This window comes from Myxine glutinosa, chromosome 4 (genome assembly GCF_964187855.1).
Source record: "Myxine glutinosa chromosome 4, kmMyxGlut1.1, whole genome shotgun sequence".
In the NCBI taxonomy this organism is placed as follows: domain Eukaryota; kingdom Metazoa; phylum Chordata; class Myxini; order Myxiniformes; family Myxinidae; genus Myxine; species Myxine glutinosa.
The window spans coordinates 136188620-136327125 of NC_136264.1; the positions used below are offsets into that span (position 1 = coordinate 136188620).

The window sequence follows — 138506 nt, forward strand, 5'->3', positions numbered from 1 at the left end:
AATTCAAACAGTGTGTCCACGAGGACATTAAAGTACATCTGGAGGAAAAGAAGGTACCAGAGTTGTTTGAGGCAGCAACCGTGGCAGATGACTATGCCTTGACACACAGGATGGGGTTCCACAAACCTAACTTCCCGCCTAGAGTTCGCCAGGGGAGTTATGGTACATCCGGTGTGGAGAAAGTAGATTCATGGGGGTGGCCTGGAGATGACTATGAGGACAGATCTGATACCGCGACTCTTTGGGATCAGAAGTCTACAGTTCCAAGACAGACTTATCTTCCGGGGGGCTCGAGGCAGACCACGAGTTTCTCCTCAGGGCCTACTTGCGCTTTTTGCAAGAAACCTGGACACTTGATGTCCCAATGTTATGCCCTGGAAAGGAAAAAATCAGGAGCGGAGTCAGACTAGTACAACTCCGAATGCATTGGCAAATGTGAGAAATCGTCCTTTGAGCACAGTGCCTTGTGAAGGTTCCCATGCCAAAGTTATGGCATCACAGAACAACCTTGTTCAAGAGGGTTACAAACCTTTTATTTCAGAGGGGGTTGTTTCACTGGATGGAGACGTGACTAACCAGAGACCTGTTAGGGTATTGAGGGACACAGGAGCACATCAATCTTTGATGCTTGAAGGCATTTTGCCATTGTCAGAGAAGACGGCAACTGGTGTTAGTGTTCGTTTACAGGGGGTTGGTGGCTATGTTAGAGCCCCACTTCATGTCATCCATTTGCAGTCTGATTTGGTGTCAGGACCGGTCACCGTAGGTTTACAAGCCACTCTTCCTGTAGAAGGAATATCTTTTGTTATCGGGAATGATTTGGCCGGTGGTCAAGTCTCTGGTAACCCGATGTTTGTTGAAAAGCCTAGCATGGAAAATAACACTGCACAGTTAGAGCAGAAGATTCCGGGTATCTTTCCCTCCTGTGCCGTGACTCGTGCTATGGGTAGAAGCGCTCTGAAGAGAAGAGGAAGGTACTGACGTCACGCTTTGCACAGGCACGTCTTGTCAGGTACCCAAAAACTAAGTGTCAGCACACACAAGTCATGGATGGAGGCAATGTTGGCAAGCTCTTTGTAGGTGGACTGAATTTCAAAACAAGGTAAGTTGTTCTGGACTCTGTCTTCGGCCAATATGGACCACTCTTGGAAGTGCGGCTGATAAAGGACAGGGAGACGCAAAAGTCAAGAGGGTTTGGCTTTGTCACGTTTGAAAACACAAAGGATGCCAAAGATGCAGAAAAGAATTTGAATGGCAAGGATTTGGATGGTCGGACCATAACAGTAGAGAAGGCAGGGCATGGGCATCGAAGGGGCTATGGAGGAAGAAAACGTGGAGGTAGTTTCAGGGGTGGCTATGGCTCCCGGGGTGGAAGTAATAGTTTTGGTGGTGGCCGCAGTCGAGATTACTATAGAAGCTCCCAGAGTTACGGCAGCTTCCGAAGGGATGATTATCAGGGTAGTGGCCGAGAAGGAGACCGCTATTCACGTGACTACAGCGACAAGCGCTCCAACCATGATTATTATGAAAGTTAGGAAGAGTTTGAAGCACTGAATGCTGCGGAGCAGCCGAGCCAAGATTCCTATATGGATTAACCGTGAACTCCACGTTCCTAAAGGTGTCCATGTAGTGAATACTTCTAGGCCTCACCACCCAACCACCATGAAACCTAGCTCTCAGCTCGGCCTCCCTAAAAAAGTGCTATAGATTTGCTTGACTTTGGATTTTTGATCACAACCCCTTAACCTTCATTCAAAAAAATGAAAAATAAAAATCAGAGGTTGATGAGATGGAGTTTGGCTTTGCAGGAGTTAAACTTGGAGATTGAGCATGTAAAGGGCAGGGACAATGTCGTGGCGGATGCTTTGTCCAGAGTGAACTAACTTTGGAGATCTCTGTAGGTTGTTTGAAGTTTTGAGGCAACTATAGTGACTATAGTGACATTGGGGAATGTTGCTTTATTTTTGGGAAATATTGATTATCGTTGCTCACGGGAATTGATGATTTGGGTGTGAGCTTACTTTTGTTTGTTGGGAGATTTTTGCCTACAAAAAGTTTTCACTATATTCAAACTTTCTTTCTTGAGGGGGGGAAGTGTTACTGATTCGTCACTTCCGTTGTGGTGGTTTGCATCCACTGTAAATATTTCCGATTCCATGTATTATTATTGTTGTCATTTAAAGGGAATAGATATTTCTAGTTTCAAAAGGTAAAAGTTAATGTTAAAAGAAACAGGAAACCGGATCGGGAACGGGACGACAAACCGGAAGAAGACGAGGAGAAAGGAGGCGGAGCGAAGTAAAGTCGGACAAGAAGCTGGTTGCTTTGCGGTCTGGATCGAACGTTGTCGAGCAAAAGTTACGAGTGAACTTTTGGTTTCCTGGGAAAAGGGATTCCTGCGATTGAGTTATTATCGCTGTGACTGATCAACCTGCATGTCAGGTTTGGCGTTGGATTCCGAGGAATCATCGTCGGGTCGTTGCGTCTCGAGAACGAGCCGTCGGCCATTTTGACTCGCGCGCTTTGCCCACCGCGAAAGGTCTTTGCTTCACGTCAGCCGTTTTCACCATTCAGACGTCTATCTGGGATGTGTGTGTGCAACGCAGATTTTGAAGGCAAACCTGAGGTTCGCCGATTTGGAGCTGTAAAACATCCATATGAGAGGGTGTGATTTCCCAGTCGCCTTGAGTGCGCTTTTTTGCAGCTTTGGGCCGTGTGACTCTTTGCGCTGCTTTGGCCGCGTACGCCTTTGTGCAGTTTTGGCGGCGTGACTGGGCCTGTCATCTGAACGGGATTCGGGTTTGGATTCGACATCTTTCTGACGATCGCTGGAGGGGATCAACTTGAGCTCGAAGACGGGAATATAGTGACATTGGGGAATGTTCTTTTTTCACTCACTTAGAGCACAGTGAGTTACCTGATATTAGCTGATGGTACTATCATAAGATATATGTTGATTGTACTTTTGATTGCTATCATTGTTGTACTGTTATTATTGTGTGATTTTTAATACAATATTTGTTTGTTAGTAACAATTGGTATGGTTTCACCATTGATCTTTGCCACAGAATAACACATTTTCTGCCGTGACTCCTCTCGGGGCTCGGAGGGACACCGCGGCCAGGGGGCCGGGGAGGAGCACGTAACAATATATAAATATATATTGCTACGGTTTTGAGATTGGCACATATTGGTCATTAAAGGTTAAAGGGTTGCCCCCGATAGTTAGTCCACGAGCAACACGTAGGCCACCTTAGAGTATTAGTTATGTCATAGTATGTGTAAGTAGAGGCCATTTCCACCAGTAATATCTGCGTTGTGTAAAGACATGAGTTTAGGTCCCTTCATTTTTACGTCCACCCACCAAGTTCTACCTCCATGGGCATAATTGATGCCGCGCCCCATTTGGCTGATCCCTCAGTTTGTTACGCTTTGGCTACCCACAGCATTTATTACGCTTTGGCTGCCAGCAGCGTTTGCTGCCCTTTGCTCGCTCACTAGTCGAGTAACACGCGGTAGGCCTAAGAGGGAGAAGCGTGGGGTCGGGGTGGGGCGGCATCAAGGCAGCGCGTCAGAGGCGATGACGGTAAGGGCCACCAGCCAACCAGGGCTCTAACGGCATGGCGTGACAGGGCGTGGTAAGGCGCGTCTGGTAAGTGCTAGAAGGTTCGCGGGGCATGCCTATAAAAGTCTTGGCACAAAGTCCTTGAACAGAACTTTGAGGACTTATGAAGAGGACTCGTTGGGAAAGGGCGTGATAAGAGGACTCGCACGAGAGGACTCGCATGAAAGGACTCGCACGAAAGGACTCGTTGGGAAAGGGAGTGGTGAAGAGCACTTGTTACAAGGAGCACGAGAGAGCACGAGCGAGTGGTGAACAGGACTCGACTGAAGCAGCGCTCGCTTTGGGGGATTGCGCTATATATTTCAGTATTACGTACGCGCCGAAGGAAAGGCAGCCAGATGCGCCGGTGGCGAATATCGCTTATTCAGCCACGCGAGTGAACACGGCAATAACCGCCAGTGTTAACCGCGAACCGCCAGAGCCCAGACCCTACCGTTTGCCCCTGTATTATCCCGTGTGCACCAACGACACGCGGAGAGCTCCTGCCCCTCGACTTACCATCTGCCTGGGACGAACCAGAGGCTGGAGGGAGCTGCACGAGAGCCATCCCTGGACGTGGTGAACATCATCCGGCAGCTGCAAACCCCGTGTGAGTGTGTCTATGTGTGAGACGGGCCCGTTTGTCCTGGGAGTAAGTTAAGAATGTTTTTAAGGCTGCACTGTGTCCCTCTTATCTTGGAATCATTGTAAATAGTGTGAATAAATTCTGTTCTTCCTTTCTTCCCAATTCGATCGCCTCTGTGATTTCTCCATTGGCTAAGCGTGGTACGAACGAGATCGTTAGAACCGGGGTCACCATATAAACGGCACGGATCGCGTGTACGCACCGCTCGGCGTCTCAGCACATGCGATTCGTGCGGGGCTTATTTCCTCGTTTCTGGGCAGCGCGAGTCATTAGGTAATAGTGATTCTAGTCCTACGACCCTATTTGGCGCTGTCCGGGAAGGACGTCATAGGTCCCGAGTCCCGTCGGCCAGTCAAAGACAAGGGGACTAATCCCCCCTTGGTAAGGGGAGAAGGCCGGCGGCGAGATCCACAACAATTGGTGTCAGGAGTGGGATTGGGACCCGAAGTGCGCTTAACACACTCGAAAATTACGAGCGACCGAAATTTGGTGTTAACACCTAAATTTAATTCGTGCCATGGCTAGCCAAGACGGTCGGATGTCCGTGGGGGTAGAAGATGAGGAGATGGAAGAACTAATAACCCAGGACCCCCGTGAAGAATTGGGAGGAATGGAGGAGGACATTAATGAGGGTACAGCAGTAGAGGTAGCAGGGGAAGAAAATGGCGGCGCCTCGCACATGGCGGCAGAGGCCGAGCCCGCTGATTGGACCAGGCATGACATTGGGTTATACCTGGCCCAGATAATGAGGAAATTGGACGCCCAGGGTAACAAATCCACCAAAGAAACCCGGGAAAAAAAAATAAATGATGGGCGCCCAACAGAATGAAATAAATAAAGTAAATGGTAAGATGGACGCCTGAAGTGACAAATCTACCCGGGAAATAAAAGGGTTGGAAAACAAAATGGGGGGCCAATTGAAGGAAATGGGGGACAAATATACCTGGGAAATAAAAGGGTTGGAAAACAAGATGGGGGATCAATTAGAAGAGGTAAAAAACGGGCTGGAAAGCAAAATGGACACCCGAGGGGAGCTAATAAAAGAGATGGGGAAAGACATAAGGCGCAGGTCGAGCAGGAAGGTCGCATTGGTACGCGACGAGGTAACGCGGTGCGAGGACCACGTGGAAAGTGAGCCTGAGCGAGGCGCAGTTAAAATGACTGGGGTAGAAATCGCCACTCAGGGTATGGGAAAGCCGACGGCCGCCGAGCTGGAATATAACATTTTGTGTGCACCGGCGGTCGTCGAGCTTAATAAAGAAAAATAAATTATAGTGGAAATTGGGGACGAAGAGACGGCAAAAGCAGAAATTAAATCGGAGATGGTGATGGAATATGTGCAAAGTCTGTATTCGCATTGTGATGTCGTGCTGCCTAACCCAAATGAAAGTTTGCAGGTGCGGTTGGCGAAGAAGAGAATCCCGAAGATGAGTAGGAGTGTGTATGGCGCGAAAGTGTTTGGCGCGAAAGTGTTTGGCGCGAAAGTGTTTGGCGCGAAAGTGTTTGGCGCGAAAGTGTTTGGCGCGCTTGGGATCCAGACGTAACCCGGGCGCTCGTGGAAGGTCCGTGGTGCGATGTGTGAAAGCGAATGGCGCGCATGTGAGGAAAAAGTGTGCGCCGGAGCATGAGTGTAAGACGGAGTGTATGTGGGAAGAGTGTGGAATGGAGTGTGACAGAGTGTGTGATGGCCGAGAGTGTGCGAGAATGCACACCAGCATGTGTTGTAGAGAGTGTGCGGGAGTGCACACCAGAGCGCGTGATTGGGTGTGTACCAAGAGAGTGCACACCCGTGGTTGTTACAGAGTGTGTAACGGAGCACGTGAGTGGTATGAGTGTGCCAGGGCATGCGCGAGGATGTGTAATAAGGGAGTGTGCGAACGGCGTGAGTGTGCCTGAGTGGTGTGCACCTGATTGTGCAAGAAAAGAGAATGCACGAGAGCGTGCGGTAACCGAGTGCAGGGGGTGTATGAGAGGTGCTGGGACGCCTTGGTGTGGAATGAGTATGGAAAGGGTCGCGTGGTGTGAGAAGGCGGCGTGGACGATTCGTGCCGGGCCCCGCCCTGTATGGTTGGTGCCGCGCTTTGACGGGAAAGGCGATCGGCACGGTTCGAGGGGGGGGGGGGGTAGGAGAGGTCGAAACTGCGGCCCCTGGCGGGCGTGGTGCTCCGACTGGGGGAGGTTGGGCCATCGTGCCGGTGACCGAAAGGCTCCGCGCAGAGATGGCGCCTGGAACCTTGGCCCAAGCATGCCTCCTCCCCTGAATCGAAAATGCCAGACGGACCCAACCAACAGGAGACCAACCACCTGCATGCATTGCTCGGTTTTTCGAAGCCGAGCTGTGATGACGAAAATGTATTGCCGCACGGAGAGGCTCGAGTGGAGTGGACGAATAGCCATAGTGTTGGTGAATGGTAGCTTTACCATTCACATGGGGCACATGAGCAGTCGATGATGGGGGTGGCAGTGAAAACTAGCCGAGGGTGGGCTAGGATAATTGTTAGGGATTTAGAGATGACAATAGGGACAAGATTTAAGTAGGGACATTGGTACAGGTAGAGGGAACGCAGAGAGATTAGATGGATGTTAATGACGAGGGAGTGCTTAGTGAAAGGGAAGACGGGAGAGCACGAGTATTAGAGGGAAGTAGTTAGTTAGATGATGCTGTGTGTGTGTAAAAGTGTATAAGTGGTGTATTGAGGACAAGTGGAATTGTGTTGAGTGAATGGACTTGCATGGTGTGAAAGTGGGGAATATTTGGTGTGGAATGCTTGGTGGGAGTAAGTGGTGTGGAATGAGTGGCGTGGAGTGCATGGTGCAAAGGAGTGGATGGGGGACGATGGACCCCTTCACAAATACCCGGGGAGGGTAGTTTAAAGTTAGATAGAGGGTTTAGGTAAATTGTTGGATATTGACACCTGTGGTGCAGGTAGTGGCAATGAAGTGCTTGGATGGGTGCATGAGTCTGTGGAATGGCTGGGCGTGTGGTCTTTGTTGGTGCGTATGGTTATTGGGGCACTCCGCCACTGGTAGTTTGTCGGCCAGGTGAGGCCGCAGGTAGTCTCTGGGAGCCAGTTCGAGTCAGAGTAGTGTTCAGTGGGGCCCGAGGATCCAGGAGAAGGACCCGGGTAGCCCAATGCCAGAGAGGGCATCAGAGGGGTGAGAAAGCCAGGAGGGGCCTTCCCCGGTTTAGGGTAGTTGTAAGGAGCATGGTAAGGTCGGGTTGCGACTTTGGTGGCGGAGGTGCGCAGGTAGGTAGACCTGCTGGTAGAGCCACATGACCCAGCCCCGAAATTGTGCAAAGGCACAGATTGAAAAATTGGGGAGTGAGACCCAAATTCAGAAGGCACCACAGGGTGGGTCAATGGGAATTGGATTTTAGAACCGCATAATTTAAAGATGCCTGATCCCTGGTGTTGGGCTAGCGGCTAGGGTGCCGGCTTAGGATCCTAGGATCCTGGGTTCGAATCTCTGTCGATCGCCGAATTAATGCCAGGGGGGTTGACTCAGCCTGTCATCCTTCCGAGGTCGGCTAATTGAGTACCAGTTCACTGGTAATTCCCTGTTTGTCGTTGAAGGCGGCAAAAAGGGTTGGCGTCAGGAAGGGCATCCGGCCGTAAAACATTGCTTCAAAAAGGGGACCAAAAAACAACAACTACCACGGTCCCCGAAAAGGCCAACCCCTGCTTTGCGGGGAAAAAATGGCCTCTAAACGGTGGTTTTTATAGTTTAAAGATGCCAATTGGCAGGGCATGACCCCGGGTAGTGTAACTGAGTTAATGTTATTAGAGTATAGTTAGGATGAGAAATCTCTTCGCACCATCCACATCCACTCACCAAGGAGACAGAACTCCACACCAGGTTTTGTAAATGATTTGGAAGGTAAAGACGCATCATGACGTGAGTGTGCCATTGTGTGTGATTCCATCTCTTCCTTCTTGGGAGGGATTGGAAGACGAATTGGGCATAGAGGGGGATATGGGAGACAAGACGTAGTGACGAATTTGTAAAGTGTAAATACAGGGAAGGGCAAGGGTAGTGTAGGCTGACATGTGGGGTTACGAACGGCTAGGGACGAGCTTTCTCTGCTCGCTCTCCCGCGCCCCTCATGTTGCATTGCTTCGTATTGATGTGTACCCTTGCGTCCTTTTCCTCCGCTAACTGTGCTTTGTCTTCCTCCCCACCCATGGACCCATTTTGGAGGGGAGTGTGCAGGAACCCTGAACTGTGCTGTGGCATGTTGCTACACTTATGCGGCACGCCTGCTACCTTTTGCTGCACCAATACACCTTATGGACCACACGTTCTGTGGCCTGGCATCTTTGCTGAGCAGACATTTGTTGCAAACGTTACCTTGCACCTGCGGACCACTGGTTTTAAGTGGCATCAATGTCACGCAGATGGACCATAAGATTGGCCCTGCTGATAAATAAAAACGGACACGGTTTGTGCATTTTATACTTTGGTGTGTCAGGAAAGAAGACCTTCAAGTTTTTATTATGGCACACCGAAGACGAAGCAGGAAGCAAGAAGATGCAGCCAAGAAGCAGCCAAGCAGCAAATGTGACATTTATTTTGACGTGATTGTGCATTTTTGTGCATTTTTTGTGTATTGGTGTATTGGTGCATTGCATTGTTGTTTCTCTCTTCCAAATTTTCTTTCCCACAAAAGAACAGGTCCTGGGTTATAGAGATGTAAATAATTAGTTAATCTTGTAAATAACATGCTCCCCACCGGCTTTATGTTTAGTTTGAGAATTCTTTCCGCAATTCGGTTAGCTGTGGGTGTGAGTCTGTTAGTACACAACGCAGTAGGTGGGACATATTTAGAGTTGTAAAACTGTCACACACAGGGTGTTAGATTAAATGTAGAGGGAAACCACATCTAAGTGTCACACATAATTTAAAGAGTAGTCCTGAACCTTTCTCAAAACCGGTCATTCTCACTTGTGTGGATTCGACTCGGGGACAAGTCTGGCGAAGGAGGGGGGCAGTGCTACGGTTTTGAGATTGGCACATATTGGTCATTAAAGGTTAAAGGGTTGCCCCCCATAATTAGTCCACGAGCAACACGTAGGCCACCTTAGAGTATTAGTTATGTCATAGTATGTGTAAGTAGAGGCCATTTCCACTAGTAATATCTGCGTTGTGTAAAGACATGAGTTTAGGTCCCTTCATTTTTACGTCCACCCTCCAAGTTCCACCTCCATGGGCATAATTGATCCCGCGCCCCATTTGGCTGATCCCTCAGTTTGTTACGCTTTGGCTACCCGCAGCATTTATTACGCTTTGGCTGCCAGCAGCGTTTGCTGCCCTTTGCTCGCTCACTCGTCGAGTAACACGAGGTAGGCCTAAGAGGGAGGAGCACGGGGTCGGGGTGGGGCGGCGTCAAGGCAGCGCATCAGAGGCGATGACGGTAAGGGCCACCAGCCAACCAGGGCTCTAAGGGCGTGGTAAGATGCGTCTGGTAAGTGCTAGAAGGTTCGCGGGGCGTGCCTATAAAAGTCTTGGCACAAAGCCCTTGATCAGACCTTTGAGGACTTATGAGGAGGACTCATTGGGAAAGGGCGTGATAAAAGGACTCGCTCAGGACTTGTTGGGAAAGGGCGTGATAAGAGGACTGGCACGAGAGGACTCGCACGAGAGGACTCGCACGAAAGGACTCGCACGAAAGGACTTGTTGGGAAAGGGAGTGGTGAAGAGCACTTGTTGCAAGGAGCACGAGAGAGAGCACGAGTGAGTGGTGAACAGGTGAACAGGACTGAAGCAGCGCTCGCTTTGGGGGATTGCGCTATATTTCAGTGTTACGTACGCGCCGAAGGAAAGGCAGCCAGACGCGCCGGTGGCGAATATCGCTTATTCAGCCACGCGAGTGAACGCAGCAGCAATAACCGCCAGTGTTAACCGCGAACCGCCAGAGCCCAGACCCTACCGTTCGCCCCGTATTATCCCGTGTGCGCCAACGACACGTGGAGAGCTCCTGCCGCTCGACTTACCATCTGCCCGGGACGCACCAGAGGCCGGAGGGAGCTGCACGAGAGCCATCCCTGGACGTGGTGAACATCATCCGGCAGCTGCAAACCCCGTGTGAGTGTGTCTGTGTGTGAGACGGGCCCGTTTGTCCTGGGAGTAAGTTAAGACTGTTTTTAAGGCTGCACTGTGTCCGTCTTCTCTCGGAATCATTGTAAATAGTGTGAATAAATTATGTTCTTCCTTTCTTCCCAATTCGATCGCCTCTGTGATTTCTGCATTGGCTAAGCGTGGTACGAACGAGATCGTTAGAACCGGGGTCACCATTTAAACGGCACGGATCGCGTGTACGCATCGCTCGGCGTCTCAGCACGCGTGATTCATGCAGGGTTTATTTCCTCGTTTCTGGGCAGCGCGAGTAATTAGGTAATAGTGATTCTAGTCCTACGATCCTATTTCGCGCTGTCCGGGAAGGATGTCGTAGGTCCCGGGTCCCGTCGGCCAGTCAAAGACAAGGAGACTAATCCCCCCTTGGTAAGGGGAGAAGGCCGGCGGCAAGATCCACAACAATATATATACACAAAGAATTAAGTTAAGCACCCCCCTCGTTTTTTTACAACCTCGCACATTACAAGTTTGTTGTCGTCAAAACAGTGTAATATACCCATGATATTGCTATATTTTCTGGAGAAGTGATATTATGGTCACATAAAAACATAACAATCATGCCGTTTTCAATATTTTATTCTGAATAATTTAAGGTGAAATTTTTTGGGAATTTTAGGCATATTTTCACCTCAATTTAAGTATGGAGCTATAGGTCCATCACGGACAGTGTGGATGACGTTTATGTTTTCTAACGTACAGTCATTGTTCTGAGAAGACCTCTAGCGATCTTTGCGTCAATAACGTGTGTAGGACCCACGTGATCGGATCACTGACTCAACCAATCACTTTTTTTCACTTTGATCACTCAATTTCATCAATGGATAATTGCTAATGTCATACCAATCATTATTTGATCTCACATACCTTAGAATATATGCCAATGTATACATATACACAAAGAATATATATTAGGGGGTGCTTACCTTAATTCGTTGTGTAGGGGTGCTTAACTTAATTCTTTGTGTATATATGTATATATATTTCTATGTATGTACACGTAGCAGATATGTGATCCATGTACCTGATCACCTGATCCATAAAACTTTGAAAGGTTTGTGTGGCATTGCGTAGCCCAATCGGCATCTGTTGGAATTCAAACAGGCTGAAAGACGTGGTGACTGCTGTCTTTGGGATGTCCTCTGGATCCACGGGAATCTGATGGTACGTACGAATGAGCGAGGTCGACCTTGGAGAGGATTGTAGCACCATGGAGTGTAGCGGTAAAATTCTGAATGTGTGGAATGGGGTATTGGTCTTATTAGTCCCCTACCGGTGTACACCGGAGGGGACTATAGGTTTCCACTCCGTCCCTCCGTCAGTCCGTCAGTCTGTCACACAAAGAACAGTTTTCCGGACTTTTTTTTCTAAACTCTTCATGCTAATGATTTCAAACTTGGTACATGGTTTCCTCATGATAAGTTACAGATCAAGTTCGAAATTCATGACGTTTCGATCATTTTTGACAAAGTTATGGCACTTTGAACTTTGGTAGTTCTGATAATTCTGATGATCCTTAACTCAGTGCCATTTTAAGTTTTAATTTCTGTTAAAAAAGATTTTCTCTGCAATAATAGGACCGATTGAGATCAAATTTTCACCGAAGGGGGGACTCGGTCTGTAGAATATTTTAATGGTAATTATGACGTCACAGGTCACGTGGTTCGGCTGCCATATTGTTTTTCGTGAAAACACGAAAACCCCTTTTTCTCTGCAACGGCTGAACAGATCGAGGCCAAACTTTGCAGGTAGAATTGCATACCCATGACGAACAAAAAAGTTAGCGAGCATGATGTCATGCGTCACATGGTTTCAGAGTTATGACGTTTTTAAGCATGAACCTTTAAAACTGAGCCCCTCCCTCATTTTTGATCCAATCGAGGGGAAACTTCACAGATCTGTTCAGCATGTCGGTCTACTAAAATGTCCTTTTGGAATTTGCGATAGGGCACGTGGTTTGGTAGATATCGTTAATTAAAAGAAAATATTTTAAAAAATGGATATCTCTTGAATCGCTGGTACCTCAGACCGTGAGTTGGTAATTATATAATTCACACAGTGCAATACGTGCAGGCTGCTCCACGGAGCGACCTTGCGGGCTTATCAACGAGGCGAGGCGTGACACACATGTCTCAGCATACCTCAGATCAAGTTTGAAAACCAGCATCAACCTGCATAAATTTGCATATTCGATCATTTTTGACAAAGTTATGGCACTTTGAACTTTGGTAGGGGACATGTATTGCAGCGCAATACTCAGAATGCTTGTTTATATATCTATCTATAATTCCAGTAATCTCTGTGTGTTTGTTTGTACGTTTGTACGTTTGTTTGTTTGTCTGTGACCGCTGTTTCTCGACAACCACGGGTCCGATATACTTTAAACTTGCCAGGTATATTGCTGGGGACCCGAGGATGTGCCTTTTCAAGGTTTCATATTAATCGGACAATTACTTACCGAGCTATGTCCAAAAAACGATTCAACCAATCAGAGAGCAGCGAGCTATCGCGTGTGCCGAACGTGGCGGACACACTCTGCCTCGGATGGCACATTTGAGAGCGTATTCATTTATTTCACGTTTGCAAACTATGTTGGCGCTATGTTGGCGTTAAACGATGTTTTAAAACTAATAAAAACCATTTCATGTAAATAGAGGGGGGGGGGGGGGGGATTGTCACTGTACTCGCACGAGCAGATGGCGGAAGTGCCTGACCGCCAAGTGAAGTCCGAGCAACTCGCGGTCGAAGGTACTGTAACGGCGTTCGGGCGGGCGAAGCTGCCGGCTAAAGAACGCCAGCGGTTGCCAAGCTCCGTTTTAAAACTAATTAAAACCCCGGGGGGATTGTCACTGTACTCGCAAGCCGTTCGCCGTTCGCTTTGGCGTTGCGAATGGACCAAAACATTTCATGGACCAAACCATTTCATGTAAAGCGTTCGCCGTTCGCTTTGGCGTTGCGAATGGACCAAAACATTTCATGGACCAAACCATTTCATGTAAATAGAGGGGGGGATATAATTTTAGATATAGATATAGTACGGGCATGCCCTAGTATCTTATAAATAAGATAAGTAGAACAAAGATACTACTTTGTTCCTTTTCTGCTTCATCCCCACTTTCCTCTTCCTCTTCTTGCTGTGTTTCATTCCATGTGTGCAGCCTGTTCATTCACCTTCCCTCCCCGTGTTCTTATCTTATTTATGTGGGGTGTTGTAATCATATTGTAGTTCTTAGTTGGTAATTGGGTTTAACTCGTAAACAGACATAAATTTATCATTGATACATCTATGGATAATTTATTGAGATACTTGCAGTGGTACCTGCTATTGCCCGGTGCTGTTTCTCATCCTGTTAGCATTTTGAAGAAATCAAATTTTTTGAAGAAATCAATTTTCAATGAATGAATGAATCATTTTCAATTAATCATTGAATAAAGCAAATTATTTTTTTTCCATTTTTTGTGGGGTCTAAAAGACTTCTCCACGTCCACTAAAGAAGAGGTCGGGGATCATTTTGATATTTCCTTTCGCATTGCTACAAAGGCTTAAGCAGTCAGTAGAGAGCAATTAAAAAAACAACTTTTTTTTCAAAAAAGTTTTCCTCTGAAACACTCCCCGACACTCGCTGATGAACCTCTGAAAGTTTGACGAAGATCCGTTCAGCCAACTCTGAGAAAATGGTGATAGACAGACAGACAGACAGACATCTCGTTGTATACATCAAGAACATGCTGGAAAAGTTGCTTTTAAGTAAACACGTCAAGTCGTAACTTGTGTGTCTCTAACGTAACTTTGTTAATTCATTTATTCCAATTCGTCTAAGTTTTGCAGTTAACATTGGTTAACATGTCATAGTCCTCCAATTGTTTAATTCCAAGGTAATTCGGGATCCATTTGCCTTCGACTTCACCTTGAGGCAAAACCGTATATTGTATTGAAGGTTTGTTGCCTCCAAATAATGAAAATAGGAAAGAATGAAGGACTGACTACATGTACATACATGTTTCCAGTGGCACAGAACTTATGTCAAAAGAAATGAAGAGTTGGAAAAAAAAATCCCTTCACTTATGACTTATCTCTCCTTTCATGTTATAATCTCCTTTTATTGTTCTTCCTTTTCCTCCTTTTTGAACCTCCGCAATCTTCGTCTTCCCAGCCTCCCTGCTGGTGAATGCCCTCATTTCGGTGTATACCCAAATGGTCTTCACGATGTTTGTCTTAAAAATTTAAACTTCCTCCTCCCATGTTGTATTCTCACTTCTATTACAATTCACTCTTCTTTGTCCTTTTGAAAAGGCTGTTTTCAATCCGCTCTTTCAATCATTCACATTCTAAAAATTCAATCACTTACAGCTTTTCCTTTCTGCATTCTCTAAACTCACCTTTACTCCACCACTCCTCTAACGTTTTCAAACGTATCTCTGACTTGAAAATCTCAAGAACCCCAATTTGCAATGGATGTTTGTATTTCATTAAACTTTCCTTTTGTACATCTTCAGTTGCAAACCCTTCCCTCATCTATTCCCTCCTCTACTTGTACTCGCCCGTATCCTACCAACCCTATCTCTTACCAGCGCCCCACTCCATGCCCCCGCCCTCTACTCCCTCCAACCCCCATTCCATCACTACCTCACCCCAAACCCACCCCTTCAAATCTCCCCCCTTACCCCTCCCTTTCAAATCCCCCCCGTCACCCGTCCCTTTCAAATCTTCACCGTCACCCTCCCCTTCACCCCTCCCCCTTCACCCTTCCCCTTCAAATCTCCCCCGTCACCCGTCCCTTTCAAATCTTCACCGTCACCCCTCCCCCTTCACCCTTCCCCTTCAAATCCCCCCCGTCACCCCTCCCTTTCAAATCTCCCCCTTCACCCTTCCCCCTTCACCCTTCCCCTTCAAATCTCCCCCGTCACCCGTCCCTTTCAAATCTTCACCGTCACCCTCCCCTTCAAATCTCCCCCCATTACCCCTCCCCTTCAAATCTCCCCCGTCACCCGTCCCTTTCAAATCTTCACCGTCACCCCTCCCCCTTCCCCTTCAAATCCCCCCCGTCACCCCTCCCTTTCAAATCTCCCCCTTCACCCCTCCCCCTTCACCCTTCCCCTTCAAATCTCCCCCGTCACCCGTCCCTTTCAAATCTTCACCGTCACCCTCCCCTTCAAATCTCCCCCCATTACCCCTCCCCTTCAAATCTCCCCATTACCCCTCCCCTTCAAATCTCCCCATCACCCCTCTCCTTCAAATATCCCCATCACCCCTCTCCTTCAAATCTCCCCCGTCACCCCTCCTCTTCAAATCTCCCCCGTTACCTCTCCCCTTCAAATGTCCCCCCTTACCCCTCCCCTTCAAATGTCCCACCTCACCCCTCCCCTTCAAATCAATGCTCAACTAACCAATCCCCATTTTACCTCAATCAATATTCACGTGATCACCCCCTTTTCGTTCGTCAATACTCACATATTCACTCCATCCATACTCACCCAATCACCATCCCATTCATTAATACTCACCTCATTTCCCCCAGTAATACTCACCCAATCACCATCCCATTCCTTTCATTAATACTCCCTCATTTCCCCATTAATACTCCCTCATTTCCCCCATTAATACTCACCCAATCACCCATCCATTAGTCAATACATATCTATAAATCACCCCAACATTCATTTAATCAATATTCACCTAATCTATATCAATCAATCCATATCAATATTCACCTATCCCTTTTCTCATCACCAATACTTACCTATTTTAATTTATTTCGATGATTGCTTTATGTATCAGTTTAAAATAGATTTGTATTTATAATTATTCATCATTATTGATCCACAAGAGATAACGTGTTTTTATTTATTTATTTTAATAAATCAGAATATCTGATTCTCGGGATTCCTTTTTCACACATTCATAATGATCCCCCAAATGTCCCGTTCGATTTCCCTCCAAATCTTGATGGATCCCAGGATCGGTTTCCCTTCGCTTTAATCTCCGGGTCATGCGATCAGTTTTAGTTTCCGAGGGAAACATTTTCTCTCGATGACCTTTCATTTTGTCAAAGTTCCTGCTTTGTTTGCAATAAAATCCTCCAGTTTTTGTTCCACAATTTCATAGCCACTCACGCTTCCTCTTTTCTATTTTCAAATGAATTTACTTCTCCAAGAGTTTCCACCTCATCTGTCCACATTGCCCCTGCAATGGAACGTCCCAACCCGTCACGCACTCACCTTGGCATCGACGTTAAATGGCGATGCCGATGACGTCATGACGATGACGCACGATTATCAATAAGTCCGTAGACTTATGTATCGGGATCTTGCTCGGACGCTTGATTGGCTCAATACAACATAAATCCGCAAAAATCGACCGAGATAAAACTCAACAATCTATAAGTTATCTTCCAGTCCTCTGCGGAGAATTTCCCATCCAATAACAGATATTAAACTTTGGGACATCGTCGATGAACTAGAAAAATGAAAAAACCCCAAAGAGCTCGTTTGTCCCTGCGCTCGCGAAGCGAAAAGCGGGGTTAAGCATTATGTGCGTACGTGTGCCGTTCGTGTCTGCATTTTAAAAATTCATTTTCTCGGCAACCGTTGGTCCGATTGACACGAAATTTCATCATAGAAGCGTCTCCGCCTGTAGAATTGTTTTTATTCATAATTATGACGTCATAGGTCACGTGGTACAGACGCCATCTTGGAAAAACGTTACACTTCTATCTCCCAAACCGCTCAATGGGAAAAAAAAATTAAAACATGGCTCATTGTCAAGTACTCACCATGGGATACAAGATATGTTGATGTTGATGTCGTCGTCGCCTTAATTATGACGTCATAATTGGACAAGTACAACACTTATCCGATCATTGTGAATTTTCTTTCTCAGCAACTGTTGGTCTGATGGGCACGAAATTTTCACCAAAGGAGCACCTCCTCCAGAAGAATATTTTAATGATAATCATGACGTCATAGGCCATGTGGTACAGGCGCCATCTTGGAAAAACCGAAAAATGTTGCACCTCTATATCTCCAAAACCGCTGCATGGAAAAAATTGAAACGTGGCTCATTGTAAAGAACTCCATATGTGGAATAGGTGTTGTTAACGGTGACGTCATTGGTGCCATAATTATGACGTCATAATTCTACAGGGACAACGCTTAGTCTGATCAGTTTGAAATGTATTGAGCGTGATCTATGCAACAATTATATTAGAGAATATAAATTTATGATGTCATCGCTCACGTGGTCTGGCAGCCATATTGGATCAGAGAAAAAAATATTCAAAAACAGAAGAGTTGGCTCGCAACAAGTCGATGCGCAGGGTAAGTATTCTATGAATACCATCTAGTTCTTCTTCTTGTCATTATTTTATGACAGTCGAACTCAAAATTTTGTTGAAGCTCCGAACTTGGTTAAAACAGGAATCGAATGCATTTTATAATGGGAAGGTGCAAACTGATCGAAATGTTCATAGCTTGACAATCCAAAGGTTTCCACACGCAAACCTGCATTCCTTCGCAAACGACGAGGGAGGGAATAGAGGGGTGGGCGGGACTACTACTGTCAATCAGCCTGATGGGGCGGGGCCACTATACACATTTGGCCAAGGGCCAATCAGACCTATATGGGTGTGGTTAACGGTGGAATGTTATAACTTATAACGGTTGTTTGTCTATAAAGTACGTACTATGAAAACGTGTGCCGCTAAGAATGAGCATGTCTGTCTATAAAAGTACGTACTAATAATACACATGCACGAAATGTTGAGGATGCCTATTCGTGATGGTTGTAACCCCATAACGGAAGTCGGGGGCTAAATCGTCCACCTCTTCCCTGCTGTCCGGACGGGATTCATCAGGTTCAAGTCCGCTTGAACCGGCCCCATTACTTCCACCCACTCCTCTTCCTCTTCCTTTAACCCACTCCACCCACCACAACATCTTCAATGTGAGGAATCTCTGGGTCGCTCCCAGGACGTCGATCGGATGCACGGGGCCAATTGACAGCAACAGCATATACAACACAACATCTACCATAGGCTATATATACAACATCTATACCATATACATCTACCATATACAACACAAGGTGTGTTTGTGTATATGCATGTGTGTGTCTGTCCCCCTTCATAAGGGTAGTTGTTAAAGGTTTTTAGTAGAACTTTAGGAGGGATTGGAGTGGGGGGGGGGGGGGGGAGGAGGAGGGGGTTGGAGTCATGGGTGGCGCCAGCGGGGGGGTCCAGGGGGTCCATGGAACCATCCGTCCGGGACAAGCCAAATAATTCGTCAGGGAAGAAGTCATAATAAATAGTTAATTTTGTCATAAATCATATTCTCCGACAAGATAAAAACACCCGATCGCGACAAATTCGGATTCGGATGTTACATGTACTCGGGTCACATCGATCGATCTTCAAGTTTGATGATAGTTATCACGTCACATCCGCCCAATTTAATTAAACGCACATGGGATCACTGATCGCTATACTAACTGGATAGGAAGGGAAGCTCATTTTTTGAAGCCATTTGTCCGCCATCTTTGCTCCCCCACGATTCCCCAAAACAATGTCATTTACCGATGTAATGTGATTCCTCTTCTTCATTCAAATCGACCGCTGCGGTTTTTATAACCGGAAGCAGCGTACGATGGCATTTCATCAATCCTGTAATAATGCTTTTTCAACCCTGGAACGGATTTAAAATCAATTCGGAATGGATTAAAATAAAGTGGGAAGGTAGAATTTTCGTAGGAAATATGCTGATAATTAAATATTAAATTCTTTAAATTCCCTCTAATTAAATATTAAATATTAAATAAATCAAATATTCGAAGAATAAATAATAATATTAAATAATTAAATATAACTAAATAAATTAAATTAAATAATATTGTTGAGGTTTTGAGAATTGTATATACTAGGGCGTGCCCGTACGTGGGTGCAAAAAAACATGCGTGCAAACAACAACAACAAAAAAAAACTTTGAAACCACGTGGCAGTAACGACCACAGAACCCCCCCCTCTATTTACATGAAATGGTTTGGTCCATTCGCAAAGCCAAAGCGAACGGCTTGCGAGTACGGTAGAACCCCCCCCCCCCCCCTCTATTTACATGAAATGGTTTGGTCCATTCGCAAAGCCAAAGCGAACGGCTTGCGAGTACGGTGACCATACCTTGGGAACCACTTGTCCGATTAATTTCAAACCTTGAAAAGGCCCATCCTCGGGTCCCCAGCAATATACCTGGCAAGTTTCAAGTATATCGGACCCATGGTTGTCGAGAAACAGCGGTCACAGACAAACACACAGACACACACACACACACAGAGATTACTGGAATTATAGATAGACTAGGGCGTGCCCGTACGTGGGTGCAAAAAAACATGCGTGCAAACAACAACAACAAAAAAAAACTTTGAAACCACGTGGCAGTAACGACCACAGAACCCCCCCCCTCTATTTACATGAAATGGTTTGGTCCATTCGCAAAGCCAAAGCGAACGGCTTGCGAGTACGGTAGAACCCCCCCCCCCCCCCTCTATTTACATGAAATGGTTTGGTCCATTCGCAAAGCCAAAGCGAACGGCTTGCGAGTACGGGTAAATAAATCGCCATAGCTCGGTAACTACTTCTCCGATTAATCTGAAACCTTGAAAAGGCACATCCTCAGGTCCCCAGCAATATACCTGGCAAGTTTCAAGTATATCGGACCCGTGGTTGTCGAGAAACAGCGGTCACAGACAAACACACACACACACACACACACACACACACAGACACACAGAGATTACTGGAATTATAGATAGATAACATCATTAAAGGTTTGCCCCCCATAGTTAGTCCACAAGCAACACGTAGGCCCATTAGAATTAGTTATGTCATAGTATGTGTAAGAGTAGGCCATTTCACTAGTAACATCTGCGTTGTGTAAAGAAATAAGTTTAGGCCCCTTTCATTTTGCGGCCGCCCTCCAATTTCCATCATGGGCAAACTCGATCCCACGCCCCATTTGGCATCCCTCAAGTTTGTTACGCTTTGGCCACCAGCAGCGTTAGCTGCCCGTTGCTCGCTCAAACTAGTCGGGTAACCACGAGGTAGGCCTGAAAAGAGGGAGGAGCACGAGGTTGGGGTGTGGCCGCGACAAGCAGCACGTCAGAAGGCGGTGACGGTAAGAGCAACAGCCAACCAGAGCTCGGTGGGCATGGCATGCTAGGGCGTGGCAAGAAACGTCTGGTGAGTTCCAGAGGGTTCCAAGGGCGTGGCAATAAAACCCTTGGCGCGGGCCCCCCACCTCAGATGAGATGGTACGAGGAGATGAGATGAGTTGAGATGAGAAGGGAGAGGCACTCGGCGAGTTCACCTTTGATGAGAAGGGGGTCACGCATCGTGAGCGAATGGTATTGAGGGAGCGCATTGAGATACGCATTGAGAGACTGAAGAGCACCTTGTTCGCGGTTATTGGAACTGTTCGCTTATTACGTACGCGGCTAAGCCGCGAGTGTAACCGCCAAAGCCAGCCTACCATTGCACTGTGATAATCCCGCACGTGCCAAACGACACGCGGAGAGCTCCTGGCCGCTGCCGTCTGGTTCATCTGCTTCGCGGTGCGAGTTGGGGACCGGAGAACGAGCTGCCTGGATGCCATCCCTGGACCATCGACCTGTTCGTCTGCAACCCCATGTGAGTGTGTCTGAGTGTGACGGGCCCGTTTGTCCAGGGATAAGTTAAGACTGTTTAAGGCTGCACTGTATATTATTATTCTTCTTCTTATTGTACAAAGTGTAAATAAATTCTGTTATTCCTTTCTTCCCAAATTCGACCGTTTCAGTCATTTCCATCATTGGGTAAGCGTGGCACGATTACGAACCGCTTGGATCGGGTTAGTTATTGCTAACGGCTCGGGTCACGGGTCGCTACCGCTCGGCGTTTCCATTAACACCCGTGATTCGGGCGGGGCTTATTTCCTCGTTTCTGGGCGGCGTTAGTACTTAGGTAATAGCGAATCCCTAGTCCTAAAACCCTACCTAACGCTGTCAGGGAAGGACGTCATCGGTCCCGGGTCCCGTCGGCTAGTAAAAGACAAGGGGACTAATCCCCCCCTTGGTAAGGGGAAAGGCCGGCGCAGAGATCCGCAACAATATTAATATTAATATTAAATATTAATAGTAATTAAAAAGTCTTTAAAAATTTAAAGAATAGGAAATAGGACTGCGTTTACTTTTTCATGGCTGATAATATAACATGGATCTGCAAAATAAATTGGTATGTGAACACTTGTATACCATATTTGTGGTCAAGTGTTGGTTTTGTTTTGTTTTGTTTTTTCATTCCACATGGCGCAATATTCCTACTGAAGTGAGTGCCATTGAAAATAAATTGCATCCATTTATCAAAGAATTAGAATCAGAAGAGTATAGTGAAAACAAACTTCTGAGTTATACTTCTAGGCAGAGAAACATGATGGTCATAGTAAATATTTTTGTTATTCTCCTCCAAGACATGTCAGGATATTGCCAAATTATGATAAATTATAATTACAGAGTATATAATAGCAAAATGTGTACACTGTATCATGTGTGTTCTATAATCTCACTGGTGCTTGAACAAAATCAGTTTGGACATCTGCTTCCTGACTTTCTCACCGGTGATGGCTTCCGTCTCCTTTTTCCCAAGATGAAAGAGTTTGATTCGACAATAACAAGAAGCTGCTATCTTCACGAGGTTGTGAATATGATTAATCTTCCACTGCAGTTTCAAACTGTTGTGAGTGCAGTTCAGGAAATAAGTCCATATGAACAGTATTGCTCATAACAGCCATGGATAACTGCAGCTGAAATTCCGGATCCTTGAGGAAGATTCCCATTTGTCGTCTTCAGTCGTCGTTGAAAACATTTCTCTGTGTCCAAGCATGTGGCAATGGCGCTTGATGATGCTTTCTGGAGGCCCCCGTGGTCTTTCATCCTCAAGAAATTATGGCAACTACCATCTGAAGTAGTAAGTGCTATCGCACAAGACACGCAGTCGATTCTCTTCTTCATCATGCGAACTACGTAGCCAGTGATGTAGCTAACAGCCGCCTCTTTCTATTGTGAAACTGTTTCGAAGTTTGGCGTGTCAGCGTAGTCATGGTCATCTTGTGATGGTTGTCTGTCGATGATGTCATATTTCCGTGCAATGTTGATTGTCGATTGTGTAATGTTCTGAACTGAAAGAATGTCAGTATGATGATCAAAGGGAACAGTTTCCAGTACCATTTTTTACATGATGTCGCATTAGGAGGCGCTTGTAGGTCGACTGAAATTGACGAGCCGTAGGATTGTTGTTAAATCCTCCACATGAAGGTACCGCTGCGAAGAAAAGTTCCAGATGGTCTTGACTGAATTTGTACGTCGTACATCCATCCATACGCTGTACAGGACGGCATCTTTCCTCACAGCAACTTGCTGTTGAAAGTCAATTTGAATCGAATGTTTTGTTGAAATTTCGATGAAATTATTTTATAAAATATAGCAGGCATTGTCTTTTGATAAAGACAATGAACGGACGCAGATTTTCTGGGGGAACCAATATGGCGACGAATCTACTTCCGGTGACTTCACAGCGAATGGACCGATTAGCGTTGATTTGGCGTCGAGCCTCCAATCCAGTTAGTATAGAGATCAGTGCATGGATGCGCCGCGCGCGCGTTTCTTGTCTTTTTCGTCGGGCAAATGGCGAAATCATCACGACATAAAGTTCGTTGCTTAGAACCGGGGTGTGAAGAGGTTTTCGATAATGATTACGTGAGAAAACACACCAAAGTTAAGCACAAAACGATTTTTGAAAAAGCTAAAACAGCCAAAACGACGTTTGTGTTGGATGGAGCCAAAAAACAGCCAGATCTTCGTCAGATGTTTCAAAGAAAGCAAGTCCCCCGCACCGCCACTGTTACCACTGCTGCTCCACCGCCTGAATCTGAACCGTTGGAGGATGATGATGATCAATCGCTGTTGAATGAGCCTTCGTGTAGTGGCATCAAACGGCCTCGGCCCGTCACGCCCATGTCTGATTTTGAAGAGTTTTTTTTTGTTAAACATTATTCACCTGTTTTCATATTTCCCAGGGGCCGTATACATGTAGTCGGATTAGCTGCTAATCCGGGTTTATACTGTACTAGTACCCTACTGCAAAGCCGCAATGAGCCGGCGAAGCCAAAGCCTCTTGCCACTATTTTACCCATCACTATGGCAGCAGTAGGTTAGGTAGTTGGTAGTAGGTAGGTGTAGTAGGTACCGTACCTAGTTCAAAATGACACCATTTGCATTCTGGATGAGATTAAAATTTATAAAATTTCCTTCTTGATTAATTCGGTGAATTCCGTCTCAACTTCGGATATTTCCGGCTGTGAAAAACTATCCCCTACGGCCACGAGATTTCTAAAAAAGAATTCTTCGTCAATTTTAGAATATTTGACGCCGTTTTCACCGTCTGAAATGTGGTAAAAAGCTTTTTTGAAATATTTTTTCAAATGCTCAAATCTCATTGGTTCCGGTAATTGGTGACGATTTTCGTTGAAGATAACCAGGGCCCGTGTGGGCCTGGGGAACGAGGTTGGTCTTAAAGTATTTTAATTACAAATTAGAGGTGCATAAGATTGTGAATCAAACAAAGACGGGTGAAACAAACTCCGATTGAACTTTTTCAATTTGTTATGCATAGTTCCGCATCCGCAAGATGGCGGCCTCCATTGAGCGATTTGGTGCGTCAAAGGGTTGGGTTTCCGGTCCCTGGAGCAAGGAAGCATCTTCGACCTCTGCACGGCAGCAAAGTTATAGTATTTTTTCCATTCGTGTCTTCGTCAATTTCTACTCGTTTTTTTATTGTGCATGTGTTGCAGTGTGTTTTCTAGTTGGTGTTGATTTGCAATTCTTGCAAACTTTTGTATAAGTTAATCGTTTTCCGTCCCACCGCGTGTGCGGCCTGGTTTCTCTCGGCTTCCCTACCCCCATAGGTGTTCTGTGAATTTAAGTTCTTTCCTTCGCTGTATTTTTTTTTTTTTTTTTTTTTGTATACAAGATCGAGGCTCGTGAAAGAGCTAACATTAATCACACAAAAAGACAAACCGACACACAAAACACAAAAAACAAGGGGAGCGGCAGACAAGATGGGGAGAGAGGGGGAAGGACACAAAAGAGAGGGGGAAGAGGGGGAAGGACACAACACAACATTTGAGAGCAGGGACATCGGGAGGACTTGGGGGGAGGTGGGAGAGGATTAAAACATATGAACACTGCAAGGACTCTGGGGTGAATTACCGGGGGTAGAAAAGATCAAGGTTTTCGATGGGGGACGATAAGAGATGGTGGTGAACAGCTGTTTTAAAGACCTGGAGGGAGGAGTGGGATTGAAGGGAGTGGGGGAGTTTGTTCCAGAGGCGGGAGAAAAGGGGAATGAAAGAGTGAAGGTGAGCAGAGAGCCTAGACTTTGGCAGTTTAACCATAAGAGGGTTGCAGGCAGATCTTGTGCGACCTGAAGGAATATTGGGGGGACAGAGCACAGAGAGAGCTGGGGGAGCAAGGCCGGAGAGGAGTCGGTAGAAGACAGAAAGACCACCAACCTGCCTGCGGTGAGTGAGTGAAACTAACTGAGTGAGTGAGTGAGCTAACTTAAGTATTGCTTATTTCTTAGATTTTCTCTTCTCCCCCTAACTTCCCCGAACATCGACCACTTGTCTAACGTTTTAAATACCGTCTGGCAAATACCGTAATTAATCGAGTTCTGCTCCTCGTGTGCGGCCTTGTACCCCCGTCGTTGTTTGCTAACTTAAGTCCCCTACTTCGTGTTTTGCTTGGCTCTTAGATTTTTCCCTTCTACCCTGAACATAATACTCTTTGTCTGACGTTTTAAATCCCCACCCCCCCCAAAAAAAACCAAAAAATAATAATAAATAACCAAAAACATTTATTTTTCCTTTCCCCACGTGTGCTGTTGTCTCATGCTGTACTTCTGTCCAGGTGTGCTGTTCGCCACGCCCCCATTATCTACAGACTTGGCATTTAATATGGAATTTCTTTTTTTTCTTGACTTGGGATTAGTTTCTGAACTCAGTCTATCAATCTGGTGAGTTTCTTTTACGCTTCGGTGATTTCTTTGTTAAAAGAACCATGTCACTGATTGTCTGTCGCAGCAAGAAGTCAATAACAGGATTATATCACAGGTGGCGTGACAAAATGTACGGACAGGTGCATTTGACGATTGGCTTCACAATCGGGTATATAAGGGTTGTTGCGTTCTGTATTAGTGGAAAACAACTGCTGCACGTCTACAAAAGTTATTGCCGCTTCCTCTGGAGATGGTCCATCAACTCAACAATGCTGTTTGTCATGGAGTGGTGGCTTTACGAAATTCCAGCATGAAACAGCGTGCTATTGGTCGGCAGTATGGCATCACTCAAGGTCAGGTGTCAAAGATCCTGAAAAGAAATGCTCAGAGGGGTGTCCCTACTCCAATACCGAGGCCAGGACGTCCCCGCAGAACCACAAGGAGGGATGATCGCCAGCTGCACCGGTTAGTCCACAATGGCCATACCAAGTCAGCTAATCGGCTTAGGGCTGAGTGGCAGCAACTGACAAATGTGCCTGTATCCAGAAGGCTAGTCAACCAACGACTGGTTCAAGCAGGCTATCGTGCCAGGCGTCCCCTGAGAAAGCCACGCCTGACCAGACAACACAGCCAGCGCCGATTGCAGTGGGCCAGAGAGCACCGTCAATGGCAGCCAGGACACTGGAATCATGTGATCTTCAGTGACGAGTCTAGATTTCTGGTCTATCGTCAAGATGGCGGTGTCCGAGTGCGCAGACAAGTGCATGAAGCCTACAACGAAGATTGTATAGTGCCAAGAGTCCAAGCTGGAGGTGGTGGGGTGACCGTTTGGGCTGCTTTTCATGCAGGGGGCAAAACTGACCTGGTTGTACTGAATGGAAACCTGAACCAGTTCAAGTACAGGGCCATTCTGGAAGAAACATTGCTTCCATTTGCTCATGCAGCCTTTCGAGGAAACTTTGTCTTCCAAGATGACAATGCACGGCCTCATCGTGCTCGCATGATCCAACACTTTATTGCTGACCGTGGTGTGGAGCATATGGAGTGGCCTGCCATGTCCCCGGATATGAATCCGATAGAGAACTTGTGGGCAGAATTAACGCATCAAATTGACAACTTGTACCAGCAGGCTACCTCTGTGCGTGAATTGCAGCAGGCTATTGTCACTGCATGGCAAGCGATTCCTGTTCAAACCTTGGCAAATCTCGTGTACAGCATGCCTCGACGTGTACGTGCTCTCCTGAATGCTCGTGGGGGTTACACAAAGTACTGAACTGTAATTTTACTGTCCGTAATCCCAGTCGTAATTTAGCTTTTGTTTTTGTTAAAAATAAATTTGGCTAATGTGCAAAATAAAGAGATACTTCTGAAAAAGGTACAGAAGTTTAACACAGTACTGTCCGTGAATTGAGTTTGATATCAGTTTACATCACCTTCAAGGATCAATTTATTTGCTTCGAAATGTCAAAGGTGGTTTTTGTTTCTTTTAAAGGTCACATTAACAAAATCTAGAATAATTTCAACATAATTCCAATGAACTTTTGGTTCTAAGTCATCTTGAAAAGTAAGTTCACCCCCACAAAAAAAATATTCCATATTAAATGCCAAGTCGGTACTTGCCATCCACCTTTTGCTCTGTTCACGTGACTCGTGGTGGTCCCTCTCGGCCCTCCCACCGTCGGAATTTTGTGCATTTAAGATTGGTCACGGTTCTGTTTAAATATTGTTACGGAACCCAACGTCGGCCTCTTTCCCCCTTATCGAGGGGGGATTAATCCCCTCGTCTATGACTGACCGACATGGTCCCGAGGGTATGACGTCACGCCCGGTCAGCGCTGGGTAGGGTATTAGGCCCAACCGTCCTATGACCTAAATACCAGTGCCTCCAGGTACGCAAGGAAACACCCCCCCCCCCCCCCCCCCCGCTCACGGCCGCAGCGTAATAGATTGGTTGCGCCGAGCGAAGCGAACTGCGGCGTGAGCCGTTTATCAAAGGGGCTAAACCCGATTCATATTCGTTGGCCGAATCGCGCCACGTACACTCAATTTGGAAACCTCTAAAGCGACCGAATGTGAAGAAGAAGACAAAGTAGGAAGAACAGGGATTTATTATTATTTACACACAACTAAAGGAAGAAAAGCAATCAAAGTAATATACAAGGAAATGGAGGAATCAGAAGGACACAGTGCAAATACTAGCTTATACTATACAGTCTTACTTAACCCCAGGGACAAGACACACAGAACAAACTCACGTACATGAATGGGGAATTGCAGAGTGGATTGGCTGGAGGGAGAGGAAGGTAGAACCACAAGCCTGGAAGGTTGAGCAGGGCGCACAGCAAGCAGGTCCTTTCCGGGCTGGGAGCAAGCAGGGCGGCGGCAGCACACGTATCTTGGTCGTTCCACGCGGCAGGGCTCGTTCTTGCCTTGACACGCCTCGGGCTCTTTCTGTCCTCTGCTGCGGTCCTCTCGTTTTCTCTTGCGCGATCGTCGCACGCATATATCATCCCTCCAACGCGGGTGTGACACGCCCTCCTCTCTTTGGGTACCGCCCCCCCCGTGCTCTGTTTCGTTGCCTTATATGGCAATGCCACGGTCTTGCTACCTTATTTGGGCAGGGAGTCGAACAGCATGCCCCTCGTGGCGAGCCACGGGCTTGTCTCCTCATTTGGGCATGGGGCCGACCAGCGTGCCACTCGTGGCGAGCCACGGGCTCGTCTCCTTATTTGGTCATGGGGCCGAACAGCCCCGCCCCTCCTGTCCAAACAGAGCATGGAGCACATATCCATCCTAGCAGCGAACGCCGCTTCCAAAGCCAGGCCAGTTGAGAGGGGCGCGCACCCCACGCTTGTTAAGCTTCGTTACCCAGAGAGGGAGAGTTTGGTTGGGAAATGTAATTATTGAAGGGGAGCTATCCTTATTTGATTCGGTGCAATGGAGTGTCAATTAATGGGAAACACAGCCTTAAACTACATAGAATAAGGAGATAACTATTTAGAAGGGTATGATTTGCTACGTGTATGTATATGGATTAACTAGGACGACCTATTACCTTTACACACGGAGGGTGATATTTACAACACGATTCATGACACTTATAACAATAAAAAAAACACAGGATTCTCAAATCCACAACAATATTATTTAAATATGTTTAAACTTTCCCCTTCAGTGTTTTATTCAGTGGTATATTACAACATGCTGTTTTTCTTAATATTTAAAAGGCTTCTTTCAATTTCCTCTCCAACTCATTCCACTTCAACAACAAAAAATTCAATCCCTTATAACTCTAAATCACTGCATGCTCTAAATTCACATTCTTTCCATCCTTCCTCCATCGTTCTTAATTGGATTGCTAACTTGAAAATCACAATGAACCCAATTTGTTATCAATGTTCGTCTTTCATTAATCATCCACTTTCTAAACTCCCCTCTTGCCCCTCCACTCCTAAACTCCCCCTTGCCCCTCCCCTCCTAAACTCCCCCCTTGCCCCTCCCCTCCTAAACTCCCCCCTTGCCCCTCCCCTCCTAAACTCCCCCCTCACTCCTCCCCTTCAAAACTCCCCCCCAACCCCTCCCATTCAAATCTCCTCCCATACCATTCCTCTCCAATTCTCCCTCCCCCCTCCTCCTCCTCCTCCTCAAAGCTGCCTCCTCCCCAATGTCTCCCTTCTATCTCATACCTCAACCTCCCCCAACCTTCTACTTTCCTCTGCCACCCCCTCAAACAACCCCCCACTGTGCCTCATCCCTTCACCATCAAACCTTTCGTTCTCCTCATCCTTCCTTTTCTCGTAACTCTTCTGTAATCTCTGACACACTATCAACTGCTCTCCCTACCTCCCCCTCTCATCCTTCACCTTACCCGACATCTCCCCTCCCCTGTCCTGCACCCGATGCTCCCCTCTCTCTTCATTAAAGGTATGGACCTCAAACATCCGGGGCCTTCGCTTAAACCTGACTGATCTCTCCATACAGGTTGCTTCTGACAATCCAGACTTGATCTGCTTAGCAGAAACTTTCTTCCTCCTTCAAGATGTCTCTGATTCCTTAATATCTCTTCCTGGTTACTCCCTCCTCCGGTATGATAGACCTGAGCCTCGTCCTGGTGGTGGGGTGGCTATCTTTATCAAAAACTCTCTTCCTCACTCTCCTTGCACTGCCCTCTCTCCACCTCACCCCCAGGAGTACCTCAGGCTATGGCTTCCTCTCCGCTCCCACCTTTTGTTCATATGTGTTCTGTACCGTCCTCCAAACAGTGATGACTCCATTTGCATTTCACTGTCTGACAACATGGACCAACTTCTATCCACTCATCCCAACTCTCTCTTCCTCATATGTGGCGACTTTAACTGTCATCATGCCAGCTGGCTGGGTGTGGGTTCATCTCTCACCAGCCATGGCACCTCACAAAGGACTTCTGCGACTCACTGGGATTGACACAATCTGTCAATTTCCCGATCCGGATCTCAGCCAATGGTGTATCTTCTCTTCTAGACTTGGTTATGACAAACTTCCCTGCTAATGTCTGCTGCTCTTCTTCTGTCCCAATCGGTTCTTCTGATCATGTGCTTGTTAAAGTGGACATCTCTCTGGCCATTCTCAGAGAGCCTCCTCAGCATCGCAGAGTCTGGCATTTTACTCAGGCCGACTGGCATGGACTTCAAGCAGCCATCAATCATCTGGACTGGTCTCCCATCTCCACTGCCTCTGACATCAATTCTTCCTGGGAATTCTTCCAAAGCAAACTGCTCTCTCTCATGCACAGATTTATCCCATCTCGTCTTCAGTTGTCTTACCCTTCCTCCCGTCCATGGTACACTGAATCTTGTGGTGAGGCAGTTGCCCTGAAACAACTTGCCTTTGCCTCTTGGAAGGCTAATCCAACTGAAGACAATCTCAGTTCCTTCCACCAAGCTCAGAACAAGTGTGTGTCTACCCTCAGGAGTGCCAGGAAGCACTATCTCTCCACACTCAAGAATGAACTCTCAAACCTGTCTCCTTCCTCCAAATCCTGGTGGCGTCTGGTCAAATCCGTTTCTGGTGTTTGTTCCCCCTCCATCCCCTCCCTTACCTCAAATGGCTACACAGTTGACACTGCACGTGAAATAAGCCGAATGCCTCAACTCTGTGTGTGCCTCAAAATCTTGTGTCCCAAACCCAGATCTCTCGGTTCCCACCTTACCCAGTCGAACCCAACTGCTCCTGGACTCTGTGTCCTTCTCTCCTGACAAGGTGGAGGAGTTTTTGTCAAACCTCGACTTTGATTCTGCAGCTGGACCAGACGGCATCAGCCCACGGGTCCTAAAATCCTGCTCTGCTGTTCTATCTCACCCTCTCTCTGTTCTTTTCACCCTCTCTTTTGCTCAAGGTCATCTGCCAGCATCCTGGAAATTAGCAAACATTACCGCTTTACACAAAAAAGGTGCAAAAACAGATCCTTGCAACTACAGACCAATCAGCCTGCTCCCAATTATCAGCAAAGTCATGGAATCCATCATTGCTTCGGATATCAAATCCTTCCTCTTCTGCAATGGCTTGATCTCCAATCATCAATTTGGATTCAGACCAGGTCATTCTTCTCTGGACATGCTGCTTCTGCTGCCTCAACAATGGATGGAGGTCCTCAATGCCAAACAGGAAATCAGAGCCGTCTCCCTTGACATATCACGTGCCTTCGATACGGTCTGGCACCCAGCTCTGCTCACCAAACTCTCCTCCTATGGTATCCATGGAAATCTCCATGCATGGCTTGCGGACTTCCTCTCTGGTCGTAGACAACGTGTGGCCCTGAATGGATTTCTCTCATCTCCCCTTCCTGTTCAGGCTGGAGTTCCCCAAGGCAGTGTTCTGGGCCCTGTGCTTTTTCTGGTCTTTATCAATGATCTCTCCGACTCTCTGGAAAATCCTCTCTATCTCTTTACTGATGACTCCACTCTCTGCCGCTCCATTCCTCTTCCCTCAGATCGGCAGTCTGCAGCCTCCTCACTCTCTGAAGACCTGGACAAAATCACAGACTGGTCAAACAAGTGGAACATGTCTTTCAATCCTGACAAATCTCACACTCTTACACTGTCTCTCTGAAAAGATCGACTGGACAACCCTCCCATCTACTTTCTCAACAATCCCCTCCAAGAAGTTCTGTCGCTCAAGCTTTTGGGTCTCACTATCTGCCATGATCTTTCTTGGGAAACCCACATTTCCAAGCTGGCCTCCAAAGTCAGTCGCCGACTGGGCGTCCTCCGTCGTGCGAAGTCCTTCCTCGGCACACCTGAGCTCCTCACCACATACAAGGCTTTCATCCGCAGCTCAATGGAATACTGTTCTCCCCTATGGGCTGGTGCTCCTGCCTCACAACTCGCTCGGCTTCACGCTGTTGAAACCAAAGCTTTCAGAATCATTGGAATCTCCCGTGATGAAGCTATCTCCGAGGGCCTTTCACTCACTCAAAGCAGACAGGTAGGTGGTCTTTCTGTCTTCTACCGACTCCTCCCCAGCCTTGCTCCCCCAGCTCTCTCTGTGCTTTGTCCCCCAAATATTGCTACAGGTCGCACAATATCTGCCAGCAACCCTCTGATGGTTAAACTGCCGAAATCTCGGCTCTCTGCTCACCTTCACTCTTTCATTCCTCTTTTCTCCTGCCTCTGGAACAAACTCCCACACTCCTTCAATCCCACTCCTCCCTCCAGGTCTTTAAAACAGCTGTTCAGCACCATCTCTTGTCTTTCCCCATCCAAAACCTTGATCTTTTCTACCCCCACTAATTCACCCCAGATCCACCTTGTTTGAATTTCCAACTTCTTTCCTGGAAGTTCCGGCAGTGTCCATATGTTTTATGCTTCTCCCACCCCCCCCCCCCCCTTCCCATGCCTCCCCTCCCAAAGCCCTCTCCCTCCCACAGATCTCTCGATGTCCCTGCTCTCAGATGTTGTGTTTGTGTTCCTCCCCCTCTCGCCCCATCTTGTCTGCCGCTCCCCATGTTGTGTGTTTTATGTGTCGGTTTGTCTTTCTGTGTGATTAATGTTAGCTCTTTCACGAGCCTCGATCTTGTATACAAAAAACAACAACAAAAAAAAAGCTTCGAAATTCTCAAGGGATCCAGCAAAATCTGGCTTTTCAACATAATACGTACGCGTTCATTCACAACACCGGCTTCGCTGGCTACTAGTACCCGACTGCAAAGCCGCAATGAGCCGGCGAAGCCAAAGCCTCTTGCCACTATTTTACCCATCACTATGGCATCAGTAGGCTAGGTAGTTGGTAGTAGGTATGTGTAGTAGGTACCGTACCTAGTTCAAAATGACTCCATTTGCATTCTGGATGAGATTAAAATTTATAAAATTTCCTTCTTCATTAATTCGGTGAATTCCGTCTCAACTTCGGATATTTCCTGCTGTGAAAAACTAACCCCTACGGCCGCGAGATTTCTAAAAAAATAATTCTTCGTCAATTAAAGAATATTTGACGCCGTTTTCAGCGTCCGAAATGTGGTAAAAAGCTTTTTTGAAATATTTTTTCAAATGCTCGAATCTCATTAGTTCCGGTAATTGGTGACGATTTTCGTTGAAGATAACCAGGGCCCTTGTGGGCCCCAGGAACGAGGTTGGTCTTAAAGTATTTTAATTACAAATTAGAGGTGCATAAGATTGTGAATCAAACAAAGATGGGTGAAACAAACTCCTATTGGACTTTTTCGCAATTTTTTTAATGCATACTTCCGCATCCGGAAGATGGCGGCCTCCATGGAGCGATTTGGTTTTTGAAATATTTTTTCAAATGCTCGAATCTCATTGGTTCCGGTGTTTGGTGACGATTTTCGTTGAAGATAACGTGGGCCCGGGGAACGAGGTTGGTCTTAAAGTATTTTAATTACAAATTAGAGGTGCATAAGATGGTGAATCCAAAAAAGACGGGTGAAACAAACTCCTATTGAACTTTTTTCAATTTGTTATGCATACTTCCGCATCCGCAAGATGGCGGCCTCCGTTGAGCGATTTGGTGCGTCAAAGCTTCGAAATTCTCAAGTGATCCAGCAAAATCTGGCTTTTTAACATAATACGTACGCGTTCATTCACAACACCGGCTTCGCCGGCTATAAACACATAAATATCCTGTCACTGATAATGATTTCAATGCAATATTTGATGTCACACAGCAACTCCAGTAATTGTATTTGCCAATAAAATTGATATTTATCTTGTTACCATGTCTCATCAGTCATCACCTTGTAAATTAAGTACAGCCTTTACATTTGTGTACGGTATTATTTCTTTATCAGGAACATAAATTTATTAAAATATAATTGACCTTGTTCTCACTGAAGTTTTATGCTCATGTTTCCTATTTTCAACAATAAATATTCCTTGGTATTGTTTCATTCGTTTTATTTGTGTTTTGACATCAAACTATTGAAAACCATTAAAACCAAATTAATTTGCTCATATTACTGCAAAACAAAAACATTACGAATTGTTCTCAAAGCGGTATATATCTTGAAAGTGAATTTGGTTTACATTGCACATAATTGTCTGTTACTTATTGACTTAACTATCCACTGAAGTTCTATCTGCAACCTATGAGCAGAAAGAATTACTGTATATGTAGACGTAATTATGTAGACGTAATTTATGTAGAATAAAATATGTAGACGTAATTTATTTGAAGAAAGCTTATTTACTTCAGTCATAATGCCACGCCCATTAACTCATAATCGGCGTACCACCCGTCGGGGAGACTTGCACCACCTGTCGGGCAAAACCTGGAGCCACCACTGGTTGGAGTGGGTGACAATCTTCGAACACGACTGAGTGTCCACCGGTTAATATAAGACTCTGAAAAAGCAAAAGACCCCAAGGACACCAAAGACCCAAAGGACCCCAAACACCCAAAATACCCTGAAGACTGTTAAAGATGCAAAAGACCATGAAGACCCCAAGGACTCAGAAGACCCAGAAGATCCCAAGGACTCAGAAGACCCAGAAGATCCCAAGGACTCAGAAGACCCCAAGCACTCTGAAGACCCAAAATGCCCCAAAAACCCAAAATACCCTGAAGACCCAAAAGACTGAAAAGACCCTGAAAATGTCCATTGACCCAATGGACACCGAAGACCTAAAATACCCTGAAGACCCAAAATACCCTGAGGATCCAAAAGAGCCAAACAACACCAAGGACCCAGAAGACCCCTCAAAGACCCAAAATTCCATGAAGACCCAAAAGACCCTGAAGATCCAAAGACCCTGATGATCCAAAAATCCCCAAAGACCCTTAAATAGCCAGAAGACCCTGAAGACTTAAAAAACCCAGAAGACCCTTAAAGACCTCAAAGACCCAAAATATCCCAAGGACCCAGAAGACTGACAAGATTGAAAAAAACCCAGAAGACTGAAAAGACTCCAAATATCAAAATGACCCAGAAGATCCTGAAGCCCAAAAAGACCCCAAAGACCAAAAAGTCCCCGAAGACCCAAAATACCCCAAAGACCCTTACCGACCCCACAGACCCAAACAATCCAAAACACCAAAAAGACCCCAAAGCCCCTTAAAGACCCTGAGGACCTAGTGGACCCCAAATACCCAAATTACCCCTGAGACCCAAAATACCCCAAATACTCTTAAATACCCCTGAGACACAAAATACCCCCAAATACTCTTAAATACCCCAAAGACCCAGAGGACCCAAAAGACTCAAATGACCCAAGACCGAGAAGACCCAAAACTCTCAAATGACCCAAACAACCCTGAGGACCCAAAATATTGAAAACTCACATGGCTTGAGAAGATAATATCGTAGTTTCTTCTTCTTCAAACAATAACAACTTATGGCTGCCAGACCGTAAGAGACCAATCAGATTGCAATTTTAAAAACGTGTTCCGCTTTACGACTACGACATTACTTTGAAGTTTCACGTCGATCAATGAAGCAGTTCAAGAGATATAATTTTTATAGATTTTCGTTCAAACCAACATGACCGCCAAACCATGTGACGTATGAATTATTCAAGGGCAGCATGGTATACGCAAGGCATCGGGAACATATGTGTGAATTTTCCGTTCAGTCTGTTGAGCCGTTCTGGAGGAGTGGCTTTTTAAAGTTTTATTCTTCAAAAAAATCATAGCCGCCAAACCATGTGACCTTTGACGTCATGGTCACGGAACTTTTTGTTCTTCATGGGTATGCGATTGTGCATGTAATGTTTTGCCTCGATCTGTTTAGCCATTTCAGAGAAAAAGGGATTTTAGTGGTTTTAAGGCTTTTGTGTTAAAACAATAATGGCGGCCGAACCACATGACTGATGACGTCATTATTATTATTTTCTCCACCAATTTATCCCTAGATGACGCTCAATAAATTTCATCTTGTTCGGATGAAGTTTTGTTCTTGTTCGGATGAAGTTTTGTTCTTGTCGAATTATGTCGTCATCATCAACCTATTTTATTCCCCATTGAGAGTTCTTTACAATGAGCCATGTCTCAATTTTTTTAGGCAGTGCTTTTGGAGATATAGAGGTGCAAAAATTTTCGGTTTTTACAAAATGGCGTCCGTGCCACGTGACCTATAACGTCATAATTATCATTGAAAAATTATACAGGAGGAGCTGCACTTATGGTGAAAATTCCCTGTAAATCAAACCAATGGTTGCAGAGAAAAGCATATTTATTCTGTGCAGACAAACAGACAAACAAACAGATTAAAAATCACTCATAGAGCGACACTTGGCAAAATAGAACAATACAAAGTAGAATGGCACTCGGTAGAGCATCCTTTTGACTTCACAAATAATTGGTGGTTGAATTATGTGACCTGATATGCAAATCTTCTTCATATTAAGTTAATCTGATGAAAATTGACTTTTAGAAATTTGGCCTACATTGACTTTTTGGCCTATGTTGACCTCAAAAATAGTTGGTGGTTGGTTTCAGTAAGCTGATATGCAAATCCTATTCAGATTTCAAGTCAATCGGATGAAAATTGAGGATTTGAAAAAAGTGGTTGACCTTTGGCCTATGTTGACCTTATGACCAATGTTGGTCTTAAAAATAGTTGGTGGTTGAATTCAGTTAGCTGATATGAAAATCCTATTCAAATTTCAAGTCAATCAGATGAAAATTGAGGATTTTAGAAATCTGAGAAAAAGTGGTTGACCTTTGGCCTATGTTGACCTTGTGACCTATGTTGATCAAAAAAAATAGTTGGTGGTTGAATTCAGTTGGCTGATATGAAAATCATATTCAAATTTCAAGTCAATCGGATGAAAATTGAGGATTTTAGAAATGTGAATAAAGTGGTTGACCTTTGGCTTATGTTGACCTTGTGACATATGTCGACATAAAAAATAGTTGTTGGTTGAATTCAGTTAACTGATATATAAATGCCATTCAAATTTCAAGTCAATCGGATGAAATTGAGGATTTTAGAAACTTGAAATTGTTGTTGACCTTTGGCCTATGTTGACCTCTTGGCCTATGCTGATCTCAAAAATAGTTGGTGGTTGAATTCAGTTAGTTGATATGTAAATCCTATTCAAATTTCAAGTCAATCGGATGAAAATTGAGGATTTTAGATATTTAAAAAAAAAGAGGTTGACCTTTGGCCTATGTTGACCTTTTGACCTCAAAAAAATATAAGATTTTGTCGGACACGAACTCTACAATTTGGTAAGGTTTCGTGAAGATCGGTTTAAAATTGTGCCCTTTGGTCAAGTATAAATGAGCGGACAGATAAACAAACAAAACACACAAACCGGAGTGATCAACATACTTGTCAAAATGTATGTTTTTTTTCCTTGACAAGTAACAAACAAACGGACTCAAATGTAATACCCTCTCCTCTGGCGAGGGTAAAAACGATAAAGACAAAAATACTCCTGATGATTCGTATCAAGCCCTAAACATGATCATTATGGTGTCTGCAAAAACAACAAAAAAATCTGCATAATTCATCCCTGCCGATTTAGAAGAAAAACTTCAATTGGTGAATGTCGAGGCTCTAGAGAATGCACACACTCTTACAAAAACATGAATATATATTTTATTTTACATCTGAGTTTACACAATAGGCAATTATACAGTACAGCAATGTGCAAAATGATGATTAAACTGTTCCTTAATACAAGTGGGGCATGGGAGTTTGATAATGTGGGGTATGAGGTTCAGTGATGGAGTTGATCGAGAGTGGTTTTACATCATCCAGTAAAGCGAGGAGGTTTATCATGTTCGCACTGAAGAACTCCAAAAAACTGAGATTAGAATGGGCTAAAGACCAGGTTGGGCTGTGTGGAACATCATTACCCCACCAGAGACACTTTAGGTCAGGCAAGTCATAAAACACTTCCCAGCTAGCAGTCCTGCCCATCGTCTTCATCGCAGCAAACCCCGATGACCCTCAGCACTACCATATGTTTATTTTCTCATTGGTGATGCAATCGTAAGAATTGATACCCAATTACACTAAAGCAAACTCTGTTTATGTGCTTCCTGCTGATCATGCACGACTTTTTCATCAACAATGCATACCGTGAACATCTGTTATAACAATATAGAGTGAAAATCCAAAACGATACCATGGCATATCCACGAGTTAAACCCCAATCAAGAGTTTGATTTAAGTACACTACATACGACATGTCCACATGTGGACACTTGATAATGTTGCGGTTTTGAGAGTGTAAATATAACATCATTAAAGGTTAAAGGTTTGCCCCCATAGTTAGTCCACAAGCAACACGTAGGCCCATTAGAATTAGTTATGTCATAGTATGTGTAAGAGTAGGCCATTTCCCTAGTGACATCTGCGTTGTGTAAAGAAATAATAAGCTAAGGTCCTTTTCATTTTGCGGCCACCCTCCAATTTCCATCACGGGCATAATCGATCCCGCGCCCCATTTGGCATCCCTCAATTTGTTACGCTTTGGGCTACCCGCGGCAGTTTGTTACGCTTTGGCCGCCAGCAGCGTTCGCTGCCCTTGGTTTCGCTCGAAACTAGTCCAATGACACGAGGTAGGCCTGAAAAGAGGGAGGAGCGCGAGGACGAGGTGTGGCCGCATCAAGCAGCGCGTCAGAAGGCGGTGACGGTAAGGGCAACAGCCAACCAGAGCTCGGTGGGCATGGCATGCTAGGGCGTGGCAAGAAATGTCTGGTGAGTTCGAGAGGGTTCCAAGGGCGTGGCAATAAAACCCTTGGCGCGAGGCCCCCACCTCAGATGAGATGAGATGAGTTGAGATGAGATGAGAAGGGAGAGGCACTCGGCGAGTTCACCTGAGATGAGAAGGGGGTCACGCATCTCGAGCGAATGGTATTGAGAGAGCGCATTGAGATACGCATTGAGAGACTGAAGAGCGCATTGTTCGCGGTTATTGGAACTGTTCGCGTATTACGTACGCGGCTGAGCCGCGAGTGCAACCGCCAAAGCCAGCCTACCGTTGCCCTGTGATAATCCCGCACGCACCAAACGACACGCGGAGAGCTCCTGGCCGCTGCCCTCTGGTTCATCTGCTTCGTGGTGCGAGTTGGGGACCGGAGAACGAGGTTCCTGGACGCCATCCCTGGACCATCGACCTGTTCGTCTGCAACCCCGTGTGAGTGTGTCTGAGTGTGACGGGCCCGTTTGTCCAGGGATAAGTTAAGACTGTTTAAGGCTGCACTGTGTATTATTCTTCTTCTTATTGTACAAAGTGTAAATAAATTCTGTTATTCCTTTCTTCCCAAATTCTACCGTTTCAGTCATTTCCATCATTGGGTAAGCGTGGCACGATTACGAACCGCATGGATCGGGTTAGTCATTGCTAACGGCTCGGGTCACGGGTCGCTAGCGCTCGGCGTTTCCATTAACACCCGTGATTCGGGCGGGGCTTATTTCCTCGTTTCTGGGCGGCGTTAGTACTTAGGTAATAGCGAATCCCTAGTCCTAAAACCCGACCTAACGCTGTCTGGGAAGGACGTCATCGGTCCCGGGTCCCGTCGGCTAGTAAAAGACAAGGGGACTAATCCCCCCTTGGTAAGGGGAAAGGCCAGCGCAGAGATCCGCAACAATATAAACTCGACAATAAAGATGCCATGCAGCTGTTGAGAAAAATTGAAGTAAGCCTTATCTTAGAAGAGCACAAAATCAAAACAGATGTGCATCACAAATGAGTATGCTCCTTTGGGATTGAGCTGGCATTGGTTTGCTCCTTGATCACTACAAGTTGTAGTTCAAATCAGGTATCCTTATTTTTGCATATACAGCAAGAAATGAAATTGCAAAAATAGCTTGAAATGACCTTTAGAGGTCATTCTTGCTGGTGTGTTTGGGACGTAGCGGAGCGAAGAGGTATTCAGGAGCGACTGGGGCATCGGCTGAGGGCTTGCGATGGAAGCCGAGCTCCAAGAGAAGCTCCCCAATTTGGTCTCTGGTCATCTCCTCAAGAGCCACACGCTGGAAAAAAAACAACCACACACACACACACACACACACACACACACACACACACACACACACACACACACACACACACACACACACACACACACACACACGGTTCAACATCCCACAAGACACCATAACCACCAATGGAGTAGTAAACTCCCAAATTTATTCGAACAAGTAATCAGCTTATAAATGGCTAAGTAAAAAACTACAATAATTAAGATGAACAAAATTATAATGACTAAGATTTAAAAAAATTATGAACATGTAAATTACCACAACTAAGATAAAGAATTAACATGACAAAGATAAAGAATTACCATGATGAAGATAAAGAATTACCATGATGAAGATAAATTATTATCATGAAGAAGATAAAGATTTACCATGATGAAGATAATGGATTACCATGATGAAAATAAAGGATTAACATTAGGAAGATAAAGAATTACCATGACGAAGATAGAGAATTACAATAATGAAGATAAAGAACAACCATGACTATTGATAAAGATAAAGAATTACCATGACGATTGACAAAGATAAAGAATTAACATAACGAAGATAAAGAATTACCATGACGATTGACAAAGATAAAGAATTAACATAACGAAGATAAAGAATTACCATGACGATTGATGAAGATAAAGAATTACTGTGATGAAGTTAAAGAATTACCGTGATGAAGTTAAAGAATTACCATGATGAACATAAAGAATTACCGTGATGAACATAAAGAATTACCGTGATGAAGATAAAGAATTATCGTGATGAAGATAAAGAATTACCGTGATGAAGATAAAGAATTACCGTGATGAAGATAAAGAATTACCGTGATGAAGATAAAGAATTACCGTGATGAAGATAAAGAATTACCGTGATGAAGATAAAGAATTACCGTGATGAAGATAAAGAATTACCGTGATGAAGATAAAGAATTACCGTGATGAAGATAAAGAATTACCGTGATGAAGATAAATAATTACCAAGATGAAGATAAAGAATTACCATGGTAAAGATAAAGAATTACCGTGATGAAGATAAAGAATTACCGTGATGAAGATAAAGAATTACCGTGATGAAGATAAAGAATTACCGTGATGAAGATAAAGAATTGCCGTGATTAAGATAAAGAATTACCGTGATGAAGATAAAGAATTACCGTGATGAAGATAAAGAATTACCGTGATGAAGATAAAGAATTACCGTGATGAAGATAAAGAATTACCGTGATGAAGATAAAGAATTGCCGTGATTAAGATAAAAAATTACCGTGATGAAGATAAAGAATTACCGTGATGAAGATAAAGAATTACCATGATGAAGATGAAGAATTCCCGTGATGAAGATAAATAATTACCATGATGAAGAAAAAGAATTACCATGATGAAGATAAAGAATTACCATGACAAAGATAAAGAATTACCATGACGATGATAGAATTACAATGACAAAGATATAATTAAGACAAAGAATTACCATGATGAAGATAAAGAATTCCCATAATGAAGATAAATAATTACCATGATGAAGAAAAAGAATTACCATGATGAAGATAAAGAATTACCATGATAAAGATAAAGAATTACCATGACGATGATAGAATTACAATGACAAAGATAGAATTAAGACAAAGAATTGCCAGGTGAAGATAAAGAATTACGGAAATGAAGCTAAAGAATTACCGTGATGAAGATAAAGAATTATCGTGATGAAGATAAAGAATTACCACGATGAAGATAAAGAATTACCATGACGCGAAATAATTACCGTGATGAAGATAAATAATTACCATGATGAAGATAAAGAAATACCACGATGAAGACAGAATTACAATGACAAAGATAGAATTAAGATAAAGAATTGCCAGGTGTAGATAAAGAATTACCATGATGAAGAAAAAGAATTAACGTAATGAAGATAAAGAATTACCGTGATGAAGATAAATAATTACCATGATGAAGATAAAGAATTCCCATGATAAAGATAAAGAATTACCATTACGATGATAGAATTACAATGACAGATAGAATTGAGATAAAGAATTGCCAGGTGAAGAAAAAGAATTACCATGATGAAGATAAAGAATTACCATGATGAAGATAAAGAATTACCATGATGAAGATAAAGAATAACCATGACAATGATAGAATTACAATGACAAAGATAGAATTAAGATAAAGAATTACCATGACGAAACAGTCACAAAGCAATAAAAAAAGTTATTTTGCTATTTATCTGTTTGGAATGAATCCAACAGGTTTAATTTTTTTTGTTTTTTTTTGTATACAAGATCGAGGCTCGTGTAGGAGCTAACATTAATCACACAAAAACATAAACGGACATATAAAACACATAATAAAGGCAGCGGGAGACAAGATGGGGAGAGAGAGGGAAGCACACAAGTACAACAGTCGAGAACATGGACATCGGGAGATCTGTGGGAGGGAGAGGGCTTGGGGGGAGGAGGCCTGGGAAGGGTGGGGGGAGGGGAGGAAGGGAGGAGGAGAGGTAAAAACAAATGGACACTGCGAGGACTTCAAGGAAAGAAGTTGATATTTCAAAAAGGTGGTTCTGGGGTGAATTAACAGGGGTATAAAATATCAAAGTTTTGGATGGGGGAAGACAAGAGATTGTGGTGAACAGCTGTTTTAAAGACCTGGAGGGAGGAGTGGGATTGATGAGAGCGAGCGAGTTTGTTCCAGAGGCGGGAGAAAAGAGAAATGAAAGAGTGAAGGTGAGCAGAGAGTCTTGATTTTGGCAGTTTCACCAGAAGAGCGTTGCTGGCAGATCTTGTGCGACCTGAAGGAATATTAGGGGGACAGAGCACAGACAGAGCTGGGGGAGCTAGGCCAGAAAGGAGTCATAGAGGACAGAAAGACCACCAACCTGCCTGCGGTGAGTGAGTGAAAGGCCCTCAGAGTTAGCTTCATGCGGGAGATTCCAATGATTCTGAAAGCTTTGGTTTCAACAGCGTGAAGCTGAGCTAGGTGTGAGGCAGGATCACCAGCCCAGAGCGGATAGCAGTATTCCATTGAGCTGCGGATTAAAGCCTTGTATGTGGTGAGGAGCTCAAGTGTGCCCAGGAAGGATTTCACACGATGGAGGATGCCCAGTCGGCGACTGGCTTTTGAGGCGAGCTTGGAAATGTGGTTTTCGCAGGAAAGATCATGGCAGATAGTGAGACCCAAAATCTTGAGTGACAGAACTTCATGGAGAGGATTGTTGAGAAAGTAGATGGGAGGGTTGTCCAGATGGTCTTTTCGGAGAGACATAGTGAGAGTGTGAGATTCGTCAGGATTGAAAGACATGTTCCACTTGTTTGACCAGTCTGTGATTTTGTCCAGGTCTGCAGAGAGTGAGGAGGCTGCAGACTGCCGATCTGAGGGATGAGGAATGGAGCGGTAGAGAGTGGAGTCATCAGCAAAGAGATAGAGAGGATTTTTCAGAGAGTCGGAGAGATAATTGATGAAGACCAGAAAAAGAACAGGGCCCAGAACACTGCCTTGGGGAACTCCAGCCTGAACAGGAAGGGGAAATGAGAGAAATCCATTCAGGGCCACATCTGGAAATGACCAGAGAGGAAGTCTGCAATCCATGCATGGAGATTTCCATGGATACCATAGGAAGAGAGTCTGGTGAGCAGAGCGGGGAGCCAGACCATATCGAAGGCACGTGATATGTTAAGGGAGATAGCTCTGATTTCCTGTTTGGCATTGAGGACCTCCACCCATTGTTGAGACAGCAGAAGCAAAAGAGAGGGTGAAGAGAACAGAGAGAGGGTGTGAAAGCGGCATAGCAGGATTTTAGTACCCGTGGGCTGATGCCGTCTGGTCCAGTTGCAGAATCAGAGTTGAGGTTTGACAGAAACTTCTCCACCTTGTCAGGAGAGAAGGACACATAGTCCAGGAGAAGCTGGGTACGACTGGTTAAGGTGGGTACAGAGAGAGACGGGCTTGGGACACAAGATTTTGAGGCAAACACAGAGTTGAGGCAATCCGCTTTTTCACGTGGGGAGTCAGCTGTGTAGCCATTTGAGGTAAGGGAGGGGATGGAGGTGGAACCAGAAACAGATTTGACCAGACACCACCAGGATTTGGAGGAGGGAGACAGGTTTGAGAGTTCAGTCTTGAGAGTAGAGAGATATTGTTCCCTTGCTCTCCTGGGGGTAGACACACACTGGTTCCGAGCTTTGTGAAAGGAACGGAGATTGCCTTCTGTTGGATTTGCCTTCCATGAGAAGAAGGCAAGTTGTTTCAGGGCAACTGCCTCGCCACAAGATTCAGTGTACCATGGACAGGAGGAAGGGTACGACAACTGAAGACGAGATGGGATACATCTGTGCATGAGAGAGAGCAATTTACTTTGGAAGAATTCCCAGGATGAGTTGATGTCAGAGGCAGTAGGGAGACCAGTCCAGATGATTGATGGCTGCTTGAATACCATGCCAGTTGGCCTGAGTGAAATGCCAGACTCATCGACGCTGAGGAGGCTCTCTGAGAATGGCCAGAGAAATGTCCACTTTAAAAAGCAAATGGTCAGATGAACCGATTGGAGCAGAAGAGCAGCAGACATTTGCAGGGAAGTTTGTCACAACCAAGTCGAGAAGAGAAGATGCTCCATTGACTGAGATTCGGGTCGGGAAATTGACAGATTGTGTCAGTCCCAGTTGGTCGCAGAAATCTTTTACTGAGGTGCCATGGCTGGTGTGAGAGGTACCCACACCCAGCCAGCTGGCATGATGACAGTTGAAATCACCACATATGAGGAAGAGAGAGTTGGGATGAGTGTATAGAAATTGGTCCATGTTATCAGACAGCGAGATGTAGATGGAGTCATCACTGTTTGGTGGACGGTACAACACACATATGAATAAAAGGTGGCAGCGAAGGGGAAGCCATAGCCAGAGGTACTTCTCAGTGCAGGGAGAATGAGGAAGACAGTTTTTGATAAAGATAGCAACCCCACATCCAGGACGAGGCTCAGGTCTATCACACTGGAGGAGGGAGTAACCAGGGAGAGATATTAAGGAATCAGAGACATCTTGAAGGAGGAAAGTTCCTGTTAAGCTGATTAAGTCTGGTTTGTCAGAACCAACCTGTATGGAGAGATCAGTCAGGTTTGAGCGAAGGCCCTGGATGTTTGAGGTCCTTACTGTTAAGGAAGAGGAAGGGGGGAGCATCGGATACAGGACAGGGGAGGGGAGGGGTAGGGTAAGAGGAGGAGGAGGTAGGGAGAACTGTTGATAGTGTGGCGGAGATTTCAGAAGAGCTAGGAGAAAGGGAAGGATGAGGAGGACAAAAGGTTTGATGGATATTGGATGAAGCACAGTGAGGTGTTGTTTGAGGGAGGGTGGAGCAGAGTAAATTTGAAGGTTGGAGGAGATAGAGTTAAGAGTTGGATGGGAGAGGAAGCGGGGAGGAGGACGCTTTAAGGAGGAGTGGGAGGGGAGAATTGGAGAAAAATAGAGTGTGGGGAGATTTGAAGGGGAGAGGGAGGGAGGAGTTTTGAAGAGGAGGGGCGAGGAGGGAATTTATGAGGGGAGGAGCGAGGGGAGTTTGGGAGAGGAGGGGTGAGGGGGAAGATTTGATGCAGAGGGGTTAGGGGGGAATTTAGGAGGGGAGGGGCGAGGGGAGAGTTTAGGAGGGGAGGGGTGAGGGGGGTGTAGGAGGGGAGGGGCAAGGGGGGAGATTTGATGCAGAGGGGTTAGGGGGGAATTTAGGAGGGGAGGGGCGAGGGGAGAGGAAGGGTGAGGGGGAAGATTTGATGCAGAGGGGTTAGGGGGGAATTTAGGAGGGGAGGGGCGAGGGGAGAGTTTAGGAGGGGAGGGGTGAGGGGGGTGTAGGAGGGGAGGGGCAAGGGAGGAGATTCGAAAGAGAGGGGTGAGGGGGAGTATAGGAGGGGAGGGGCGAGGGGAGAGTTTATGAGGGGAAGGGTGAGGGGAGGTGTAGGAGGGGAGGGGCAAGGGGGGAGATTTGAAAGAGAGGGGTGAGGGGGGAGTATAGGAGGGGAGGGGTGAGTTGCGATTTTATAAAGTGTTGGACGATTAATGGTAAACAAACATTTATTGCAAAATGAGTTTCTTATGATTTTCAAGTCAGATCCATTTGAAAACACGTTGGAGGAGGGGTGTAATGCAGGTGAGTTTAGGGAATGTAGAAAGAAAGAACTGTAAGAGATACCATGGCATATCCATGGCAGATACCAAAATTCAAAGATTGAATTTTTATTTGAAATGAAGAGATTTGGTGAGCAAATCAAAGACAACCTTTTAAAGAAGAAGAAGAAAAGTGTGTTATAATAGACAACAGATTACAACACTGCATGGGAAAGTTTAAACATTTTAAATGAAACCATGAAAACGATCTGGGGAAATTCTCTAAATGAGGGCATGAAGGATTCCTCAGGGGGATTAAGGATTCCAGAACAGGTTCAGAAGCAGGAACAAAAGCATAGGAGATTGACAGCCAGGTGAGCAGAGAACAAAGGAACAGGGAGGTGTATAAACAATTGTGTTAGTACGGGAGGAGGGGCCTACTTTTTAAATTCTTCGTTATATATATATATACAGTGAAACCTTGACTTACGAGTGCACCAACTTACGAGTTTTCCGAGATACGAGCCGTCGCTCGGGCGGTTTATTGCTTTGAGATGCGAGCCGAGATCTGAGTTACGAGCTTACGCCACCCGCCACCAAGTGGGTTCCGGTCACGTGGTTATCTTGCCGTGCAAGCATCTCTGCCGTATATCGCTGCTGCTTTGTTTTCGCATTTTGGTTATTTTGGAGCTTACGCCACCCGCCACCAGGTGGGTTCCGGTCACGTGGTTATCTTGCCGTGCAAGCATCTCTGCCGTATATCGCTGCTGCTTTGTTTTCGCATTTTGGTTATTTTGGAGCTTACGCCACCCGCCACTAGGTGGGTTCAGGTCACGTGGTTATCTTGCCGTGCAAGCATCTCTGCCGTATATAGCTGCTGCTTTGTTTTCGCATTTTGGTTATTTTGGAAAATTTCTTCGTTTTAACCATGGGTCCTAAGAAATTGAGTGCCAAGGGCAGTACTGAGAAGAAGAAGAGGATGATGTGCTTGGATATAAAACACGCAATCGTCGAAAAACATGAGCGAGGTGTGCGTGTTGTCGACTTGGTGAGGCAGTACGATCGTAGTACTTCTACGATATGTACGATTTTGAAGCAGGAGTCGATAAAGGCTATAACGCCAGCCAAGGGCGTTACGATTATTTCAAAGCTCCGGACCTCTATCCATGAAGAGATGGAGAAGTTGTTGTTTGTGTGGTTGACGGAGAAGCAGCTCGCAGGATGCCGAGGAGGACGTATATAACGGCAGAGGAGAAGAGCATGCCAGGCCACAACTTGTTCAGAGTGCCGGCGATAGCTCGCCTTCTCTTTGTGGAAAACACGGTGAGATCCTTAACATCCAACAACTAATGGGACGCAAACGGGGCGCCCAGTTTAGCGGTACACACATTGATGAATCACCCTGCCTGTGATTCACCCATGACAGGTTATAGCTGGGTCGGGATTCAAACCCAGGCTGGACAGTTTAGAGTCAAGTGTGCATACCTCCAGTCCAGGCCATCCTGCCAACTTGTATGCTGCATACAGGTGAAATATAAAGCGCGAGATATTTTTATATATACTGTATATTTAAAAAAAAATTGGTGTGGTTTTTGGCGGGCTGGAACGGATTAATAGCATTTCAATGCATTTTAATGGGGAAATTTAATTTGAGAAACGAGCAAATTGAGTTACGAGCTCGGTCACAGAACGAATTAAACTCGTAAGTCAAGGTTTCACTGTATATATATATATATTAGGGTGGGCTTCAAAAAATCAAAATGCAGATTTTCTCCGGGACATGGTCTATTTTTGTTCCTTTTGGTGTTAAAGGAAACCACACCAAATTTGAATGGAATCCAATACAATTTAGGGGTGCCACATCAGTGATGAATTTTCCCCCATGCAAAAATAGGAATTCCCATTTTTTGGGCTGTATATACACAAAATAAATACATAATTATATATATACATTAAATATAATATTAAAAATAAATATATAGTAAATATACATTAAATAATAAATATACATAAATACACATTATACATTATATATATACAATATATTATACATACAGTTTTGAGACTTCCTATGATCACTATCTGGGCAATTTTCATGCATGTTTTGTACAGGTTCCCAGTGTCAGGGGTACGCTTTTTTAGTGTGTAATATGTAGGCCTAACTTATTGACTGTGGCTCTTTTGTAGAGAGTGACCCTGTGGAGTAAGAATTAACAGGATTTTACCCACATTCTTGCTTATTTTGCAGATATGGCATGTACTAGTACCAGTGTTTCATTGAAAACTCGGGCTCAGGATAATGTGTTTCTCATTGGGTCCACTTCTGGAGATGCCATCAAAGGTGCCAAGCTCCCGACTGTGCATCAATCTCTTGTCCTGTTTTTCCATCACCTGAAGAAGGAGAATCGCACTGCCCGGGAGAGTGCAACCCTCACCATTGAAGAGGTTGTGAAGTTCTGGGAAAAAGCTCACCTACCTACAACGACGAAGCAGCACTGCATCCATCGTTTGGAGAGGCTATATGAAGAATGGAGGAGCCTCCAAAAAGGTGCAAAGCGGGGTGGTGCGACCCAAGAGAAAAAGGAAGCATCCTTCAAGGCCTCCTTGGAGAAGACGTTTGATCTTAGGCATGCAGATTCGGAGGCCATAATCACCAACCCCGAGGACAGGAAGTTTCTTCACGATCAATTCTCAGAGAGGAAGGCTTCAATGGGATCTGTAGACACTGTGTTGGAAGCAAAAACGTTCTTGTGTGTTTGAAAGATCAGCAGCCACGAGATGATTATCGTGAACTCCTAGAACTGACTGTCATCTACATGGGAGGAATCCCACCTCGTGGAATCCGGATCATGGCTCCAGGAGCAATGCACAGAGCCAGATGGATGGCAAAAGCACTATATTCACTACAGGTGTTCATGTTTCGGTCAGAGTTCCACTTGACACTTCGAGAGGCGAGAGAACTCCGAGCCTTCAACATTTTTGTCTGCCTTGTGTATGTACAGGCTTGGTTTCGGGCTCCACAAGCTATTGAGGCTCCCCTGAATGACATTAACCTCTTCAAAAAGTTGGAAAAATTGAACAAATCAATCAGAAGATGGCTCAGGCAGCCTTGAAGGCACTTGGCCGCCACACGTGGTACATGAGCCCAGTACTAGTGGCATTTGCATTCTTTGACACCAGAATTGACAAAGAAAGCAAGATCAATATGATTGAAGCATTGAAAAATGACGGTGAAAACCCCTCTCCAAAGAGACCAGCTATCAAACGAGGAACCGCCCTGTCAATCGCTGGCCTCATAACAAAACACACCAAGCATTTCTTCAGCATCCTAGGGACCCCAACTGATTGGATGGATAAGGGTCCTGGTTCATGGGAGCAAGAAACCAGCTTTCAGGAAGCAAAGAAAGCCGCCAGTGGCTTAGTCGTGGTGAACGACAGGGCAGAAAGGGGTGTCGCATTGATACAATACTACAATAAGCTCCTTACAAAGGATGAAGAGCAAAAGCAAGCTCTGCTCCAAGTTGTTGCTGCTCACAGGAAGATGTACCCCGATGCCAAGAAGGCAACAGTGGTGAAACAGGCCCAGAAATAGGAGTTACATTTCTCATTATATTTGGGTTTTTTAATATTATGTGATATGGTGTCTCTTCATTTTATGAACTGAACATTTGGATTGTTATCATTGAATTTGAGTTTTCATAGTGTTACATATTTATGTGAATGTATGGGAATTACCATTCAGGTCTTTGCTTATCCGTGTGGAGTATATTAAGTTGTTGTGGTTGGAGGGTCAGGAGCCCTTCGGAGGGAGTGGCCGGAAACGGAAGTGGCCGGAAACGGAAGTGACCGAAAAGGGAAGAAGAAAAGACACGAGGGAACAGGAGGATTCTTCTTCTTGATCTTCCTCGCCCCGCGACGACAGAAGGTGGAATCGACCTTGCGCTGCGCGGAAAACAGAGGCGTTCCGAAACCCGTTTGGCGAGAGGAGTTACCTGGACGCGTAACTACCTTTTGACACGTGAAGTCCCCGTGAGTTCGTGCACGGAACCAAGCGGTCGCACGTTGGGCCGCGCGCGCGTTGCAAACCGCGCTGGGTTTTGCCCCGTCTACAAGGACGCGTACGGGTCGCACGTTGAACCTCGCACGCGGTGCAAACCGCGCTTGGTTTTGCCCCGTCTACAAGGACGCGTACGGGTCGCACTTCGGGGCCTCGCGCGCGTTGGAAGCCGCGCTGGGTTTTGCCCCGTTGCTTGGCAAGGAGGTGCGCTGCAGCAGCTGTCCCCGGTACGAGACGGCACGTTTGGAGCACGTCCGCCCGGGGTTCGTTCAACCGCCCGTGTGCGGAGACGAGAGACATTGTGAGAGACATTGACCACGGAGGGAGTCAGGAGTGGGGCTCACGTGAGGAATATATAAGATGGCCATCTTAGAGTTAGTGTAGATGAGTTTACATCTTTGTAATATTGATTGTGCATTGTTGATGGTTGTGGATTGCTCAGGAAATATTATTGATTCTTCCGGATCCTTGGTGTGGGGTTTCTTCTTGACCGGAATTCATATTGATTGCGTTACGAAAGCGTATAAACCATATATCTTTCTGGCGGGGTCCCTCCCACGGTCCGGGGGTCACCAAGACCAGGTAGTTACCGGGAGGACCACGTAACAGAATTGGGGGCTCGTCCAAATTACGATTTGCGGTTTCGCAATTGGGTCTACGTCCGGGATTTAAAATTGTATAAAATAATAAAATAATAATATTTTTTATTAATTAAAATTTATTAATTAATTATTAATTGGTAAATTTTTTTTTGAGAAATTGGGGTAAAGTCTTGGGTGAAGGTTAACAGGTGTTAACGATAGGCACCATGGCGTTTGTGGCACAGAACTTTGGGGTAACCCCGAGTGAGGCACAGTTCCGAGCATTGCTAAAGTCGGACCTCTTGAAATTGGCCAAACATTTTAACTTGGAGGTCCGAACTAATTTGAGGAAGGCAGAGTTGCAGGCCACGGTGATACAATCTATGGTGGGATTAGGAACATGGGACGAGTTAGCCTGGGAGTGGCTACCCGAAGAACCAGAAGACGTTGAGCTCCGGAAACTGGAGTTGCAATTACGGAGCCAGGAACGGATTAAAGAAGAAGAAAGGAAAGCAGAAGAGAGGAGAGAAGAGAAACAAGCAGAGGAAAGGAGAGTGGAACGAGAACTCCAGGAAAGGTTAAAAGAAGAAGAAAGGAAAGCAGAAAAGGAAAGAGCAGAAGAAGAAAGGAAAGCAGAAAAGGAAAGAGCAGAAGAAGAAAGGAAAGCAGAAGAGAGGAGAGAAGAGAAACAAGCAGAGGAAAGGAGAGTGGAACGAGAACTCCAGGAAAGGTTAAAAGAAGAAGAAAGGAAAGCAGAAAAGGAAAGAGCAGAAGAAGAAAGGAAAGCAGAAAAGGAAAGAGCAGAAGAAGAAAGGAAAGCAGAAGCGAGGAGAGAAGAGAAACAAGCAGAGGAAAGGAGAGTGGAACGAGAACTCCAGGAAAGGTTAGCAGAAGAAGAAAGGAAAGCAGAAGCGAGGAGGGAAGAGAAACAAGCAGAGGAAAGGAGAGTGGAACGAGAACTCCAGGAAAGGTTAGAAGGGAGAAAAGCAGAGGAGAGGAGAGCTGCAAGGGACCTCGAAGCAGAGGAGAGAAAAGCGGAAAGGGAATTAAAGGAACGTGACATGGAGCTTCAGCAAGAAATCAAATTCAAGGAGCTGGAGTTAATGAGAGAACGGGGAGAGGCACCACCCTTGCTGACGGGGTCGACACCTAACCAGAAAACCTGGGATGTGGGCAGACATGTGAGGCTGGTTCCACCGTTCAGTGAAAAAGAAGTCGCGAAATTTTTCCCACACTTTGAGAAAGTGGCTCGACAATTAAACTGGCCGGAGGAGGCCTGGACCATACTCGTGCAAAGTGTGCTGGTGGGGAAAGCTCAGGAAATTTATTCGGCGCTACCAATGGACCAATGTGCAGATTATGAGGTACTGAAGAAGCACATCCTCAAGGCCTATGAGTTGGTTCCGGAAGCTTACAGGCAAAAATTCAGGAATGCCAGGAAGAGGGAGAGTGAGACCCATGTGGAGTTTGCCAGAGTGAAAGAAAACATGTTTGATCGGTGGTGTGAGTCAAAAGGAGTCGGGAAAGACTTCGAGGCATTGCGGGACTTGATCCTGGTGGAGGAATTCCAGCAGTGTGTCCACGAGGACATCAAAGTGTACCTGCAGGAAAAGAAGGTACCAAAGTTGTGGGACGCAGCCACCATGGCAGATGATTATGCCTTAACCCACCGAATAGGGGTCCACGAACCTAACTCCTCGCCTAGATCTCCGCAGGGGAGGTGGGGAACAGCGTGTGCGGAGAACGACCATACATGGCGGCGGCCTCGAGATGATTATGGGGACAACTATGATACCCCACCGGTTCGAAATCAGAGGGATGCGGGCCCAAGACAAACTTATAGTTCGGGGGGCCCGAGGCAGACCCCGAGTTTTTCCTCCGGACCTACTTGCGCGTTTTGCAAGAAACCTGGACACTTGATGTCCAGTTGTTACCTCATGAAAAGGGACAACCCAGAGCGGAGTCCGACTATTACAACTCCGAATGCGATGGCTAGCGTAAGAAATCGCCATCAAAAGGGTTACCAACCATTTATTTCAGAGGGGTTTGTGTCACTGGATGGAGCCTCGACTAACCGGAGACCGGTTAGGATATTGAGGGACACAGGGGCCCATCAATCTTTAATGCTTGAAGGCATTTTGCCATGGTCCGAGGAGACGGCAACGGGGGATAGTGTTCGTTTACAGGGGATCGGGGGTGGTGTTAGTGCTCCCCTTCAGGTCATCCAGTTGGAGTCCGATTTGGTGTCAGGACCGGTCACCGTCGGTTTACAAGCCACGCTTCCGGTAGAGGGTGTATCTGTGGTTATCGGGAATGATTTGGCCGGGGGTCAAGTTTATGGTAACCTGAGGGTTGGTAAAGAGCCCAGCAGGGAGAATAACACCACACCAGCTCGGGATGGCGACAAAAGTGCCAAGTTGTTTGTAGGGGGACTGAACTTCAAAACAGAGGAAGAAATTCTGACCTCTGTCTTCAACAGATATGGGCCGCTGGTGGAAGTGCGGGTGGTAAGAGACTGGGAAACGCAACAGTCAAGAGGGTTCGGCTTTGTCACGTTTGCCAGCACAAAAGACGCCAGAGAGGCAGAGAAGAATTGGAATGGCAAGGATTTGGAGGGTCGGACCATAACAGTAGGGAAGGCATTTCGTAGGCGTCGAGAGGTCTACAGGAGAGGACAACTGGGCGGTAGTTTTGGTGGGGGCCGCAATCAAAATTATTATGGAGGCTCCCTGAGTTACGGCCGCTCCCGAAGGAAGGATTGGCAAAGTAGGGGCCGAGAAGGAGACCGCTATTCATGGGACTACAGGGACCAGTGGTCCCACCCTAATTATTAGGGAAGTTCTGAGAAGTTGAAGCACTGAAGGCGGCGGAGCCGCCGAGCCAAGATTCCTACACAAATTAACCGTGAACGCCGTTCCTAAAGGCGTCCATGTAGTGAACTTTCATGCACGGACTAACCGTGAACTCCACGTTCCTCAAGGCGCCCCTGTAGAGAACTTTCCTGCATGGACTAACCATGAACTCCGCGTTCCTAAAGGCATCCATGTAGTGAATACTCGGCTTGGCCTCCCGGAAAAAGTGTTATCGAGTTGCTTAACTTTGGATCTTTGATCAACCCCTTAACCTTCATTCCCAAGAAACTCACGGTCAAAGTCAGAGGGTCATGAGATGGAGTTTGATTTGGCAGGGACAATGTCGTTGTTGGTACTTAGTCCAGAGGGAGTAATCTGGAGGGGTTGTGGGGAAATTTTGGTTGCTTTATTTTTAAGTGATAACTGTGCCCGGGGGGAACGGATAATGTGGGCAAGGGGTTGAGTTATCTGGTTTGTTTCTCCAAATTGGCCGGCGAAGAAAGTTTTCGCTGGGGTTCAAACTTTCTTTCTTGAAGGGGGGGAGTGTTACATATTTATGTGAATGTATGGGAATTACCATTCAGGTCTTTGCTTATCCGTGTGGAGTATATTAAGTTGTTGTGGTTGGAGGGTCAGGAGCCCTTCGGAGGGAGTGGCCGGAAACGGAAGTGGCCGGAAACGGAAGTGACCGAAAAGGGAAGAAGAAAAGACACGAGGGAACAGGAGGATTCTTCTTCTTGATCTTCCTCGCCCCGCGACGACAGAAGGTGGAATCGACCTTGCGCTGCGCGGAAAACAGAGGCGTTCCGAAACCCGTTTGGCGAGAGGAGTTACCTGGACGCGTAACTACCTTTTGACACGTGAAGTCCCCGTGAGTTCGTGCACGGAACCAAGCGGTCGCACGTTGGGCCGCGCGCGCGTTGCAAACCGCGCTGGGTTTTGCCCCGTCTACAAGGACGCGTACGGGTCGCACGTTGAACCTCGCACGCGGTGCAAACCGCGCTTGGTTTTGCCCCGTCTACAAGGACGCGTACGGGTCGCACTTCGGGGCCTCGCGCGCGTTGGAAGCCGCGCTGGGTTTTGCCCCGTTGCTTGGCAAGGAGGTGCGCTGCAGCAGCTGTCCCCGGTACGAGACGGCACGTTTGGAGCACGTCCGCCCGGGGTTCGTTCAACCGCCCGTGTGCGGAGACGAGAGACATTGTGAGAGACATTGACCACGGAGGGAGTCAGGAGTGGGGCTCACGTGAGGAATATATAAGATGGCCATCTTAGAGTTAGTGTAGATGAGTTTACATCTTTGTAATATTGATTGTGCATTGTTGATGGTTGTGGATTGCTCAGGAAATATTATTGATTCTTCCGGATCCTTGGTGTGGGGTTTCTTCTTGACCGGAATTCATATTGATTGCGTTACGAAAGCGTATAAACCATATATCTTTCTGGCGGGGTCCCTCCCACGGTCCGGGGGTCACCAAGACCAGGTAGTTACCGGGAGGACCACGTAACAATAGCAATATAGTGCTATTTGTACAGCTATTGTAACTTGTGTTTGCTAGAATACAAAGAAAGTGAGTGGAGGGTGGATTTTCATAAAACAAACTTCTGGTTTTGCTTTCGATCCATATATAGAAAAGTTTTGTAGACACCTTTAGTTTGAAGGCTGATGTGGCACCCCTAAATAAAATCAGATTGCTTTCATATTTGGTGTCTTTTCATTTTGGAACAAAAGGAACAACATAAAGCCATGTCCCAGTAAATATTTAAAAAACATTATTTTGAGCACCACCCTAATATATATATATATATATATATATATATGTGTGTGTGTGTGTGTGTGTGTGTGTGTGTGTGTGTGTGTGTGTGTGTGTGTGTGTGTGTGTGTGTGTGTGTGTGTGTGTGTGTGTATATATATATATATATTTTTAAGGTTTCGTGAAAGTGGATCAGAGGAACAAGGACAAAAGTTGAAGGAGTATGGTGAAAACTACAATTGGAAAGGTAACGACTGGAGAGGATTGAGATATGAAGGAGAGAAAACGGGTGGGGCGTATCGCGTGGTAGGGGAAGGGAAGCCACGAGGAGAGAAGGAAATTAAGATTTTTTTTCTTTGAGTTTTTTTTTTTTAAAATTAAACTTTAAACAAAGGGTAAGATGTTCGGGGGAAGTATGCTGTGAAAAGAAAGAAAGAAAAAAGCAATACAGTGAGAGAATGAAAGTAAATAGACAACAAACGACTGCCAAGGAGACAGGAAAGCCTCGAGGGACCAGGTCTGAAAATGCGGCAGGAACAACCGACGATTATACACAGGTATGCACGATTTACAACCGCGATCTTACTAGAAACACACAGTGGACACATACACAGTAAAATAAAAATACAGTTTTGACAAAAATACAAATGGGAAAAATACTTTACTTTGATTGCGTGGAGAGCTCGGAAAAACACAACCTCGCCGGCAGAACCGGAAGCGAAAAGAACCTAATTTTTTCAAAAAAAACAATTTTCTAAGGTTAATTTTTTTCTCAATTTGTAGACCACTTTGGGAATTGATGGGGAAAAGTGTAGATAAATAAACAATTTGAGAGATAAAGCTGAGGGAATCTTGATGGAAGTCTGCCATGTACTATATGAAAAGTGTATATATTCGTCTGTAAATATCGGATGTTTTTTCCTCATTTGTTGCTGGTTTGTTAAATCTTTATTCACTAGCAAAGGTTCTGCTGCCAGTGTTTAAATAGGACCACTAAAAGGATCATGTTAACATTAAAATCTTTGCCAATTGTCCTATATATAACCCTATTTGTGAACGTTTGTTTGTTTGGTTGTGCTTCATGGACAGCCTAAGGAAGTGACTTAGAGAGGAAAGAGGGGGTCCATGGGGAGGAACAGAAGAATAGGCATGGGATGAGTGGATAGAAGTTGGATGAGTGGATATAACTTTTCATGACAAAAAACATGAGCGCATCAGATTTAGCCGAGGGGCGTGCCCAAGGGGCGTGGCAGAGGGGCGTGGCTTCCTCTGACGATAAAAAAGCCCACTACACACACGTGACTGACTGTATTTTCTGGGCAACGCCGGGTAACTCTGCTAGTTTCTTATATAGGAGACAACGACTTGCTTCAACTCCATGCAAATGGTTAAAGCAAATAATTTGCAACAGACTACAGCCAATGCATTCCCAGGATATCAACACCCCATTTGTGATGAAACTGATGATACACTACCATGTCTGTGCAACTGTGCTGGGAATGAAAAGAGCAGATAAGTGAAACACGGGTCCAATAATTCTGTTGGTAAGGGATCCGCAAACCCTGCAGAGCTCGCACCCTGTGGAGCCTGACCCTGGAGAGCTCGACCTGCAGTGGCGTCACTAAGGCACACTGATGTGTCGTCACAGATTAAATCAACAGGTCATCCTTGGTATATATATAAACAGGTCATTGGGTGAAAAAAGTATGAAATTTCCCAACAAAAAACGTTTGGGTATAAAATTTGTGACTATCACTTCACTAAAAAAAAAAAACCACCTTTAGAGGCCATTTTTCCCCGCAAAGCGGGGGTTGGCCTTTTTCGGGAACCATGGTTGTTGTTTTTTGGTCCCCTTTTTGAAGCAATGTTTTACGGCCGGATGCCCTTCCTGACGCCAACCCTTTTTGCCGCCTTTAACGACAAACAGGGAATTACCAGTGAACTGGTACTCAATTAGCCGACCTCGGAAGGATGACAGGCTGAGTCAACCCCCCTGGCGTTAATTCAGCGATCGACCGGGATTCGAGCCCAGGATCCTAGGATCCTAAGCCGGCACCCTAGCCGCTAGCCCAACACCAGGGTTGTGACTATCACTTCACTACTTAACAATATTTATAATTTGCATGAAAAATGTAGTTTCTCGAATTTTATTATTGCATCAACAACCCCACATAAGATGGTTATTTTAGCCATTTAAGAACACTTGGAGAAGGAAGAAAATTGTACTTATTGGTTAGAGGGTAGATGACGAAAGCAGCAAATGCTTTCTGAAATGACAACTCAATTAGACACACATCATTGGAAAATGTTATGCAGATGGTAAAGAGGTAGTGGAGTTAACAGCTGTAAAGTACAAGTTAAAATTGAGAGTGATGGGCAAAAGTATATCGATGGAAGTACAATGAGAGTCTATGATTAAACTTCACCTGGAGTTCTTTGTAGTACAAATCCAACAACACAAGCTCTGGGTCAGCCCCGGGGATGTGTTTGAAGACCAGGTTGTGGCTGGAGTTGTTGTTTAGGAGAACGAGCTTATGGTCGAACAATCACTGCCATTTTATGTTTTCCTACCAAACCTGTTTGTTTCCTAGCATACAAACCTGTGCGTTCATGGAAATTTGCATTCTGCCACTTTTGGGTTTTGGTCTATGGTACTGCCCTATCGATACATCTCAATGAACCAATTCCAGGATGACAACTCTCAAGAAAAAAAAGGCACAAAATATAGACTCCGTTGGGGGATAAAGGGCAACCTTCCTTGTAGGGGCTCAAAGCTATGAGGTTTGAAGTATTTAAAGAAGCTATGAGGTCTCAATTATTAAAATAAGACAAGAGGTTTCAATTATTAAAATAAGGCATGAGATTTTAAGTAATAAAATAAGGCATGAGATTTTAGTTAATAAAATAAGGCATGATATTTTAAGTAATAAAATAAGGCATGAGATTTTAAGTAATAAAATAAGGCATGTGATTTTAAGTAATAAAATAAGGCATGTGATTTTAAGTAATAAAATAAGGCATGTGATTTTAAGTAATAAAATAAGGCATGAGATTTTAAGTAATAAAATAAGGCATGATATTTTAAGTAATAAAATAAGGCATGTGATTTTAAGTAATAAAATAAGGCATGAGATTTTAAGTAATAAAATAAGGCATGAGATTTTAAGTAATAAAAGAAGGCATGAGAATTTAAGTAATAAAATAAGGCATGAGATTTTAAGTAATAAAATAAGGCATGAGATTTTAAGTAATAAAATAAGGCATGAGATTTTAAGTAATAAAATAAGGCATGAGATTTTAAGTAATAAAATAAGGCATGTGATTTTAAGTAATAAAATAAGGCATGTGATTTTAAGTAATAAAATAAGGCATGTGATTTTAAGTAATAAAATAAGGCATGAGATTTTAAGTAATAAAATAAGGCATGTGATTTTAAGTAATAAAATAAGGCATGAGATTTTAAGTAATAAAATAAGGCATGAGATTTTAAGTAATAAAATAAGGCATGTGATTTTAAGTAATAAAATAAGGCATGTGATTTTAAGTAATAAAATAAGGCATGAGATTTTAAGTAATAAAATAAGGCATGAGATTTTAAGTAATAAAATAAGGCATGTGATTTTAAGTAATAAAATAAGGCATGTGATTTTAAGTAATAAAATAAGGCATGTGATTTTAAGTAATAAAATAAGGCATGAGATTTTAAGTAATAAAATAAGGCATGAGATTTTAAGTAATAAAATAAGGCATGAGATTTTAAGTAATAAAATAAGGCATGTGATTTTAAGTAATAAAATAAGGCATGTGATTTTAAGTAATAAAATAAGGCATGAGATTTTAAGTAATAAAATAAGGCATGAGATTTTAAGTAATAAAATAAGGCATGTGATTTTAAGTAATAAAATAAGGCATGAGATTTTAAGTAATAAAATAAGGCATGAGATTTTAAGTAATAAAATAAGGCATGAGATTTTAAGTAATAAAATAAGGCATGAGATTTTAAGTAATAAAATAAGGCATGAGATTTTAAGTAATAAAATAAGGCATGAGATTTTAAGTAATAAAATAAGGCATGAGATTTTAAGTAATAAAATAAGGCATGAGATTTTAAGTAATAAAATAAGGCATGAGATTTTAAGTAATAAAATAAGGCATGTGATTTAAAGTAATAAAATAAGGCATGTGATTTTAAGTAATAAAATAAGGCATGTGATTTTAAGTAATAAAATAAGGCATGATATTTTAAGTAATAAAATAAGGCATGATATTTTAAGTAATAAAATAAGGCATGATATTTTAAGTAATAAAATAAGGCATAAGATTTTAAGTAATAAAATAAGGCATGTGATTTTAAGTAATAAAATAAGGCATGAGATTTTAAGTAATAAAATAAGGCATAAGATTTTAAGTAATAAAATAAGGCATAAGATTTTAAGTAATAAAATAAGGCATGAGATTTTAAGTAATAAAATAAGGCATGAGATTTTAAGTAATAAAATAAGGCATGAGATTTTAAGTAATAAAATAAGGCATGAGATTTTAAGTAATAAAATAAGGCATGAGATTTTAAGTAATAAAATAAGGCATGTGATTTAAAGTAATAAAATAAGGCATAAGATTTAAAGTAATAAAATAAGGCATGTGATTTTAAGTAATAAAATAAGGCATGTGATTTTAAGTAATAAAATAAGGCATAAGATTTTAAGTAATAAAATAAGGCATGTGATTTTAAGTAATAAAATAAGGCATGAGATTTTAAGTAATAAAATAAGGCATGAGATTTTAAGTAATAAAATAAGGCATGAGATTTTAAGTAATAAAATAAGGCATGAGATTTTAAGTAATAAAATAAGGCATGAGATTTTAAGTAATAAAATAAGGCATGTGATTTTAAGTAATAAAATAAGGCATGAGATTTTAAGTAATAAAATAAGGCATGTGATTTTAAGTAATAAAATAAGGCATAAGATTTTAAGTAATAAAATAAGGCATGTGATTTTAAGTAATAAAATAAGGCATGAGATTTTAAGTAATAAAATAAGGCATGAGATTTTAAGTAATAAAATAAGGCATGAGATTTTAAGTAATAAAATAAGGCATGTGATTTTAAGTAATAAAATAAGGCATAAGATTTTAAGTAATAAAATAAGGCATAAGATTTTAAGTAATAAAATAAGGCATGAGATTTTAAGTAATAAAATAAGGCATGTGATTTTAAGTAATAAAATAAGGCATAAGATTTTAAGTAATAAAATAAGGCATGTGATTTTAAGTAATAAAATAAGGCATGAGATTTTAAGTAATAAAATAAGGCATGAGATTTTAAGTAATAAAATAAGGCATGAGATTTTAAGTAATAAAATAAGGCATGAGATTTTAAGTAATAAAATAAGGCATGAGATTTTAAGTAATAAAATAAGGCATGAGATTTTAAGTAATAAAATAAGGCATGAGATTTTAAGTAATAAAATAAGGCATGAGATTTTAAGTAATAAAATAAGGCATGAGATTTTAAGTAATAAAATAAGGCATAAGATTTTAAGTAATAAAATAAGGCATGAGATTTTAAGTAATAAAATAAGGCATGTGATTTTAAGTAATAAAATAAGGCATGAGATTTTAAGTAATAAAATAAGGCATGTGATTTTAAGTAATAAAATAAGGCATGAGATTTTAAGTAATAAAATAAGGCATGTGATTTTAAGTAATAAAATAAGGCATGAGATTTTAAGTAATAAAATAAGGCATGAGATTTTAAGTAATAAAATAAGGCATGTGATTTTAAGTAATAAAATAAGGCATGTGATTTTAAGTAATAAAATAAGGCATGAGATTTTAAGTAATAAAATAAGGCATGAGATTTTAAGTAATAAAATAAGGCATGTGATTTTAAGTAATAAAATAAGGCATGAGATTTTAAGTAATAAAATAAGGCATGAGATTTTCTATAATAATAAAAGGCAATGTGTGTGTGTGTGTGTGTGTGTGTGTGTGTGTGTGTGTGTGTGTGTGTGTGTGTGTGTGTGTGTGTGTGTGCCTCGATCATAAATCCAAAACCATGAAACTTAGTGGCCCCAAACTTTGCACGCACACTCAGGGAAGTCCAGAGGAGTGCACGAATGAAGTCTGGATGTTTGAGTAAATGTAAACACCCTTTTTTGAAGATAATTAATGGGAGTGCCCTCTATACGCTTCTTTTGCAAGCCATGGTAATACAATAAACAACCCTCTGTTTCTTTCACATACACTTTGTGAAAACACACCTCACACCCTCATTTTAACTTCGATTTAAATTCTGTTTTCATTTCTGATCGTCACTAAAGTAGATTAAGACTTGGTGAAAACAAATTCGATGTAATTTGTAAACGATTCAAATTTATTTTGAAACAAACGGCGTGAGGCCGTGAATTGCTTTTAAAGGGGTACTATATGCGCTGCATTTTACCGCTTGGCTATAGGAACTGCTTATTCGTGGTGTCCACTCGACTTGTATTAGCATTTTAGAGGTCTATCGAGGTGCTCCGCGTGAAATGAAAAGAAATCTGGTGAAAAACGGATGATTTAAAATGAAAATGCAACCACATCGTTATGTGCACTCTTCAGGCAAACATCAAGCACGCACATGCAGGCAGCATGACCACAAGCATGACCACAGCATGACGCTCCATCTGCACATGCTCCAAGTGCTTGCACTAATGGATGCGCCTGAGGCTGTTACGCTTGCACTGAAACAAGTTTGGGGAAAAATCTGAAGTTTTTCAGGGATTACAGACCTTGATGATATCGTCGAATTTGCATTTTGAGGCCCCACTGGTGGAGGTATTTATCCTCCTGCTCCCCGCTCACCTGTAGTAATGTCTTTTTAAATACTAGGGCATGCCCGTACGTGGGTGCCCGTTCCTTGCCCAAAAAAAAAAAAAAACGCTACCCGTACGCTCTACCCCGCCCGTACGCCCGTACGCCCGTAAACAAAAAAAACAATGCTCTTCGCTTCCGCCCTTCGCTCTGACTGAATTGGGAGAAATAATGCGCATAAGAAATCGAGAAATTATTATTTTCTCCGGAAGAAATCGAATTACGAACCGTAATGGCGCACGCGCTGGGCTCGGCTCGCTCTCACATCGGCCACGCCTACGCAACAAAGCGTTCTGTGATTGGCTGCCGGAAGTGAAGTCTTCACTGTCCGGAAGGTCGCAAATCGCAGTTACGATGAATCGCAAATTAGTTTTAATTAGTTTTAAAACATAGTTTAACGGCAACATAGTTTGCCGACGGGAAATAAATGAATACGCTCTCAAATGTGCCGTCCGAGGCAGAGTCTGTTCGCCACGTTCGGCACACGTGATAGCTCGCTGCTCTCTGATTGGTTGAATCGTTTTTTGGACATAGCTCGGTAACTACTTCTCCGATTAATATGAAACCTTGAAAAGGCACATCCTCGGGTCCCCAGCAATATACCTGGCAAGTTTCAAGTATATCGGACCGGTAGTTGTCGAGAAACAGCGGTCACAGACAAACATACATACATACATACATACAAACATACAAACATAAACACAGAGATTACTGGAATTATAGATAGATACAAGTGATTTTTCACCGTTGAGTGATAGGGCCCAAAACGATACATAGCATGATATTTCAAAAAGTTGTGGACGACTTGTGACAAAACTCGGTGACGAGTTGGGTCGGTGACGAGAACAAGTCGATTAGATCCAGATCTGACCTATCAGATACAAAACATATAAACTGTTCAGCCTGGTGGAGGTGTGCTAGTTATCATCGCCAGAGAACAAATTTCGTTTGTTACTTGGAAAAATAAAAAAAATTCTCACAAGTTTGTTGATCACTCCGGTGTTTGTTTGGGTGTTTGTTTGCGTGTGTGTGTGTGTGTGTGTGTGTGTGTGTGTGTGTGTGTGTGTGTGTGAGTGTGTGTGTGTGTGTGTGTGTGTGTGTTTGTGTGTCCGCTCACTTATACTTGCCTACAGGTCACAATTTTAAACCGATCTTCACAAAACTTCACCAAATGGTAGAGTTCGTGGTCCGACAAAATCCTATGCATTTTTGAGGTCAAAAGGTCAACATAGGCCAAAGGTCAACCACTTTTTTCGAATTTCTAAAATCCTCAATTTTCATCCGTTTGACTTGAAATTTGAAAAGGATTTTTCATATCAGCTAACTGAATTCAACCACCAACTATTTTGGAGATCAACATAGGCGAAAAAGTCAACATAGACCAAAAGGTCAACCACCTTTTTCAAAAATCTCTAAAATCCTCAATTTTCATCCGATTGACTTGAAATTTGAATAGGATTTTCATATCAGCTAACTGAATTCAACCAACTATCTTGCAGATCAACATAGGCCAACATCGGCCAAAAGGTCAATCACTTTTTTCAAATCTCTAAAATCCTCAATTTTCATCCGATTGACTTGAAATTTGAAAAGGATTTTTCATATCAGCTAACTGAATTCAACCACCAACTATTTTGGAGATCAACATAGGCGAAAAAGTCAACATAGACCAAAAGGTCAACCACCTTTTTCAAAAATCTCTAAAATCCTCAATTTTCATCCGATTGACTTGAAATTTGAATAGGATTTTCATATCAGCAAGCTGAATTCAACCACCAAATATTTTTGAGATCAACATAGGCCAAAAGATCAACATAGGCCAAAGGTCAACCACTTTTTTCGAATTTCTAAAATCCTCAATTTTCATCCGATTGACTTGAAATCTGAATAAGATTTGCATATCAGATTACTGAAACCAACAACTAACTATTTTTGAGGTCAACATAGGCCACATTTCTGAAATTGTCAATTTTCGTCTGATTAAGTTAAAATTTGAAGACGATATGCATATCTGGTCACTGCATTGAACCCCCAACTATTTTTGAGGTCGACATAGGCGAAAAGGTCAACATAGGCCAAAAGGTCAACATAGGCCAAAAGGTCAACATGGGTCAGATTTCAAAAATCCTCAATTTTCATCCGATTGACTTGAAATTTGATTTGGATTAACATATCAGCGAACTGAATTCAACCACCAACTATTTTTGAGATCAACATAGGTCACAAAGTCAAAGGCCAAAGGTCAACCACTTCTTTTTTTTTAATTCCTAAAATCCTCAATTTTCATCCGATTGACTTGAAATTTGAATGGGATTTTCATACCAGCGAACTGAAACCAACCACCAACTATTTTTGAGGTCAACATTGGCCAAAAGGTCAACATAGGCCAAATTTCTAAAATTGTCAATTTTCATCCGATAAACTTAAAATTTGAAGACGATTTGCATATCAGGTCTCTGAATTCAACCACCAATTCTTGAGGTCAAAAGGATGCTCTACTGAGTGCCATTCTACTTTGTTCTCTTTTGCCAAGTGTCACTCTGAGTGATTTTTCATCTGTTTGTTTGTCCACACAGAATAAATGATCTTCTCTGCAACCGTTGGTCCGATTGACAGGAAATTTTCATCATATGTGTGCCTCCTCCTGTAGAATTTTATAATGATAATTATGACGTCATAGGTCACGTGGTATGGGCGCCATCTTGGAAAAAACGAAAAACTTTGCACTTCTATATCTCCGAAAGCACTGCATAGAAAAAATTTAGACCTGTCTTATTGTAAATAACTCTCCATGGGGAATAACATTTATTATTGATGATGTCATAGGTTCCTCCATTATGACGTCATAATTCGACAAGTACAAAACTTATTCCGATCAAGATGAAATTTCTTCAGTCATCTTCGGATAAATTGGTGGAGAAAAAAATGATGTCATCGGTCACGTGGTTCGACCGCCATATTTCTTTAAACACAAAAGCCTTTAAAAACCACTAAAAACATCCTGGTGAGGGTCTGCAATCTCTGATTGCTCTTTCTTGTTTATTTTGTAACAAGAATGCCATACCGAGGAAGGACGTATTAAGGTGCTCTACCCACCTTAACATGGCGCGCGTTCAAAACACGGGAATTCTTCCGGATTATTTGTAGTTAATTAGCCAAATCAACTCAGGAGGTCATGATGATATATTTGGTGTATAACATTCCACATCAGAAAGGTCCAGTATAACTCCACAAAAAACATGCTGCACACACACACACACACACACACACACACCATATCCATTTATAGTAGATAAAATAAGCAATAATGCTTTAAGTATTTCAATAAGCTATGAGGTTTTAAGTATTAAAATAAGCTGCAAGAGTCATAAGTATTAAAATAAGCTATGAGGGTTTAAGTACTGTCGGACCCCAACATTCGCTATTCGTGGACCCCGCATATTCGCGGTTGATATAATGCAACCTGCTTCAACATTCGCGGACCTGTGCTTCGCGTATTCACGGTTTTTCGTGGGCGCATAAACTTTTTAGCCACTCTATAAGTGAGCCGCACAGCCTGTCCCACCATTCATGCTATAAACCTAGCTGTGCTGCATATCCCATCATTCACGCCATAAAGATGCTCTGGGCACAAGTGACGTGGGTCTGAGCACGAGTGGTGTGGATGTGGCTACGAGGCACTGAGAGATGCGGGTATGAGCGGCCCCAGTCCATTCGAGGCGAACAGGGGATGGTTTGACCGCTTCAAGGAGCGGTAAGGTCTCCGCAACATCTAATTGTGAGTCGAGCGTGCCTTCATGGACCAGGAGGCGGCCTAAACGTACCCTGCTCAAAACGTCGTTCCCAAAAACATTCCTGAAATGTTTTCGCAGCTCATTGAGGAGAATGGGTACCTGCCAGAGCAGGTGTTCAACACTGACGAGACCAGCCCGTTTTGGAAAAAAAATGACAATGTGCAGTTTTATCTCGAAGCATGAGGGAAAAGCATCGGGGTTCAAAGCTGCAAAGGACAGGGTATCTCTTCTCCTCTGCATAAACACAAAAGAGGACTGTATGACGAAGCCCATGATGCTGTACCATCCCCTGAACCCGCATACTCTCAAGGGCAAGAACAAACACACGTTGCCCATGTTTTGGAGGGCCAATAGGAAGGTGTGGGTAACGGCAGCAATTTTCATAGAGTGTTTCCATAAATGTTTCGTCCCTTAGATGGAGAGGTACCTGGCGGAAAAAAATAAAACAAAAATAAATAATACTGCATTCAAGGTTCTCCTGCTCGTCAATAATGCTCCTGGCCACCCCAGGGAACTGAAGATGGCTCACCCGAATGTCTCGGTGATCTTTCTGCCACCCAACATCACCTCCTTGATCCAGTTGCTCAACCAAGGGATAAACTAGATTATCTTTCAAAACATATTATACTCGCATGTTTCGCTACATTTTGGATGTGATGGACTCTGATTCAGAGCTCATCGTCCGGCAGTGTTGGAAAGAGTTCAACATAGCCCACTGCATCGGCACCATCCAAGAGTCGCTGAATGAGGTGACAGCTTCCACCATCAACGCCTGCTGGCAAAACCTGTGGTGACAGGCAGTGAAAAACTTTACAGGCTTTCCCGACAACATGGAGAAGCATGGAATTGCCGGGTTGGCACGGCAGGTGGGAGGGGAAGGCGTTGACGACATGGAGCCTGAGGAATTGGATGATCTTATTATCGCACATGTCGAGGAGCTCACTGAGGACAAGTTGGATGCCATTATCAGGGTTTCCAAGGAGGAGGAAGCAAGCAGTGATGAGGAGCAAGGGGTGCTGAGGTCCAACCTCACGGTCAAGTTCCTGGGTGAGGTGCTGCGGGACATATGGTGGGCAATTGCCAACAGGCTGCAAGACGCCGACCGGTCATGGAGCGTTACCTCAAGTTCAAGAGGGGGTTGGATGACGTGATGTTCCCATACAAGGAGCTACATCGAAACCTGTGGCAATCTGCCAGGCAGCTCTCAATCAAGCATTTTTTTCACCCTGGTCTCACCACCTCAGGAGCATCAGCACCATCACCTGCCTCTCCCTCAGTGCACAACTTGTCAGTGACCTCACCTGCATTCCCTTCATCACCCTTACCTATATCCTTTTCAGAGGAGTTCATTGAGGTCATTTGAACGTACAGATCATTTGAAGAGTTGCGTGTGTTTGTGTAACTAAAAATTTGAAATGGTACCTGTTTTTTTTTTTTAGTACATTAGTTAGGTTGGTGAAGCAATTTGAATAAACTGTAATGACATTCCTTCAATAGACGTTTTTTTTAATTTGCAAGAATTTTTTTGAAACTGCAGTAATGTGCATTTGCGGTAAAAAAAAAATTTAACTTAAAAAAATTACCCCTCTCAATCAGGAACCACCGGGAACCTATCCCCCCATTTTTCCATTGAAACAATGCCCTGACATCTGCGGTTTCGACATTCGCGGAATTTTCCAGGAACGTATCCTCCGCGAATGTTGGGGTCCGACAGTACTGTATTTACATAAACTATAGGGATTTAAGTATATAAATAATCTCTGATTTTAAAGTATTATGTCACAGTGTGCCAACCCTAGTTCCACTTGGTCACATCACCAGAGCTGCAGCTTGCAAGGATACTACAAAGGGAGGTCTTTTTCAATAAAGTCTTTAACCTGGAAAGAAAAAGCATCACATTATCATCGTAACACCACAAGGACAGGCTTGTAGTTCAGGACACTCGCCTGAAGCAGCAAAGTAAAATCTACAGCAGTAGTACCATGTGGGTGAGGGTGGGGGAGATGAGAGGATAACTCGAGAGGAAAGAAAAAGAAGAACAGCCACTCCTTTCATGTCTTCAGACGCGTAGGGATGCTGAGGCAGTTTTTCCTTGGCTACGGGGCACAATTCTAGACGGGTCGTCGCTCCGACCCAGGATCCTCAAATGGCCCATTTTCCCCAGTAAGCTGGTACTCATTTTGCCGACCTCGGAAGGACAGGAGGACAGGAGGAGTCAACCCATCTGGTGTTATTTAAAGGCACAACAGGGGCTCAAACTCAGGACCCTAAGATCTTAATCCAGCCACCTTAACCTGGTGTTGGCACCAGGCTCGAGAGGCCAACTTGTAGTATTCTAAGTGAGATACTACTATGGGGATTCATCATCATCACAATTTTGATTTCTGTATGTGGTTGTAGGTTCTATCGTTGCAAGAGGCACGGCTATGCTGCTGTACATTGGGGCAGCAATTTCTAAATTGTTCATGGTGTCATCAATAACTCGCCTACTCTTCACAAAAGACAATGTGGGATCTTCAACATCCATCAATTAATGCCAGTAGACGGGACACCCAGTTTAAGGTCCATCTGAGGACCTTAAACACATTGATGAATCACTGCCTGTGAAACACCGGAATGACAGTTTACAGCTGGGTCAGGATTTGAACCCAGGCAAGACAGCTCAAATAGGAATGCATAAGACTCTAAGCTAATCTGCCAACCCATGAAAAGGTCAAAAATGTTTTCCGACAACAATGAAGGACCCTCATGTAGCAGCAAAACTCAGAACATATATTTGTCCATTCTTTCTGGTTGTTCTCCTCAACTGTGGTTGTGCAGACTATTTCAGGAGACTTGCTTCCGAATAATCCCATCTCTCTGTGACGATCGTTACCTGTTTGCATATTGGCTGGTGTATATTTTATTCTGGTCTTGCTCCAACTTATTTCAACCTTCCACACCAACCGAGTCCTTCTAGGAGTCGAGGACGAGGATGATTCCAGTAACCGTCTCCTTATTAGCCTTCCAAGATCTAGGCTTCCTGCTCACCTGCACTCCTTTCCTTTATTCGTCTTTCCTCACACCTGTGAGACTGCATCCCTAAGTCAGTGCAAATGCAATCTTCCCTCCGGGGCTGCAAGAATGTAACACACCACAACCACAGGTCACCCCCCCATCTTTATTCAGGATATTTTCTATCCAAGTTAACCCTCCTCACCCACCCCTTACTTGCAGGTTAACATCTCTTGATGTATCTCTCCCTCTCCATCTGCCTCGATCTTCATCCAGCCATCTCCATCTCTGTTCTTGTACCTGGTTGTTTCCCCACCACAGCACTGTCAGTATGTTACCCACCATTCAACTTGCTCTTCCATGAGTTGAGATTATTAAAAGTTATTTTCTATGTAGTTTACAGTCAGTGATGCACATTTTATATTTTCCTAGTGTGGGTGTGGATCCATTCCAAGCTTTACAGATGCGGGTGTGGGATGCCAATTTGGAATACAAGTGTTATCACGATACCTGCTTCTTCGCTGGAATACGAGTGTTACCCTCAAGGTTGCTTCTGATAATCTCTTTTCTTCCTAACATTGCTCTTTTAAAAGTCTTGACTTTGCAAATGAAACATTACACTCGTTTTCTCATTATAATATGTGAGAAACATTCCTCAGAGTTTTGTTCAATGTTAACCCATTAATTTTAATGAAATTTTAGTTCAATTCAATTTAATTTTTTTCATTTTAACTGCCTCACACCGAGCTCGTCTTCACGCTGTTCAAACCAAAGCGTTCAGAATCATTGGAATCTCCCGCGATGAAGCTAACTCCAAGGGCCTTTCACTCACTCACCGCAGGCAGGTTGGTGGTCTTTCTGTCTTCTACCGACTCCTCTCCGGCCTTGCCCCCACAGCTCTCTCTGGGCTCTGTCCCCCAAATATTCCTTCAGGTCGCACAAGATCTGCCAGCAACCCTCTCATGGTTAAACTGCCAAAATCAGGACTCTCTGCTCACCATCACTCCTTCATTCCTCTTTTCTCCCGCCTCTGGAACAAACTCCCTCACTCTTCAATCCCACTCGTCCCTCCGGGTCTTGAAAACAGCTGTTCACCACCATCTCTTATCTTCCCCCATCCAAAACCTTGATCTTTTCTACCCCCGCTAATTCACCCCAGATACACATTTTGTGGAAATTTGTGGAAATCCCGACTTCTTTCTTTCCTGGAAGTCCTAACAGTGTCCATGTGTTTTATACTTCTCCCACCCCTCACCATCCTTCCTGTGCCTCCTCACCCCAAGCCCTCTCCCTCCCACAGATCTCCCGATGTCCCTGCGCTCAAATGTTGTACTTGTGTGCTTCCCTCTCTCTCGCCCCATCTTGTCTCTCGCTCCCTTTATTGTATGTTTTGTGTGTCCGTTTGTCTTTTTTTTTTTGTGATTGATGCTAGCTCTTACATGAGCCTCGATCTTGTATCCCCCCAAAAAAAGAAGAAGAAGAAAAAAAATAACCCAAAACATTCAACAACATTCCAAAGATAGATTGTGAAACAACACCCAATTAGCAATGGTAGTTCTGAGGATCCCAAATCCGATTCCTCAAATTGGCTTTCTTTGGAGATGCGACCCGTTTGTTGGGAAGTTCTCACCTCCCTCATCCTGTTTAGACGTCATCCTCGGCAACTCTGTGGGAACGACATCAAAGGATACAAATAAACTCGCCATTTTGTGCTTTCTTTGTAATATTTGCGATGTTGTGGTGTAAAAATTAAACATGTACTGCACACTTGATTATGATGTGTAAAATTGGTCATCATATAATGATTGTTACACTGCATAATTCATCATGTACCAGGGTCACAATGTGCACCAGTGATCACTCGGGCAATGTCTCGGTCTTCTAAACATTTCTACAAGGAGTGAATACAATAATAACAGGTGACGTGTTCAATTGTTTTTAAAAAATGAATTAATGAGAATTGGACCAAAATGACTAAATAAACGAGCATTCTGAGTATTGCGCTGCAGTACATGTCCCCTACCGGCAGCTTGTCGTCCGGAAAACTGTTGGGGAAATTACCAAAGGGTTATTCACCCACAGGTTCTGAATCGTTCCCAATCGCTAATTACCTCAGGATGGGCTCACCTGTGATTCGCACTCGGGACTTCGATTTATACACCTTGCCGACAGGTCAGCAGAAGCACGAGAAAATAAGTTGTTGATAAAGAACCTTTCGAGTCGCTAAATATCAGTAATTTATTATATTTTCCGGTTCACGATCAATGATCGATGTGTATATATATATATGTTGCTCGGCTTGGCTCCGCCCCTCCCGAAAGCGCAAGCTGTGTCGCACTTTTGACGTTCGCGAGACGAGGCTGAGGGTGCGCGGTGCGGCTTGAGGAGAACTCTAGAATAAACAAAGTGCCATAACTTTGTCAAAAATGATCGAAACGTCGTGAAGTTCGAACTCGATCTGTAAATTATCATGAGGAAACCATGTGCCAAGTTTGAAATCATTAGCATTAAGCGTTTAGAAAAAAAAAGTCCGGAAAACTGTTCTTTGCGTGACGGACTGACAGACTGAGGGACGGACTGCAAACCTATAGTCCCCCCTCCGGTGTACACCGGTAGGGGACTAACAAGCATTCTGAGTATTGCGCTGCAATACATGTCCCCTACCGGTGTACACATATTATGTGACTGGGAACTTCATTAAATATGCAAATTTATGCACGGTTGAATGTGGGCGCAGATGATGTGAGACCGGGTTATCCTGACCGGGTTATCCTGACCTGGTTATCCTGACCGGGTTATCCTGACCTGGTTATTCTGACCTGGTTATCCTGACCGGGTTATCCTGACCGGGTTATCCTGACTGGGTTATCCTGACCGGGTTATCCTGACCTGGTTATCCTAACCGGGTTATCCTGACCTGGTTATCCTGACCTGGTTATCCTGACCTGGTTATCCTGACCGGGTTATCCTGACCGGGTTATCCGCGGACCGTGGAAGCTCGGTCACTTCTGACGCGTACTGTATATACAGCTAAGAAGGCAGAGTATCAGATACATATTTAAAGAAGTATTCACGCAGATTATACACACAGAAGCATATGGTAAAGTGACACTCCAACCTCCCGAGATGTATTGTTGATTTATTGGTAAACTATGTGAATTCAATGTATTCTTGCCTCATATGAAGAATTGTGTTAATGGAAACAAAATTCAGTGAAAACGTTCTTGACTTGATGCTTATTCTAGGAAAGCATTTTAAAGAACAGTCCACGATTACAGCATATTGTACACAAGGAATATTAACAGCTTTGACTTACCGCACTCCAAATTATAGTCCTGAAAACTGTTGGGGAAATTACCAAAGTTCAAAGTGCCACAACTTTGTCAAAAATGATCGAAACGTCGTGAAGTTCGAACCTGATCTGTAACTTATCATGAGGAAACCATGTACCAAGTTTGAAATCATTAGCATTAAGCGTTTAGAAAAAAAGTCTGGAAAACTGTTCTTTGCGTGACGGACGGACAGACTGAGGGACGGAGTGCAAACCTATAGTCCCCTCCGGTGTACACCGGTAGGGGACTAATAATATACCGAACAACTGCAATCCAGAAATGCCATCGTTGGGACCTCAATCACTAGTAAATGAAAATGGACACTATTCCAGCCAGAGGTCGCTCTCTACCATTGGTCTGTATTCGGTCTCGTCTGCGTGAATCCAGAATGGCTGGTTATACCATCTCGTACATGGGCCGTACATAGACTGTGCACATAAAGCCTATACAGTATCATGAAATGTATATATACAGACCATAGCACGTGTACATAGAAGGTATATAGACCAGGAATGTACGCTCCACAGATCACCACAAGTTTTGCCAGCAGGCGTTGATGGTGGAAGCTGTCACCTCATTCAACGACTCTTTCATGGTGCCGATGCAGTGGGCTATGTTGAACTCTTTCCAACACTGCCAGCTACACAGCTTTCTGACACTGGGTTGAACATTGCGCTCCAAAATGCCTTGGTAATCTCCTGATTTAATGATGCCATGCACACATTCAAGGCACCCAGTGCCAGAGGCAGCACAGCAACCCCAAAACATCACTGAACCTCCTTCATGTTTGAGTGTGGGGAAGGTGTTCTTTTCTTTGAAGGCTTCATTTTGTTTTCTGTAAACATAGAGATGATGTGCTTAACAAAAAGCTCTAATTTGGTCTCATCTGTCCACAGGACATTATCCCACAACAATTTTGGCTTGTTCAGGTGTGTTTTGGAACAACTCCAGTTGGGCTTTTTTTTATGTCTCTCTCTCAGCAGTGGGGTCCTCCTGGGTCTCCTACCATGGAACCCCCTTTCATTAAGTTGGCGACGGATGGTGAGTTGAAACTGTCATACCTTGTGTCTGAAGGTGAGCTTGAATCTGTTTGGCAGTTGATCGAGGTGCTTTCTCCACCATTCAGACAATCCTTCACTGCAATCTTCAATCAAGTTTTCTCTTGCGGCCATGTCCAGAGAGGTTGGCTACTGTGCCATGGGCCTTAAACTTCCTGATAACATTGCGTACGGTGGACAAAGGAACATCAAGGTCTCTGGAGATGGACTTGTAGCCTTGAGATTGTCCATGCTTGGATACAATCTTGTGTCTGACCTCCTCAGACAATTCTCTGGTTTTCTTTCTTTTCTCCATGTTCATTGTGGTGCACACAGTGACACAAAACAGCAGAATGACTCCTTCTCTCTATTCAAACTGGTTGAATGAGTGATTTTCATATAGCAGGCACCTGTAACTCACCATAGGTGACTAGGTGAGTTCAATTCCAAAGTAAAGGAGAATCACCTGCTTGAAATCTAATTATTTCTAACAATTTCTAAAAGGTGCCAATAATATTGTCCGGGCCATTTTAGGATTTCTGTGTGGAATAAGCTAAGATTGTGATTTTTTTTCAGCTTTTTATGCCTCTGCTAACAAAGTCGCCGGAGGCATTATGTTTTCGGGTTGTCCGTCCGTCGGTACGTTCGTCGGGGCTAAACCTAGTTTTTCTCAGCAACCATATGTCCGATTGAGACGAAACTTTCAGGGTAGGAGTGACACCTATGCAGAATGTTTTTTATGATAATTGTGACGTCATAGGTCACGTGGTATGGCAGTCATCTTGGATTAAAAGCAAAAAAAATGTGAAATTTCACCAACTTTGTGAAATCTCTAAAATCCTCAATTTTCATCCGATTGCCTTGAAATTTTAAGAGGATTTGCATACCAGGTCACAGAATTCAACCCCCAAATATTTCTGAGGTCAATATCGGCCAAAAGGTCAATATAGCCCAAATTTCTAAAATCCTCAATTTTCAACTGATTGCTTCGAAATTTTAAGAGGATTTGCATACCAGGTCACAGAATTCAACCACCAATTATTTTTGAGGTCATCATAGGCCAACAACTTATTTTAGGGATTTCGCAAGTATCAAGCTATGCACGACATATTTATTGTTTGTTTGTTTGTCACTGGCATACAGGTCACAATTCTAAACAGATTGTCATGAAACTTCACCAAGCTGTGGAGGTCGTCACAATTGAGAAGCCTATTGATTTTGAGGTCAAATTTCTAAAATCGCCATTTTTCATCCGATTGACTTGTAACTTGAACAGCATTTGTACATTGTTACTAAATTGGGAAACCAACTATTTTTGAGGACAAAGGGTCAAAGGTCAACTCAAGGTCAACCTTCCAAAATCATCAATTTTCATCCGAAAAATCGTCACTTTTTATCCTATTGACCTGAGCCTTGATCAAGATCGTCAATTTTAATATTGATGAAATGGACAATTTGTTGGACCAATGGCAACCTTTGTTGGGGAAAGGGGGTGGATTTTGCAACTACTGTGCTCTGCATGATGTCTTCTTGCTTGTCTGCCTGTTTGTGAACAAGATATCTCAAAAAGTTGTGGACGGATTCGGACGAAACTTGGTGGAGAGACTGGGTGTGTGACAAGGAAGAATCGATTTGGTTTTGGTGAAGATCTTAATATTGAATTCGGATACGAGAATTATTAAATTTTTAAGTGATTCTTCACCGTTGGCAGATCGGGCGAAAAGCGATATAAACACATTTTAAAAAGGGTACTTTCCTGTTATCCCAGACCTTATACCTCAGCGTTTTTTTTTTTACCTCGCCGGTCTGTTTCCTAACCATAACGCTAACCCTAACCCTAACGTTAACCCTAACAGGTGCGGGATAACAGGAAAGTACCTAAAACGTGATGGAAGAGTTATGATTAAAGGTTAAAATTTCCCCCTCATAGTTAGTCACACAAGCAACATGTAGCCTCGCGATAGTACAGTTATGCCTTAGTATTTGTAAGCTTAGTCCTTCTCCTATGTTAGTTCTGCGTTGAGTAGAGTCAGGAGAATAGGCCCTACTTCCACCGACTTTCCAGCTACCCTAGCCTCATGCCCCTTTGCGCTAACGTTGGTTCATTTTGGGCGAGTTTACACGAGGCAGGCTAGGAAGGTCAGGAGGACCGAGGCGGAGCGGCAGAAGCGCTGATGGTAAGCACGAGCCGCCAATCAGGGCTCAGAGGTGGTGGCGGCGGCGTGGCGTCACAGGGCATGGTAAGAAGGTTCGAGCGGGTGCCAGAAGGTTCGGGGGGCGTAGCTATAAAACCCGCTGCACAAAGCCCTCAAAAGGACTCGTGCACACACGGCAGTAGAAAGAGGACTCACGTTGAAAGGACTGCTGCCTGATAGGACTCGATGCAAAGAACTAGCGTGGAAAGACTTGATGAGCAAAGGACTCGCGTGCACACGGCAGTAGAAAGAGGACTAGCGCTGGAGAACCCGAAAGGACTCGCGCGAAAAGGATTGGTGAGAGGACTCGTGTTGAAAGGACTACTGCCTGATAGGACTCGATGCAAAGAACTAGCGCGGAAAGACTTGGTGAGCAAAGGACTCGCGCGCACTGACCAACCAGCTGGGAGGATCGAGGAAGAGGAGTTGTGAGCGTCCGAGAGCTCTACAATATACGCGGGCAAAGCCGACGTGCATGACCTGAAAGACGCGCTTTTATGAGTGACGCTCGGTTGAGTTTTAGGCCGATCGCTCTACAGTGCATTTAAGACGCGCGAGTGAGGAAAACGGCTGTGTAATCGCGAGCCGCGCTTAAAGTCCCGCCTTTTGCCGTTCCACCTCGTTATCTGCCTTGTTCGGGAGACGCGCTACGAGGTTCCTGCCATCGCCTGCTGCTATCTTCGCGGGATGAGCTGGGGCCGTGGAGAGCCGGACGGAGGCCGTCTCTGGACGACCACGTCGACGCGTTGGCTGACCACCTACCCATCTGCAATTCCCTGTGTGAGTGAGACGGGCCCGTTGTCTGGGGCATAAGATAAGATTGTCTAAGGCTGCTCTGTGTGTCCGCATCCCCGATCATTGTAAATACGTGTGGGAATCATTAAACCTGTGTTCTTCCTTTCTTCCATTCGATCATTTCTGTGGTTTCTTCATTGGCTAAGCGTGGTACGAATAGGATCGCTCAAATCGGGTTCCACTAATTAAGACTGCACGGACCACGTGGTACTCAATCCGCTCGGCGTACTCAAACCACACGTGGCTCGTTTCCTCGCTTCCAGGGCAGCGCGGGGAATTAGGTACGAGCGAGAAGTGTTCCTACTCCACGTTTGTCCGGAAGGGACGTATCAAGCCTCGGTTCCGCCAAGCCCAGAAATAACAAGGGGATTAATCCCCCCTTTTGTAAGGGGAAGTAGGACGGCGTAGAACCGCAACAATATTATAAAAAGGGTACTTTCCTGTTATCCCAGACCTTTTACCTCAGCGTTTTTTTTGTTTGTTTTTTACCTCGCCGGTCTGTTTCCTAACCCTAACCCTAACCCTAACGTTAATCCTAACAGGTGCGGGATAACAGGAAAGTACCTAAAACGTTATGGACGAGTTATGATTAAATTTGTTGGTTCGGTAACCGGATTAGATTTTGGTTCAGGTTCGAATCCAGATCCGGCATATCAGTGGGATACAAAATGTGAACTGTTGTTTGGTGGAGGAATGATGCTCTCTACCGAATACCCTTATAGTTATAGTTATAGTACAATCCTTGGTAGGACCCGGACGGGATTCGAACCACCGACCTCCCAGATCACTGTCGTTAATGTCGCTCATAGAGGCTAAGAATTTGTTAATCATCAAACATTTACCTCAACATCGACTCTCGGACACTCAAATCGAACCAAGAACTTCGATATAGGAATGGGAACGACACACCAAAGGTAATAATAATTACGTTCTGAGAACCAACCAACCGCTAATCAGAGGTTTCGCGCAATCGAACATGCCCATGGATCCTTCTGAATAAAACTTTTATCGCCAAAATTACATTACGCACACGAACGTTTACTACGAATAACAATGAAAAACTCCGTCTCACCTCGACCTTTCCGCGGGCAAGTCCCTCGAGCGAGGTCCGATCGAGCGAGAAAGCGAAAGAGAACGCGAGGGAAAGCGAAAGGAAACGAGGAAGGAGCGTCATGGCGACCGACGCTCGGAGTGCGCCACGTGTGCACAATGCACTCAAAGTCTCAAACGGTGCGGTCAGCGAGCTTACGGCTCACCAGAGGGGGCGTACGGGGCTGGGGTCAGCTTACTAGAGGAGGCGTACGGGGCTGGGGTCAGCTTACAGCTCACTAGAGGGTGAGTATGGGCTGGGGACAGCTTACAGTTCACTAGAGGGCGAGTATGGGGCTGGGGTCAGCTCACTAGAGGGGGCGTATGGGGCTGGGGTCAGCTCACTTACAGCTCCCCAGAGGGGGCATATGGGGCTGGGGTCAGCTCACCAGAGGGGGTGTATGGGGCTGGGGTCAGCTCACTTACAGCTCACCAGAGGGGACGTATGGGGCTGGGGTCAGCTCACCAGAAGGGGCGTATGGGGCTGGAGTCAGCTCACTTGCAGGCTACAGCTCACTCGAGGGGAATGCGCAGCTAAGGATTCCTTACACCTCACTAAGGGGGCATCTTTGCCAACAGTGAGTCAGTGAGCCGCTGCACACTTTCAGAGGGGGTATCCGCGTCCACGGTGTCATCAATGCTTGGATTGAAGATCCTCACGTCGAGGTTAAAATATAAAGACCACGATTCTCTATAAACACCTTTTGTTAACTCGAGAGATGTCGGGGATGAAACGAGTTCAAGGTCTCGCCGATCGTCACTTGGTCATCCGCATCGATCTATCTCTCCATGAGATGATGTGCGGCTCGCTCAAGTTAACCAGGTAGAACGAGAAAGCCGGTCGCCGTAAATGCAACCGCACGACAGGTAATATACTCTGGTTTCTCTTCAATTCGTGGAGTATTGTATGACCGACCATGCGATCTGGCGCTTCGGGGTCAGGATGCATGTGTTTTGAATGACCATGTGCTTCAGCCTTGGGGTTGAGGTGCATGTGTATGCTAATGGGACAGCCTTGATAGACGGTGTGCCTTGGCCGTGGGGTCAAGGTGCACGTCCAAGGCTGTTCAAATGTTTGATTTTTTAAACCTTTTTTTATAATAAAAAAGGCAGGCTACGGTGCTGGCCTTAAAAGTACCTGTCGGGATTTTTCGGGAGGCTGCCCGCCCTTCCCACGGAAATGTTTGCTGCTCCATGTGGAGGAAACCCGACAGAAACAGCAAAACAATCCAGAAGAGGAAGAAGAAGAAGAGGGAGGAGGAAGCGTTGGATTGCAATGGCGTCACGTTTGGGGCGGAGGAGGAAGTGATTGGTTAATTTTTCCTATCAACACGGTAAGTTCCCCTATAGGGCTGTAATCCCACTCCTTTCCCATAATGACGACCCCACTCTTCTCGCAACCCTGAACCTATTCCTATCCTCTAACTTCTCACGAAAATAAGTTGATAAACTGATCGATTGAATTAATGTGGCGTTGATCGAGTACAGGTGAACCATGCGTATCACTGTGTGTGTCCGTCCTTAACCTGGCACAGGTGGGCACGGCTGCGGAGACGATGCCCCGAAAGAGACTCATTACCGATACGCTTCCAGCCGTGAAGAGCGACCTGAGGGGGGTCAGGCCAAAGAAAGCCGCAGGGTCGAGTGTGCGAGGATGCACGCGGCAAGGTGTGTGCCTGCTATAATATGTCCACCTTTCCCTTGGTCAGCTCATCCATGCCCCATCTAGTCGGCTGGCTGGCGACCGTCCAAAACATGTGTGTTGTGTGTCTGGTGCAGCCCCAGAATCTACATCCAAAACATGTATGTTGTGTGTCTGGTGCAGCTCCAGAATCTATGTCCAAAACATGTGTGTTGTGTGTCTGGTGCAGCTCCAGAATTTACATCCAAAACATGTGTGTTGTGTGTCTGGTGCAGCTCCAGAATCTACATCCAAAACATGTGTTGTGTGTCTGGTGCAGCTCCAGAATCTACGTCCAAAACATGTGTTGTGTGCCTGGTGCAGCTCCAGAATCGACATCCAAAACATGTGTGTTGTGTGTCTGGTGCAGCTCCAGAATCTACGTCCAAAACATGTGTGTTGTGTGTCTGGTGCAGCTCCAGAATCGACATCCAAAACATGTGTTGTGTGTCTGGTGCAGCTCCAGAATCTACGTCCAAAACATGTGTTGTGTGTCTGGTGCAGCTCCAGAATCTACATCCAAAACATGTGTTGTGTGTCTGGTGCAGCTCCAGAATCTACATCCAAAACGTGTTGTGTCTGGTGCAGCTCCAGAATCTACGTCCAAAACATGTGTGTTGTGTGTCTGGTGCAGCTCCAGAATCTACGTCCAAAACATGTGTTGTGTGTCTGGTGCAGCTCCAGAATCTACGTCCAAAACATGTGTTGTGTGTCTGGTGCAGCTCCAGAATCTACGTTCAAAACATGTGTGTTGTGTGTCTGGTGCAGCTCCAGAATCTACATCCAAAACGATTCCTCATGTGCATGGTGGAGTCACGGAATCTGAACTGCAAGTTCTGCGCACCTTTGATTTGAACTTCGAGTTTGGTCCTTGTACAGGTAAGGAAACGGACCGACCTCGAGGCACATTTTACCGGCAATTCCAACTGCCATGCAGGTGTGACCTTTGCCTCGGCCTGCAGGGATCTCCCGCAAGCAACGATGGAACCGTGCAGTTCACCTTGGTCTTACCCCACCTCAACACATCCATTCACTACTGGACTTCTACCCAAATGATCCACAGGTTCAACAGTGGTGGGTTGTACGTACATGCCAATATGAGGCATGCAATCATCCTTTTCAGTTACTTATGGACGCACCAGAAGATGAAGCGATCCCCTCCATAATATGTTAGTTAGCTCGGGTTGGCTCTCACCAGCAAACCACCAAATTGAAGCCCGAGTGACTACTGTCTTGTATTTATGTGGCGAGTTTCAGGTCAATATCAACCAGCTGATAAGGGAGGAGTAGCAAAAATAGCAAACAGGTAAAATGGACAGACATCCAGACATCACGTCCCATTTTATAAGTTCATCTCTTCGCGAATTGAGATGAGATGATCTAAAACTGGTATTTATCCAAGTTTAGCTCCTAACATCTACCCAACCCTTCCACAAACGACACTTGGTGTGGTTTGGCTTTATCATCTACTCCCCCCCCTTAAAATGGTATTTATCTAAGTTTAGCTCTTAACATCAACTCAACCCTTCCACAAACAACAAACAACACTTGGCTCAGTTTGGCTTTATTATCTCCTCCCCCCCTAAAAATGGTATTTATCCAAGTTTAGCTCTTAACATCCACCCAACCCTTCCACAAACGATACTTGGCGTGGTTTGGCTTTATCATCTACTCCCCCCCTAAAAATGGTATTCATCTAAGTTTAGCTCTTAACATCTACTCAACCCTTCCACAAACAACAAACAACACTTGGCTCAGTTTGGCTTTATCATCTCCTCCCCCCCTAAAAATGGTATTTATCCAAGTTTAGCTCTTAACATCCACTCAACCCTTCCACAAACGATACTTGGCGTGGTTTGGCTTTATCATCTACTCCCCCCCTAAAAATGGTATTCATCTAAGTTTAGCTCTTAACATCTACTCAACCCTTCCACAAACGATACTTGGCATGGTTTGGCTTTATCATCTACCCGGCCCCCCCCCCCCCCCCAAAATGGTATTCATCTAAGTTTAGCTCTTAACATCTACTCAACCCTTCCACAAACGACACTTGGCTCAGTTTGGCCTAAAAATGGTATTTATCTAATTTTAGCTCTTAACATCTACTCAACCGTTCGACAAACAACACTTGGCTCAGTTTGGCTTTATCATCTACTCCCTCCCTAAAAATGGTATTCATCTAAGTTTAGCTCTTAACATCGACTCAACCCTTCCACAAAGGACACTTGGCTCAGTTTGGCTTTATCATCTACTCCCCCCCTAAAAATGGTATTCATCTAAGTTTAGCTCTTAACATCGACTCAACCCTTCCACAAAGGACACTTGGCTCAGTTTGGCTTTATCATCTACTCCCTCCCTAAAAATGGTATTCATCTAAGTTTAGCTCTTAACATCGACTCAACCCTTCCACAAAGGACACTTGGCTCAGTTTGGCTTTATCATCTACTCCCCCCCTAAAAATGGTATTCATCTAAGTTTAGCTCTTAACATCGACTCAACCCTTCCACAACTGACACTTGGCTCAGTTTGGCTTTATCATCTACTCCCCCCCTAAAAATGGTATTCATCTAAGTTTAGCTCTTAACATCTACTCAACCCTTCCACAACTGACACTTGGCTCAGTTTGGCTTTATCATCTACTCCCCCCCTAAAAATGGTATTCATCTAAGTTTAGCTCTTAACATCGACTCAACCCTTCCACAAAGGACACTTGGCTCAGTTTGGCTTTATCATCTACTCCCCCACTAAAAATGGTATTCATCTAAGTTTAGCTCTTAACATCGACTCAACCCTTCCACAACTGACACTTGGCTCAGTTTGGCTTTATCATCTACTCCCCCCCTAAAAATGGTATTTATCTAAGTTTAGCTCTTAACATCTACTCAACCCTTCCACAAACAACACTTGGCTCAGTTTGGCTTTATCATCTACTCCCCCCCTAAAAATGGTATTCATCTAAGTTTAGCTCTTAACATCTACTCAACCCTTCCACAAACAACACTTGGCTCAGTTTGGCTTTATCATCTACTCCCCCCCTAAAAATGGTATTTATCTAAGTTTAGCTCTTAACATCTACTCAACCGTTCCACAAACAACACTTGGCTCAGTTTGGCTTTATCATCTACTCCCCCCCTAAAAATGGTATTTATCTAAGTTTAGCTCTTAACATCTACTCAACCCTTCCACAAACAACACTTGGCTCAGTTTGGCTTTATCATCTACTCCCCCCCTAAAAATGGTATTTATCTAAGTTTAGCTCTTAACATGTACCCAACCCTTCCACAAACGATACTTGGCTCAGTTTGGCTTTATCATCTACTCCCCCCCTAAAAATGGTATTTATCTAAGTTTAGCTCTTAACATCTGCCCAACCCTTCCACAAACGATACTTGGCGTGGTTTGGCTTTATCATCTACTCCCCCCCTAAAAATGGTATTTATCTAAGTTTAGCTCTTAACATCTGCCCAACCCTTCCACAAACGACACTTCGCTCAGTTTGGCTTTATCATCTACCCCCCCCCCCTAAAAATGGTATTTATCTAAGTTTAGCTCTTAACATGTACCCAACCCTTCCACAAACGATACTTGGCGTGGTTTGGCTTTATCATCTACTCCCCCCCTAAAAATGGTATTTATCTAAGTTTAGCTCTTAACATGTACCCAACCCTTCCACAAACGACACTTGGCTCAGTTTGGCTTTATCATCTACTCCCCCCCTAAAAATGGTATTTATCTAAGTTTAGCTCTTAACATCTACTCAACCCTTCCACAAACGACACTTGGCGTGGTTTGGCTTTATCATCTACTCCCCCCCTAAAAATGGTATTTATCTAAGTTTAGCTCTTAACATGTACCCAACCCTTCCACAAACGACACTTGGCTCAGTTTGGCTTTATCATCTACTCACTCCCCCCCTAAAAATGGTATTTATCTAAGTTTAGCTCTTAACATCTACTCAACCCTTCCACAAACGACACTTCGCTCAGTTTGGCTTTATCATCTACTCCCCCCCTAAAAATGGTATTTATCTAAGTTTAGCTCTTAACATCTGCCCAACCCTTCCACAAACGATACTTGGCGTGGTTTGGCTTTATCATCTACTCCCCCCCTAAAAATGGTATTTATCTAAGTTTAGCTCTTAACATCTACTCAACCCTTCCACAAACGATACTTGGCGTGGTTTGGCTTTGTCATCTACTCCCCCCCTAAAAATGGTATTTATCTAATGTTCGCTCTTAACATCTACTCAACCCTTCCACAAACGACACTTGGCTCGGTTTGGCTTTATCATCTATTCCCCCCCCCCACCCTAAAAATGGTACTTAGCTCAGTTTGGTTCTTATATCACCCACTGCTCCCCAAATAAAAATGGTATTTAGCTGGGATTCCCCCAATATAAATCATATTTAATGACGCATATATTTAATGAATATATTTAATGAATGATAATGAATCATATTTAATGACGCCCCCTATAGCATACCGAAGATTTAATTAACTAGTGGGGTCACTCGTGGGAATCCCACGGGCATGGAGGCGTATCGTTGTGATCGGTGCAGCCGTTTTTGTGGTACCCGGGACAATAACGTTAGGCGGGAGTCCAAACCTGAAAATGCTGGAGACCAAAGCTGAAATTGGAAAAACAATATAGCCTATTTTACTCCAGGGGGTCCCAGGATTACCCACCCAAAATATCGTTGTGATCGGTTCAGCCGTTTTTGCGGTACCTGGGACCGAACGGACAGACAGACAGACATGTGGTGAATTATAGTAAGATGTGTTCATGGAGTACAGGCAAAGGTGCGCCAAAGTCGGAGCCAGTTGGGACTTTTGGAATGAAATTTTGCATCAATAATGCGAATATAAAGCATGCGGGGTTGACATAAGTTGTAGACTTTGACCTAATTTTAAGGCCATGACCCAATTATAGAAATGTTAACCCTTTTCACCTTAACTCGACTATCGTTTGTCCGATCCGAACGAAATTGCCCTCCCGAGATAGCTCATATTGGATTCTAACCATGTTCCATCTATTTCTCCTTCCTGTTTCCCTTGCAGCATATGGTACAATGACTTCAAGTTCACAGGAGGCAGATAGTAAACACTTGGAGAACACGTGCTAATTCTTTGGTCGGACACCTTTTACCGCCATTATGCTGGTACTACCCACAAACGCAACAAGAGCGAAGTCGATGGCACGCCATCGCAAATCTCCACTCTTCCCACCTATAGGAAAGTTGAAAGGTGGCAAAAAGTCCCATCAGGAATGACCCAATATCAAATTTTGAGTTAAAGTTTTTTTTACCTCCGCCACCAAAGGTGGATGGAAGTTTTTTCACCCCTGTCTGTTTGTCCGTTTGTGAACAAAATATCTCAAAAAGTTGTGGACGGATTCGGACGAAATTTGTCAGAGATGTAGCGTATGTGACAAGGACGAAATTATTAGATTTTGGTGAAGATCCGGATCCGGCTACGAGAATTTTTAAAAGTGATTCTTCACCATTGGGAGATCGGACCAAAAAGCATGTATAGCAGGATGTCTTAAAAAGTTGTGGATGGATTTGGACGAAACTTGGTGGACCGGTTGTGTGTGTGACAAAGAAGAATCTATTCGATTTTGGTGAAGATCTGAATATGGATTCGGATGAGTTATTTAATTTTTTAAGTGATTCTTCACCATTGAGTGATATGGCCAACCAGGTGGAGGTATGCTCTCTAATGAGTGCCGTTGTAGTTTTTTTCTGTTTTGACCCGTTACCCTCAGTCACCATTCCTTGGGGCGTGAAGTGGGGGTCAAATCCCAAAAAATCGTGACGTATTCCAAGTGTCTTGTAATTGGCTTGTGATTGTATATACACAAAGTTTTATTAAAGAAATGTTTTAAAATGCACCTGTAATTACATATCTCGGATTTTGAACTTTAGACCCCACCTCAGGTGGCAGGGCCAAAAATGATATGGCTCTTGCACCTTCATGCCATGTGGTCATAACTACCAGTTTGATGAATATCTGCACAACCGTTTAGTCGGATATATATATATATATATCTGTACGAATGGACAGACAGACGGAGCGAATACAATACTCCCTTCCCCAGGTTGTTTTTCTTCCTAAAGTATGGGGATAACAACGCAAGGACAACATGCTACCCCTAGTTTTATTGCATCATTTAAATTTGGTAAATGAGGCAACAATTGGAGAGTGTTTGTAGCACCAAAGCAGCAGCAGTAGCAGCAGCGAAAGGCTGCTTTCACAGCAGAGAGCTCATCAGGTAAGCCACAGGGGTAGGCCAACAGTGTGTGTGAGAAGTACAAAGAAATGCGATAAATTTCAGCGTTTCCCCATTGTGTTTAAGACATTGGGAGAGAGGCGATATTGGACCGAAGGATGAACCCCCGTTATCCTTGTCCAACCTCATTCACAACTAGAAATAATTTTAAATGAGCGTTAACCATCCAGCATGCAGGAGTCTTTTTATGGACCATTCCAGTCGCCCATAGACTGGGCCAGCCCGGTCTCTTCTTCCATCCATCGGCTATGGAGCCTTTGTCGATGGTGATAAAATCAAAAACCATCTCGTATCGGTATCAAAGTCGAGTTAACAAATCATCCGGTTTCTCAGAAGATCGTTGCTGTGGAGACATTTCATCTCGTGGAGTGTTTTCTCAGTCCGTAGGAGCACTTGCACTTTGGGTCGATGTTGAGGCGTGTCGACGTGCACATTGCACCTGTTTAACAGCAAAAAGCTCGTTTTGTCAGGAATGGGTATGCCGCACTGTATCGACTGCCCGCAGGGCTTGCTCAGAAAGCAACTCTGGCTCAGAAAGGATCGAGGTCGACGTGCTGAGCACACGGAGAGAGTTCATCACCACTACGAGGAAGGGCGAGAGGGTGCGACTTTAGGCTTCTATCCGGTCTACTGTAAATCACTTCCATAGGAAACCAGTTTCATTTCCTTCACACCCACCCCCAAACACTACATTCCATCCTGGTCCACAACAACCAACTTTCTGAAGTTTAGTACCAACTCTTTTGGCTTGTACAACAGGACATTATAAAGGTTGAATGTTTGTAATCTTTCAAGGTTAGTTTGCATTTTGTGCAAATGGCGGCTTTCCACGTGATGCGAGGCAAATACCGATCTCTGTTCAATGAACATTGAATGGGAAAACAAGTTTTTCTCAACTTCCCTTGGATAATCCAATGGTGGGAATCAACAGAACGTTTATCAAGGTATGCTAGAAACTGACGTTGAGCCTTTGTTGGAGCAATAGACCCAATTTACTTATCTTAAACTTTATACCATCTGTTTTTTTGTATTTATATAAAAAACATGCAATGCTGCACACCCCACCCCAACACACTTGGCCTCAGGCAGGGCAAGGAGCAGCGAGTTTCCAACCAGGTAAACGCAACCGAGGTGATCTCATGGGGACGAACCCCAGAAAAGGCCTCCACAAAGGAGTCGAAAAGAGGGCACAACAATACTGAAAACTGGTAAAAACACGGTTAAGGATATGTATCAAACAAATGAAAGACAAATGGTGTGTTGGTTTCAAGCTTAGCGTAAAAAGGAGGAGGTGGGAAAACACTGAACAGGTGGAGGATACAAGCCAGAACTGCCATGTCTGCTGGGTACGAGAGCGGACATAGTCGTCCAGAAGCTGTCTCATTCGACTCGCGCGGCGACGGCCTGCCAAAGGCACCCCTCCTGCTGGAAGGGCGGCTTGACATTGGCTGGGATGGTGGATAGTAGTATGGGAAAGATGACCGAAACGTTCATTATACATCGAGGACATCTGTTGGCCAGTTTTATACCAGACTTAAGCCATGAGAAATTTTAATCATCAGAATGCAAGGTACAGATACCTAATTTCCAAGTTGAAGGCTGCAGCCTGCTGTCGTAACCTAGCGGCTTCTTCAGCTTGAGCCTGGCGCTCCGCTTGCAGCTTCGAGATGTATTCGGCCGCTTTAGACAGCATGGTCGCCTTGCTCACCTGCAGCACCACAACGATATCAGAGGTGCGGTTTCACCTCTCGTCTCTTGGGGGAGGGAAACGTTTTTAATAATTCTCCCTCACCTTCATGTTCGGATGGGCGTGCAGCACAGGAACCAGGTTCTGCAAAGTACTGAATCCCTTATGGATGTTTAGCCTCCGTTTTTGTTCAGCTGTAACGGGCACCATACGCCCGCTCTCCTGCACCACATCCAACACAAAATGCAAAAAGCTAACCCTAATATCCAACAGAAGTCTGAGTAAAGCACAACAGATGCATCGAGGGAAGAAGAGGGTTTTTTGTATACAAGATCGAGGCTCGTGTAAGAGCTAAAAGACCGATAAAGCTGAAAAGAAAAGGAAAAAAAGAGTTCAGACCAATAAAAGAAATTAATAGACCTGCCTTGCATGGTGGTTCTGGCTTACTCCAGTCAAGGGAAACATTTGGAGAGGAGTCCACGGAGACAAAGGGCGCAAAGGCAGGTGGAGGACTCGGGCCCGAGTGTCGGTGCTCTAGGGTTGGTTGACAGGTGGAGGATTAAAAAAAAAAAATTTAGACCCTTTGAGACATCAGAACAAATGCAACACTGTACGAAACATCCATTTTTCAAAATGAACATTCCATACAGCTTCTCACACTCACTGACTTTCAGTTATCACAAACCAACATCTATTTGTCAACACCATCTGGAACGATGCCTGCAGGACAAGTGGCCATTATCTCACCTTGCAATGTTACCTCCAAATATACATCCCAACATTTGCTCATTCAATTCAAGATATACTTTCACATAAAGAGCTCACGGTAATCACAATTTGGCATAGGAAAGTGTGCAAACTCATTTCACTCTCGCTCAATGATATAAACTTGTACCAGGCAGAGGCAAAATACAAGGAACACCAACATTCAGTGTGTGGAGACTTCGTCAGACCAGACAAACTACAAGGTGAAACAAACAACTCACATTTCTATCAGAATCGGATTTAAGCTTCATCAATTTGATATGGGATGTTCATCACATATCACAGATCCCACTCTGCCATAAAGTAGATGCCACCACATCTTTTCAAATAAGCGTTATTTTTGCATCCAAAGTCCAGTCCAGGCTTTTGGAAAAGCGAGAACAGAGAATGAATCAGGAAGTAACAGGACAAAAGGAACAACAGAAAGAGGGGATTGGGGGGAGGGGGACAGGAAACATGACACCAGCAGAGTTGACGGATAAATAGAGGGAGATGTGGACAAATAAGGGATGTGGGGTAAATGTCCCACACGGGCTAAATACGATGGATGCAGAAACAAACGCTCAGGAAGGAAAAAATGGAAACTCGGAAATAAGTGGCATTGGGGAGAATGAACAGGGGTAGAAAAGATCATGGTTTTGGATTGGGGATGATCTAAGATGGTGGTGAATGTGGGGGGAAAAAAAAGAGGAATGAAAGACTGGAGATGACCAGTGGGTCTGGATGATTTTATGAAGTTTGCCTCTCATTTTGTCGTTTTCCTGAAGTCTTATAATTGTGCTCCAATTCAAGTAAGCAGTGGCAATCATTTCCCAAATTCACAGCACCCCTGCCACGTAAAGGGAATGGGAGAGGCCGACGAGCGAACCAGCCACCATCGTCGTGGCAGTTTGTACATCTGGCATTAAACGAACAGCACATGGCTACACATCACACCAAGTCTAGGGAGAATACATGTCACAAACAATGCCATGAAGCAGTATTACAGTTGTTGCATGATAACCGACATGTGGTACATCATATCCAAATGTGATATCCCAAAAAAAAAAAAATAATAATAATAAACTTGCACAAGGAAGTTTTAACACTTTTGTTTTCTTTCTTTCAAATACAACTATTTAATTCAGTAAAATTAAGTTTTCAAGAATAAAATAGTACAACGCTGAGGATGTACCATCAGCCATGACATCATACCTAAGCCACCTTGCAGTGCTGGCTCACTCTTCATTTCTTGTCTCCTGACTGTGAGCGAGGGGATCTGGGTAGCTACAGCAGCAGAAGGCACCATGCTTTGTGACGATACAGGAGAGGACGACAGCAAAACCCTCCCTGATAAATCACCAAGGCCCTGGAAGTAGATGGGGCACATTTGGCACTGTCACATTATTTATGAACTACTGTGTTAAGCAGTGTATTGATGTTCTGTTGACCGTTTAATGCTGGTATAGTTCAAGTTGCTTTGCAATTAATCAATTCATTATTTAGGGTTTAAGAATAGACGCTTAATTGTTGAGGATATTGATGCGAGTCTTACGAGTAAATATAGAGAAAAGTTAAATGTAACAGGTGTTGATGTTATAAAACTTAGAATTATAGCTTCGAGAAAAATCGCGTGTGTTCGGGTGAATTCTAGCGGCTTCCACATATGGAACCACCTCATGTTTATGAGAAAATTCTAGCAGTTTCCGGATATAGTGTTGAACAATATAGTTTGAGCAAATGATTTGTGTTGCAGCTCTATCAAAAGTTTGTGCAGTGAAAATATATAAATAAATAAAATCGGTGGCATAGAAGGCGCCGTCATTTTTGGATTCCCGATTTCTTCCACTCACGCAGTCAATGTGTTGACATCAAGGATCAAGGAGGAATTTTCTCCTCCTCATGGATGCCAACTGTTGGCGTTTTCCATGCTCGATCCTCTGAATGCTGAGCGTCAAACAAGGAAGCTACAAGTACCATTTTAATGTGCTTGGTATGACCTGGCCAGGGTTCGAACCGCCAAACTCTCACACTCAGAGTGGACGCTCGAACCATTATGCCACCGAGATAAATGGAACATCTTCAATCCTGAAAAATCTCACCCTATTGCTCTGGAAGGATCATCAAACGAACCCACCTATCTATTTCTTTTGTTATCCACTGGAAGAGGTTCAGTATTGAACTTCTCGGCCTCAACATCAGCCATGACCTTTCCTGGACTAACCACGTAGCAAAGCTGGCCTCAGAAATCAGCCGCAGATTGGGCATCCTCTGTCGATCCAAGACTTTCCTTGGAAATTTAGAGCTACTCAGTTTACAAGACCTTTGCCCATAGCTCAATGGAATACTGCTATAGGCTCGCAACCCAGCATTACATCTGTCTCTTCCGGATTATGTTGAATTTTTTGGGAAGACAAGGCACAGGCTCTCTGTGTCTCTGTTTTCTTCTTGCATATTCTTAAAAATTGCTCCCACTGCTCTCTGTCTTTTGACCCACCTTGTTTACACCAGGAGGCATGAATTCTTCCAGTAAGTAACCCCCATCCTGGTTAAACTCCCACAATCCAGGCTGACTGCAAGTGCACAGCTCAACTCTTATTCCTCACATCTCAGGTCTATAGAACCACCTTCCAGAGACTGTTCTTTCTCACTCTTCCCTCCTGGGGTTCAAGCAAGCAGTGCACTGCCATATCTTGTCATCTCCATTATTGACCCATGATGACCATGATGACCCCCGTTAACCTTTCCTTACTCAACCATCTTAATTGCTCATTTCAGTGTTTCCTCCCCTCCCCTCACTCTCTCTTCCTGTTACTTCATTCTCTTGATTGTGTTCCACTGTCAGCTCTACCTTGCTCTTCCATGAGCCTCACTCCTGCAACTTTAAATTATTTTGGCATGGAGGGGCCAGTCACCCTTTGCTTTGAATAATGCTGCATTGATGTATTTGTGTCGCTTTGTGCTCTTCATGTTCATAAAACCAAGTTTGGACCACACTCGACTGACTTCCGCTTGGAAATCGATCAATTTGGGTTGTTGACAGGTACAGGAACAATCAATTTTTAGTTGTGACAATTATAAGTTGGAAGGGTATAGAAAAGGAAGGGCAGGGGGTGGTGTGGACAGAATGGTGTGCACTGTGGAAAGAAAGAAGCGGTGAGAAGAAGAATGGCATACCGCAGTTAAGGTACAGGTTGGCATGACCACAGATGGGCTGGCAGGTAATTGGGCTAAAACCAGCTTTCCAAATGGCTGCCCCAATAACTGCCCTGCAGTACAAAGCATTCACAATATTGCAGTATTAATCGTTATGCTGTCTTCCAAAACCCACCAAAAGCACCATCTGTCATGCCAGAACACAACAAAATTAAGAAGATGCGGTGCACAAGCACACACACACGCGCACACACACACACACACACACACACACACACACACACACACACACACACACACACACACACACACACACACACACACACACACACACACACACAGTTCGTGCAAACATGAACTGGGGCGAGACTGGTTACAATCTGGTATGACGTGCTGGCGTACACGCAATAATAGAAGTCTTTTTGCTTGGCATGGACTTGCACTCATTCAGACCATTGACATGAGCACTCAGACTTGAGGTTAGGTCAGGAATACCAAGGTGCATATTTCATTGTGCAAACTGACTATTGTAGCTCTGTGGCTAAAACAGTCATCTAATGGGTACCATTTTATGAACACAATTTTCCTCAATAATAGGGTACAGGCTTGTTCAACAATTAGTTTCCTTTCATTTTCCTGAACCATGGAATTGTGAATGAACGGTGCGGCCAAATACGACTACGTCTCTCATTTACTCCAGCCTTGCTGCTGGAATCGGGCCTTTCCACAAAATCCCGGTACATCTCGGGGAACGTGGAGGGGAATCAATCGAGTTGCTGCAGCTTATGGATTCACAAGGCTGGGTTGGTCGAGGAGCCAGTCGTGGGGGCGATTTGATCGATCCTATCACTTTGCATCTCCCTGCCGTAGTGTGGAAGTCGACCACCTGAGATGCACATTGAAGCATTTCGTTTCCTCTCAATGCCAAAATTAATATGACATTGCGGAAAGGACCATCTGTGCACGGACCATGCTCACTGCCACTAAAAATGGCAAGCACAACTGTTGCCATGCCAACAATAATGAACTGTAACTGCAAGTTGTCTGAACAGATCCGATGGATTCAGACAATTAGGTTCTCGAGACAACTAAAAAAACCAAAAAACAAACAAAAAAAAAACAAACAACTGGACAGTGTGGATAAGCCAGTGTGTTTGCCCTTCGTACAATCCACGTACAAAGTCCTCAAAGTGTAGAGGTTAATGATAAAAAAATACAATGAGGCTTTATGTCAATGTGGAACCTCACAAATGAATCATTTTGATCGAAGAAAAAAAAAAAATGGATGTTAGTAAAAGTAAGCAAAAAATAAACTATGGAATAAGAAGCGATATCTCCTTCACAATGGGACAGTGTTAATTGCATCCCACATTTATGTATCACAGTATCATTACTCTCTCTAAATATGCATCCAAATAAAAAAGCTAAAAGACCACAAAGTTCTTCAAGATTTTGTCACAGCAAGCATTATTTTGTGCTGCACTTTCACCCTAGAAAGGAAACAGCATGGAAGGGAATCTATTAACTGCAGGAATGAAAGCTCTGTGGCTACAATTAGTGCTCATTAGTAATGATTATAACATGTAGTCATCATCAGATAATAACAGATTGTATCTGACAAAAGACGCACCTTGGGTCAGCAGGCTGAACAGAGCTGGGCTCATTGCCTGTTCTCCCATTGCCACTGCAACAGTACTCCCACCAGTACCTCCTCCCACACACCCACTTTCAATAATGGTGCTGCCCCCTCGACCTTCCTGCCCTCCACTCCAACCTCCGACTGGGCCGGATGACACCAGCCGCAGTTGCCCCTTTGCTGTCGCTCTGGCAAATGTCACAGTTGGCGAGGTTGCTGCGGCTTTTGGATTCACAAAGCTGGCTTCTGGCCCAGCTGGTCGAGGAGCCAATAGTGGGGGCAACTGAACAAGCGGAAAGCCACTAGAATCAGGCGATCCAATTATGTTTTGGGCCATATGTGGAGTAGGAAAGTTCAGAGAATGGCTTCCTATAGGTTGGCCTGGTGAACTCATGGTTGAGGCCACGTTAGCCTGTGATGAAAGGGATGGAATCAATTTTGGAGTCGTTTGGACTAAATTTGGACTTCGAGTTGTCAGGGGTAAAGTACGTGATACCAGAGCAGCAAGGGATGGCCCGAGTTTAGTTGAGGGTCGAGTTGGAGGACCCAGTGGCACGTTGGTGGTTTTGTTTGACGAGGGCCGAGTATAAGTAGATGGCACAAGTCGAGGCGAGGTATGGACTTTGTTAGCATGTTCAGGTGATGTGTGCATAGAAAAGGATGGCATTTGAAGGGAAGAGTCCTGAGTTGGTGATTGAGGGATTAGCCCAGCAGCAAAACAAGAGAGTGAAGGCTCGAGATCAGCTGACCCTTGAACATCAACAGGTCTGGATTGGGATAATATGTCTTGATCCACATCTGAAGAGGATTGCCGTGACATAGTTGAAGGCTGTGCTGATTGCAGAGAAGATAGACCTGAGTCTGAAGGCAGTGGTTGCTGTGTAGAGGATTCAGAAACAAAGGCAGGATCAGATGAGACAAGGCGAATGCCTGAGGAGAGGGCAGCATTGGGAGGCAGCATGGCGCCAGGGGAAAGTGGACAAACTTCTTCCGTTGGTATCAGGTCTGTCTGATGGAGAAAGGGGGTCAACACAAGAATAGTGAAGAGAAGAAAAGCATACACACAGACACTACAGATAAAGAAGTGGAAAGAGGAAGGCAAGAGGTGAAAAATCTAATATATGTAAAAGCCAGTTTGTTTTTGGACTATGTATGCATGCATGTGTGGATGGATTGCCGTCGCCGCATTGGTTGGCTAGCTGGCCCGACTCCACCCACAATTGTAACCTGAAAAAAATAAATCATACGTACGCCATTTTGTGAAGGCGCCTGTGGTGTCAGGCCATAGCCCAGTGCAATTGGAAGTATGCACATAAGAAGAGCAGTAGGGAAGTTTTTGCTTCATGTATGGAATCCCACCTTGCAGCACTCTATTGTCTATACACCCCCCCCCCCCCCCCCCCCAAATAAAGGGATGAGCAATTTGTGTAATAATTAAATAATGCAAGTCCTTTCTGGGCACCTCTGAGATCCTCACCACATACAAAGCTTTCATCTGCAGCTCAATGGAATACTGCTCTCCCCTCTGTGCTGGTGCTCCTGCCTCACACCAAGCTCGGATTCACACTGCAGAAACCAAAAGCTTTCAGAATTATTGGAATCTCCCACAATGAAACTTATCTGAGGGCCATTCACTCTCACCACAGACAGGTTAGCGGTCTTTCTATCTTCCACCTACTCCTCTCCGGGCTAGCTCCCCCAGCTCTGTCTGTGCTCTGTCCCCCAAATATTCCTACAGGTCACACAAGAACTGCCAGAAACCCTCTTCTGGTGAAACTGCCTAAATCAAGACTCTGCTCACCTTCACTCTTTCATTCCTCTTTTCTCCCGCCTCTGGAACAAACTCCCACACTCTCTTCAATCCCTCTCCCCCCTCCAGGTATTTAAAACAGCTGTTCACCACCATCCCTTATCTTTCCCCATCCAAAACCTTGATCTTTTCTACCCCCGTTTATACACTCCAAATCCACCTCTTTCAATCTCCAACTTCATTCCTGAAATTCCTAGTAGTGTCAATTTGTTTTATACCATGTCCAACCCCCTCACCACCCCTTTCTCTTCCACAGATCTCCCGATGTCCCTGTTCTCTAATGTTGTTGTGCTTGTGTGCTTCCCTCTCTCTCCCCATCTTGTTTCCGCTCCCTTTATTATATGTTTTATGTGTCCTTTTATGTTTTTTTTGTGTTTAATGTTAGCTCTTACACGAGCCTCAATCTTGTATACAAAAAAAAAACATTTGCGCGTAATTTCATTTTTAGCTCGGGTTTTCAATGCTGATTAGTGTGAAAATACAGAAGGGTTGCCCGTCATTTTGACAGGCTTTTCTGTTGGTCTATGAATAATGAGCAAGTCTAAGCGAAATTAAAAATGAAACATGAGAAAAAAAAAATAAACACCCCAAAACAATTACATGGTGGGGTAGATATAAATGAAAAGGGAGAAGGGGAGTAGGAAGGCGAGGGTGCATGGGTCATTTAACGGGGTTGAGGAGGGCGTGGGCAGGCCAGCCGGCAGGGTTGTGGAGAGCACAGGTGGGCCAGCTGACCGACAGGGTTGAGGAGAGTGCGGCATGCCAGCCAATGGGGATGCCAGGCCAGCCAATAGGCACGGGCGGGTCAGCCGACGGGGCAGGGAGTGTGTGGGGGATGGGGAGGTCATGGACAGGGGAAGGGGATCATGGATAGGGGAAGGGGATCATGGACAGGGGAAGGGGATCATGGACAGGGGAAAGGGGCCAGTGATGGGGAAATGGGGCCAGTGATGGGGAAATGGGGCCAGTGATGGGGAAATGGGGCCAGTGATGGGGAAATGGGGCCAGTGATGGGGAAATGGGGCCAGTGATGGGGAAATGGGGGCAGTGATGGGGAAATGGGGGCAGTGATGGGGAAATGGGGGCAGTGATGGGGAAATGGGGGCAGTGATGGGGAAATGGGGGCAGTGATGGGGAAATGGGGGCAGTGATAGGGAAATGGGGGCAGTGATGGGGAAATGGGGGCAGTGATGGGGAAATGGGGGCAGTGATGGGGAAATGGGGGCAGTGATGGGGAAATGGGGGCAGTGATGGGGAAATGGGGGCAGTGATGGGGAAATGGGGGCAGTGATGGGGAAATGGGGGCAGTGATGGGGAAATGGGGGCAGTGATGGGGAAATGGGGGCAGTGATGGGGAAATGGGGGGGGGGGTCGCAGACGGGTGGGCTGAGTCCCGGGTAGGGCAGGGGCCACTGGCGGGGCAGAGCGCCATGGGGCAGAGGGCCATGGGGCAGAGGGCCGTAGGGAAGAAGACGAGAAGGAAGTGGATGAAAAGTGAAGATTTAAGAGGACTGTGGAAAAAGTGCAAGGTAAAGGTAAGAAACGTTATTTTAAGCTCTACCTGTGGTTCTCCAGAAATTTGCGCAGGATTGGTCGGAGGAAGAGCAGGAACAAAGAACTTTCCACTTGATAGAAAGTCTGTGTGAAACATTACAATAAAAAATATATAGCTGGATAAAATAACAATAACTAAAATAGAACTGATAATTTATTTAGGGAGAGTTAGTAGGATGCAAGATCTTGGTGTCCAGAAGACTGAAAAAACATCCTCTCCTAAAAAAGAGAAAAAAAAAAAAAAAAAGAAAAAAAAAAAAAAAAGGACAAGCCATATGATTGTAAGAGGAAAGAAGATGAAAATGCTGGAATATTAAATGTCATGGGTCTCTAAACGAGCATGCAATACAATAATCAACACTTTTAGAAACCAGTCGATTTTTGTCAAATAAACAGTTCATTGTAATGAACATCACAAACATTTTCAATCGATTAAGCCGGCAAAGAATCAAATAATTCTCAACAATCTGAGGACAGAATGTATGCCTTCTGTGTCATTGAAAGGATATTCATCAAAACAAGCAAAACAAAGTGGTTTGGCTGTAGATAAGCATGGTAAACCCCAAAACACGATGGTTTGGACAGCGGACAAACTACACTGAAAATGAATGTGAAATCACACGTGGCAGGCAACACACCTGGCCAGGAATATGAATGACAAAGGTCATGGTGTTTCACGAGGGGCCAGAAAAGTGTGTGAAGATGCAAGTGCGTTCATCAAATTTACATCACAGTTTTATGTGAAATTCTATGATAACTCATGCACGGTTAAAGGCCTGGTTTTTCTTCTCAAATTGTACATTTTTAGCACCAATAACTGAGAAATGTTGCGTGAGATTCAGGAAGGGCCAAGTAAGGTACAGTAATAGTAATTAATGTCTTTATTGTGTGCTATGGCAATTGTTAGTGCTGTGAGGTTGGAACTGTGGCTGCAATCGTGTGATTTATTACATGAACCACCTTTAGAGGCCATTTTCCCCGCAGAGCAGGGGTTGGCCTTTTTGGGGTTTTTTTGGTCCCCTTTTTCAAGTAATGTTTTATGGCCGGATGCCCTCCTGCTGCCAACCCTGTTAGTCGCCTCTTGCGACACGCAGGGAATTACCAGTGAGAACTGGTACTCAATTTGTCGACCTTGGAAGGATGACAGGCTGAATCAACCCCCCGGCGTTAATTCAGCAATCGGCCGGGATTCAAACCCAGGATCCAAGGATCCCAAGCCGGCACCCTAACCGCCAAGCCAACACCAGGCTTGATTTATTACATGCACACACACAATTTTTGGTTTATCTGGAATTGAAATTCCAGGTAAAGTATTGTCATCGTGCACCGTCCATCCGTCGCCTTTTTTGACCATCAATGTGAGCTCTGTTTGTCGCACGCAGCAAATCATGGTGGTACACGAGTTATTACCATGTTGGGCTCAGCATGTTAGTGTCGATCAGTGCGCATGCAGTTGTGATCCGAGAACGACGATCCTGCAGGTTTGCCACCTTGGTGTTGTAGCCAACATCTTTGCTAAATCCCCACAGAAATAAATCAAGGGGTTATGTCTGATGATCGTGGTGGCCAGGCGGTTGGTTTGTCTCGGCCAATCTAGCGACCTCAAACGAATAAGGCCTAATGAGGGGGAGTGTCATCCTGTTGAAAAATGATGCAGGTCTTCAATCTGTGGGAAGGCGAATCCTTCCAACATGCTCATGTAAATTGTTGGTCACTGTTTCCTCCACAAATAAAAACGGACTCACCAAGTGGTCTTGAGGAATGCCACACCACACATTGACCTTTGCACTTTCGCGAATGTGTTCAATAACCACGTGGGGACTTTCAGAGCTCCAGATCCTCACATCGTGCTGGTTGACTTTTCCCAATACATCAAAGCAAACTTTGTCTGTGAACATGACCTTTTTCATGTAATCTTTGTCAGCCTCCATGCGACTGAGCATTTCCAAAGCAAACACCTTGCATTTGGGACCATCATTTGGGGTTTGGGTTCCTGCAGAATCTGCACCTTGTAGGCATAAATCTTCAGTCTTTTATACAAAATACTGTGTACAGTCATGGTTGGTAGTCCCAGTTCTTTGGGTGTGCATCGGATTGATTTTCTGGGACTTTGTTGAAATGATTCACACACTCGTTCAACGTTTGCTGCAGTTGTGCTTGGTCGGCCGGTACTTTTCTGTTTCTGACAATTCCCAGCCTCCTTAAACCCCTTGTACCACTCTCTGACATTAGTCCACTATGGCGGATTCCTTACATATTTTGTACGGAAATTACGCTGAATGTGCTTTTCAGATCTCGTCTCGATTAACCATTTGACGCACTGAGTTTTCTCCTGTGGAGTCGCCATTTTATTTTACATTAAACCACCAACCCTGAAAATAAAGAAAATTTCATGAGTTGCTGTATCATATAAAACAAAGGGTATCGTTGTGTCATTTGTGGACAACCAAAGTTGTCCACGTCTTTTTGGAACACTATATATAATTTTTCAGTGTCATGGCATACATTTTGCTGTCTTGACCAGTCCACAAAACAACTGTTAATTATACAATTTATACTGGAAAAAAGGCAAGAGGAAGAAGAAGATATTAAAAAGAGGGTAGGTGGCTAAAGGGAAGAAACCAAAAAGAAAGAAGAAAAACAAGGACATTAAGCAAGGAGGAAACGTCAAAGGAAGTTATTGTGGGAATGTTGGGAGTACGAGAGTCTCATAAGAAAGATTTGCCTTGTAGGGGATCCATTGTATCCATGAAGTCCTCCAGTGTGGGCTGAAGTTGGCTCAGGGCTGGCTGGATCATGTCTGCAGTGTGAGCTGCAAAAAGGTGAGTGAGTACGAGTGATAAATGAAGACGTTAGTTTGACATCCTCTCCTAAATGGTGAATACAACAGTCATAAATGCATGAAATGGTCTTCCTGGAAAGGTAGAGTCAGCATAAACAGCATATTCGATTTAAATTTGAGTTACCTCGATACCTACAAGCATTGGTGATTGTTTCCCTGTTTAATGATCGTGATGTTTGTGAGTGTCTTATCTAAAGGCGAATTTTCTGTCAATGTTTGTTCATTACTCGCCCAACAACCTCCCCCCCCCCCCCACCCCACCCATAAAATCCACATATTTAGCTGCTTTTTACATATCCTTAATCAAAGTTCCGTATGTGGTGGCAGAGCGAGGAAGAGCAAAGACGACCAACAGCTAGCTGATTGAAGAGAAATTTTAAAATAGCAAAAGGTACACAAATCGAGCAAGCATTCTGCCCCGAGCTTGATGAGTGATGCACCGTCACGATAGGTGCATTGGGGGTGTTGGATAGGATTTTGAAAAAAAAAATTCTCCTACTGATCGTCAAACTTTTTTTTTTGTTACACTAACCCTATATATAGCATTTCTGTAAAATATTTCGGATTTTTGATTTTGTTTAGACCGCCCCGCCAGGATCGGGTGGAAAAAAATAAATAAAAATAAATAAATAAAATAAAATAAAATCGGGTAGCCCCGCAAATGGGTTGCTTTGGCCAAATGAGATTTTTCGAATTTTATAAATGTAAGAACACTTTCTTACAGTAATACAGGTCACAGATTCCAAAAATGGCCTCTAAAAGGTGGTGGGATCAAAATCGGGAAAAATGGTTAATGAGGTAACCAAATAACCAAAAAATTATTTTTCTAAATTTGTATTATTCTCTGTTCGAAACATGACAAGTTGATACATTGCCAGATTTCCCCCAGCTTCATCAATTGTGGCCTTCGTGAAGCTGGCCTGTTGTGTCGGTGTCAGCTTGAGTCGAGTGGCCATGGAAACCAACCTCGGACGGTGTAGAATATCATGGTAAGGGAGGGGTGAACGTCTGAGTGCCAGTGTGCTTGATGCAATGATGGCTCCGAGTGGAAGTCGCAGTGGTCGTCTGAGTGGCAGTCGCATCACTTTCATCGTTGCTGCTGGCTGGCCACCTCACTTTTGTCTGCCAACAAGATTATGGAACTCGCAGCACCAATTTCCTGCACCTTCTGCTTGCGCCGTTCTTCCTTGGCCTGCTCATGAACGTGGTGACAGTGCACCTTCTGTGACAGGCCCGTGTCATATGTGCCAAAAGATGCTATGTGATCAATCTTCATCGACTGCAGGAACAGGCGCTCCTCCAGGTTGTGACCAGCTGCACATCGTTGGCCAGCCACAACTGGAAGGTCGCATCCAGTCGTTGTTCCATAGCCTGCAGTTTGGCGAGCATGGCTGGGGTTGATCTAGGCATGGTCGGGATCTCCCTCATCTTGCAGTTGGTGTCCAGAAGCTGAATGAGCAAGATGAAAACCTGGTGGTCAGAGACTGTGGGTATGTTGGTCTTCTTGTAAAAGGCAGCAACCTGGGCCAGGACGAGCTGCGCAGATGCCCATTTGGGGGGAACACCAGGACAGCTGGTGCGCTTTGCCACCACACCCTTCTCGATGCGATGCATGAGCCAGCGCAGGATTTGACAGTAGGTGGGGAGATGCATTCCTGTTATCTGGCCAACCTCCTTATTGATGGTGCTGCCCAGAACTATTACAGCACTGGCATGTGGCGTTGCCATCGGCATTCTGGCCTTGAGAGTCTGGACAGTCTGGTATACAAGCAGGTGTCAGCTGAAGTGTAGCAGATAGTGCATGGCAGATGGTTCCCATTAGCGAGGGTACCCGATTTTTACCCAATTGTGGTGGGGGTGGAGGGGGGGGGGGGGGTCTCAACAAATTCGGAAATCCGAAATACTTTACAGAAATGCTATATGGGGCTTGTGTAACAAAAAAAAAAAGTATGACTGGATCAATATGAGAATATTTTTCAAAAACAGGTTGTTTTATGCAGCCTAGTTTTGGGGGAGGCTGTGGTGCGGCGAGCATCACGCCTTTAGATTAACGAGCGATGTGTCATTGTGATATGTGTATTGGAGGTGTCGGAGGTGGTGGGTGCTTGAAGAGATGTTTGATAATAAAACATGGTATGAAAGGAATGCAGAGAAAGATGTAAGAAAATGCAAGAAGCACATTGACAACTTACCAAAGATATCTCTGGGGTGTTGCCAGGGAGAGGCATGGGGTACTAGGCTGGAGAATAGGGTGTCAGAAAAGTCAGACATAAGGGTGTCCATATCAAATGGAAGATCCATGGACTCTCCTTCCTCTCTAGGTGGTGTTTGAGGGTGAATTGCAACCCGCTCCCCTTTGCCTTCTTCCTGGAAGACAGAAAAAAAACCAGGGACAAGGAAGCCAAACAAAGTCTATAAAATAATTATAGGACAGATCAGCGAAGAAGATCACGATGTGTGATCAACGGTTAGCGAGAATATATTTTTTCGTGTAGAAGTTGTGCAGCCTGCGTGGCAACCCCACTCCGAGATAGCAAGCGGTGCAACTTTGCCTCAAAAACTACTTGAGAAAATCAGACCACTTTCTTCCCACAGTTTAGGCAGGAAATCGTTCAGGGTGCTGCCGATAGCTCCACTACTCTTTAAAAGACATTGTGAGACATTTCACACCCACAAACGTATGCCAGCAGACAGAACTCCAAGTTTAACGTCCATCCAATGGATGGCACATACATTGATGCCCCACCCTGCTTGTGAAACTCCAAGATCGGAGCTTATAGCAAGGCCGGATTGAAAATCCAGCTTAGACAGATCAAAGGTAAGTATGCCCTCTCTGAGCTATTCTGTCAGATACCAAAAAAAACCACCTTTAGAGGCCATTTTTCCCCGCAAGCGGGGGTTGGCCTTTTTCGGGAACCGTGGTTGTTGTTGTTTTTTTTGGTCCCCTTTTCGAAGCAATGTTTTACGGCCGGATGCCCTTCCTGACGCCAACCCTTTTTTGCCGCCTTTAGTGACAAACAGGGAATTACCAGTGAACTGGTACTCAATTAGCCGACCTCGGAAGGATGACAGGCTGAGTCAACCCCCCTGGCGTTAATTCAGCGATCGACCGGGATTCGAACCCAGGATCCTGGGATCCTAAGCCGGCACCCTAGCCGCTGGCCCAACACCAGGGTTCCAGATACCAGGGTGACACCAGGGTGTCAGATACCAAAAGATGGTGATTAATTAATACAACCTAATTGACTGGGTGTGAGGAGATGCACGAATCATTACCGTTGCAAGATTCGACAGGTACGGGTCATCCTTAATCCTCTGCACCTGAGAAGATTCGAAGAGAGAAAAATAAAATACAAAACAGATATTTTGGAATAATTTACTCAGCAATTTGCCGAATATGCATCGGCAGACAAGGAACTCCAACAAAGCGCACCAATTGGCTCATAAATCATTATAGCTTGTAATCCAAAATTATGCAGGTTTGCCTAAAAAGCAACAAGCAGTCAAAAATAATAAATTGATGTTTAACATTTTTGAATCTGAATGCAATGTTATCAGTTGTTGACATAGAAATAGGAAATAGAGTAAAATTATTTTCACCCTCTTTTTGAAATACGTCCTCCAACGGTGGTACTCCTCAATTACAAAGTGAAATCGCTTCTTCCAGTACTTGCCTTCAAGGATAACGGCCTTTTAAAAACAAACACAAAATGCAAGATGATGCACAATATCAACAATTTGCAAAATGCTACATGTACGACCTGCCTAGAGACCATCACCACGTGGAGCGCCGGGAGAGACGGCATTCCGCATCTTGGAAAATTTGGGCTTAGAAAGTGGACATGAGGTTGATCGTCCTCTTGTGCTCCGATTTGACCCTCTCCCCCATCTACTTTCTTCACAATCCACTTGGGGAAGTTCAGTCATTCAAACTCCTGGGTCTCACTATCAGCCATGATTTTGGTGAAAAAAAAAAAAAAAACTGATCCCAAAATCTGTATCCAGATGCACAGGTCGAATCGGAGCACAATAGATAATCCTGAGAAAATATATTGGAGGAATTACTATTGGGATTTATGTTGCTAATCAAGATAGAGCAAAGTCGATGGTGTGCCATCGCAAATCCCCACACTTCCCACCAAAACCAAATTTGAAAGATGGCAAAAAGTTCCAGCAAGAATGACCCATTATAAAATTGAGTTTAAAAAAATTAATCTGTTTTGACTCCTGTTTCCCCAAAGTCCCCAACCCATGGGGCATTAACCAGGAGCCAGATCCAAAGAATCATTAAACATTTCATGTGTCCCCCCCAATGCTGATTGCAGATACAAAGTTTCATTTTAAAGATGTTTTAAAATGTGGCCCTAATTGCATTTTTTGGTATTGGACCTTTTCAACCCACCATACAGCCCCAAGGTGTGCATGCAAAAAAAAGATACTGCTCTCCTACCTTCTTACCATGTGGTGATCATAACTGACAATTTCAGTTTGGCAAATTTAATATGGAATAGGCAAAGCCTAGAAACATACGAAACCCTTTAGAATCACATTTTAGAACCCTATATATTTAAACACGGTGGGTTAGAAAGGTTCTTCTCATTTTTGCTGGACGAATGGATGGAAAACGGAAATGGACAGCGGCTTCACCGCTGAAAAATTTGTGTTTAAATTTATCTTTCAATCCTGACAAATCTCACACTCACTATCTCTCTCCAAAAGGTCCGTCTAGCATCCCTCTCCCCCATCTACTTTCTTCACAATCCGCTTGGGGAACTTCAATCATTCAAACTCCCGGGTCTCACTATCAGCCATGATATTTATTTGGCAAACCACATTTCAAAGCTGGCCTCCAAAGTCAGGTGCCAATTGGGCATCCTCAGTCATACAAAGTCCTTCCTTGGTAACCTGAACTCCTGTCCACCTACAAGGTCTTCATCCACAGCTTGGAATACTGCTCTTACCCCTGGGCTGCCTCCCCTGCTTCACACCTGGCTCAGCTTGACCCTGGGCAAACCAACGCCCTCAAGATCATTGCAATCTCTTGCTATGAAACCGAGTCTATATGGGCTGATCACTTCACCATCGCCTGCATGTTGGTGGTGTCTCTGTCTTCTTCCACCTCCTTTCTAGTTTTGCAACATGTCCCCCTCCCCCCCTACCCTCCCAGGTATCTGCAGGAGGCACACTGTCCACCAGCAACCCCATCCTGGTGAAACTGCCAAAATTCAGAACCAGTGCTCACCTCCACTCATTTGTCCCTTTTTCCCCACCTGTGGAACCAACTTCCATACACTGCCCAGATAGGTCAGGGCAGCGCGGTCACGGTCAGAGTGCCGATAAGTTTCGATGAACCGGCCCTTTCCCTCTTCTCTCTAACACCAACACCCTCTCTACCACAAACACCCTCTCCACCACTAACACCCTCTCTACCACTAACATCCTCTTTACCACTAACACCCTCTCTACCACTAACATCCTCTTTACCACTAACACCCTCTCTACCACTAACACCCTCTCTACCACTAACACCCTCTCCACCACTAACACCCTCTCCACCACTAACACCCTCTCCACCACTAAAACCCTCTCCACCACTAACACCCTCTCCACCACTAACACCCTCTCCACCACTAACAGACAATATTGCGTCTCTAACACGAACTCTCTCTCGAACACCAACTCTCGAACACCAACTCTCGAACACCAACTCTCGAACACCAACTCTCGAACACCAACTCTCGAACACCAACTCTCTCACACCAACTCTCTCACACCAACTCTCTCACACCAACTCTCTCACACCAATTCTCTAACACCAACTCTCTAACACTAACGTTCTAACTCTCCTGGGCCCTGACTTCATGGACGTGGGGGTACACTATCCTGGATGTGGGGGATCTCTGGGTCGCTCCTGGGAGATAAATCAGTTGTCTCCGACTCTCCGTGTCATGGGCTTGTTCGAGAGAACTGTCCGAGGCTAAACAACAGCAACAACTTCCACACTCTCTTCGATCTCATTCTTCCCTCAAGGTCTTCAAGACAAGAACAAACTGTTCACCACCATCTCAAATCATCTCCCATCCAAAACCATGAGCTTTTCTACACTCGTTAAACAACCGCACCCATCCAAAGATTTTGCTTCTGCATCCATCTTGTCCACCCCTTGTTCTCCCCGACCTCTCAGCATTACCTGCATCGCTTGTTTGTCCGTGTCCATCTATTTTGTCGCTTGGCCCTGCTATTAGTGTTTTTCCCTTCTCCTGTTCCTTTTATTATGTTGCATCCTGATCCGTCCTGTGTTCTAGCTCTTCCACGAGCCTTGACTACATATCCCAAAAAAAAAAGAAAAAAAGTTTATTTGTATGGGACATGCATTTAGTGGAAACTTTCTGCAAACATGTCTACAAAACAAATAAAATTATTCCACAATGTATATCAGACTGTCAGAATGCATTGCATCTCCAACCTCTGCAACTTCCATCTTCCGACTCTCATCATCCGTGCCCTCCAGAGGTGTCATAAAATGACAAACTGGGTTTTTCTGCCGCTTTACATCTACGGCGAAGAAAAAAATAAAATAAAAAGGGTGCACAAACAACTTGCACGGAGCATACTTGGAATGGGTGTAAGGTGGACTGTATGCAACCCAATGGTCTAGAGCTCAAGGAGTGAAAAAAAAAAAAAAGAACTGAAGGAGGGAAAGGTTAAAAATATTTTATACTAATGCCAGGAGTTTGAAAAATAAAATGCAAGAGTTGGAAGCTAAAGTAGCTAGTAAGATGTGGTTTAATGAAGAGGACGGGACAGGAATCAAACTGGAGGACAGGAATTGAAGACAACAAGATCAGGTGTGAAGGGAAAGCAAACATAGGAGGAAGTGTGGCAATCTGGGTAAAAGACAATATTGCGTCGAGAGTAAGGAATGACATTGAAGGAGTGAGTTAATGTGGAGGATTCTGTGTGGATTGAGATAAGGGATTAGAAGAGTAATGCAACAATTGTAGGATGCATTTACATCCGATATGGCTCCTGGGATGAGAGAGAGGAGCCGGACAGAGAGAAGTTCATGAAGAATTCAGAAAGGGATGTGGAAAGGGAAGAGCGTTGAATATGGGGGTACCTGCACTGTAATTTAATTTGCCATGGATAAATTGGGTCCAGGAATGAGGAAAGAGCAGGGCCAAGAAGGACTTTCTAGATCTAATCCAGGATTCCATGTTAAGTCAGTTTGTAGAAAAACCCACGAGGGAGGAATGAGGTGTTACGTCTTTTTCTCCCCATACAATGATTCCAATATGATTTAGGTAGAAGAACATCTGCGGACAAGTCATCATAACTGTGTATGGAACTACATTGTTTCGATGTGGAGTTTGGGATAGTAGGGCAATGTTGTTAGATTTCAGGGTATGAGAAGATAGGTGCTCCAGATGGGGAAAAGCTAACGCATGGGTCGTCTGCCTTCGAGAAATGGGCGAGCTTCAAGGAGGAATTGCATAGAGTACAGAGTAAGTACATGCAAGTGAGGTGTAGAAAGTAGAGGTGGAAAGAGGGTGAATGAGTGGTATCGATGATTCGAGCTGTTTTAATCTATTATATATTGCGAATCGTGGTGTCTGTCTGTGCTTTCGTCTGTCTTCCGTTTATGGCGGCCGCTTCCTGTGCTGCATTTTAAAAGCTGCTGACCGGTTAGTTTGCATTTTAATTTCACTTGTATTGATGCCATAGACATAGAGTCAGTCACTTTATTGTCCCTTCCAGTAATCTTTAAAATCAACACAAACATCTGGATTTAAGTAGATTTAATACAGATGCTCATGGAGTACCAATTTACAATGGCTATATTTTTATCCTCCTTTTAGACAAATCCAACCTTAACTTAAACTCTTCCCATCACTGGGGACGGGTACTTTAGCTTGCTTTCCTATCGCTGGGGATGGGTACTCATACTAGTTATTCAAAAATTTTTGCATCAATGATTTGGATTGTTGAGTTAAGAATCGGCTTTCCAAATATGCATACGACACAAAGTTTGGTAATAAGGTAGATAGCTGACTTTAGCTGATAGATAGCTGATAGCTGGTAGATAGCTGATGGCTGGTAGATAGCTGGTAGATAGCTGATAGTAGATAGCTGACTTAGAGGGGGTTGATTAGATTCAGGAAAGTCAAGGTACTTTCATACATTGGACAAAAACATTGGCAGCCGCAGTTTATCATCGGAAATGTAAGGTGCTGGGGATGGGTAAGAATAATGAAAATAGTGATCACACAATGCAAGGAACAGTTCTGGAACATGTGACAGGAAAATGATCTGGGGGTAGCACAGCAATTCATATGGGGGTAAGTGGACAGGACAATGCCAGGCAGCTATAGGTAAGGCCAATAGGATTTTAGGTTGTAGTCATAGAGAGATAAATTATAAATCAAAAAATGGTAGTTTTAACACTACAGGAATTTAGTGAGGCCTTATCTAAAATATTTTGTACAGTTTTGATCACCACATCTGATGAATGCCGTAGCTGCCATCGAGAAGGTTCAGCATAGAGCAACAAGAAGGATTCCAAGCCTAGATAGACTCGGCTATGAGGTGTGGCCGAATTAGACAGTGCTTTGTACATTTGAAAGGTGGTGGTTATGACAGGATGATGATAGAGATGTTGAAGGTAATGAAGGGTATAGACAAAAGAAGTGCAGGAGAGTTTTTCAGGAGAGTAGACAGTGATATGACAAGGGGCCACGGTTTAAGAGTAAAGAAGAAGAGCATTAGGACGGGAGCAAGACTTTCACCCAGAGTAGTAAACACAGAGAATACCTCCCTGTAAAGGTAGTGACAGCAGAAACAATAGACAGTTCTCCTGAAATAATGGGAATAGGGGGTATGGAGATTGAAACATTCCCTGACTGAGAACAAACCTGTAAACAAAAAGAGTTCCTCACTGAGAGAAAACCTGTAAACAAAAAGAGTTCCTCACTGAGAGCAAACCTGTAAACAAAAAGAGTTCCTCACTGAGAGCAAACCTGTAAACAAAAGAGTGCCTGATTGAGAGCAAACCTGTAAACAAAAGAGTGCCTGATTGAGAGCAATCCTGTAAACAAAAGAATCCCTGAAGGAGAGCAAACATGCAAACAAAAGAGTGCCTGATTGAGAGCAAACCTGTAAAAAAAAGAGTGCCGGACTGAGAGCAAACCTGTAAACAAAAGAGTGCCTGATTGAGAGCAAACCTGTAAACAAAAGAGTGCCTGATTGAGAGCAAACCTGTAAACAAAAGAGTCCCTGATTGAGAGCAAACCTGTAAACAGAAGAGTGCCTGATTGAGAGCAAACCTGGAAACAAAAGAATCCCTGAAGGAGAGCAAACATGCAAACAAAAGAGTGCCTGATTGAGAGCAAACCTGCAAACAAAAGAGTGCCGGACCGAGAGCAAACCTGTAAACAAAAGAGTGCCTGATTGAGAGCAAACCTGTAAACAAAAGAGTGCCTGATTGAGAGCTAACCTGTAAACAAAAGAATCCCTGAAGGAGAGCAAACATGCAAACAAAAGAGTGCCTGATTGAGAGCAAACCTGTAAACAAAAGAGTGCCTGATTGAGAGCAAACCTGGAAACAAAAGAGTGCCTGATTGAGAGCAAACCTGTAAACAAAAGAGTGCCTGATTGAGAGCAAACCTGTAAACAAAAGAATCCCTGAAGGAGAGCAAACATGCAAACAAAAGAGTGCCTGGTTGAGAGCAAACCTGTAAACAAAAGAGTGCCTGATTGAGAGCAAACCTGTAAACAAAAGAGTGCCTGATTGAGAGCAAACCTGTAAACAAAAGAGTCCCTGATTGAGAGCAAACCTGAAAACAAAAGAGTCCCTGATTGAGAGCAAACCTGGAAACAAAAGAGTGCCTGATTGAGAGCAAACCTGTAAACAAAAGAGTGCCTGATTGAGAGCAAACCTGGAAACAAAAGAGTGCCTAATTGAGAGAAAACCTGTAAACTGATTGATTGAGAGCAAACCTGTAAACAAAAGAGTGCCTGATTGAGAGCAAACCTGTAAACAAAAGAGTGCCTCACTGAGAGCAAACCTGCAAACAAAAGAGTGCCGGACTGAGAGCAAACCTGTAAACAAAAGAGTGCCTGATTGAGAGCAAACCTGTAAACAAAAGAGTGCCTGATTGAGAGCAAACCTGGAAACAAAAGAGTGCCGGACTGAGAGCAAACCTGCAAACAAAAGAGTGCCGGACTGAGAGCAAACCTGTAAACAAAAGAGTGCCTGATTGAGAGCAAACCTGTAAACAAAAGAGTGCCTGCTTGAGAGCAAAACTGGAAACAAAAGTGCCTGATTGAGAGCAAACCTGTCAACAAAAGAGTGCCTGATTGAGAGCATACCCGTCAACAAAAGAGTGCCTGACTGAAAGCAAACCTGTAAACAAAAGAGTCCCTGATTGAGAGCAAACCTGTAAACAGAAGAGTGCCTGATTGAGAGCAAACCTGTAAACAAAAGAGTGCCTGATTGAGAGCAAACCTGTCAACAAAAGAGTGCCCGATTGAGAGCAAACCTGTAAACAAAAGAGTGCCTGACTGAGAGCAAATCTGGAAACAAAAGAGTGCCTGATTGAGAGCAAACCTGGAAACAAAAGAGTGCCTGATTGAGAGCAAACCTGTAAACAAAAGAGTGCCTGACTGAGAGCAAACCTGGAAACAAAAGAGTGCCTGATTGGGAGCAAACCTGCAAACAAAACAGTGCCTGATTGGGAGCAAACCTGAAACAAAAGAGTGCCTGACTGAAAGCAAACCTGTAAACAAAAGAGTCCCTGATTGAGAGCAAACCTGTAAACAAAACAGTGCCTGATTGGGAGCAAACCTGCAAACAAAACAGTGCCTGATTGGGAGCAAACCTGAAACAAAAGAGTGCCTGACTGAAAGCAAACCTGTAAACAAAAGAGTGCCTGATTGAGAGCAAACCTGTGAACAAAAGAGTCCCTGATTGAGAGCAAACCTGTAAACAGAAGAGTCCCTGATTGAGAGCAAACCTGTAAACAGAAGAGTGCCTGATTGAGAGCAAACCTGTAAACAAAAGAGTCCCTGGTTGAGAGCAAACCTGCAAACAGAAGAGTGCCTGATTGAGAGCAAACCTGGAAACAAAAGAGTGCCTGATTGGGAGCAAACCTGAAACAAAAGAGTGCCTGATTGAGAGCAAACCTGGAAACAAAAGAGTGCCTGATTGGGAGCAAACCTGAAACAAAAGAGTGCCTGATTGAGAGCAAACCTGTAAACAAAAGAGTGCCTGATTGAGAGCAAACCTGTGAACAAAAGAGTGCCTGATTGAGAGCAAACCTGTAAACAAAAGAGTCCCTGATTGAGAGCAAACCTGTAAACAAAAGAGTGCCTGATTGAGAGCAAACCTGGAAACAAAAGAGTGCCTGATTGAGAGCAAACCTGGAAACAAAAGAGTGCCTGATTGAGAGCAAACCTGTAAACAAAAGAGTGCCTGATTGAGAGCAAACCTGTAAACAAAAGAGTGCCTGATTGAGAGCAAACATGTAAACAAAAGAGTGCCTGATTGGGAGCAAACCTGAAACAAAAGAGTGCCTGATTGAGAGCAAACCTGTAAACAAAAGAGTGCCTGATTGAGCAAACATGCAAACAAAAGAGTGCCTGATTGAGAGCAATCCTGTAAACAAAAGAGTGCCCGATTGAGAGCAAACCTGTAAACAAAAGTGCCTGATTGAGAGCAAACCTGTAAACAAGAGTACCTGATTGAGAGCAAACCTGGAAACAAAAGAGTGCCTGATTGAGAGCAAACTTGTAAACAAAAGAGTGCCTGATTGAGAGCAAACCTGTAAACAAAAGAGTCCCTGATTGAGAGCAAACCTGTAAACAAAAGAGTCCCTGATTGAGAGCAAACCTGTAAACAAAAGAGTGCCTGATTGCGAGCAAACCTGTAAACAAAAGAGTGCCTGATTGAGAGCAAACCTGTAAACAAGAGTACCTGATTGAGAGCAAACCTGTAAATAAAAGAGTCCCTGATTGAGAGCAAACCTGTAAACAAAAGAGTGCCTGATTGCGAGCAAACCTGTAAACAAAAGAGTGCCTGATTGAGAGCAAACCTGTAAACAAGAGTACCTGATTGAGAGCAAACCTGGAAACAAAAGAGTCCCTGATTGAGAGCAAACCTGTAAACAAATGAGTGCCTGATTGAGAGCTAACCTGCAAACAAAAGAGTGCCGGACTGAGAGCAAACCTGCAAACAAAAGAGTGCCTGATTGAGAGCTAACCTGTGAACAAAAGAGTGCCTGATTGAGAGCAAACCTGGAAACAAAAGAGTGCCTGATTGAGAGCAAACCTGCAAACAAAAGAGTGCCTGATTGAGAGCTAACCTGTAAACAAAAGAGTGCCTGATTGAGAGCAAACCTGTAAACAAAAGAGTGCCTGATTGAGAGCAAACCTGCAAACAAAAGAGTGCCTGATTGCGAACAAACCTGTAAACAAGAGAGTCCCTGATTGAGAGCAAACCTGTAAACAAAAGAGTGCCTGACTGAGAGCAAACCTGTAAACAAAAGAGTGCCTGACTGAGAGCAAACCTGCAAACAAAAGAGTGCCGGACTGAGAGCAAACCTGCAAACAAAAGAGTGCCGGACTGAGAGCAAACCTGCAAACAAAAGAGTGTCTGATTGAGAGCAAACCTGTAAACAAAAGAGTGCCTGATTGAGAGCAAACCTGTAAACAAAAGAGTGCCTGACTGATAGCAAAACTGGAAACAAAAGATTGCCTGATTGAGAGCAAACCTGTAAACAAAAGAGTGCCTGACTGATAGCAAAACTGGAAACAAAAGATTGCCTGACTGAGAGCAAACCTGCAAACAAAAGAGTGCCGGACTGAGAGCAAACCGGCAAACAAAAGAGTTCCGGACTGAGAGCAAACCTGCAAACAGAAGTGCCTGATTGAGAGCAAACCTGTAAACAAAAGAGTGCCTGATTGAGAGCAAACCTGTAAACAAAAGAGTGCCGGACTGAGAGCAAACCTGCAAACAAAAGAGTGCCTGATTGAGAGCAAACCTGTAAACAAAAGTCCCTGATTGAGAGCCAAACTGGAAACAAAAGATTGCCTGATTGAGAGCAAAACTGGAAACAAAAGAGTGCCTGATTGAGAGCAAACCTGTAAACAAAAGAGTGCCTGATTGGGAGCAAACCTGAAACAAAAGAGTGCCTGATTGAGAGCAAACCTGTAAACAAAAGAGTGCCTGATTGAGAGCAAACCTGAAACAAAAGAGTGCCTGATTGAGAGCAAACCTGAAACAAAAGAGTGCCTGATTGAGAGCAAACCTGTAAACAAAAGAGTGCCTGATTGGGAGCAAACCTGAAACAAAAGAGTGCCTGATTGAGAGCAAACCTGAAACAAAAGAGTGCCTGATTGAGAGCAAACCTGTAAACAAAAGAGTCCCTGATTGAGAGCAAACCTGGAAACAAAAGAGTGCCTGATTGAGAGCAAACCTGGAAACAAAAGAGTGCCTAATTGAGAGAAAACCTGTAAACTGATGGATTGAGAGCATACCTGTCAACAAAAGAGTGCCTGACTGAAAGCAAACCTGTAAACAAAAGAGTCCCTGATTGAGAGCAAACCTGTAAACAGAAGAGTGCCTGATTGAGAGCATACCTGTCAACAAAAGAGTGCCTGACTGAAAGCAAACCTGTAAACAAAAGAGTCCCTGATTGAGAGCAAACCTGTAAACAAAAGAGTGCCTGATTGAGAGCATACCTGTCAACAAAAGAGTGCCTGACTGAAAGCAAACCTGTAAACAAGAGAGTCCCTGATTGAGAGCAAACCTGTAAACAAAACAGTGCCTGATTGAGAGCAAACCTGTAAACAAAAGACTGCCTGATTGAGAGCAAACCTGTCAACAAAAGAGTCCCTGATTGAGAGCAAACCTGTAAACAAAAGAGTGCCTGACTGAGAGCAAACCTGGAAATAAAAGAGTGCCTGATTGGGAGCAAACCTGCAAACAAAACAGTGCCTGATTGGGAGCAAACCTGAAACAAAAGAGTGCCTGATTGAGAGCAAACCTGTAAACAGAAGAGTGCCTGATTGAGAGCAAACCTGGAAACAAAAGAGTGCCTGATTGGGAGCAAACCTGCAAACAAAACAGTGCCTGATTGGGAGCAAACCTGAAACAAAAGAGTGCCTGACTGAAAGCAAACCTGTAAACAAAAGAGTCCCTGATTGAGAGCAAACCTGTAAACAGAAGAGTGCCTGATTGAGAGCAAAACTGGAAACAAAAGAGTGCCTGACTGAGAGCAAACCTGGAAACAAAAGAGTGCCTGATTGGGAGCAAACCTGGAAACAGAAGAGTGCCTGATTGAGAGCAAACCTGTAAACAAAAGAGTCCCTGGTTGAGAGCAAACCTGCAAACAGAAGAGTGCCTGATTGAGAGCAAACCTGGAAACAAAAGAGTGCCTGATTGGGAGCAAGAAGCAAAAGAGTGCCTGATTGAGAGCAAACCTGGAAACAAAAGAGTGCCTGATTGGGAGCAAACCTGAAACAAAAGAGTGCCTGATTGAGAGCAAACCTGTAAACAAAAGAGTGCCTGATTGAGAGCAAACCTGGAAACAAAAGAGTGCCTGATTGAGAGCAAACCTGGAAACAAAAGAGTGCCTGATTGAGAGCAAACCTGTGAACAAAAGAGTGCCTGATTGAGAGCAAACCTGTCAACAAAAGAGTCCCTGATTGAGAGCAAACCTGTAAACAAAAGAGTGCCTGATTGAGAGCAAACCTGTAAACAAAAGAGTGCCTGATTGAGAGCAAACCTGTAAACAAAAGAGTGCCTGATTGAGAGCAAACCTGTAAACAAAAGAGTGCCTGATTGAGAGCAAACATGTAAACAAAAGAGTGCCTGATTGGGAGCAAACCTGAAACAAAAGAGTGCCTGATTGAGAGCAAACCTGTAAACAAAAGAGTGCCTGATTGAGCAAACATGCAAACAAAAGAGTGCCTGATTGAGAGCAATCCTGTAAACAAAAGAGTGCCCGATTGAGAGCAAACCTCTAAACAAAAGAGTGCCTGATTGAGAGCTAACCTGTGAACAAAAGAGTGCCTGATTGAGAGCAAACCTGTCAACAAAAGAGCACCTGATTGGGAGCAAACCTGGAAACAAAAGAGTGCCTAATTGAGAGCAAACCTGGAAACAAAAGAGTGCCTGATTGAGAGCTAACCTGAAACAAAAGAGTGCCCGATTGAGAGGAAACCTGTAAACAAAAGAGTGCCCGATTGAGAGCAAACCTGTAAACAAAAGAGTGCCTGATTGAGAGCAATCCTGTAAACAAAAGTGCCAGATTGAGAGCAAACCTGTAAACAAAAGAGTGCCTGATTGAGAGCAAACCTGTAAACAAAAGTGCCTGATTGAGAGCAAACCTGTAAACAAAAGTGCCTGATTGAGAGCAAACCTGTAAACAAAAGAGTCCCTGATTGAGAGCAAACCTGTAAACAAAAGAGTGCCTGATTGAGAGCAAACTTGTAAACAAAAGAGTGCCTGATTGAGAGCAAACCTGTAAACAAAAGAGTGCCTGATTGAGAGCAAACCTGTAAACAAAAGAGTGCCTGATTGAGAGCAAACCTGTAAACAAAAGAGTGCCTGACTGAGAGCAAACCTGGAAACAAAAGAGTCCCTGATTGAGAGCAAACCTGTAAACAAAAGAGTGCCTGATTGCGAGCAAACCTGTGAACAAAAGAGTGCCGGACTGAGAGCAAACCTGTAAACAAGAGTACCTGATTGAGAGCAAACCTGTAAACAAAAGAGTGCCGGACTGAGAGCAAACCTGTGAACAAAAGAGTGCCGGACTGAGAGCAAACCTGTAAACAAAAGAGTCCCTGATTGAGAGCAAACCTGTAAACAAAAGAGTGCCGGACTGAGAGCAAACCTGTGAACAAAAGAGTGCCGGACTGAGAGCAAACCTGTAAACAAAAGAGTCCCTGATTGAGAGCAAACCTGTAAACAAAAGAGTGCCGGACTGAGAGCAAACCTGTGAACAAAAGAGTGCCGGACTGAGAGCAAACCTGTAAACAAAAGAGTGCCTGATTGAGAGCAAACCTGTAAACAAGAGTGCCGGACTGAGAGCAAACCTGCAAACAAAAGAGTCCCTGATTGAGAGCAAACCACTGATCAAATACATGGTGACTGACCGCTCCACCTGATGATTTGGTTGTCATGACCATATGAAAACACTCACACTGTAGGTACCAAGCCCTCCAGATGGCATTGTTCAGCCGAATCTTGTCCTTCCATTGGAGACGCAAACCCTTAAAGGTTTTCCACTTTGGTGAAACGAGGCCCCCGCTGCCAAAAGAAAAACAGAAAAGCTTCACTTAGGCATAAAGTGACTGGTGAGAAAAGGGGGTAAAAACGGAAATTACACATTTAAAAACGAAACTAATAACAGAAATAAAAAGAGGGAAAAACAAAAACAAAAAAAGATCACCAGTTACGTCATGCCAGAACTATGCAGGTAAAACCGGTTTGCTTTAATACGATTCTCAAGGTGTTTTATAGATGAAAACATAACATAACCATGTGACAAAATACATGCAGCAGATGAAACAGAAACAAACAACGAAAACATCGCATCCCGTCGTACATTGTATTCCCAAGTATCCTTCAAACCGCCATTGCGTTGCAGCATCCAGAAATCATTCACGTGAGCAGGGAGTTCAAAGCGCAGAACCCGAAGATCTTAATGAGGGTTAGACCGAATCCCGCACATTGTTGGGCCACCGTGCAGCGAGGAGCAGCACTTATTGAGCATTTTTTTTGCCTCTTACCAGACTGTTCGACTCAAGTCTCACTGGAGGGCTTACCGGCTCAATCAACTTGAAACGATCTCACCAATCTGGAGCCGAATTCAACCAACGGTTAAGGTAGCTCAGAAGGCCACCATGTGCTGTCTTTTATTAAAAAGTGTCCCTTTGTGTGATGAAAAGTATTAAATGATCACAGTTTAAACTAGAACGGCACTCAGTAGAGAGTATACCTCCGCCTGGTTGGCCATATCACTCAATGGTGCAGAATCACTTTAAAAAAAAAAAAAATTCTCATATCCGAATCTATATTCAGATCTTCACCAAAATCGAATCGAATCGTCCTTGTCAGACACAACCGGTCCACCAAGTTTCGTCCAAATCGGTCCACAACTTTTTGATATATCCCGCAATGTGTCGTTTTGGCCCCACCTCAAAATGGTGAAGAATCACTTCGAAAATTCGAGTAACCGGATCCGAATCCGGATCTTCACCAAAATCGAATCATTTCGTCCTCGTCACATACGCTGCATCTCTGCCAAATGTCGTCCGAATCCGTCCACAACCTTTTGAGATATTTTGTTCACAAACAGACAGACAAACAGACAGGGGTGAAAACATGACCTCCATCCACCTTTGGTGGCGCAGGTGATCACTACCCGTTTCACTGTTACAAGAAATAAATAAATAGTTTGAGTAAACAGCTGAATGAACCACAAAGTGAACAAACGACTTTTGCCAAGAGAGACCATTCCAGCAAGTCAGCAGAATCCCAGTGGGCAAATAAACAGCATCTGTCGCAGCTCGTCCACCCAGCTCTGCTCCTCCTACCCAAAGGCCACTCGGTCTTTTTCCTATGGTCATATTTTTTAAAAAGGTCTTCAAATTGCAGAGTACAAAACGAAGTGTAAAATAATCAAGGAGCCCAAAGCAAAATTTCATTTTGGAAATGGAATTTGTTGGATCACGCCACCAGGCGATAAGGTTGGGAATTTGTCACGTGAAGATACAAAACACCTCACTTGGTATTATACCTCCACTTAACCACTCCACCTCCACTTAACCACATGGTCTTGTTTTCATCTCAAGTTCAACAATTGTGTAAGAGTTTCAGCACATTTCTTTGGTTTTGTGAAAAAACATTTTCTTGCCCAATTATTTGATCAAGAAACAGCAAGGTGACGGTTGATGAGGCGGGACGGGGAGGTAGGGGACACCAATGCGGGATGAGGGTTGGATGTGTGGATTTTTTTATTATTATTTTTTTGTATTCAAGATCGAGGCTCGTGTAAGAGCTAACATCAATCACAAAAAACAACATCAAACAGGCACACAAAACATACAAAAAGGGAGCGGGAGACAAGATGGGGAGAGAGAGGGAAGCACACAAGTACAACAACAGAGAACAGGGACAATGGAAAATCTGTGGGAGGGAGAGGGCTTGGGGGGAGGAGGCATGGGAAGGCGGGGGGGGGGGGGGGGTTGTGGGAAAGTATAACATACATGGACACTGCTGGAACTTCCAGGAAATAAAAAAAAAAGTCGGTATTTCAAAAAAAAAAGTGGATTTGGGGTAAATTAACGGAGTAGAAGAGATCAAAGTTTTGGATGGGGGAAGATAGAAATTGATGCAAGATCATAGTGTATGGCTGCCATGAAGCCCTCAAGGGAAGAGTGGGATTGTACCGATTCAGCAAGGTCGTTTTTGCAGGTAGGAGAAATTACAAGGTTTGAAAAATGAGCAGCAAGCTGGGAACTTCAAAATTTAAGGAGTAGGCTGCTGGGAAAAAGGTGTGCATCTCGTGGGGAATGGGGAAGTGTGGAGAACTACAAGAGCAGGGACAGCAAGACCATGAGAGGTGATGGCAAACAAAGAGCACATCAACCTGTCTGCGTTGAGGAAGCAACAGGGCCTGCACATCCGTTTCTTTGCGATACATGCTGTTGAGATCATTGGATCGGAGTGGGAGAAAGATACCAACTCATAGGGGACATCACTACTCCTTTGAGCTGCAAAGGACTTGAAGACCATGTAGATCTGATTTCATGGAACGACGAAGGATGACCAATCCATGGGTGGCTTTGATTTTCCGGCTTTCTCATGAGATGTCATGGATGATGACGCGGTGCAGTCGTTCGAGTGACTGTACTTGCTCGAGTGGTGGATAGGTGGGTTCACCAGATGATCCTTATGGAGAGAGGCAAGGGAAGACTTGGCGATAATGAATGACACTCCATATGTCAGATCAGCATTTGATCTGATGAGAGGAAAGAAGGTGCTGTCTGTCCTTGGGATGTCGTACTAGATGGCATTATGTGGCATGATCGACAATGCGGATGAAAGATAGAACGAAGAACGAATCTTGCTGGTGATCGTCTATTGCCAATCCTATTGTCAATCTGTGTCGGTAGACAGGTAGATCAATGGATGAAATCATCAGGACGTTGATCGAGGTATGCTGACCTGCGACCGCAATCGGAAGCAAGGAGAAGCCGACATTTCAGGCGTTAATCCATGGAGCACTGAAGCCTCCACCAAGAGGATATCAAATGACACCATCAAGAGGTGTGGGCTGGTTGCATGCATAGACGAGGTCACCGAGGAACGAAGTGTTTGTCGAGGAAAGAGGTGTCAGACAGCCTAAAATCTGTGATTCATCAGACACAGGTGGTACCTCTTGTTGAAGATCAGGGCCTCCATCCATTGATGAGAGAGGAACGATAAGAAATACAAAACTGGGCGACGGGATGGGATCAAATGATGATGAGAGACCTGGCCATTGGCCTGCAGTTCGGTGTGCACCTGTTTTGAACCCTTCTTGTGTATGGGAGAGATGTTGTCCACCTACAAATCAAATCAGACAGAGGAGAAACAAGGGCAGGATTTGAGAACATTCTCAAAATGATGGAATTTTGACCGGATGTCAAAAACCTCATTGGACTCGACGCTTGTCTCCCTTCAGGGTTTCGTTTTATTTGCACACCTTTACCTTTGCACCCAAAGCACACTCACTCGCTTGCTTTGATAACTCACCAACCACACCGATTAGGTGTCGATCATGATTCACATCAATAATCTTAAACAACAAATCTTTTCTGGACCCCACGGCAGACGTCGCACACATGCGCCTGGAAAACAGCAACGCACCAAAGCCAGGAACACACCCGTGCAGGGAACACAGCGGCACACCCGTGCAGGGAACACAGCGGCACACCCGTGCAGGGAACACAGCGGCACACCCGTGCAGGGAACACAGCGGCACAACCGTGCAGGGAACACAGCGGCACACCCGTGCAGGGAACACAGCGGCACACCCGTGCAGGGAACACAGCGGCACAACCGTGCAGGGAACACAGCGGCACAACCGTGCAGGGAACACAGCGGCACACCCGTGCAGGGAACACAGCAGCACACCCGTGCAGAGAACACAGCGGCACACCCGTGCAGGGAACACAGCGGCACACTCGTGCAGGGAACACAGCGGCACACTCGTGCAGGGAACACAGCGGCACACTCGTGCAGGGAACACAGCGGCACACTCGTGCAGGGAACACAGCGGCACACTCGTGCAGGGAACACAGCAGCACACCCATGCAGGGCACACCTGTACGCAAGGCTCATGCACTCGAAGAGCTTGGTGAGAGAGCCGTCGATGCTGAGACGGGAGCCCGGGCCGAAGCGGTAAGTCCGCAAGGCCATGTGGTTGAACGTGGTTGAAGCGCGGCGTCTCTGTCCAGGACGCTCGCTGTGCGGCCGGGACACCATGAAGTGTCCGCTGTGTATGATGGGCGCTTTGTGATCCTCGGACGAAGTCCTTTTAGCGTCGTTCGCGTCCGAAAGAGATTCCACATCGTCGTATTCTTCTTCTTCCTCCTCCATTCCCAACACCCCTTCCGCCACTTCACCCAGAATAGCCGATTCTTCCTCTTCTGCCCCGCCGAACTTACTCTGCACGGCGTCGCTCTTGTGGTAACGATTATATTTCTTGTTTTCGCCGAGATTCCCAGACGCGATTTCTGCCTTTGGCTTCGCCATTCCCTCTGTCTTCACCCCGGCCTCATACACCACCATGGGCTCTCTCTTTATCGCCACTTGGCATTCCCGCCACTCCCCCGACCTGTCTGCCGTCCCCCACTGTCTTTTCTCTCGCTCTTCCCTCAACCCCTCGGCGCTTACACTTCTCCCTCTCATGCCTCAGCTTTTCAACTTTCCCCTTTGAGTCTTTGACAGATCCCACCTCCGCCTCACAGTTCAGTGCCCGCCCACAATCCCTTCACACCCCCCATTAGACCCCGCCCACATTACCACCACACCCCCATTACGTTGCTCACGTCACCACCACGCCCCCTTACGTTCCACAACGCACCAAATACATCACCGTCACGCCCTGTTACGTCGCACTACGTCTCCCTTCCGTTAAATGAATGAGCTATTTATCCATTGCTTGTACCTGGGTAAGTAAAAAGGAATAATTAATGTACACATTGTGCGTGACAGCACAGAGTATAAGGGCCATTTCCAAAAAGTGAAATCCTATTTTATATCACTATAAACTATAATATATATCACTATAAATTATATATATATATATCCACACCTGTGATAAATATAAAAAATATATATCACTATATAAAAAATATATCAATACCACATATATCACTATATATCACTATAGTACCCACCTGATAAATATATCACTATAAACATCACTCAAGACCAACCTGTTCAACATTTAACCCACAGCATCTAACCCCTGACTATCTCCTCTCCTTCTCCCTCCTTTGTGCTTTGAATATTTCCCTATTGATTCTTCTTTTTTGCAATTGTTTTTATGTTTTGCTATGCATTATGTTTTGCACTCTGTCAAAGCGTCTTTGGGCTTCCTGAAAAGCGCTATATAAAATAAATGCATTATTATTATTATTATATTACTACGTACCTTACCTTAAATAAGGCAATTGTGTGTTTATCGCAGCCTCCATCGGGGTCACCAAGTTTCTCGGCGAACTGCAGAGATATATTACCCCAGGGCGACCTCTCATTGCTGGATATACAGGTGTCTGCTTTGCTTACCTAAAGGACTAAACATGCATAAGACAAGCTAGAGCCACTTGCAGATGTTTCTCCAGACATTTTGAGTGATGCCGATTGTCTACCGTCTGGATGACCTACAACATGGCGGACCCCCGACCGGTGGTGACGTTAAAGTCGTCTGTCGGTCTTCGTTTAAATCTTCAATATATACTCCTTGTCCACTTGATTATGCAAGAAAAACCCATTCTCACTTTTTTGTCCCTCCATCAGAACCAGCAAGAACATCCCCCAATTTATTTGTGTGCTCGGTTCTCGAGGAGAGGTAGGTCTTCGGAGCTGGTAGACCTCACTATCACCTGTCTGGAGCTGTCCTGCCTGCATACTTGGAATACTCGCAAAGCCGGTCACCATCTTGGAATTCTCCGTGGGGCCAAGCGCTTGCCCAGAAAACAGTGAAGGTCTGCTTCTTGCTCATCAAAAGCAGGTCTGTGGCCTCGTGATCATCAGGCTCTACTTTGGTCTGGTCTTGCCCCTCCTTTAGTCCCCTCTGTCCAGTTGTCAGAGCTTGTCTCCCCTCTGGCCAGCCCTGAACACCACAAATCTAAACTCAACACTCCCCTCCATTCTTCGCTGTGATATCTTCACAAGATCTTCCCTGCAGAGTTTCAAGTATGCTGCCTCATGGCATCTCCACTGCCCCCTACTGAACTCACCTACACCTGTTGAGATTATATTTCCACCTTCTATAAATGCCTACCCCTATTAACGCTACCTAACCCAAGCCTCGTGCACGTTACAATTTCTTCCCCTCTTTCCTACCTGTGTACAACTGTCTGGCGAACCTTCTCATCTACTTCTGTCACTGAAGCATTTGGGCCTCACACTCAGCCATGATCTTTTGATGGGCAAACTACACATCCTGGCCTCCAGAGGGAATCCTTCGTCACGCAGAATCTTTCCTTGGCACATCTGAACTTTTATCTTCCTGCAAGGATTTCATCCAAAGCTTGGAGTACTGCTGTCCCCTTTGAGCTATTGGCCCTGCCTCACACCATGGAAACCAAAGCCTTATAAATCATTGGCATCTCCCACAATGCAGCCGAGTCCATGGGCCTATCACTTTCACATTGCAGAGAGGTCAGCGTCTTGCACCACCTCCTCTCTACCCGTTACGTGCTCTGTCTCCCCCAGGTTTCAGCAGGGTGTATGTGGTCTGCCAGCAAGTCCTTTTTGGTGAAACTCCCACAATCCTGACTCAGTGCTCACCTCCCCTCATTAGCTCCTCTTAACACCCCCAACCCCCACCACACCTGTGGAACCAACTTACTCAGTCTCATTCTTCCCTCCTAGGTTTAAAGACAGCTGTTCACCACCATCTCAGGTCATCCCCCCCACCTAACACTATTTTCTATTCCCATTAACTCTGCACACAAGCCCACCCCTTTCCATGTTTCCTCCACTTCTGCAATTCAGTTGGCAGCTTTATCCATCTTGTTACCCCAAATCTCCCTCTATTTTCATTTTATTCCTGGTCCGTTCTGTGTTCGAGCTCCTCCACAATCAACTATACACAACAACTATTAGGAAAGCCTCTTATCGGCAGTGTTGTGTCCGCATCACAAGACGGGCCTAATCTTCCACACTCTTCCCTGCTGCCCGGATTCATCAGGGCACCGCAGTCAGGGTCTGTGACAATTGGTCCCAATGGACCGGCCCACTCGTTCTCATCTTTCACACAAGCGCTTAATTCATCACATCTCATACACAATTTTTCTTTTGGGGTGTGACCTCCTCCAGCAGTCCTCTCCTTTCTCTTCAATCCAGCCAGAGATACAAAACAACCCACAATATACATCTGCCCAACATGTAAAACTCGCATCATTAACTCTAGGGACAGATAGGGTTCTGTCCACTGCACAAGGTGTCCCAAATGCATTACCACCACCCTCATCACTTCCACCCCATACACCACCACAACCCCAAAAATGCACACACAACTTTAATATCCTCTCAATACAACACAGATGGCCTCATCAGCAAGGCCATGCAACTTAAATAATTAATTCTCACAGACAACATACAAGAAACCAAATTACACCACAAAACCAAAAACACCGACCATCCCCGACACGCACAGACAGACTGAACACCAGAGGTGGTGGCCTCATCACAAACATACACAGATATCACGCAAGACACAAAAGCACTTCTTCTACCACACAACACACTCAAACTTGAAGCTTTCAAAATCAAAATAGGTAACAAAGAACACACACCAATCAGAAACATTTACATACCACCAGACATCCCTCACTGTGCCAACCAAATACTCACCACAACTACAGAGCATCTGCTCCCTCTCAAACACCATCATCGGAGGAGACTTTAATGCCAGACACTGCCTGGTACACCCACCGTGGCCTGGCCCTGCAGCTTGATGGGAATTGTGGCCCCAGTGCTTCCGAGAGAGAAGGCCCAAGCTTTTGCGAACTAACGCGCTTTTGCAAAGTTCTGTCTGTTGAGGACAATAGAGACCGAGGTTTGTGGGATCTAGGACCGAATACAATGGCTTAGATGAGAGTGCGAACCGAGCCGTGGCGGCAGCTTTGATGGGGCAAATGGCGGCGCATGTGGCACCCGGAGATGAGCCAATCGATATGCATATGGGACTCGGTCTGGAGCAGCACGGATAAGGAGGCAGCTTTGTCCATGTGTCATGGTTCCTTGCTGTGGTGAATATGGATGCTCCAGTACCAGGGATGGCTCCGTTGGGCACAGCACGGATAAGGAGGCAGCTTTGTCCATGTGTCATGGTTCCTTGCTGTGGTGAATATGGATGCTCCAGTACCAGGGATGGCTCCGTTGGGCACAGCACAAATGGGGAGATGTCTTGGTCCATGTGTCATGGTTCCTTGCTGTGGTGAATATGGATGCTCCAGTACCAGGGATGGCTCCGTTGGGCACAGCACGGACGGGGAGATGCCTTGGTCGATGTGTCATGGTTCCTTGCTGTGGTGAATATGGATGCTCCAGTACCAGGGATGGCTCTTTTGGGCGCAGCACGGACGGGGAGATGCCTTGGTCCATGTGTCATGGTTCCTTGCTGTGGTGAATATGGATGCTCCAGTACCAGAGATGGCTCCGTTGGGCGCAGCACGGATGGGGAGATGCCTTGGTCGATGTGTCATGGTTCCTTGCTGTGGTGAATATGGATGCTCCAGTACCAGGGATGGCTCTTTTGGGCGCAGCACGGACGGGGAGATGCCTTTGTCCATGTGTCATGGTTCCTTGCTGTGGTGAATAGGGATGCTCCAGTACCAGGGATATGGATATGGCTCTGTTGGGAGGCTCTGTTGACCAGGGATATGGCTCTGTTGGGCGCAGCACGGACGGGGAGATGCCTTGGTCCATGTGTCATGGTTCCTTGCTGTGGTGAATATGGATGCTCCAGTACCAGGGATGGCTCCGTTGGGCACAGCACGGACGGGGAGATGCCTTGGTCCATGTGTCATGGTTCCTTGCTGTGGTGAATATGGATGCTCCAGTACCAGAGATGGCTCCGTTGGGCGCAGCACGGACGGGGAGATGCCTTTGTCCATGTGTCATGGTTCCTTGCTGTGGTGAATAGGGATGCTCCAGTACCAGGGATATGGATATGGCTCTGTTGGGAGGCTCTGTTGACCAGGGATATGGCTCTGTTGGGCGCAGCACGGACGGGGAGATGCCTTGGTCCATGTGTCGTGGTTCCTTGCTGTGGTGAATATGGATGCTCCAGTACCAGGGATGGCTCCGATGGGCGCAGCACGGATGGGGAGATGCCTTTGTCCATGTGTCATGGTTCCTTGCTGTGGTGAATAGGGATGCTCCAGTACCAGGGATGGCTCTTTTGGGCGCAGCACGGACGGGGAGATGCCTTGGTCCATGTGTCATGGTTCCTTGCTGTGGTGAATATGGATGCTCCAGTACCAGGGATGGTTCCGTTGGGCGCAGCACGGATGGGCCTGGGACGTCTTGGTTTGCATCGGTCATGGGAATTTTTGGGATTTTTTCAATTTTTTCCAGTCTATGCATGGGAATTTAAAAAATAAATATTTTAAAGGGGTATATAAAGTGTGTATATATGTATATATAATATACCAGTAGAAGCCGACAAACGAATTTTCAGTCCCAATGTTAAAGTTACGTAGAGAAACGATCCCATATAAAGGGAGGGGTACTTTGTGCCTCCCTTTGATTATTCAAGACGATATAAAACACTTCAAAAAGTAAGAAGTAAAAAAATTATTTAACCCAGATGGGACTCGAACCTACACTCGCCCACTTGATAGTCTGATGCCTTATCCATTAGGCCTGGGGTTCTTAACCTGGGGTATCCATACCCCTTGGGGGTATGGGGACTAAAATCTGGGGGTATGGGACTCGTAATAAATAATAATATTAAATTGCAATAAATTTAATGAAATATCAACTTTAAATATATTGTTGCGGATATGGGATTTGGCCTCCATCCATATCCGCTTGTAAATATTCCCCTATTTCCCCAATACTCCCCAACTATCCCCAATCCCCCATTCCCTAGTCCCATTGTCTGTAAACAACACTCTGTAGCCCCGACCTTCCCCTTTTTCCCCCATTAAATGTCGTGCCCAGGTTCACCGCATCTCACGTAGACAACTATAGGACATCTTGCTAGTTATTCTTAGTCTATGTCAGTTAAGGACTCGTTTCCATTAATTCTGACTCTTCGTTGCACCAGAATGTGATTGTATGGCACCGTTAGTAAGTTTAGGACCTCCCAATACCTCCCCGCATCTCTTCCTCATGGAACAACAACACCAACAACAACAACCAGGCGGCACGGCGGCGGCGCGGGGAGTGTGCGTCCTCACTCCGGCTTGGTTAGCCGCCATTGAACATGTGCTCCGACGGGGTTACCACGCAGGGGCTCACTGTCAGCTCCTCGTCAAGGGCGGAGCCCGGTAACCCCCCGCACCCAATAAGCAGCGTCGGACCGATTCCATCTGGGGCGGAGCTAACGAGCCGAGGGCGTGTCACTCCCCGCTGGACATGCGCAGGAAGACGGAGGTGACGTCAGATGCGCCTCAGCTTGGAGAGAAAAGGACGCCACCTCCAGCGCGACGATACCTCCCCGCATCTCTAGACCGGACCGGGTCGATTCTGCCCCTGAGCCAAGGTGCACCTTGAGCTATCGACTGCCTGCCCTTCCTTGCCATCAATCCCTGTGTGAGTCAGTCTTGTCCCGTTTGTCTGTGGTCTGTCGGGAATAAGATAAGACTGTGTCTAAGTGCCCATCTTGCTGTGCTTTACCTCTTGCCGTGTAATCTAACCGCTCTGCATAACCAATATTATATCCTCCTCCGGAGGTCTTGAGAACTGTACCCCTTGTGTCGTTGCCTTAATCCCAGCCGTTGTGTCCTTTCCTTCATTGATTTAGCATAGCGCGATTCGGCCAACGTTCGAGTGTAATCGGGTAAACTGTGCGAACACGGCGGCCATTCCGCTCGGCCCATCATAACATCTAAGTCGTGTCCGTAACAATATAATATAAGTTACCAATTTTCATCCAAAAAAATAGGCAATTAAAGTAAAAACACCCCTCAGAATGCACCACAGAGCACCGAGAAATCAAAAAAATTCTAGGGGGACACGCCCCCAGTCCCCCATTTGCTATGCGCACCTTCGGTGCGCCTTGGTCAGTCAGCAGTCTGGCGAAGGGGGTATGGGGACATCGTGGGCAATCCGTTGGGGGTCTTGACAGGGAACAAGGTTAAGAACCCCTGCATTAGGCCATTAAGTCAGCACATTAGATTTGGGTAATAACATTTTGAAGAGTTATAAAGTGTGTATATATTTTTATACATTTATTTATATGTATATATATATATATGTATATATATATATAAAAATATAATTCTAAAGCAAAAAATATAGCACTTAGGTGGAATTTGTTTTAAAAGCCATTAACTGGACCTATTGGCCGATGTATATTCCAAATTTCAGCTAGTTTCAATGTATAGTCCCTGAGATATGAGCGCCAACACATTTTGGGCGGATGGACGGACAGACAGACACCAACGTGATTTCGAGGGTTTTCTAAATAAAACTGAAGAATGCATAAACAGACGTTGCTGATATTTGGAACATATTACCTTGATGTACAAAGCATTTACTTCTGAAATTTGCAGCCGATTTCGTCCAGTAGAAGCCGAGAAACGTATTTTCAGTCCCCATGTTAAAGCTGCATACAGAGAAACTACCCCTTATATAAAGGGAGGGATGCTTTGCACCCCCCTTTGATTACCACAAATCAAATGGAAGAACAAATACTGCATTGAAGTCATCAGAAGGAAGCTGAATAAACAAAGAGCAAATATGGAGTCATCAGAAGGAACCTGGATAGGATCCGGGTTCCAGCATCCACTCCTACTACCTTCAAACCCATTCAGGCACAGCCAAGTGAGCCTTACAGAAAATATTTGTAAGAATTCACTTCTCTCTTGGGTCGAGACAGATTAAGTGTACATACCTCAACACCAAAAAACAACAACTAAATACAGCATTCAACAATTCCAAAAAGGCAATAAGGGAAAATTTTAAACATGGCACGAAACAATAATTCCAACAACTCAACACAAACAACATCACCAACACCGACGTCCACACCAAACAGTTCAATATGATGATGACAACCACAGCTACCAAATACATTACAACGGGCAATATAAAAAAAATACAACTCGAACTACATGCCAGAAATCACACACCTCGTCAGACGAGACAACCGAAAACACAACACACCAACAACACAACACACAAGTACCAGACAGAATTGAAAGGATTCAAACACTAAATACAGAAATCAACAACAAAATACAGTCACGTGAAAAAGTAAGTACACCCCATGCAAAGTTTTGACTTTTTCAACATATTTCAACATACAGCTATTTGATCTTCATTTCAACAATATTGATAGATAAAGGTGATATAATATAACAAATATTATGAAACATTTACATTTTGTAGTCCATTGTATAATTTAAATAAACATAAATGCAAATTTCGCATGTGGAAAAAGTAAGTACATCCTTGGCTCTAATAGGTGGTATTGCCCCCTTTGGCAGAAACAACCTCAAGTAGGCGTTTCTTATAACTGTCTACCAGTCTCTGACATCGACTGGGAGAAATTTTTGCCCACTCCTCCATGCAGAATTCTTTCAGCTGTGCGATGTTTGAGGGGTTTCTTGCATGCACAGCTCGTTTCAAATCCCCCCACAACATCTCGATGGGATTTAGATCCGGGCTTTGACTTGGCCATTCCAGAACCCTCCATTTTTTTATTTTTTGTATACAAGATCGAGGCTCGTGAAAGAGCGAACATTAATCACACAGAAAGACAAACCGACACATAAAACATATAACATCAGGAGCGGTAGACAAGATGGGGAGAGAGGGGGAAGGACACAAACACAACATTTGAGAGCAGGGACCGAGAGACATGGAGACATCGAGAGATCTGAGAGAGGGCGAGGGCTTTGGGGGGGGGGGGGGGGCATGGGAAGGGGGCGGTGGGAGAGGTATAAAACATATGGACACTGCCAGGACTTCCAGGAAAGAAGTTGGCATTTCAAACAAGGTGGATCTGGGGTGAATTAGCGGGGGTAGAAAAGATCAAGGTTTTGGATGGGGGAAGATAAGAGATGGTGGTGAACAGCTGTTTTAAAGACCTGGAGGGAGGAGTGGGATTGAAGGGAGTGAGGGAGTTTGTTCCAGAGGCGGGAGAAAAGAGGAATGAAAGAGTGAAGGTGAGCAGAGAGCCGAGATTTCGGCAGTTTAACCATCAGAGGGTTGCTGGCAGATCTTGTGCGACCTGTAGGAATATTTGGGGGACATAGCACAGAGAGAGCTGGGGGTGCAAGGCCGGAGAGGAGTCGGTAGAAGACAGAAAGACCACCTACCTGCCTGCGGTGAGTGAGTGAAAGGCCCTCAGAGATAGCTTCATCGCAGGAGATTCCAATAATTCTGAAAGCTTTGGTTTCAACAGCGTGAAGCCGAGCTAGGTGTGAGGCAGGAGCACCGGCCCATAGGGGAGAACAGTATTCCATTGAGCTGCGGATGAAAGCCTTGTATGTGGTGAGGAGCTCAGGTGTGCCGAGGAAGGACTTCGCACGACGGAGGATGCCCAGTCGGCGACTGGCTTTGGAGGCCAGCTTGGAAATGTGGTTTTCCCAAGAAAGATCATGGCAGATAGTGAGACCCAAAAGCTTGAGCGACAGAACTTCTTGGAGAGGATTGTTGAGAAAGTAGATGGGAGGGTTGTCCAGTCGATCTTTTCGGAGAGACATAGTAAGAGTGTGAGATTTGTCAGGATTGAAAGCCATGTTCCACTTGTTTGACCAGTCTGATTTTGTCCAAGTCTTCAGAGAGTGAGGAGGCTGCAGACTGCCGATCTGAGGGAAGAGGAATTGAGCGGCAGAGAGTGGAGTCATCAGCAAAGAGATAGAGAGGATTTTCAAGAGAGTCAGAGAGATCATTGATGAAGACCAGAAAAAGCACGGGGCCCAGAACACTGCCTTGGGGAACTCCAGCCTGAACAGGAAGAGGAGATGAGAGAAACCCATTCAGGGCCACACGTTGACGACGACTAGAGAGGAAGTCCGCCAGCCATGCGTGGAGATTTCCATGGATACCAAAGGAGGAGAGTTTGGTGAGCAGAGCGGGGTGCCAGACCATGTCGAAGGCACGTGATATGTCGAGGGAGACAGCTCTAATTTCCTGTTTGGCATTCAGGACCTCCATCCATTGTTGAGACACCAGAAGCAGCATGTCCAGAGTAGAGTGACCTGGTCTGAAACCAAATTGATGATCAGAGATCAAGCCATTGGAGAAGAGGAAAGATTTCATATCCGAAGCAATGATGGATTCCATGACTTTGCTGATAATTGGGAGAAGGCTGATTGGTCTGTAGTTGCTAGGATCTGTTTTTGCACCTTTTTTGTGCAAAGCGGTGATGTTGGCTGATTTCCAAGCAGATGGCAGTTGACCTTGAGCAAAAGAGAGGGTGAAGAGAACAGAGGGTGAGATAGAGCAGCAGAGCAGGATTTTAGGACCCGTGGGCTGATGCCGTCGGGTCCAGTTGCAGAATCAGAGTCGAGGGTTGACAGAAACTTTTCCACGTTGTCAGGAGGAAAGGAGACGGAGTCCAGGAGCAGCAGGGTACGACTGGGTATGGTGGGTACAGAGAGGGATGGGTTTGGGACACAAGATTTAGAGGCAAACACAGAGTTGAGGCATTCAGCTTTTTCACGTGCGGAGTCAGCTGTGTTGCCGTTTGAGGTAAGGGAGGGGATGGAGGGGGAACAAACACCAGAAACGGATTTGATTTCTTTCTTTTCAGCCATTCCTTGGTGGATTTACTGGTATGTTTAGGGTCATTGTCATGTTACAAGGTTCACCTTCGGTTGAGCTTCAACTTTCCGACAGGTGGCCTCACATTATCCTCAAGCACCCTCTGGTACAATGAAGAATTCATAGTGGATTCTATGATGGTGAGCTACCCAGGCCCTGATGCAGCAAAGCTGCCCCAAACCATAATATTTCCACCACCATGCTTTACAGTTGGTATCAGGTTCTTGTGGTCAAATGCTGTCTTTGGTTTTCGCGAAACATGTCTTCTGGTACTGTGGCCAAATAGCTCTACCTTTGACTCATCTGTCCAGAGCACATTGTTCCAGAAGTGCTGGTCTTTGCCTTGGTGTTCATTGGCAAACTTTAGTCTTGCCCTGATGTTCTTTCTGGACAGCAAAGGTTTCCTCCTGGCACACCTCCCATGTAGATCAAATTTGTGCAGCCTCTTTCTAATGGTAGACTCGTGCACTTTGACATCAACAGTGGCAAGAGCTACCTGTAGGTCCCGTGATGACATTCTGGGGTTCTTAGAGACTTCTTTCAGCATCTTGCGGTCTGCTCTCGGGCTGAACTTGCTGGGGTGGCCTGGCCTGAACAAGTTGGCAGTTGTTTGGAATCTTCTCCACTTGTAGATGATCTTCGGGACAGTCGAATGATTGATTTTAAATTGTTTGGAGATCTTTTAAAATCCCTTCCCAGACTCGTCGGCATCTATAACCTTCTTTCTGAAGGCCTCAGAGAGCTCTTTTGATCTAGGCATGGTGACGCCGCACAATTCAACAACTAAGAGCAAACCAATCTAAATGTCTGAGGTTTAAATAAGACAGGTTCCTCCAAGATCCCCTCTCTGACGATGTTCTAATCATTTGCACCTGAGCTGGTGCACCTGATTCTAATTTTAGGTATTTGAAGTAGTGATAAATGTAGGGGTGTACTTACTTTTTCCACATGCAAAATTTGCATTTATGTTTATTTAAATTATACAATGGACTACAAAATGTAAATGTTTCATGATATTTGTTATATTATATCACCTTTATCTATCAATATTGTTGAAATGAAGATCAAATAGCTGTATGTTTAAAAAGTCAAAACTTTACATGGGGTGTACTTACTTTTTCACGTGACTGTATTCATGAAAAACTAAAACAAAACTGGCACTCCTTTCTACAAACACTAGACCATTCACCCAATACTAAACACTTATACAAAATCAAACAATATCACCAACTCCAATAGTGGTACAACACCCTCACATGCAGCCATAACTACCAGAAACAACAAGCTAACATCTTCATAGATCATAACGCAAAAATAAATCACATGGGATCCAGAAAAGAGGAAAGAAATATTACAAGATGCAAACACAGCGACCAACTCGACATTCACTCTCGCACAAACACCAAAAAAAATCAAAACGTTGCAGACTACCGTCAACATGTCCAATTTACATTCAAAACACCCTGGATCACACGACACATCAGCCACTTCTAAATAAAAGCAACTTCTCCACCAACAAGTCTCGAGAATTCCCCAAAATTGGCATCCGACAAATCCTACATCAATCATCTGGCAAAATCGATCCAAACAAAGAATCCACCAAAGCAATCTCCTACAGACTTGTCACATTATTTGCACACCCTTCAAACTTACAGAATACCGAATACACTCACAAACCACTCTCATTCCTCGTATGGTATCCATGGAAATCTCCACGCATGGCTTGCGGACTTTATCTCTGGTCGCAGTCAACGTGTGGCCCTGAATGGATTTCTCTCATCTCCCCTTCCTGTTCAGGCTGGAGTTCCCCAAGGCAGTGTTCTGGGCCCTGTGCTTTCTCTGGTCTTCATCAATGATCTCTCCGCCGACTCTTTGGGAAATCCTCTCCTCTTTGCTGATGACTCCACTCTCTGCCGCTCCATTCCTCATCCCTCAGATCGGCAGTCTGCAGACTCCTCACTCTGCAGACCTGGACAAAATCACGGACTGGTTAAACAAGTGGAACATGTCTTTCAATCCTGACAAATCTCACACTTTCACTGTCTCTCCAAAAAGACCAACTGGACAACCCTCCCATCTAATTTCTCAACAATCCTCTCCAAGAAGTTCTGTCACTCAAGCTTTTGGGTCTCACTATCTGCCATGATCTTTCCTGGGAAAACTACATTTCCAAGCTGGCCTCCAAAGCCAGTTGCCGACTGGGTATCCTCCGTCATGCAAAGTCCTTCCTTGCCACACCTGAGCTCCTCACCACATACAACGCTTTCATCTGCAGCTCAATGGAATACTGCTCTCCTCTCTGGGCTGGTGCTCCTGCTTCACACCTGGCTCGGCTTCACGCCGTTGAAACCAAAGCTTTCAGAATCATTGGAATCTCCCGCGATTTAGCCGATTGTGAGTGCCTTTCACTCACTCACCCCGGGCAGGTTGGTGGTCTTTCTGTCTTCTACCGACTCCTCTCCGGCCTAGCTCCCCCAGCTCTATCTGTGCTCTGTCCCCCAAATATTCCTACAGGTCGCACAAGATCTGCCAGCAACCCTCTTCTGTTGAAATTGCCAAAATCAAGACTCTCTGCTCACCTTCACTTCTACATTCCTCTTTTCTCCCGCCTCTCGAACAAACTCCCTCATTCTCTTCAACCCCACTTCTCCCTCCAGGTCTTTAAAACAGCTGTTCACCACCATCTCTTGTCTTCCCCCATCCAAAAGGTTGATATTTTCTACCCCCATTAATTCACCCCAAATCCACTTTTTTTGAAATGCCGACTTCTTTCCTGGAAATCCTGGCAGGGTCAATGTGTTTTATACCTCTCGCACCTCCCCTTCTCCCCCCTTCCCATGCCTCCTCCCCCCAAGCCCTCTCCCTCCCACAGATCTCCCGATGTCCTTGTTCTCTGTGGTTGTAATTGTGTGCTTCTCTCTCTCTCTCCCCATCTCGTCTCCCGCTCCCTTTATTGTATGTTTTTTTTGTGATTGATGTTAGCTCTTACATGACCTTCGATCTTGTATACAAAAAAAATAAAAAATCTCTGGGTTGCTCCCAGGAGACCAATCAGCTATCTCTATGCTGTTAGCCTGTTTAAGCAGAACTAACCGGGGCGAATCAACAACTCTTTATAAAAAGAAGTAAAACAAAACTGTTGCCCCATTGTCAGTGCACTTTTTTTTTCTGAACGTACTCCTCCATAAACCCTGATATTGCATAGAAAAGGAATACCCTCCTTGTGCTATGGTTCAAAAATTTGTTGTTGCCCCATGTTCTCTTTCCTTCATTGTCCTGATTCCACTCTTCCACTCACCTCACTCCCTGAATAAGGAAAAATAAACCTAAAAATTATCTCCTTAAATGTCAAATATATTTCATTAGAAGCATCTCAATATGGCTAACCCCCACTCTTGCAGGGAAAATGGCCTTAAAATGCCTGTTGTTGTTGTTGTTGTTGTTGTAGAAACATCTCAATAGCATAAAGTGTTGAAAAATATTTCCCGACAGCTGAAGAGCTAAAGGTTTTGTTCAAACAGAACAGAAAATGTCGACCTCCTATCCCTCTACCAGACAAAATAGACCTGACAGTGCCAGTCTCGGATAATAATTTGTTTTCGGTGTCGGCAATAACTCGCATATTCTTCGTTGAAAGACAGTGCTGGATCTTTGATGAACAACCAGGTAATGCAGATGGGTCACCGGCCTCATCTCATGTCCAGAGGAAAAGAGCACAAGGCACAACAGTGCCTGCAAAACCCCAGTATGATAGCTGTATCAGAAATCCAACCCAGACTAGAGAGGTCAAAGGCAAGTGCACTACCTCGGCATCATCCTATCAAGAACCGAAACTCTCAGCACCATCTTATCAAAATCCTATACCGCCTGCACGAGCAAGCAAAACAGCTTGAACTATCAATAGGAAGGCATTTGTACAACGTGGCTGTCAGGTTGGGGCCAGATGGCGAAAGCACAAAAACAGGTGTTCGGCCCTGCATTATGTCCCAACACTTTGTAAATATGCCAACAGCGATGTGGTATTTTACACATCAGTACCACCACCTTTTTGGGGTATGAGGATTACTTTCCCATCAGTAGAGGTAACCATCAAAGTACTACATGTGTCCTGAATCAACACTTGCAGCTTTTCCTTTCTGCATTCTCTAAACTCACCTTTACTCCACCACCCCTCTGACGTTTTCAAACGTATCTCTGACTTGAAAATCTCAAGAACCCCAGTTTGCAATGGATGTTTGTATTTCATTAAACTTTCCTTTTGTACATCTTCAGTTGCAAACCCTTCCCTCATCTATTCCCTCCTCAACTTGTACTCGCCCGTATCCCACCAACCCTATCTCTTACCAGCGTCCCACTCCATGTCCACTCCCTTCTACCCCCATTCCATCAATACCTTCCCCCTACCCTTCAAAACTCCCCCACCTCTTCAAATTTCCCTCCTAACCCCTCCTCCTCAAAGATGCCTCTTAACTCATCTACAAAGCTGCCTCCTCCCTCCATCTTCCAACTATCTCTTCCAATCTTCTACTTCCCTCTGCTCCTCCACCCCTCCTATTACTCCTTACTGTGCCTCATTCCATTACCACTAAGCCTTTTGTCCTCTTCATCCTGCCCTCTCTCCTAGCTCTTCTGCAATATCTGGCACAGTCAACTGCTGTCCCTACCTCCTCCTGTCATCCCTCATCTTACCCTACCCATCCCTCCCCTCTGTTGTACCTGATGCTCCCCCTCCTCCTTCCTTAATGGTATGGACCTCAAACATACAGGGTCATCTCAAACCTGACTGATCTCTCCATACAGGTTGCTTCTGACAAAGCAGACTTAATCTGCTTAATAGAAACTTTCCTCCTTCAAGACGTCCCTGACTCCTTAGTATCTCCCCCTGGTTACTCCCTCCTCCGGTATGATAGACCTGAGCCTCGTTCTGGTGGCGGAGTTGCAATGTATATTTTAAAAAACCTCACTCTCCATGTATTGCTCTTTCACCTCCCAAACCCCATGAGTACCTTTGGCTACGGCTTCCCCTCCGCTCCCACCTTTTGTGTATATGTGTGTCGTACCGTCTACCAAACAGTGATGACTCCATTTACATCTCTGTCTGACAACATGGACCAACTTCTAATCCCAAATCTCGCTTACTCATATGTGGTGACTTCACTTGTCATCATGCTAGCTGGCTGGGTGTGGGTACCTCACCTCTCTTACCAGCCACGGCACCTCGGCACAGGACTTCTGCGACTCATTAAGACTGATGCAATTAGAAAATTTCCCAACCCAGATCTCAGTCAACAGTACATAATCTCTTCTGGATTTGGTTATGACTAACTTCCTTGCAAATGTCTGCTGTGCTTCTGCTCCAATCAGTTCATCTGATCATATGCTTGTTGAAGTGGACATCTCTCTGGCCATTCTCAGCGGCGACGAGTCTGGCATTTCATTCAGGCCGACTGGAATGATCTTCAAGCAGCCATCAATCACCTGGACTGGTCTCCCATCGCTACTGAATCTGTCAACTCATCCTGGGAATTCTTCCAAAGAAATTTGCTTGATTTATCGCACCTCGTCTTCAGTTGTCATACCCTTCCTCCCGTCCATGGTACACTGAATCTTGTGGCGAGACAATTGCCCTGAAACAACTTGCCTTCGCCTCCTGGAACGCAAATCCAACTGAAGGCAATCTCAGTTCCTTCCACAAAGCTTGGAAAAAGTGTGTCTATCCTGCAGGGGAGCCAGGAAACAATATCTCTCTACTCTCAAGACTGAACTCTCAAACCTGTATCCCTCCTCCAAATCCTGGTGGCAGCTGGTCAAGCCCCTCCATCCCCTCCCTTATCTCAAAGGGCTACACAGCTGACACTGCCCATGATAAGGCTGAATGCCTCAACATATTGTGTCCCAAACCCATCGCTCTTTGTACCTACCATACCCAGTCATACGCAGCTGCTCCTGGACACTGTGTCCTTCTCTCCTGACAAGGTGGAGAAGTTTCTGTCAAACCTCGACTCTGATTCTGCAACTGGACCAGACGGCATCAGCCCACGGGTCTTAAAATCCTGCTCTGCCGCTCTATCACACCCTCTCTCTATTCTCTTCACTCTCTTTTTTGCTCAAGGTCATCTACCATCTGCTTGGAAATCAGCCAACATTACCGCTTTAAACAAATAGGTGCAAACACAGATCCTTGCAATTACAGACCAATCAACCTGCTCCCAATCGTCAGCAAGGTCATGATATCAATCATCGCTTCTGATATTAAATCCTTCCTCCCCTCCATTGGCTTGATCTCTGATCATCAGTTTGGTTTCAGACCAGGTGACTCCACTTTGGACATGCTGCTTCTTGTCTCAACAATGGATGGAGGTCCTCAATGCCAGACAGGAAATCAGAGCCGTCTCCCTTGACATGTCTCATGCCTTCAATACTGTCTGGCACCCAGCTCTGCTTTTTTTTTTTTCTTTTTTTTTTGTATACTGAATCGAGGCTCGTGAAAGAGCTAACATTAACTTCACAAACAAATCGACCAGACAAACAAAATACACAAAAAGAGGGAGCGGAAGACAAGATGGGGAGAAAAGGGGAAGCACACACACACAACATCCGAGAGCAGGGAGATGTGTGGAAGGGAGAGGGCCCGGGGGGAGGAGGCGTGGGAAGGGGGGGGGGGGTGAGGGAGAAGTATAAAGCACAAGGACACCAAGGACTTCCAGGACAAAAGTTGGTATTTCAAAAAGTGGAATTGGGGTGAAATTAGCGGGGGTAGAAAAGATCAAGGTTTTGGATGGGGGAAGATAAGAGATGGTGGTGAACAGCTGTTTTAAAGACTTGGAGGGTGGAGTGGGATTGAAGAGAGTGAGGGAGTTTGTTCCAGAGGCGGGAGAAAAGAGGAATGAAGGAGTGAAGGTGAGCAGAGAGTCTTGATTTTGGCAGTTTAACCAAAAGAGGGTTGCAGGCAGATCTTGTGCGACCTGTAGGAATATTTGCGGGACAGAGCCCAGAGAGAGAGCTGGGGGGGCAAGGCCAGAGAGGAGTCGGTAGAAGACGGAAAGACCACCAACCTGCCTGCGGTGAGTGAGTGAGAGGCCCTTGGAGTTAGCTTCATCGCGGGAGATTCCAATGATTCTGAATGCTTTGGTTTCAACAGCGTGAAGGCGAGCTAGGTGTGAGGCAGGAGCACCAGCCCAGAGGGGAGAGCAGTATTCCATTGAGCTGCGGATGAAAGCCTTGTATGTGGTGAGGAGCTCAGGTGTGCCAAGGAAGGACTTCACACGACGGAGGATGCCCAGTCGGCGACTGGCTTTGGAGGCCAGATTTGAAATGTGGTTTTTCCAGGAAAGATCATGGCAGATAATGAGACCCAAAAGCTTGAGTGACAGAACTTCTTGGAGAGGATTATTCAGAAAGTGGATGGGAGGGTTGTCCAGTCGGTCTTTTCGGAGAGACATCATCTGCTCACCAAACTCTCCTCTTATGGTATCCATGGAAACCACTCATGGCTCGCAGACTTCTTCTCCCGTCGTAGTCAACGTATGCCTCTCAGTGGAATTCTCTCATCTCTTCCTGTCAAGGTTGGAGTTATCCAAGGCAGTGTTTGGGCCCTGAGCTTTTTCTAATCTTCATCAATGATCCTCTTTATCTTTTTCTCTGGAAAATCCTCTATCTTTTTGCTGATGACTCCACCCTCCATCTCTCATCCCCAAGATCAGCAGGCAGCAGCCTCTTCACTCTCTGCAAACCTGGATAAAATTACAAGCTGGTTAAACATTTAAAACATGTCTTTCAATTATGACAAATCTCACACTCTCACCTTGTCTCTCCGAAAAGTGTCTGGAAAACCTTCCCAACCACATTCTCAACAATCCTCTCGAAGAAATTCTGTCACTCAAGCTTTTGTGTCTCACTATCTGCCATGATACATCATGGGAAAGCCACATTTCCAAAGCTGGCATCCAAAGCCAGTCACCGACTTGGCATCCTCAGTCATGCAAAGCTTGGCCCTACAAGATCTGTCGGCAACCCTTTTTTGGTGAAACTGCCGAAATCAAGACTCACTGCTCACCTTCACTCTTTTCCCACCTCTGGAACAAAGTCCCACACTCTCTCTCTTCAATCCCACTCATCCCTCCAGGTCTTCAAAACAGCTGTTCACCACCATCTCTAATCTTCCCCTATCCAAAACCTTGATCTCTTCTACCCCAATTAATTTACCCCAAACCCACCTCCTTCACATTCCCTGTTTTCTGTCCTGAAAGTCCCTGTACTGTCCATCTTGTTTATTCCATGTACCCCACTCCATTCCTTTATTTTCCACAAAGGTCCTGATATTCCTGTTCCCTACTGTTGTTGTGCTTCCCTCTCTCTCCCCCTCTCGTCTCCCGCCCCCTGTATTATGTTTTATGTGTTAGCTCTCATACGAGCCAAGACAAAGGAAACCAAAAAAAAAAATCATCAATCAGTTATTTTTGCTTGAATATTGACAATGTGATTTTATAATAGTGCTTGTATTAAAAACCTGGTTACATATGCCTCATGGACACAGCAGGGTGAATCAAACTCACAATCTGATTTTATAATGCTCTCCATCAAA

The 138506-nt window shown here is 44.7% G+C and overlaps 3 protein-coding genes across 7 annotated transcripts; 1 reads left to right on the forward strand and 2 right to left on the reverse strand.

The window, feature by feature from the left end:
* Positions 1–37474: 37474 nt before the first annotated feature.
* On the reverse strand, positions 37475–77423 carry SELENOM (selenoprotein M). Of its 2 annotated transcripts, XM_078776489.1 has the most exons (6): positions 77279–77423; positions 70478–70513; positions 67696–67730; positions 57631–57709; positions 56680–56835; positions 37475–39875 (listed from the first exon to the last, which is right to left on the reverse strand). In XM_078776489.1, exons 2-6 carry the CDS (start codon positions 70484–70486, stop codon positions 39723–39725), a joined length of 432 nt encoding a protein of 143 aa, XP_078632615.1. In that variant the 5' UTR covers positions 70487–70513; positions 77279–77423; the 3' UTR covers positions 37475–39722. The 2 variants fall into 2 exon arrangements, with proteins under 2 accessions (XP_078632615.1, XP_078632616.1); XM_078776490.1 differs by lacking the exon at positions 56680–56835.
* Positions 77424–77766: 343 nt separating this feature from the next.
* On the forward strand, positions 77767–84866 carry POLD4 (DNA polymerase delta 4, accessory subunit). Its single transcript, XM_068113558.2, has 5 exons — positions 77767–78629; positions 78831–78963; positions 79745–79855; positions 79939–80050; positions 84035–84866. Exons 2-5 carry the CDS (start codon positions 78852–78854, stop codon positions 84072–84074), a joined length of 375 nt encoding a protein of 124 aa, XP_067969659.2. The 5' UTR covers positions 77767–78629; positions 78831–78851; the 3' UTR covers positions 84075–84866.
* On the reverse strand, positions 84802–119713 carry MLXIPL (MLX interacting protein like). Of its 4 annotated transcripts, none has more exons than XM_068113554.2 (17): positions 119067–119713; positions 114897–115003; positions 105161–105249; positions 102295–102384; positions 101971–102015; positions 100887–101061; positions 98578–98664; positions 95860–95936; positions 92483–93497; positions 90874–90965; positions 88912–89065; positions 87377–87486; positions 87058–87174; positions 86846–86973; positions 86587–86713; positions 86341–86470; positions 84802–85847 (listed from the first exon to the last, which is right to left on the reverse strand). In XM_068113554.2, the coding sequence occupies exons 1-17, from the start codon at positions 119651–119653 to the stop codon at positions 85732–85734; spliced, it is 3246 nt and encodes a 1081-aa protein (XP_067969655.2). In that variant the 5' UTR covers positions 119654–119713; the 3' UTR covers positions 84802–85731. The 4 variants fall into 4 exon arrangements, with proteins under 4 accessions (XP_067969655.2, XP_067969657.2, XP_067969658.2 ...); XM_068113556.2 differs by having other exon boundaries at positions 86331–86470; positions 119067–119697; XM_068113555.2 differs by having other exon boundaries at positions 85712–85847; positions 86331–86713; positions 119067–119698.
* Between the last annotated feature and the right edge of the window lie 18793 nt (positions 119714–138506).

Excerpts from the sequence above, each read along its gene's own strand:
- POLD4 (XM_068113558.2), top strand. The coding sequence starts at position 78,852 with ATGCCCCGAAAGAGACTCATTACCGATACGCTTCCAGCCGTGAAGAGC. Across the intron at positions 78,964-79,744 it reads GCGAGGATGCACGCGGCAAG|CTCCAGAATCTACATCCAAA; the intron begins GTGTGTGCCTGC and ends TGTCTGGTGCAG. Across the intron at positions 79,856-79,938 it reads CGAGTTTGGTCCTTGTACAG|GGATCTCCCGCAAGCAACGA; the intron begins GTAAGGAAACGG and ends CTCGGCCTGCAG.
- SELENOM (XM_078776489.1), bottom strand. Across the intron at positions 56,836-57,630 it reads TGTACTACAAAGAACTCCAG|TGTGCCTTAGTGACGCCACT; the intron begins GTGAAGTTTAAT and ends ACGACACATCAG. Across the intron at positions 39,876-56,679 it reads AGCACAGTTGCACAGACATG|CGTGTGGCTCTTGAGGAGAT; the intron begins GTAGTGTATCAT and ends TTTTTTTTCCAG.
- MLXIPL (XM_068113554.2), bottom strand. The coding sequence starts at position 119,653 with ATGAGAGGGAGAAGTGTAAGCGCCGAGGGGTTGAGGGAAGAGCGAGAG. Across the intron at positions 87,487-88,911 it reads AGCACTGCAAGGTGGCTTAG|AGCACCGACACTCGGGCCCG; the intron begins GTATGATGTCAT and ends AACCAACCCTAG. Across the intron at positions 86,471-86,586 it reads AGACATGGCAGTTCTGGCTT|TTTTCAGTATTGTTGTGCCC; the intron begins GTATCCTCCACC and ends TGTTTTTACCAG.